The 127,034-nt window shown below is 35.7% G+C and overlaps 7 protein-coding genes and 1 long non-coding RNA gene across 9 annotated transcripts; 2 read left to right on the top strand and 6 right to left on the bottom strand.

Moving 5' to 3' along the window:
* The first annotated feature begins 10,992 nt into the window (after positions 1-10,992).
* LOC104883211 (protein trichome birefringence-like 42) lies at positions 10,993-21,499 on the top strand. The gene is made up of 4 exons (XM_010667691.3): positions 10,993-11,589; positions 11,878-12,052; positions 12,126-12,310; positions 20,906-21,499. The coding sequence occupies exons 1-4, from the start codon at positions 11,045-11,047 to the stop codon at positions 21,378-21,380; spliced, it is 1,380 nt and encodes a 459-aa protein (XP_010665993.2). The 5' UTR covers positions 10,993-11,044; the 3' UTR covers positions 21,381-21,499.
* A 6,634-nt stretch (positions 21,500-28,133) lies between these two features.
* On the bottom strand, positions 28,134-31,711 carry LOC104883209 (protein trichome birefringence-like 3). The gene is made up of 4 exons (XM_010667689.3): positions 31,323-31,711; positions 31,007-31,184; positions 30,732-30,916; positions 28,134-28,779 (listed from the first exon to the last, which is right to left on the bottom strand). The coding sequence occupies exons 1-4, from the start codon at positions 31,691-31,693 to the stop codon at positions 28,278-28,280; spliced, it is 1,236 nt and encodes a 411-aa protein (XP_010665991.2). The 5' UTR covers positions 31,694-31,711; the 3' UTR covers positions 28,134-28,277.
* Positions 31,712-35,573: 3,862 nt separating this feature from the next.
* Positions 35,574-36,251, bottom strand: LOC125493575 (uncharacterized). Its single transcript, XM_048637041.1, has one exon. The coding sequence runs from the start codon at positions 36,249-36,251 to the stop codon at positions 35,574-35,576; it is 678 nt and encodes a 225-aa protein (XP_048492998.1).
* Positions 36,252-37,736: 1,485 nt separating this feature from the next.
* LOC125493574 (uncharacterized) lies at positions 37,737-38,381 on the bottom strand. Its single transcript, XM_048637039.1, has one exon. It carries the CDS (start codon positions 38,379-38,381, stop codon positions 37,737-37,739), a length of 645 nt encoding a protein of 214 aa, XP_048492996.1.
* An 11,124-nt stretch (positions 38,382-49,505) lies between these two features.
* Positions 49,506-54,123, bottom strand: LOC125493221 (protein trichome birefringence-like 42). Its single transcript, XM_048636358.2, has 4 exons — positions 53,326-54,123; positions 52,817-52,988; positions 52,114-52,298; positions 49,506-50,100 (listed from the first exon to the last, which is right to left on the bottom strand). The coding sequence occupies exons 1-4, from the start codon at positions 53,784-53,786 to the stop codon at positions 49,590-49,592; spliced, it is 1,329 nt and encodes a 442-aa protein (XP_048492315.1). The 5' UTR covers positions 53,787-54,123; the 3' UTR covers positions 49,506-49,589.
* A 7,008-nt stretch (positions 54,124-61,131) lies between these two features.
* On the bottom strand, positions 61,132-80,014 carry LOC104883207 (protein trichome birefringence-like 40). The gene is made up of 4 exons (XM_010667686.4): positions 79,499-80,014; positions 78,909-79,080; positions 78,642-78,826; positions 61,132-61,807 (listed from the first exon to the last, which is right to left on the bottom strand). The coding sequence occupies exons 1-4, from the start codon at positions 79,960-79,962 to the stop codon at positions 61,300-61,302; spliced, it is 1,329 nt and encodes a 442-aa protein (XP_010665988.3). The 5' UTR covers positions 79,963-80,014; the 3' UTR covers positions 61,132-61,299.
* Positions 65,060-69,735, top strand: LOC125491526 (uncharacterized). Of its 2 annotated transcripts, XM_019251821.3 has the most exons (5): positions 65,060-67,331; positions 67,413-67,531; positions 67,931-68,324; positions 68,445-68,644; positions 68,744-69,735. In XM_019251821.3, exons 1-5 carry the CDS (start codon positions 67,055-67,057, stop codon positions 69,350-69,352), a joined length of 1,599 nt encoding a protein of 532 aa, XP_019107366.3. In that variant the 5' UTR covers positions 65,060-67,054; the 3' UTR covers positions 69,353-69,735. The 2 variants fall into 2 exon arrangements, with proteins under 2 accessions (XP_019107366.3, XP_048492314.2); XM_048636357.2 differs by having other exon boundaries at positions 67,931-68,644; positions 68,744-69,733.
* A 24,117-nt stretch (positions 80,015-104,131) lies between the features above and the next one.
* On the bottom strand, positions 104,132-107,280 carry LOC125493248 (uncharacterized). The gene is made up of 3 exons (XR_007269754.2): positions 107,063-107,280; positions 105,753-105,868; positions 104,132-104,522 (listed from the first exon to the last, which is right to left on the bottom strand). It is a non-coding gene; the product is annotated as an uncharacterized LOC125493248 (long non-coding RNA).
* Positions 107,281-127,034: the final 19,754 nt, after the last annotated feature.

The following is a 127,034-nucleotide window of genomic DNA, read 5'->3' as shown; positions in this document are numbered from 1 at the left end:
ACTATTTTCAGTTCATAAACTAAGCCAGCAAAATAGTTGCGTATTCATATTCATCGAATAACATTTCCAAAATCAACTCACAACATCACATTCTTAACTATGGCTATAGTACGAACTTATTTATTGAAAACAGAATACATAGATCCACACACACAAGGGAACGAGTAAATGATTTTACTGAACATAAAAGTTACCTGAATCGCAATCCAATTCCAACAATGCAATCCACTTCATAATCCCGAATGATTCTTCACTCCAAGATCATCCTTCAAAAATTACCTAACAATTATAACGATAATCAATAACCAATCTTAAACTAATCTAAACTAAAAACACAATCATAACCATTCCTAGAAATATTCGGATCAAAGAAACTAACTATTCGTAGGAGAAATGTAACCATGAACCACCACCTACTATGTTCATAACAAACCTACTATAAGTTGTTTGATCATATTTTTTAAAATCAGAATGAGGTTAATTAAAGTTAGAGATTGTTGTTACAAATTGGGTTAGTGGAATGATAGGTATATAGGGAGTTGTAGTTGGTTCATGGAAGAGTTCATAAGGGATGAGCAAGTAAATTCATTTATTTTAATTATAGTTGGAAAGGATGTAATTTGTTATTATTGTTGTTGTGAGGTGATTATTGGAGATTAGTTATGAATTTAGAGATGTTGAACTCTTGAAGCTTATAATCGAATTGAGCGTTATTTAGGGAATGAAAGAGGTACACACATGTCTTTTCAGTTTTGAATTAGAAATTAGTATTTTGTTAAAATACATAAATTCCTTGCATTAAGATTGATATGTTATTATATGTTGTAAACATGGATTACCTAAAAGTCTAGTTTGCGTATGTACAAATTGTGGCATTGTTATATGAACTTGTTATTATTGAACTATGTTTGTAAAATGATGTATTAATAACTATAGCTCCAAGTATTTGAGCTAAAACTTTCGATATCTTTATAATTACACGAGGTTTCAATTTATGAATCTATAAATTACCGATTATGATACTTTTATGGAACTCAATTTTGATCTAAGTATAGTTGTATTTGAAAGATTTGGAACAAATAAAAGGATTTTGGTCAAAGGATGTTAACTTATGATTTTCGATAATAATAATTGATAAATGATTTGTGATATAAGCTTTAAAGAGAGCTTACAGGATTGTGAAGATATGTAGGTATGGTACAAGCTTTTGTTATATATAAGCAAGAACTTTCAGAAATATAAATTCAAATCATGAGAAAATATGGATTTGTGAAGTTATTAATCAGGTTTCTGATTTTGTTTATGATGGGGAAGAAACTGCAGCAGCAGTGATGAACACATCGTGGTATGTGTGTATTATGAAATGATGGGACGTATGTCCTTGAAATAAGCCTTGTAGGCTGTACAAATATTGGTACACTAGTATAAAAAGGACGATTTGCGTCCCCCAAGTGCGTCGCACTACAACGGAAACGACGCAAAACATAATTTGCGTCGCATGGGAGCCAGAGTGCGACGCAAAACAACTGCTCACAAGCACCAGATACGAGCCATATGCGTCGGATCCAGATGAAATACGATGCATATCGCTTATCTGCGTCGGACCCTGAGGCCCATCCGACGCACTTTTTTGACAACTATCTACATCGCACGTCCTTAAGGTGCGTTGCAAATTAAAGATTTGCATCGGACTCCAAGCCCATGCGACGCATATCAGTTGGGCCCAAAACTAAAACTCCATCTTAACCTAAAACTTGCGTATCCATCTCAGTATCTCACCCTCTCCCTCTTAACCTAAAACTCCAACTCCCCATCTCCCTCTAACCTAAAACTCTCTCTGAACGTCGTTTCTCTCTCTCCCTCTCTCTCTCTCCCTCCCTCCCTCTCTCCTTCACTCGAATCTTCTTTCTCTCTACCCGTGTCTCTGAAACCCCCGAACTCCAATAAAATTGAAAACCCCAAAAACCCCGTGAAACCTGACCCCTCTCTCTCATTCGCCAGCGCTGCTCGCCGGAGTTTTATAGTCTCCAGAGTCGCGTGATTCTGCAGCGGTGTGAAGCGTCTTGTTGCTGCCGGATTCCTACCGTTGGCGTCGTGCTATTGTTGCTTAGTCTCGCGGGAACCCTGCTGGCTTCGTCGAAGCTTCGAAAAACCCTTCGAATTCATCAAATTTCCATCTTTTGCTTTCTGAGTGAAAAAAAACCTAAAAAGGGAGGATTTGGTGATTTAGAGATCTAACGAAAAAAGTGTGGTGAAGCTTCGAAGGAAAAACCGAGATCAAGGTTTTAGATCTGTATTTTTTTTCAATTTCTTCTTGTTTTTGTTGATTTTTTCGTAATTCTTTTGAGGTTAATTCTGATTTTTTTTTCTCACTTTTTTTTGCTTTTTGATTTTTTTGAGGTTTTAGATCTGTTTTTATTGATCTTTTCTTAATTTTTTTGGGATCTGACGAATTTTCACTTTTTTTTTTACCTAATTGAAAATTCTGAGTTATGAATGTTTAATATTGAATGTTCAGTTTTTTTGTATTCATTTTTCAGATCTAATTTCTTTTTATTTAATTTTTTTCATTTTCAGATCTGGGATTCATTCTCTCTCCCTCCCTCCATCTTTCTTCATCTTCCTCTTAGATCAAAGGCGAAGGGCGACTAATAATTAACGGCTGAACCAAATGAGATCTCGCCGGTGTAACTGAACCAAATTTGGAGATGACGGTCAAGATTTTCTCACTTAGTTCTCACCCAGATTGTATTGTTCTTAAGATTTTAGGGTTTTTTTTTTTCGTATTAGGATTGTTTTGTACTTCGATTCATCTGAATGTACCGGTTTTAAACTCTATAATAATAAAGTTCGTTACTTCCTATAATAATTTGATGATTCTTTTGTACTTCCTATTGTTGATCTGAATGCAATAATGCCAATGGACAAATGAAAACATCATTTCTCTGAATTAACAACAACGAAAGAAAAGGTGTCTTCTATCTAGGCTAGAATTTGCGTCGCACATAGACCAGGGTGCAACACAAATCATGCATCTGCGTCACACACTGTCTTATGTGGGACGCAAATTTTCCTTGAAGCTTTGAGGGGTGGGGAGAGAATTTGCGTCGCACCGTATACAACGTGCGACGCAAATAGCTAACAAATCTGCGTCGTTTTCACATACGACGCAAATCCACTAGATGTCATCTGCGTCGAGACCTATGCCGTTGGACCCAAGTCCGATGCAAATAGGGGTCCCAGGTCCGATGCAAATGGACATTAGACGTCCCCATGAGTTTAGAGATGGCATAGTCCCTCTCTGTTCGTATATTTCCCCGATTATTCTATAAACTATCTAAAGGTGAAACTATAAAGTATTCTTGATGAAACTCATAATAGTTATTTTCGTAAACGTTTGGGTTTGCTGCAAAGACTTAAGGGTTTATGCAGAATTTCTGAAATATTATACGAAAGGATTGTACACTAAGAGATACGCTCTTAATGTTGTTTTCTAAATTATTGGTTACATAGTTGGTTTTTGTAAATGTCTTCAGAAGGATTTAGGTAGAAGATAGTTAACAAAGAACTATTTTATGGAATTGAAATATAAAGTTGTTTATTTCATTTTGGAAGATTTTTGACTTTGTTAAAGTAGTATATATTTTCATGAGACCTTATTTCTAATGAGCATGTTTTGCTATATCGATATGGAACTATTTAAATACGTTGAGTAATTTTATGAAAATTGATTAATGATACAAGTATATTTGAAGCCACTAAAATGGATTTCTGGTTGGACGGTATGTACTCAGTTTCCTTATTTTGTTCTTGGAACCTGTCCTGGTGGGGGCAGAGTTCATTTTCAGTAATTTTGCAGGGATATTATGAAGCTTTGTGTATGATAGATGAATGAGAAGATTACTAAGTCTTTGGGGGCTATTTGATGGATCTATGGATAACAAGGTATCTAATTGGAGATAAATTCGGCATATTTGTTTATATGTTGTGATTTTACCTGGAGCGATTATGTATTTTGAAATTGAATCGAGGGTGTTGTATTAAGGGTCAATAACCCACAGGTCCAGGATCGTATAAAAATGTTTTGTTCCGCTGCAAGATAATGTAAATTCGAGCTTATTAAGTGTTAATTAAGATTTATGAATGTTAAGTGTGTTTACCTAGCAGCTCGAAAGCACGGGCTATTACAGATGGTATCAGAGCATGGTTGTTTTGGGTTGTCGTGATCTTCATATCATGGCTTATGAGGTTAAGGAAATTTATGGGATTGTTTAAGAGTTAAACGTATATGAATCATATGGGTTGATAAGCTTGGAGATTCGATATCGGTCTGTAGAATCCGGAACTTATAGAGATTATTGAGCTATCAAAGGTAAATATTAAGAGCTTGAGCTTCAAAAACAAGGAGGTAGTTATAAGAGGATGTGATTAGCGTATGGTATGAGATGATTTATTTTTTTGACATGGATCAAAATATGTACATTGGATCAATTATAGATCGATCTTATATGGATTATTGGGCATTATAGATTTAGAGTTATTACCTAAAGAAAATTGATATGTGAAATAACGATATGTTTTGGGAACTCAAAGTGACTAGATTTGGCGGGTAAAATTTTTGATCTAAATTTGGTGATATGACATGCCCAATTCAGTAATGTAAAATTCAATTTGGGGCATTAATCTTTAAGTTTTAATAAAATAAGAAAAAAAATGAGAAGATAGAAAAGAAAACTAAAAGCTCAGAGTTATAAGAAAATTGAAAGTGTGTGATTGATTTGGAGTCGATTAATATCTTGATTAGAGACTAGACATATGGATAATTTTGGTTGAAATTTTGTGATCCTATGTAAATACGCTAATACATTACATTTAGGAATTGTAGCGAATATGAGTGATGTTAGACTGTGAAGCATGTAATCAATATGTGAATTCATTATAAAGTACAATGTTGGAAAATTTTAGAGATATGTAGAACATATTAAGAACTTAAAGGACACCTGAAACTACGATTTAAACTGTGATATATCAAATTATGTGTTCTGGAACATATTGATTTGGGATTTCTTGAGTATTTTATGTAACTTGGAGGGTAGAATCATTATTTTGAATTAAACCAGAGTTCTATCACAGAATATGTATAACGAGGATTTGATATTCTTTGTTAGTTATCGGTGCAACTTTGCGACTGTATGTTGAGTTGGATACCTAGAGGGGGGGGGGGGGAGAGATTTTTGGGATTGTTTGAAATCGATTTGGGTGATTAGTGATCAAGAATTGAGAAATAAGTATAAGGAAATTGAAGAATGAGGCTAAAGTATTGTGATTCGAAAGAAAAGAAAAAAAATTATTGCAGTTTAAGTCGTATAGTGTGAATGATGATATGAGGGTAATTGAGTTTTATTGGTTAAGGATTATGGAGAATTGAAATTGGGACTTAATTATTATCGGTTGGAGATTAATGTCAACGAGTCTTTTAGGATATTAGAATTGAGTTTTGATTTCCATTAATGTGATTTCCATGAAAATGTTTTCAGAGATGTACTCGTTGAAATGAGCTAAAGTTTTACGCTTTTATAATTTCGAGGACGAAATTTATTTCAAGGGTGGTAGAATGTAATAGTCCATATTTTCAAGCAACGATAGTAAAGTAAATAGAGGAGAGATAAACATGGGGGCTATTGGCCGTTGTGGGTGTGATTGTGGGTGAATGTTGCTTCCCCTCTCTTTCTATTTCCCCTTCTCGTACTGTTACTGTTGTTCGTGGGATAGTGTTCTGCCAGCTTATATTGGTGGTCTGACGAAGTACACAAATTAAAAAACAAAACATTGTAATAAATAAGCCAATTTTTGCCTCGTCTGCTAAAATAAGTCAATCTTTCGATTATCCTAAAATAAGCTAAACTTTAACAACTTTGATAGGTTAAACATCCACGTACCAACTTTTTCATTCTGTGATATATTAACTTTAATATAATTGTATTTTTTTTTAAAAAAAAAATTCCTCCTTTATTTTTTTCTCTCTTCTTACCTCCAACCACCATCACCACCACCACCACCCAACCTCTCTTTCTCCCTCTTCCCCCTAACAACAACCAACCTCTCAAAGCCGCCAAACCACCACCACCCTATAACTGTTGCTGCCAGAGCCTCCCAACCGCCACCAACACCAGTAATAAGCCCAACCAGCACCACAAACACCTCCTCGAAGCCACCCCCACCCACCACAAACCCGTGAACCACTTAACTACCCACAAACCTCACACACAAACTCCAAAACAACCTAACCACCTTCCTAGAGCACCCCTCGCACCACATACACCACCATACTCTCAAAAACCACCACAAACACTACCCGTAATCATCCAAGTTTGAGCATGCTATATTGTGTCCTGTTACTGCATTATTGTTGAGGTAGAGTAACGTTATGATTCCAGGTGACCATTATAACGTATTGTGCAAATTTCGTTGCCCTAAAGGATTTTACCTCAACACGGTTCAATATGGGGGGGAGGAATACCTAAAGGCTATGTTTAGCAAGACTGGCTGGAATGGAGCTGAAACTGATAAGGTGTCTGAAACTGATTAGGTAGCAGCTGAAACTGTTAAGGTGTTGAAATTGATAAGCTAGCTGATTGCATAACCTTTTTGGTAAAATTATTTATGATTGTAGCTGAAATATATTTTTAGGCTTAAAGATAAAAAAAAATATCTTTAAAGACTTAAAAAGATAAAAAGAAAATAAATTAATAAAAAAAAATTCAGCACCCGATAACATACGCTATATTTTACTCCAACTCAATTTCAGCCAAATTTTGGACTTAAATTTTATTCAAGTTCCTCCACCAAACACCACTAATCATATAAGGTGACTTAAAATTGTAGCACCTTATCATTTAAGTTACCTGAAATGCTTCCCCAAACAGAGCCTAAAATTGGATAATAATATAACGAAGCAGTTCTCACTGTAAACCTCGAATTCAATCGATCTTTCTTACGAATTTCAGCATTTATGTGCCGATATATTAAGAGTAACAAAATTGTAATTGGACCCAACACTAAGTTTGACGCTGCTGCAAATGTCGGCGCCACCATTAATGAACGACGAACATCTGATAGAAGGCTTCCATAGTTTGCCACTACCATGTTGACAATTCAAAGTTGCTTGTTAGAGTATTTTATCAAAGTATATTGGGATTTATCTTCTCGTGTACAAAGAGAAATATCTTATGATAAGACAAATTATCACATAGAGAGTTGCCTCATTACTTTCCTTTAAGCGTTTGTCTTTTTTTTTTTTTCCGTTGACCCTAGCTTCATGTTGGTAGCCTCCATTATTGTAAAGGCATGCCACCAGCACATGACAATTTGGATGGGTAGGGCGCATTCTACCAACTTCTACCAATTTAGCCTTAGCTTGGTGGTGGTGGGTTTCGGAGGGAAAGAGAGGTGATTTCAATCTGACATAAAAAAAAAAAGTCGAGTAACACATAGAATTTTGTAAAATAAAGGGACACTGCATAGACAACCTCCCTTTTTTAAAAAAACTTCAGATTGGTTGTTGTAATTTTTTTTAGCTTTCTCACTAGATCAGATGGTACAATGGTAGAAATGATAAAGTTCGTGTGGTGGCCGGTGGGTCAGAGTTGATGGAATGACACTGGAGATGTGTTGACATCTGATATGGGGCTATGCAAGTACAATCATCAAAATTCATGGTTCGCTGGAGTCAATGGGTCGCCGGAGTTGGCGGGTCGTCCGAGGTGGTGCTTGACAGTTTGAGAAAGTAATAAGAGAGAGAAACAAAGGAGAGAGAAGCAAGATCGTTTTAATAGTATGGCCGATATAGCAACAACCAACCACAAATCCTCCTTTTGGATGGAATTAGTAGGTTAGAATCTAGCATTTTACATGCTGAAATCCATTTTGCCTGAATGATTACACCAACAATCACTAGTAGAAAAACGTTGATTTGTGTCTCCTAATTTGCATCATACAACGAGAAAATCGACGCAGAAGGCTAAGGGTGTATCATTTGCGTCGGATGCGGGATGAACACGACGCAAATTATGGTTCATGTGCGTCGGATTTGAGGTGCCTTTGACGCAAATACTTAAAGCAAATGGGTGAGAGAAGCATGTGCATCGGATGTTGTTACAAAAATCATTAAATAAAATGACGTACATTAAATAAACGATTTGCGTCGAATGTCTTAAATGTGGGATGCAAATCAATAGGCTTAGGTTATTTGCGTCGGATCATGATGTCCATCCGACGCGAATGATACAAGACCCACCAAGTTTTATGAGTGGAATATCCTCTCATATAAAACCCAACTCCCAAATAAAGTTTATTCCCGAACCTTATTCCTATCTCTCTCATCCGCCACCGCTATTATCCTTCTCCCTGAACTCTTCTTTCTCTCTGTCTTTTCCCTGAGGTAGGTCCACCACTTCTTCCTACGTCAAATCCTTCTGGCGCTAAAGTCTCCACCGCTCAAGACCATGATCTCCTCTTCCTTCCTCAACAGTCAACACCGAAGACACCATCTCCTCTTCCTTCGTTAATTCAGTTGTAGTTTTATAATTTTTTTTCACATATTCTGTTGTAGTTTTACAACAAAATGGAGGTATGTTCATGAATGATAGTGTTGTTTTTATTTTGATATTTTTTTTAGATCTCAACCACCAATATTCTATTCATTCGTCAATTCTTTCTTCTTTTCTTTGATGCTCTGATGATGTAAATTAACCGCCCGTATTCACTTAAAATAGCCCGTACTATTTTCAAATTTTTCCTAAACTACCCCTCACTCACTCTCTCTCCTCATCTCACTCTCATTCTCACTTTCTCTCACCTCACACCAACAACCACGGACAACCACCACCACGGGACCACCACCACTGAAACCTCCACCACACCGGAACTACCACCACCGGAACCACCACGCAAACAACCACCACACCAGGACCACCATTGAACCCACCACCACACTAAAACCAACCCACGATGTTTTTTTTTGAAAAATACCACAGAGGGAACGAGCAGAATTTTGGTTTCCTTCATGGAAACAAAATGTTGAAAATTGAAGCAGAATTTCGTTCATCTGAATTACGCATGATGTGCCCCACCAGATTCTTGTTGCGAAATATCAATGCGCGAAATAACCTAAATTCTTGTTGTGAATTGATTAGAGAAACGAAATTGAAATTGGCTGGGTCAATCTCGTTTCCTCAGTGGAGGAAATGAAGATCTGCTTCGTTTCTTCCATGGAGGAAACGAAAATTCATTTAGTTTTCTCTGTTAATTTTTTTAGGAAAATTCAGTGGTTCTGGTGTTGTTGGTAGCGGTGTGGTGGTGGTCCCGTGGTGGTGGTTGTCTGTGGTGGTTGGGGTGAGGTTAGAGGAAGTGAGAATGAGAGTGAGAGCAGGAGAGCGAGGGGAGTATATATAGGGGTAGTTTAGGAAAATTTTGATGAAAATTAGGGCGATTTTAAGTAAATACGGGCAGTAATAACAATACCCTAAATTAATGATACATGTTAGGTCGTTTTGCAATAAAATTTGTGTTATTTATCCAATTTGTGAGCTATTATGAAGATGATATCTATGTATGTTAAAGGAAAGTGACATGAATGTTGATATAGCCATTGAACTATATGGTCTAATTATTTCTTTATCTTTTTTAGCGCATTTTTTTTTTGTTTATTTTGTTTGTGTTTGGATAACTACCAATTGAATCTATTTTGTGGGTTTTTGCTTATTTTTGTTTCTGGTTTTATTTTTGGCTATGAATAAATTATGGGTTTTGGTTTGTTTTCAGTGTTTGTAACACAAGTATAATTTCATTATACAAGATGGTAGTTGGTGCACGTGATTTGTGGTGTTTTGGTTCTTCGAATTTAATTTTTTTACAAAAAAAAAAACTGCAATTTTCGGGACCTAGAGGCTCATCTGACGCAAATCGATGTTTTTTTTTTTTTTAAAAAAAACATCGATTTGCATCAGGTGAGCCTCTAGGTCCGACGCAAATTGCATTTCTTTTTGGTGGAAAATAAGGTATGGGGTGTCATGCACGTCGGAATATGCAGTACATTCGACGCAAATAGCACTAAATTTGCATCGTATACTAATCTGACACATATCATCTCTCAAATTTGCATCGAGACTTGTGGCGTCGGACCAATGTCCGACGCAAATGGTGGTCACAGGTCCGACGCAAATCATTAATTATGTACTAGTGAATATGCTTAGGGGTGGGGATACTCGTCGGGGTGTAGGAGGGGGGCATGTGAGGCTGGTTGTTGTCGCAGGGAGTGAGGAAGGGATTTTAAGGGAGTGGGTGGATGGATAGGTGGGGTGGGTGGGGTTGTTTGGGTGGACGGTGAAAAAGAAATTAAATTATTAGGATTAATTAGGATTTACTAGTTAGGGTTAATTATATTGTTAAAAGGTTAATTAACGGAATTACTTTAATGACTAACGAAGTTAACTTACATTAGTCATTAAGAGTATTTTGTACATTTATTTAAAAATTGGGGGTATATGGTGAATATCTAAAACATTGGGGTATTTGATTAATTTTTTAATTTGTCAGGGATATATGGTAAAAAAAAACTAAAAAGATATTCAAAAGGTGGGATTAATTTAATTGAAGAACTAAAAGGTTGAATTCTTAATATCAACTAGTTCTTGTCCTGGGCGATGCGCCCTGAATCAATTATCAACTTGCTTTTAAAGTCTTCAAAAATAGAAAAAATATATTGTCTTTAAATTATTATTTCCCTCACAAAGACCAACATAAGTATTGTAATGTAGTTGCTTAGTGCTTTAGCATATCAAATTAGAGGTCATGGGTTCGAATCTTGAAACACAATATTTAAAAAAAACAAAAGCCCATAATTAAGCTAGTCCAATAAGCTAAACAAGGCATCTAGTAAGCTTTTTTGTTTTTGTTTTTTTCCCCGTGTCTAAACAAAAGAAAAAAATTTTAAAAAATGGTAAGCCTACTTAAATGCACGAAACTGAACTAACCATCCCAGGAAATGTTTAGAGTTATGGTGTTTAGCTCCTCCATCATTAACTCATGGAAATTCAGCGTAACAGGGAGTTTCATTGGGTGCATCATCTTGCTCATTTTTCTCAACCAACTTAACCAAAATGTAAGTTTTTCAGCTGCAAAAAACACTGTCCTGTTTGCTGAAGCAGATGCACCTACATCAAATGTGATTGCCGAACCTCAGCATCCTTCTATTTCTTCCAGTTTGACTCCCCCTTCCATCAACGAAACCGCCGAGCTAGAGACTTTTACCTCTAATCTTACACAAAAACAACCAAACTCAACTCACTTTAACGATACAACAATGCCTAAAATCTCTCTGAACACCTTAAGAAAACAAACAAACAAATCTACTGAAAAAAAATGCAATATGTTCGAAGGAAGATGGGTTTACCAACCGGATGAAAATCCTATTTACGATAACAATAGTTGTTGGTTCATAGAAGAAAAGATGAGTTGCCAAAAGAATGGAAGGCCCGATTTCGAGTATGAGAAGTGGAGATGGGAAGCTAAAGATTGTGATATACCATTGTGAGTATAATAATTATTTAGATTTATTCATGTTTTTTCTAATTATCTCTATTCTACAAAGGAACACTGGAGTACTTTATTGTTCTCTAAAATGTCTAAATACTCATTGTAATTAATAGTTAAATAATTTTAAAAAAGTCATTGTTTTAATAGTGGAATAAAGTTTTTAATCTATTTTCTCCAAATATTATATATTTTTTACATTAGCGGATGCATTGAGAGTACATATAAAATTAGTTGTCATAATTAATTCAAACTTGTAACATAACTATGTCTATTTTTTTTAAGGTTTAATGGAAGAGACATGCTTGAAAGGCTAAGAAACAAGAGGGTAATTATAGTTGGAGACTCACTTAACAGAAACATGTGGGAATCTCTCGCTTGTCTTCTATTGTCATATGTTTCTCCTTCTAGAGCTGAAGTTCAACATAGAAGTTCACGATATAAGGTCTTCAAAGCAAAGGTAAAAGAATAAAATAAATCATTTCACTTTGAGCTCATTTTTCGTGCATTAACAATCTTAGTTTTTGTGGCAGGACTATAATACCACTGTTGAGTTTCACTGGAGCCCATATTTAGTCGAATATGATATGAAGCGTAAAAGTGGTAAAAAAATTCTTGTGCTCGACAAGATTTCATCCAATTCCCAACAATGGCTAGGCGCTGATGTTATGATATTCAACTCAGGGCACTGGTGGACTCACAAAGGAACTGTCAAAAAGTACGTCTTGTAAATCTCTCTTACAATTTGGTTCATTTGTAGTAAAGGAAAGAAAGGGAAAAGAAAGGAAGGGAAGAGAAAAGAAAAGAATGGAAGAAAAAGGAAAAAAAAACCTTAATTTTTCATATTTGGTATAAATTTTCTCTTTCCTTCCGAATTCACCTGTTTTTGGAGGAAAGGAAAGTGAAATTTTACTAAAGAGTCTTTCCTTTCAATTCCTCCCATTTCCTTTCACTTATTTTTTTTTTGATGAACCAAACATTAGAAAGTAATAAATTTCTTTCCACTTCCTTTCTTTTCCTTCCAAATTCTTTCTACCAAACAAACTGCATATCTTTATAAAAGAAAAAATATTAGGAATAATTGTCGAAAATAATTCAACCTTTAGGCTTTGTGATCATAATAAGTCAAACATCGTGTTAACTCAGAATAATCAGAACATAGGAAGTATTTTCTTTTAAGTTTTAATAGGTTGAGGTGAGTAATTACTTGAACAATGGCTAATTTATTTCAATTTTTTTCCTTTACTATTCTTGGAACACATTTTCTCTTTCTTTAACCCCTCTCTAACTCCACCAGCAAATGACCACCTTCTCCAGTCCTCCTTTCTCTCTCCTCCCCACCACAAACCAACATCCCAACCCCACCCCTAACTCTACCCCTCCCCCCACCACCAAAATCCAAATTGAAACCCCAAACTACCACCAATAACTCCCCACTTTTCGTCTAGCACTACACACACCGCCGCCACCACCCAACACCATTACCTGTTTCTCTCTCCTTCGGAAGCCATGACCGGTCACCTCTTCTTTCTTCCTCCTTCGCAAACCGCCACAACCCATCACTAACGTCGGCAAAAGGAGTCGGAGTCCAAGCGAGATCAAGGATGGGGGACGGTCATAGGGGGCCGAGAAAGTGGTTTCAAGGGTTGGGATGTTGAAAAGGGTAAAAGGTAGGTCGTTACTACTTTTCCTAGGGTCAAATAAAAGACCTGACAATCCACCTAAACTAGTCAAGTGGTAAGTAAGGGCCAAACCACAAGGATTGAAAGTCTCACCAACGTAGAGCAATTAAATGTAAACTAAGTTGAAGAAAGTGTCAAGTTTTAGCTAAACTATGGTGCTTAAACTATTTAATTCAAATAAAAAAAGGCACTAGGAGTGGATAAACACCACAGTAACAATTCACATCCAAAAGTAGATATATGGGAATTAACATGGAAATGAGATATGTAAAGGGAATAAACAATCATAAACTCAAACTATGTAGTATGTACGTATTTTCTTATCTCAAAATAAAGTGTTTGATTCTTTTTTTTCACGGTTATTAAGGTAAGCATAATTTAAAAGGATTGTAGGGTGATTTTGTTTAAATGAAATGAAAAATTATTAAGTATAACCATTAGAGTGAACAATAAGGATTAAGGAAAGATAAAGTTAAAAGAAAAGAGTCAAAGATGTTATATTTTATATAACTAGTCTTATTATAAGTACACGATGCATGCGAAAACAAAAGTAAAGCAAAAAAATTATGGTGATGATTTTAAGTTTAATCGTTGAGGATCGGAAGAGAGTTAGAGATGTATTGATTTGTTGAATTGCTTTTAAGTTTACTTAGTTTTATATATGCATGTGATGTGTGCCTTTTGTACAAAAATAATAATTTGTAGAAAAACTAGGTTTTTATAATTTATTTCATCACTAAAATATTGGCATTTTCTTTAACAATTTATTAATTACATTATAGTGTTTCAGACATTTGAGGGGGACAATGAATTCTAAATTCTTATAAATCAAACTGATCCCTCATCGTAAAATTATCCAAGTAAATCTTATTGGCTAAATACAATACGTTAGATTAATCCTGCAAATCTTCACATAACCTTAAGAGGAAGTTGCCCAAAATTGATAACCTAATTTACAAATAATAAATCATTAATCATCTACCATCCAAAAAAATTGCCCAAGATTCAACTAAAGGTTAAATCTAAATCAATATAATTTAGGACTGAAATCCATATTGCATGCCTCATTTCAATAGTTTTTATTATTGATGCAATGAAATCACCAATTTTTTAAAAACAAAACACTACAATTTTAAATGAAGGACGTAATTCAAAAACGGATTACTTAACAACGTAATGTACTTGAAAAGTAATTATTCATCAAAGACAAGAGTACAAAAGCTCCATTTTTTAAAGTAGCACATCAGTGGAGTACTTCTTAATTAATGGGTATTGGGTAATCACTCTTTTCTAAATTCATATATCCTGCTTCTTGTCGTGCATCGGCATATAAATTCAATTGCAATTGCCATGTATTTCTCCCATAAAATTTAAGTTTTTATGTACACTGTCCTAAACCAACTAGATATTGACTAATTGGAAATATAATCTAAACACGAAGAAAGCTATCCTTATTAAAAAAAGAAGTTTTGGGGTCACAGAAAAATGCAGTAGACCCTTCAATTCATACAGTTAATGAGAGGACTAATTTTGTATTCACCTTGACGAAGGATATACATAGAGTATTGTTGGAATATATAGTTTAGTATAAGTTTGTTAGTTAGTTTTCTTAATTTCAGTTAGTTTGTTATTAGATTAGCAGTTATAAATACATGTATTTGTACTCATTTCAATATATATTAAAATAATAGAATTTCGGTATTTTCTTTTCTCTCTCCTCTCTTTGTTCAAAACTCAACAATAATGGCAACTGTTTTCTTCTTCTTCCCTCCTTAACCTCTCAATTTTAACATGGTATCAACGCGGGATTGAGATCCTCGCCATTTTCTTCTATCTTTTTCCCACTAATTCACATTTTTTTAGGGTTTGAATTTCAATTTTTTCTTCTTTTTAATTGAACTTGGAATTCGACGAGTTAGATCACTTTCGATTTACCTAATTTCATATCATGTTGTTCATATAGTTCAATCAAAGCTTTGAATTGAACGAATTATTGTTTCTTGCGTCTTTCCCCAAATTATAGGGTTCTTCGCACTAGTAGAGAAACGTCGATTTGCGTCGGACCTGGGACCCCTATTTGCATCGGACATGGGTCTGACGGCACAGGTCTCGACGCAAATGACCTATAATTGATCTGCGTCATATGCGGAAACGACGCAGATGGCAGATCGTTTAGCTATTTGCGTCTCCCCTTGTATACGGTGCGACGCATATGGCTCTCCGCAGCCCAACAAAGAAGGGAAATTTGAGTCGCACATGGCCAATGGTGCGACGCAAATCACGCATCTGCGCCGCACCATTGGCCATGTGCGACGTATATGCTTCAATTTTTTTTTAAAAAAAAAAGTAGGATTTGCGTCGGATGAAGGGCCACATCCGACGCAAATGGCTCATTTTTTTTTTAAAAAAAACAAAACTTCATTTCACCATTAACTAGATCTAAATTACAGACTTGAAAATAGAGACAAACTCACATGAACGAAAATAAAACACCAACCAGATCTAAAAATATCAAAATCATATTATACAACATAGATGAAACAGAATTACAACATGGTCGAACCCAACATGGATGAAATACAAAATGTCAACACAGAATGAAACACATGAATGAAAATAAAACAAAATCAGATCTAAAAACTGAACGAAAATAAAACGAAATTGAACATAAAAATTGAACGAAAATAAAACGAAATTGAACCTAAAAATTGAACAAAAATAAAACTAAATTGAATCTAAAAATTGAACGAAAATAAAATATTATTCTTCTTCCATTTTATTCTTTGTCAGATCTAAAAAATACAAAACTAAGATAAAAAATTGAACCTAAAAATCAACAAAATCATATCTAAACAAACAAAAAAATGTTCGAACTAGAAGTCACGAAATTTTTGGAATTTATGGCTCTTCCTCAGTTGTTCTTTGTGAAATTTCTGGAAAGCGAAGAAATGTCGACAGTCACGAAATTGATAAAACGAGGAGGTCTTCAAACAGATCTGAAAAAAATGACAAATAGCTAAAAATTAAGACATGCAAAAAAGAAGAAAAAGGAAAAATAAACAAGTTACCTTATTCTTGGAGTGCGAAGAACGAAATCAGTAGACTCATAAAACAAAAACGATTGCAATTCACGAACGAACGAACGAAATGGAGTGCTGAACGAACGAAATTTCACGACCGAAATGGAGTGCTGAATGAACGAAATTTAACGAACGAAATGGAACACGAAATGGAGTGAGTCAAAGAGGGAGGGAGAGAGAGAAGAGAGAGAGATGAGTGACGGCCGCTGGAATTTTCAGGTTTAAGGACAGAAATGGAGTGAGTGGGGGAGGGGGGGAGAGGCGAGAGAGAGAGAGAGAGAGAGAGAGAAGAGAGAGAGAGAAGAGAGAGAGAGAGAGAGAGAGAGAGAGAGAGAGAGGAGAGTGATAGAAGCGGCTGAGAGTGGAGTATTAGTTTTTAGGTTTAATGGAGTGAGTGATAGTGGCGAAGTGCTCCTTTCCTTTCAAATTGGTATACGGTTAAACCTAAAAACACGCGGGTTAATGGGCCGCGGATCTGCGTCGGACGGGTCATGAAGTCCGACACAAATTGGGCTTTTGCAACGCGCTAAAGTAACATGCGACGCAGATCCGCGAAGACGATTTGCGTCGTATGTGCCTGAAGGTCCGACGCACATTGGGTTTTTGCAACACACCTATGGTATATGCGATGCATATAGCTCATACTGGTGCTCATTTACACATGATGTGCGTTGCACTCTTCTTCGCGTGCGACGCAAATGACCCTTTTGCGTCATTTCCGTTTCACAGTGCGATGCAAATCAGGGGACGCAAATCGTCGTTTTTCTACTAGTGTTGGTAAATCGAAAATCTGATTGAATTACCTGATTAGATCAATTAGATTGGTTTCTTGATAATTGAAGACGTAAAATATAGTTCCCCCAATACAATTTCGTGGGTATTCGAGATTCAAGATTCTCCAATTCAAAGATTTTCGTTTACCCTCGATTCTTAAAGCTTGTTTCAAGAGGGTATTCTGCAATTTTTTGGTGTTCGTCTTGGTTTCTAAGTTCGATGAAGCTGAACGAAATTTTCTGGGTCTTAAGGGTTTCATTTTCGAGCAATATGTTACACAATTCTTCGCACCATTATGCAGCAAATTTTGCTACACTGAACTGGGTTGTCTTTCGCAACTGGAGGTTGACACTTGGTTTCTGCATTTGATTGCTTTCTTCCACAAAATTGCCATATTGATTCAGTGAGGTATCAAAATCATATGAACCCGTCCATCTCGATTTTCTTGTTTTTGTTTGGCTGAAATTTGTTCGAATATGCAAGTTTCTTGTTGATTGATGCCAACGTTTCTTCTTCTTGCGTTAATTCTTAATTCAAATTTGCTACATCATGCTTCTTCTTCTGGATAATTTGGATTCACATTAACATTTCTTGAACTTCTGTTGATTGGTGATTTCATTAAGCTGTTGATTAAAGATAATGGTATTTTGTGGAGAAGTATTTTGGAGTATTATAGGGTGAACTTTGGTGAATAGTTGCAGTAAATTTTTTGGTGAGTTTGGGATTGTTACTGTGTTTGTTGTTATTAATAGTGGTTCTAATTAGTGGGTGTTATTGGTGTTTCATTGAAATTAATGGTTTGGTGCTAATTGGTGACGCTTGTTGTCGTGTGAGTGTTGCCTATAATGGAGGCTAATGATGATGTTATGTGTCTCTTTCATTTGACATTCATTTTTTGTTCCTTTTCTATATCATACCTTCATTTTTTTTCTTTCTCTCTAAATCTCTCAGCCTAGTTCTTTAAAAAACTAAAAAATAAATTAAAAAAACTGATTTGTTTGATGTTGTTTTCAAATTTCTAAACACATTTCTATTTTTCTATTTTGTGACCTATAGATGGTCAATTTCGCCCTTAGAGGCATGTTATGTGACCCATAGATGGTCAATTTTGACCCATAGAGGCATGTTTTTTGACCCATAGTTGGTCTTTTGCCGATAGTGGCTTGTGTTTGCCCATAGTGGCTTGTGTTTGCCCATAGTTGGCTTGTTTTATGCCCATAGAGGCCTTTGTTGTGATCCATTGTGATCTTGTTTTGACCCATAGATGGTCCTTTTTCTTCATGATCCATTGTGATCATTTTCTTAAACCCATATAGGTTTGTTTTGATGAGACCCATTGTAGCTCATTCTTTCAAGACCCAAGTGGTCATTTTGTTTCTCATTTCTCATTCTTATTCTTTAAACACATACTTCTCTTCTTACTCAAATCCTAAAGTTTGTTCTACAAGGATTATTAGTAAAATTGCCGAGGTTAAATTTCCAGAGAATTTGATGGATATCCTATTGTTAAACACAATCGTCTTTCACATATTATCTTCTTTTTCATCTTAAAATCAGAGTCAGTTGGTGTACTTCTTTTCATTCTCCTAGTTTGCTGCATATTCTACCTACTAGAGCTACATTGGATTACAGTTGAGGTTGGTGTTGATGTTAAGGTTGTTGTGGTGATTGGTAAAGTGATGACAGCAGCAAATTATGGTCTCTGATGTAGCAAACTTGCAGCAGCATGATGAAAGGAAGTTGCACAATGCTTTAGTGGTATTTTGGTGACGTAGTCGTTGCAGTTGTGATGTTTTTGGGGTAGCTGAGATGCTGAACTTGATGCAATATGTGGTTCTACTCATGATCTTTCCCTGGTTTTCTGTAAATTTTTCCAAGCTTATATAGTTGGGTAATGGGTACAAACTTCCCAAAGTCAGTTTGATCAGTTGGGCAGCATCCTTCATTTCCCGAGATTTTTGAAGTCTTCACAGTGAATCCACAACCTCGCTTCTGTTGCTAAGTTCTGCTAATGGGTTTAAGGCCTATAGTTCAAACTGTAATGTTTTTTTGTCACCATTCCAGTTTGAGGGGGGATGTTGGAATATATAGTTTAGTATAAGTTTGTTAGTTTCCTTAATTTCAGTTAGTTTGTTATTAGATTAGTAGTTATAAATACATGTATTTATACTCATTTCAATATACATTAGAATAATAGAATCTCTGTATTTTCCTTTCTCTCTCCTCTCTTTGTTCAAAGCTCAACAACAATGGCTACTCTTTTCTTCTTCTTCTTCCCTCCTTAACCTCTCAATTTTAACAAGTAGGATAGTCATACAGAAGACATTACACTAGCTCAATAGAGTATTACAAACATAAGTATACTAATTACTAGGTATAACAATAATATAGACAGGCGAGAAAGATAGGATAAAGATAAGAATAAGGATTATTAGATCATGATTTTAATACTTGATTATGTTTTACAATCCTCTGCGTAAATTTATTGCACGAATATATATAATTTTACAATATGACTTGTGTGTATTTGGTTCACGTTAACATTAGCGTGCACCAGGCCTAAAGCACGTATCATTAATGAATAATACACTATATCATGTGGAAACCCACTATATCCTGTCAAAACTCACTATATTATTCATAAACATACTATATCATGCAGAAGCTATTTCATTTCTAAACAATCCACTATATAATCCAAAAACCTATCATATCATGAATAAAGTTACTATACCATTCAGGAACATACTGTATCTTGTATAAACTACACCCATTATGAATAATCAACTATATCATTAAGAGTCTCACTATATCATGCACAAACTCGTTATACAATTCAGACATTTATTATATATCATGCAAAAACTACACCTTTTTATATGTTTATCACGATATATACTACACAACTACATCTTCCGGCATGTCAGAAACTTATTGCATATAATTTCACTATATGTTTTTCTTTAATAAAATCCACTATATTGTATATAAGTTCATTATATCTTTATAAAATTAACTATATGAATTTAATTAATGGAGTAGCAATTAGCAACCCAATGCACAATAAGTTAGTGTGCACCGAGTCTATTTAACTTTTTTTGTTTTGATAATTTTAAAATTTTATAAATGGCAAATGATTAATTACATAAAAATTATAAAAAAAATATATGTCTGTGAAATTATTAGATTCAATCCAAACTAGAGATTTCAAACTAGATTAATCGGCAGAACAAATTTGCAAAAAGTGTACCTTCATCCATTGGAGAGATGAGTGATAGGTTTTGGATCTTCCAACTCTATATAATTTCCCTTGTTATATTATTGATGATGGGTGGTCAAAGTCAATCCTATAAATTGGAGACAATAACACTAACATTAATATGTATATATATCGCTTATTGGTCTCATATTTGGTCCATTACAAGATAAGAGACTAAATTGGATCCCCACACATAATAGCCCATATTAAATTTACATATCTTCTAAGCCTAATTAATAAAACTATAATAGCGATCACTCTTACGAGCTACCATGTAGATATCTTTTATAAACCCATAATTATACATGTAGGCCCATGTGATTTTTTTTCTATCAGGAAGGACTTACTCCACAGCTACAAATTTTTTTTTTTTTTTTGAGCATCATTTAACTCTACACTTCTTGTTTAAATGCCCATGGTGACAAGACTTAGTTCTACCTCTAAAATTAGTTGCCCTATAGGCTATAGATGTTTGGTCTTTTTATGCAATAGAAATATTTGTTTACACATTTATGCAGGTGGGATTTGTTAAAATATGACGGGAAGCTGCTGGAGTGGATGCCAGTTGAACAAGCGTATAAGTTGGGCATGAAAATATGGGCCAAATGGATAAATAAAAATGTAGATCCAAAGAAAACAACTGTATTTTTCAGGAGCATTTCCGAAAATCACAATAAAAAGGGAGGGTGCTATGACATGGTTCAACCTACCATGGATGAAACTTATACAGACCACTTTCCACAATCTTTGGTCAATGTTATCGTGAGTCTGATCCATAAAATGAACAAAATAGAAGTAAAGTATTTGAACATCACCAAGCTTTCTGAGTATAGAATTGATGCGCATTCCTCTGTGTATAGCAGCAGTACATGGGAGATTAACACCACTAAATACCAAAGATTAGTACCTTCATTTGCAGATTGTAGTCATTGGTGCCTTCCTGGATTGCCGGATACTTGGAATCGTCTATTGTATGCTTCACTTTATTTGTAGTAAGAAAATTCATGTAATTAACGATTTTTCCTTTGAGTTTTTCATATATATTATTCTATAGTTCATTTTACATATGTCAAAGATGTGTAGGTTGACAAAGTGTACTATGGGAGATTCCATGACAAAAAAATACAAATAACTATTTTAACTGAAGTGGGACATAATTCTACACCTAATATATATTCAAATAGAAAATAAGATTACCAAAAATGATAGGACAATTATTAGAAGAGCGAGATTATATCTCACTATTGCTTATACTACTATAAAAAAGGGGGAAGATAACGATTTATTAAGGCTCACTGTTATTTTTGGTATAGCAAAAATATTGTTTATCTCTTAGAACTGTTAACTAAACGTGTTGGCAAATATAACGTCTCTTGCATTGGAGATAAGTAGCTTGTTGTTCAACCTAGCTTAAATAACTACTTCAGACGAATGTAACGAATTATATTTGGTTGTTATTTTCTGTTATTACGCGTTGCTGCCAGCTCACATCACCTCTTGTATAAATATACTTCTTCTCTTATTTTGTTATTTTCGTTCTCTCATCTCTTATAATGATAAGAGTTTATTCTCTAAATTCTCTCTAGCTGAATAATAAAATCTCATCTAATATTCCTTTTTGAGAATTAAGCAAACTCAATACACATTGTAGAGAGATAAAGAAGAGAATGTTTATTTCAGTAGGAAAGAAATAAACTCATCAAGTCATTACAAAGCTAAGCAATGACTATTTATAGTAGAGTTAGTTATAACTACTATAACAGAAAAGGAATACTACAGCTTATTACTAATTATAGAAGGATAGTCTTCATATCCCCCCTTCAAGCTGGACTTGTGAACAATCAACAAGACTGAGCTTGGAAGTTACCAAAACATGTTGAGGACTAGAAAGAGGCTTTGTGAGAAGATCTGCCAATTGTAAAGAACTAGATACATGAGAAGTTTGTATAAAACCAGATTCAACTTGTTCTCTCACATAGTGATAGTCTCTCTTGAGATGCCTTGTTCTTTCATGGAAGACTGGGTTCTGCGCAATATGTTGAGCAGCTGTGTTATCACAATGCATAAGAATAGGAAGGGGAACATTAACATTTAAATCCTGAAGTAAGCCTTCCACCCGAACAAGTTCAGAAGCAGTGCTAGACATGCTTCTGTACTCTGCCTCAGTAGAGGACTTGCTTACTGTTTTCTGTTTCTTGGTTTTCCATGATACCAAGTGTGAGCCAAGAAAAATACAATAAGCACTTAATGATCTACTGCTGAACAAACAGGAACTCCAATCTGCATCACTAGCAGTAGAATAAAATAAACCCATGTTTATTGTACTCTTCAAATATCTAACAACATATAATGCAGCTTGAAGATGAGGCTTCCTTGGACAACTCAAAAACTGGCTGAGATGTTGTGTAGCATAAGACAAATCAGGCCTTGTTATATTTAAATACAACAATCTGCCTATGAGCTTTCTGTAAACTTCTGGTTCTTCTAACACTTCACCAATGTTAGTAGATAAGCCAAGACCCCTAGGAAGAGGAGAAGAAACAACTCTTGTGTTTGTAAGATTTAAATCCTTGATAATATATGTGATGTATTTTCTTTGACTTAACAAAAGACCAAACTCATTTCTGATGATTTCTATACCCAAGAAATATGTCAAGTTACCCAGGTCTTTGATGGTGAATGCTTTGTCCAAAGCAAGTTTAATGTCACTAATCTGAGAAGAGCTAGTCCCAGTCAAGATCATGTCATCAACATAGACTAAAATCACTACAAATTCTCCATCAAAACTTCTTGTGAACAAAGAGTAATCTTGCTTCGATTGCACAAAACCAAGATTAAACAAAAACTTACTTAACGCCTTGTTCCACTGCCTTGAGGCTTGCTTTAAGCCATGTAAAGATCTTTTCAATCTACAAACTTCACCATGTTTTAGCCTTAGAATATCCAAGAGGTGGTTTCATAAACACTTCCTCATCTAAGTAGCCATGTAAGAATGCATTATTTATGTCTAATTGACATAAAGGCCATTGTCTAGTTACTGCATGAATAGATGATGATTCTCACAGTAGCCAGCTTGGCTACAGGAGAAAAGGTGTGAGTAAAGTCCTCACCAGCAACTTGTTGATAGCCAGTAGCAACCAACCTTGCTTTGTTTCTTTCCACAAACCCATCAGGGTTATATTTCCCCTTAAAGACCCACTTTGATCCAAGCTTTCTTACCTTTAGGTAAAGGCTGTAGATCCCATGTGTCATTAGCTTCAAGTGCATCAAGTTCTCTTTTCATAGCTTGTTGCCATTCAAGATAGTTACTAGCTTGATGATAAGTAGTAGGTTCAACAACTTGAGAATGATTTGTGACATTAAAGGACATGGATGAAGAAGAAACAGGAATGGTGGGACAAATGAAATCCGAAATTTTGTGGGAGGTTTAACAGTCCTAGTAGAGTGTCTAGTAGAAATTTGATTTTTAGAAGGAAGAACTGGAGTCTCAGAAGATGTATTAATAGGTATGGTAGGAACAGAAGCATCAGCTATAGAAGTATCAATAGGCAATAAGATAGTGTCATTATTCTGATTAACAGGAGAAGAGGAAGAACTATCAACAGCAACATCTGAACTAGAACCAGGAGAGGTATTATGATGTATAAGAAGAAGAGTAGAAGAAGATTGGTTATCAGGAAGAGAAAGAAAAGAAAATTGGTTATTAGAAGCCTCAGAATTGTGATGTGTGGCAGAATGAGTAGGATTATGTGTATTAAAATGGATAGGAGAATCATTGAAAGAGACAGTAGGCATGTCTATGTGTGCATTTTTGTTAGAAGAAGATTGAGATGTATTAAAAGGAAACACATCTTCCCTAAATATTACATCTCTAGAAACAAAAACTTTGTGAGTAGCAAGATTATATAGTTTGTACCCTTTTTTACCAAAAGAATATCCAATAAACACACATTTAACAGCCCTAGGTTGAAATTTATCTTCGGTATTAGTATGTGCATAACATAAACATCCAAAGACTTTGAGTAAGGAATAGTCAGGAGGTTTGTTATGTAATATTTCAAAGGGTGTTTTCCAAGATAAGACAGATGAAGGAAGATGATTAATGAGATATGTAGATGTTAAGATACATTCTCCCCATAATTTATTTGGCATAGAAGCATGGAATTTAAGAGCTCTAGCAACTTCTAAAAGGTGTCTATGTTTGCGTTTCACCCTATCATTTTGCTGTGGAACACCTGCTATACTTCTTTGGTGAATGACACCTTGAGAGAGGAAGAAATTATCACATTGTTATTAAATTATTACTATGTCATTATCAGATTTGATGGATTTAATTTTAGTGTTGAATTGAGTAAGAATTTCAGAGAAGAAAGATCCAATTGTCTTAAACACTTGCATCTTATTTTGCAATAGAAATGTCCAAGTACACCTACTATGGTCATCTAATATAGTAAGAAAATATGATGCCTCAAGAAGAGTTTTGACTTTATAGGGTCCCCAAAGATCAAGATGAATAAGATCAAAACAGTGGAGTGCTCTACTCATACTTCTAGGAAAGGGAGATTTATGATGTTTAGCATATACATATACTTCACAAAAGTATTCACTGAGATGTGAACATTGACATTCTGGAATATGTTTCATTTTAGAGAGAGAGACATGACCAAGTCGAGCATGCATAATATGAAGATTAGATCAGAGGTGGAAAATATGAGAAGCAAAAGAGTTGTGAAAAGAAGGTTTTACAGAAGAACTAAGAGCATTAGAAATCAAGAAATATAAACCTCTAATTTTCTGTCCTTTAGCTAGAATTTGGTGAGAGTTAGAATGAGAAAAATGCATTCTGTAGGTGTGAATTCTACATGAACTTTACCATCAACAAGTAATTGTCCTATGGAAAGCAAGTTATATGTAAAAGTAGGAACAAGTAACACATTTTTAAGCATAATACCACACTTAAGCATCACATCCTCAACTTCATGAACAAAACTACAATTACCATCAGATAAACCAACCTCAAGAACCTTATTAAGTCTTCTTTTTCGACAAAATATACTAGCTAGCATCATGTGTCATATGATCAGTAGCCCCTGAATCTATAATCCAACTACTAGAATCAGGCATATGAGCAGAGATTTTACCTGCATTATGAGCATAAGAACTGTGATTATTGGAAGATTCTCCAATAATCATCTGATCACATCTGTTAACTCTGGCAGAATGAGCATAAGCAGATGAATCTCCAGAGTTTTGCTGCTTGCCTTTCAGACTTCTCATAACCTCTTGCACAATGGTATTCACCATTCCAGAATCCATGACAGCACCAGAATTATCAGCATAAGAACCACCAGGGCCAGCAGACATAAACTCTAAAGGAGTATCTTCATACTCACAATCTGTAACAGCAGTGACATTTGCAGCCACTTTCCCACCAAGTTTGTTGTTTTTCTTAGGATTATACCAATCAGGATATCCTATTATCTTGAAACATTGATCTTTTGTGTAACCTTTGCCCTTATAGAAGTCACACTTATGTTCATACTTTTCCTTTTTCCAATCTTTCTTAACATAATTCTGTGATCTTTGAACAGCAAGAGCACTAATCTTATGATTTACATGATTAAATCCACTTATCTCCTTTTGTTTTTCATTCTGTTGGACAATGTAATATGCTCTATTGATGGAAGGTAACGGATTTGTAGCCAGAATGTTACTAATGACATTCTCAAAACTACTATTTAGACCTAACAGAAACTGCATTAACTTTTCTTCATCATCAAAATCATTCAATTTCTTCATAAAACCGCAGCTACATTTAGCAAGTATTCCACAAGAACAAGCAGGAAAATTGCGTAGGTTCTGTAATTCATCCCAACATTTCTTCATTTTGCCAAAATACACAACAGGCATATTCTCTTGTCGCAAATTATCAAGTTCCTTTTTCAATTGATATATTTGCGGTCCGTTTGTCTGACCAAATCTTTCACAAACTTCAGACCACAATTGCTCAGAGTTATCAACATATGTGAAATTATTAGCTATATCAGCATCCATAGAATTCATCAACCAACAAGTAACTAGATAATCACTTCTCATCCACCGTGAAAAATCTTTATCAGTAACATCAGGTTTCTTGATTGAACCATCAAGAAAACCTAATTTATTTTTCGCCATTAAAGCTCTTCTAACATTTCGCTTCCAACTCAAGAAATTATTTCCATTCAAATTTATAGGAACAATCTTACTAACAGTGTTGTCTGAGCTAGAAATGTAATAAGGATCATTATAGAACAAACTCACATTGTTATTAGATTGAGAATTATTGTTGCTTGAAGATTCTTCATTTGCTGCCATTATCAACTCTTCAATTTCAGACAAAAATTGCGGAAACAAGTCAAGAAACAAGAAGAATTTGACAGAAATCAAATGAATTTTATGAAATCTTGAAGAATTTTTCTTCAGATTAATAATATTGAAGAAACATATTCGAAATGGAACGAAATCTGCTCTGATACCATGAGAATTAAGCAAACTCAATACACATTGTAGAGAGAGAAAGAAGAGAATGTTTATTTCAGTAGGAAAGAAATAAACTCATCAAGTCATTACAAAGCTAAGCAATGACTATTTATAGTAGAGTTAGTTATAACTACTATAACAGAAAAGGAAAACTACAACTTATTACTAATTACAGAAGGATAGTCTTCATACTTCTACTATAATATTTACTACTTATAGTTGATATTATAACATGGTATCAAAGATATATTGCTCCATTATGAGATTGATTATGTGAAATAAGGTTTAGTAATGAAATCAGGGCTTAATAGTTATATAAATTGATAATCGTTAATCATTATGGGCACATGCTGAGTTATCAAGAAATTGAGGGGTATACAGTGAATTTTGAAAAAATCGAGGGTATATGGTGAATAAAAAAATTTGTCAGGAGTTTACAATGAAAAATCCAAGATAAAATCTATTCGCCATCCCCGTCCAAACCACGAACAACCGAAATGACGAGAGAGGAAGAATAGTGTCTAACTCGCTGTTGGTCGGTTTTCTCACTCATCGTTGCTGGAGTCTCACTCATTGTCACTCGCCATCTTCTTACTCGTCATCAGTGAACACTAGCCACCATCTAAGGTTTGAGTTTTTGGGTTTTTTGTTTTTGTTTTTATCTAGATTGTAATTTTGTAGTTTTTTAGATCAAGCGTTTCGATTTCTTATTTTAGTTTTGATTTTCGTTTTTTTAGTTCCATGTATAAGTTCATTTTGTATGTTTTTACTTTTATGTATATGTTTTCATTTTTTTTTCTGTTATTATTTTCTGTAAAATATTTCCTTTTTTTTTTAATTGTATGTAACAATTCTTCTTGTTGTATTCTGCATATATATGTAAAATTGTTGAAAATATAATATATGAAATTTTTTGTATCAAAATTGTGTTTTTAATTTTGTGTAGACAAGATTGAAATGTTGCATGGATTAATTTTGTGTATGGACTGAATTGTCGCCTCGCGACTAGAATCTGGTCCTTTTTTGCTCGTAGTGAAAAACAAACTGATCCAGTTATGCATTAAAACTGGATCAGTTAATCAACTTAACTAGTCCAATTTTAACGAATAATCGGATTAGTTAGTCCTCACCTGATACGGTTTTCAACCGAATCAATTGAGTTTTTCTAACTGCTACTAGCCCATCTGTTCCGGCCCAAAAACTGATCAGTTAGCCTTGTTTTTAACGAATTTGATTATTTTCACTAGTGTAAGTGTGTAAATTTGAATATAAAAATGTAAGTCTTGCATTCTTTCTAAAATAACGAAAGTATTTAATTTTCCTTTTTGTTACGCAACAAACACAAATGAGTGTAAAACAACAATAAATTACTTATGCATCTCTTTTAATATCAAAAAGAAGTGAAGCATATAATAATCTATTCCAAGTATCTGGAACTCCAGGTAGACACCAATGACTACAATCAGGATGTAAAGAGAGAATATCCTCATTTTTTTGAGTAAGAATCTTCCAGTCCTTGTATCTGTAGATTGAAGGATGTGCTTCTATTCTATACTTTGATAGCTTGGTAATGTTCAAGTACTTCACTTGGGATTTGCTAAAACCATTGATCAAGCTCTCAATAATTTCCACTAAATAGTTAGGATAGTCTGATGCATATGAATCATCAACGACGAGTTTGGTTTTATTGTAGCACCATCTTTCTGAAGTCTTGGTTTTGTGCTCAGCGGAAATGCTCCTAAAAAAAACAGTTGCTATATTGGGATCCACGTTATTCTCGATCCATGTTGCCCATGTTCTCATGCCCCTTTCATAAGCTAGTTCTACGGGCATATCATCAATGAGCTTTCCCTCGTATTCGAAGAGATCCCATCTGAGAAATTGCGGAAAAAAAGTTATACCTGGACAATCTCTACGTTGTTGAATAGTTGAGTTATATGCTTTTTTATGCTTTTTTTTTTTTTTTTGTATTTATTAGAGAAATTATATTTTACATATAGATCATCGAGTCATCGACATAAGACTAACACAGTCCCACCTAGTTAATAATATGTTTTAAGAAGTATTAGCTGAAAGGTGGAACTAGCAGGGGTGTGTTTTTTTTTTTTTTTCGGGAAATTTATCCTTGACATTTGGGAAATTTCTGAAATACTGTGAACTAAGTGTTTGAGTTCAAAATACACTTATCATACACCGAAATGAAAGTACATTAATTTCTTAAAGTATTCTTGAAACTTAAACTTTGAACTTCAAAATTTTATAAGGATATTTTGAGAATTAAGCCGAACCTCATGGGTGCATCAGAAAATTTCCGTTTTTATTTTGTTACCGAATTTATTGTGTCGGTTAATAATAACATATATTTGTAATAATAGAATATATTGACACTATAGATAAATGTCATCTTGTTGAGATAAGGATTCGAACCGTGGACAATATTCTGAAATTTGGGATATTACGATATCGAGCTACTATCTCCCTCTCTTGTCTAAAATTAATTGATTTTATGTGAACTATTTTTATCTTATTCTTACCCACGCTTAGGTTAAAAAACACCATAATGATCTTATATAACGATTAGCAGATAGTTGTCAGCTGCATTAACGGGCTTGACTAACTGATTGCGTAAACAGGTTTAGCTTTATATAAGAGGATCTGACAGTTGATTCTGGTTTGGCGTAATTGCTATTTAACTCTATATTCCCAATCTCTCTAACTACAAAGTTCCTCCCACTAGGCTTTCTTAAAGTTAAGGTTTGGACCGGATCCAAAAAGCTCTTCAAGTCCTCAATTTACCTAACACAAATTAATATTACTAGAAGATTGACAAGGCAATCCTTTAAAAATTATTCAAAACTTCTTATTTATGCCTAATTCTCTGTTTACGAAACAAAGCCATTAATAATTTGTTATTTTGACTTTTCACATGGGTCGGATTCGTTGCTGTTCCACAATTGGAGACCTCACTAAGACATTTTGTTGTCATTTCTTTACATTTACTAATTCATAAAAATTAGTCTGACACAAAAAATGATTAGTAATACCTCTATCTACAAAAACTGACAAAATCCTTGTTTAATTTTTTTTTTTAGGGAAATCCTTGCTTATTGTATTTTCTCTTACATATAGTAAAGGGTTTTTGTTTTCAAAAATTACCTAATACTTCCTCTATTTCTTTTTACTTGCAATAGTTTGACTTTCACGCTTGTCGATGCATAATTTCAACCATCAATAACTTTAATTACCGATAAATAAAAATTATAAAAAGTATATATTAGGAAAATATACATTCAGACGAATCTAACAAGATCCCACATGAATATGTTTTTCCTTAACTATAAATCACCAAACATAAACTAAGTAGAATTGGTGAATAGTGTAAAAGTCAAACCGTTGCAAGTAAAAAGAAACGGAGGAAGTAATACACAAGTTTTGTATAAAAAGACCTAACAAAATTTTCTTTGTCTAAAAAGAACATTAAAAATACTTCCGCTTCTTAATAACAACTATATTATGAATTACAAGTCAAAACAACGAAATTCCGACGTTGACGTTTTTTTAGCTTTAATTGACTCTTTCAATTGTTTCTTTCTGTGTTACGACTCAGTGCTAAGCTCATGTGTAGTCTACACCGGAATTCGGTGTTTTGGCCTAAAATTAGGTCTTTTCTGACAAAAAACCTATAAGTAGTTTCTGACAAAAAAAACTCTATATTAAATCACAAATTATAGTAAAACACAAATAAGAGTAAAAGTGAAATGTATTAATCCTCCAACGATATAAAATGCAGAAATTAATTAAAAACTCGTTATTGACTATGCTTACCTTCTATAATCTCCAGGTTGAACCCACCAGTAACCTGAATTGAATACCATAACATCAGCCCCCTTCCACATCTTAGAATTAGGTGAAAGCTTGTCCAACACAAGAACTCTTTTTCCGCTTTGATGGTTCGTATTAAATTCAACAAGGAATGGACTCCAATAAAATTCAACAGTGAAGTTATACTCCTGCAATTAATCAGAAAAGTTAGACATAAAATCATATATCCTACATATCAAATAAAATGAAATTTGTAACTCTCACAATAATTAGTGTACCTTTGATTTCCAGAAGAGTCTCGAGATTGTGCTATTATCATGTAGCTCAACACTTGAGGAAGGAACGGATGAATGTAGAAGGCAAGCAAGAGATTCCCACATATTTCGATTTAGTGAGTCTCCTGCTAAGATCATCCTCTTATTTCTGAGCATTTCCATCATGTCTATTGCATTAAACCTACAAAAGAAGATAATCATGTAAATTCGTCAAAATATTTTATCATTCACGTGACAAAATCGCAAATTTGAGATTATTTTCGAGGAAATTCATAAATCTATTTTCTCAGAATTATGATTTAACAGAGTTCCTACATACAATGGTATCTCACAATTTATAGCTTCCCATCTCCACTTCAAGTACTCGAAATCTGGCCTCGCATTCTTTTGGCAGCTCATCTTTTCTTCAATAAAAGGACAATTCAAAGCATTGTAAGTAAAATTGTCGTCAGGCCTGTAAACCCATCTCCCATCAAATATATTGCAGGTTGTTTTTGATTTTTGTGTTGGTTGTTGTACAAAGTTATAGGTAAAATTTGAAGGTTTCTTGTGGGCAATAGCATTTATAAAGTTTGAGAGATTAATACTTGGATGATTTTTGCCAAAAAACATGAACAGGAAAAGCCATCCAAGCAATGTTGCAATGGAGCATATCTTCCATGAATCATTCATTGTAGATTTTAAATCCATTGATTAGAAATCGGTGAACTTTTATTATTTGAGTTTGATTGTCATATCTGAAGTGACTACTGAGTATTATTAACAGGTGAGCTTTGAAGAAATATTAATTATATGATTAGGCATGTGTGCACGCATGTGGCAAGAAATTTACATGGATGAATAATATAATTCTCTATAAGATCGAAGTTTCTAATTGAAAATTTAATTAAAATGCAATTGTAGAGTTGACTAGTAATATTTTTTAATGTTCTCAAATCTCACACTTGCAACTTCTATTTTTACCTATATTGTTTAAGATTTGTAAAAGGGGAGATAAAGCATTTTAGTTACCTTAAATAATAAAATACTAATATATCTTTGGTACTAAGATAATTATTAATATGTGGGGAGAATCTAGAATAAAATTTTAGGTGGTTAAAATGACTTCAATAATAAATTAAAATTTTCACCTTTTCAAAAATCTGATGACTAAATTTTTTGAGAATCTTTTTGAAATTTGGCATCAACTACTTTTGCCAATTTTTTTTATCAACTTAAGCAACTAATTTTGCCAAATAATTAATCTAATTAGATACTTTATATATTCCAGCATCTTTCAGTTTCAGCTTTATCCTATCAGTTTCAATTAACTGACTATTTCGTTATCGTTTTTAGTTTTCAGTTCTCTGTTTTTTTGAAAACTAAAAACCAAAAAGTGCAAACCAAAAAAAATGGTTTTCACTTTCAGTTGTCAGTTTTCAAAATCATCATGTCCCAATAAATTTGACTAATTTTTTATTTATTATGGGACATATATCATATGACTTTGAAAGTCAAAAAACCAAAAAAAAAGAAAACCACAATAATACTGAACGAGCCATAACTTATAAGTTTCAGTTTATTTTTAGCTAGTATCGCCAAATAGAGCAATAATCGTGCACTATAATATGCTTCGCCTAGTAATGTTTGCTCCAGTTTCTAATATACGTAGGTGGGAAGTAGCCAAGACAACATAGTCAAGCAAAATACCCAAATAAATCCCTATATATCACAAAGAATAGAACCAATAATGTGTTTTGGACGTAGCATGTTACACCATAATTTATTGTGTAACAACATCTCGCATGTGTGAACCTATATATATATATATATAATTGTCTAATGTCATTATAAATCTCTTTTATGTTATTATTATCGTGTTTCATATGATTTTGAAGCTATTTCATATCATTTGTAAGTTGTTTGATATCATTTATATAACTATCTCATATCATTTTTTGTATGTTTCATATCATTATTACTGAATTTTATGTCATTATTCAGCAAACCTGTATTATTTTCTCCTATTTCATTATCATTTGTCAACTTTGTATATAATTTATCATTATTACACAAATTGATATCATTTACAAGAGAAATAATATTCATTATTACCCACTTTTATGTCATTTTCCAGCAAACTTATATCATTTTCCCTACTTTGTTATTATTTCAGCTCTTTGCATGCCTAATTTCATTACTCCACAACTTGATATAATGTATAAGATAAATTATATCATTATTACTCTCTTTTATGTCATTTTTGTGGAACTTGTATTCAGTGCCAGATACGTTTATATCTTACACAAAAAAATAAACATATCCACTTTTTCATTAGGTGCCTCTCTAAAACAAACAATGTCCAGATGTATGACTATTGTTTTCTCTTCATAATTTTGAAATATCTTTACACGCAACAAAAATTCACAATTCACAAATGCATAAATGCATAAATTCACTACAAGAATTAGTATTTTCTTACTCTTATTATAGTTGACAATTTTAATACTATAAGAATTAACCTAACAACAAGTCACAAACTCACAACAACATAAGTCTATTAATATCCAAACATTCACTAGTCATATGAGAGATTCACTACAAAATAAAAAATCTATAATTATGAATTCCCATTTCATTAGAAACTGGAAATTGACACAATTCACAAATGCATAAATTCACGAGTCTAAACTCTCAACACTAAATTGTATATCACTTGAACATTTCCATTTTCAGCAATGTTCGTTTTTTTTCTCTTCTAGCATATATGGGTTTCTTCTAATCTTTTTGTATCTCTAACCTGTCATATATACTTGTGTCATACTTTAATGTTGCAAGTAAAAACAATAGGAAAAATTGATAGAAACAGTCCTAATTATGGGTTTTCCACCATATTTAATCCCAATTAAAGATTATTTTTGAGCGGTCCCAACTATTCATCATTTTTGTCAAATTTGGTCTCAGGTGACTGATTACCTGTTTAACAGGTATACTTTTTTTTTCTTAAGTCAGTTTATTCTTCCTTATTCTCTCTCCTACCACTTCATCGCCTGCCATCCCCCCCAGCCACCCCCTCCCCAACCACCCCTCCCTACCAACCCACCCCGTCCCACCCACCTCCCCAGCTAACCCCAACTAAACTACTAGTGAAATTCATTAGACAAAACCCAAATAAAAACATTTTCCAAATAATGAAGAGTAAGAACATAAACCTAAGTTCTTGCTAAGAAATCAAAATTGGGCAAGAGAATTAGCTTTGACACAACAGTGAAGAGTCCTGAACAACCACAACAAAGCTCCAGCAGACCACCTGGCGGCAAGCAGTACACCAGTTGTTGCGCACCCTTGTGGCAACGATGATAACAACATTGCGCGATAAGGGTTGCTCGAACAACAGACAAATTCCCTTCCAAAATTAATGGAGAAGGAGAGAGATTATTAAATTGGATGGAATATGGATTAATGAGAAATTGATGATCAGAAAGCTGAAATTGAAAGTTTTCCTTGACTTCTCCTTATCCAATATTCACAAGTTATACAATGTTAGGCTACAAACTAGGAAGTAAATAATACACTTTCCTAACTACAGGAGGTAAAGGAGTAATCTATGTACATCAAAGAATATCCTAGACTAATATTCTATTACACCCCCGCAGTCGAAGCGGGAGGGCGTCGAACGCTGAGACTGTCACGAAAATCTTCAAAAAGGACTAATGGGAGACCCTTAGTGAAGATATCAGCAAGCTGATGACGAGAAGGAATATGTAAAACCCGTACCTGGCCACGGGCTACCTTTTCACAAACAAAGTGAATATCAAGTTCAATATGCTTGGTACGCTGATGATTCACCGGATTACCAGACAAATAAATTGCACTAACATTGTCACAATAAACAAGAGTAGCTGTCGAAATAGGAAAGAATCACAAGAGCTAAAAGTTCGATTACAAGCAATCATCTTTTTTTTTCTTAAGAGTAGCTAAGATAGGAGCTCCGGGATGACCCAAGCGCTCATGCCACGTGGATGAAGCCAAGGCAGCAAAAGCAGAAGAAGGTGGGGGCAAGAGTGGTAGAAAGAGGATAAAGAGCTCCTTGACTCTCACATCTCATTAGTTGGCTCCCTGTTTGAAGATCCTTCACAGAAAACCCAAAAGGATCAAATTCAATAGAAACAGAATTATCAGTGGTAAATTTGCGAACTGAAATTAAATTTTTAACAAGCTGGGGAGCATGAAGAACATTTTTAAGGGTTAACGAGGCATGGGGGGAAGGTAAATGAGTGTCTTAATAACTATGAACAGGAATAGAATTACCATTACCAACAATTATACCACGAGAATTGCTCAAATTAAAATAGGGAGAGAGAGTACCTTGATGAGAAGTCGTATGACAAGTGGCCCCAATGTCCATATACCAGTTTGGGTCAGGAGGAGTGAGCCCAAGAGTGTATTTACATAGCATTTTCAATGTCAGTTGGGCTGGAAACTTGAGAAGGAGGCACTGCTGCAGCAACATAAGCCTAATGATGGGATGGACTGGTCTGGAGCCCAACACGCCAAGCCCAACTGAACTGGAAGAAGGTGCTGGTCTGGGTCAAGAAGACGTGGGGTAAGGAGAAGGAGGGACTGCCCACGCCCCTAGGCCCCACCCCCACGGCCACGCAGGCAGCGCAGGCCCCTGCCCAGCCACGGCAGTGCTATTTCCCGGACTGCGACCACCACCGGAGTTCCGGCCACCACCATCGGAGTTCCGACCACCACCATCGGAGTTCTGGCCACTACGGCCACCGTGCCGACCACCATTTCCACCGAAAATTTTGTTTTTCCCATGATTTGGACCACGGTTTCGGCTATTATTACGCCCACCTTGAGAGGGGGGTCGGTTTTGGGAAGAATCCGGCACCACATCATCTGTTTCACGGGCAACCAAGGCGACGCCGGTAGAGGCTTTTTTTGCAAGACCCGCCTCCTGAAGAGTAAGCATTGAACGGGCTTGATAAAAGGGAGGAAGAGGGTCACTTTGGCGAATAAGAGTAGCAACTTGATTGTATGACTCGGTGCGACCGGAAACCATTTTAAGAACAAGCCGATTATTAGAAACCGGGGCTCCCACATTTTTGAGTTGATCCGATAAGGTCTTAAGATGTTGATAATATGCAGAACCATTAGGAAAATTCTCCATATGCGTATTAGAGAATTCTTGTTCAAGAGTGACGGCACGAGAATTCTTATTGTCCTTAAAGATATCACGTAAGCGATTCCAGGCGTCCATAGCCGTGGAATCGGGCTCAATGATGGTGTGTAAGAGATCAACAGAAATAGTCGCATAGATCCATTGGAGGACCGTAGCATCAAGAGTAGACCATAACTCTTTTTCATCATCCGTAGAGGGAACCTTCTGTGGTTCCGGACGTTGGAAACCACGAGGGCAGGGTGAAAAGACTACTTGCCGTCAGTCATGGTGGGGGGGCAAGGGACGCAACCGAGAAGGAGGGTGGCGCCGAGAAGCAGCGGAAGAAGACAGAAAAGGGGAGAAGAAAGAAAGAGGAAAATCGGCCCCTAGGAAGAATCTGATACCATGAAAGTTTCCCTCAACTTCTCATTATCCAATATTCACAAGTTATACAATGTTAGGCTACAAACTAGGAAGTAAATAATACACTTTCCTAACTACAGGAGGTAGTCAAGGAGTAATCTATGTACATCAAAGAATATCCTAGACTAATATTCTATTAGAACTGTTTTGAACGAAAAATTAGGAGCATGGAAGGTTACGATTTTTGGTGGAAAATTGATAAAGAAAATAAAAAAAGTGTTTGAAAAAATTTTGAATTGAAAAATCAGTGTACTTTGATTCGATTTTGGTTTTGATCCAATTTTGATTTTAATGGTTGTGAATTGATGATAAAAAAAAAACATTCTTCTTAGTTAGAAATAGTGACACAAACAACAATGCTTGACAGTACCACTACTTGCCGCCAATGTTGTAGAGTAAAAGCTTCATGATTGCTCCTTTGATCAGAAACACCAACACAACAAATTCAAACCAAAACAACAATCATAAAACATAATTTCGCAGAATTTACAGCAATTAAATGATAATATTATATGAAATCGAAAACCTAGGTTGAAGATTAAAAAGCAAAGAAATTATAGTAGAAGAATCAGATTGAGAGATGAAATGGAGGAGAGAGAAAGTACCGGAGGAGAGAGAGTGAGCAAAAAAAAGTTGGGGAAAAAAAATTCGTTTTACCTGTTGCAACAGGTCATTAACCTGCTGGGATCAAATTTGGCAAAAGTGATACATAGTTGAGACAACTCAAAAATAATCTTTAGTTGGGACTGAAAATGGTGGAACGCCCATAGTTAGGACTGTTCCTTTCAATTTTTCCAAAACAATAAGAAGTATTTCTTTTGAAACTATAATACATGTTAATTAATCCCATTGAAGAAAAGGCTATATATTGCATTATATATATCTTTGGTTAAATTTTGATTAATGTTAATGTATTCAACTTAGTAAGTCATTAGTAGAGGGTACAACAAATAATTCAATTAGATTTTGTGTACCGTAAAAAGGTAGAAAGGTATAATTGATAATTTTCCAAGAGTTTTGATACTTGTTCATGAGTATTATCTAAATAATCTTGTAGATCTTTTATATTAACATAGATAATATTTTATGTATATATATATATATATATATATATATATATATATATATATTTTGACGACAAGAACAAACATCAAGACTAGACTAACTCCCTAGGTTACCTTGTCTTGCTGCTCTAGCAAGCTCATGAGCTGGTTCTACCTCTGTTCTGTTTACCTTTACAATATCACAGGAAATAAATTTGTGCCTAATGGTTCTAATATCTTGGATGATGGTGGTTATCTCGTAAGCTTGATGTTGACTTTCAATTGCTCGAACAAGCTCTGCGCAGTCTGATTTGAAAGCCACCTGAGTAATCCCTTTGGTGTGTGCCTCTTGCATACTTTGAAAAAGGGCGTAAGCTTCAGTCTGTAGTGGGGTTAAGGCCAAGATAATCGCTTTTCCCCCAAAAATTTTGACGTTATTCACTGAAGCCACCCATCCTATACCTGCTCTTGGATGTTGGTTTTTATACCTTTTCCAAGCTCCGTCTACCAGAATGATACATGTTGACTCGGGATGTGAATTGTTTTGATGTTGCAAAGGCTCTTGAACATTGGGGCTTGTCTGAGAACTCCTATGATATGTTCCTCTTAACCTTCTGCTTTCTGCGTATTCGTGCCTGAGTGCCTCTATTCTCTGGTAGATAGCTGTAGCGGTGTAATTCTGGTTTCGGAAGACGATGTTGTTCCTATGTATCCAGATTGACCAGAGCGTGAGGGTGAATTCCTGAGCTCTCTCCGATTTCATTCCATCCTCCTTCCTGAACAGGTTTAGGAAATTTTTTATCCAATCGCTGATAAGAATGTTAGTGGCCGACTGAGTTTGGATTCCCAGATAGGAGCATGCCCAGATGTGTTTTGTGAAATCACAATCACGAAATAAATGTTTTGTGCTTTCCAAATGCGCTTGACATAGGTAGCATTTTCCCTGCACTGGAATGTTCCTCTTTATTAAATTGGAATTTGTTGCGATTGCATTCGTGAGTATACTCCAAATAAAGAATTTTCATTTTGGTATGGAGATCAGAGGCCCATAATTTCCTCCAGAATTGTCTGCTATCCTGGGATACAGATAGATTTCCTTTGAGGAGAAGTTAGTGGGTATAGTCGTCCTTAACTTTCAAAGATCCCGATTTGGATTCACTCCAAATATAGCGGTCTTGTATGTCTTCCATCGGGATGTGGGTGGAGAGTATTCTGGTGGAAGTACTCATATCGAAGCCTCTCCTCACGAGTGGGACGTTCCAAGATTTATGATTTTGCATCATCAAATCCTGGACCTTATTAAGGCATATGGTTTCCAGGTTGATACCTTGTTTGAGCTTGACCGACCCGTCTTTCAGCCACTTGTCTGTTAGAATGTTAGTGCTGGCCCCGTCCCCTATCAGTTTCGTGAATCCTTCTCGGCAATCGTGTATTGCTCTGCATAGTCCTCGGAAGCCCCAGGATGCCTTACTTATATGAGCTCTCTGTAATACAAAATTGACGGGGGAGGACTTGTATTTGGCACAGTTAGTTGGGAGAGAAGAGATTGTCTTGCTTCATGGATCCGAGTAGCTTGCTTGGCGAGCAGTGCTTTGTTAAATAAATGAACGTTACGGATGCCAAGCCCACCCCCTCCCTTTGGAAGCTCGATGGTGTCCATACTTTTCCAGTAGATAGGCTTCGTAGTTCGAGACCCATTCCATAAGAATCTTGCAAATATCGAATTTAATTTATCTGCTGTTTTCTTGGGAATCAGGAAGACGCTAAGTATATTGAGACTCACCATGGATAGAATGCCGTTAATAAGAAGGACTTTCCCTGCATGTGATAAGGAGAGATGATTCTAGCTTGAGATTCTTTGCTGAACTTTCTCAATTAGCGACTGAAATTTCCGAGAGCTCTTTCCGTCGACTTCTATGTTGCATCCCAAGTACTTCCCGAGAGACTCAACTGAGGGAGTACCCACTATGCTCCTCATAAATCTTTTAAATCTATTGGGCGTGTTAGGGCTAAACAAAACATGGGATTTGTGATAGTTTATCACTTCTCCTGAAAGTCGACTGAACAGCGACAAAATCTTCTTCAATCCATCACAAGCGCTAGGGGTCGCTTTGAAGAATATTAACGAGTCATCTGCAAAAAACAGGTGAGATAATTCTGGGTTGGATCTATTTAACTTTATACCTTGGAACACTCTGTCGTCTAGACTCATTGTTAGTAGTCTAGATAGGATATCCATTACAAGGATGAAAAGATAGGAAGATAGAGGATCTCCCTGTCTGAGACCGCAAGTTGGTTTGAATCTCTATGATGGCTCCCCGTTGATCGGAATAGAGTACGAGACAGTCGTGACACAATGCATTATCCAGTGTCGACATACAGCCGGCACGCCCATTTGAGTTAACAGCCAAAACAAGAAGTCCCAATCGACCTTATCATATGCCTTGAACATATCGATTTTTAAAGCTGCCAGGTATTGTTTACCTTTCTTCCTTTGCTTGATGACGTTGACCAGCTCGTGGGCAGTGAGGCAATTATCTGCCATAATTCTTCCTGGAACAAAAGCATTCTGGTACGGGGAGACAAGCAAGTTCAAAATTGGCTTTAGTCTGTTGGAGATGATCTTCGAAATGATTTTTTATATAACATTGCACAAGCTTATGGGTCGGTATTGACTCGCTTCCTCAGGTCTCTCTATTTTCGGAATAAGGCATATGTTCGTAAGATTCCATTCCTGAAGTAGGAAGCCGTTTGAGAAGAAATGATCAACTGCTTTCCAAACGTCATTGCCTATTGTATGCCAATATTGCTGGTAAAATGTAGCTGGAATCCCATCTGGTCCAGGGGCTTTGAGGCTTCCCATCTGGAAAACTACGTTTTTGACCTCATCTGGCGATATCGGTTTGACTAGTTCCAATTGTTGTCCTTGAGGGATTCTTGGGATTAGATGTTGGAGGGTGTCTAATTCAGACCAAAACCGACTCTCATGGGTTTTACTTTGGTATATGTTTGTGAAATACGTGAGTAATTCTTGCTGAATCTCCTCCTTTTTTGAGACCCATCTGCCTGTTGAGCTCTTCAGAATGAGTATTTCGTTCTTCTTTCTTCGGTGTTTGGCTTTTCCAAAGAACCACTTTGTGTTGGAGTCGTCCCAGGCCGTTCCTTTGATTTTTGCTCTTTGTTTCCAGTACTTTAGCTGGATTTCTAGCTTCTCGATATTTTCCTTTTTGAGTTTTTCATCAATATCTCCCCCGTGATTGAAAGGAATATTGGCTTGAACATTTCCGCACTGGTCTAGAGCCGCTCTCCATTGGATATTATTTTGCTCTTTATAATTTTTGCACCATTCGAAAAGGTCATACCTTATGTGTTGACATTTTTGCGCTACCTGATACATCGGGGATCCGTTCACCGGCTTGTTCCAGTGATTAGTGACAGTTGTAGCTACTTCGTCGAACCTCAGGCACCATACCTCTAGTTTGATTTGTGTTTTTCTTCTCGGCTTATTCGGTGAAGTGTATGGCAATATTGGGCTATGATCTGAGACTAGAATCAGGAGGGTTAGCAGTGTTGCTTCCGGATGTCTATGAATCCAATCTTCCGAGGTGTATGCCCTGTCCAATCTTTCATATATCCTATCCGATTCTGAGCAGTTATTGCACCAGGTGAAAAGTTGCCCCTGGAAAGGTAATTCTGATAGCCTCAACTGGTTTCGCCACATCGAGAATTGCTCTTTCCCCAGTATGTGATCAGATCCTCCGGATTTTTTGCTTAAAAACTCAATTTGATTGAAGTCACCCATTATTATACTATCCAATGAGTTTTGGGTTATGCATTGGGTTAAAAGCTCCCAAACTTCACCCCTAGATTCTAGGAAAGGAGATCCATACAGCAAAATAAGGTTCCATATATATACTTTTTCGTCAACTACATCATTAACGATACAAGCAAAATAATTAGTAGAGCTACTGCGCAGATCTAGGTTTACATCATTCTGCCAAAATAAAGCAAGGCCACCAACATTATTTATCGGATCAACAGTGGCAAAGTTAGGGAAGCCTAAATACATAGCTAGCTTGCTTATAACTAAGTCATTAACTTTTGTTTCAGAGAGGAATAGGATTTGAGGTGAGAAACTGCGGACCATCCAGCTTAGAAATGGAACTGTAGGGGAGTCCGCTGTCTTTAAGCCCCTACAATTCCAAGACATTGCTCTCATGGAGCTTCAGGAGACTGATTAGGCCCAGTGTCCAAGCCATCTTCTCCAAAAAATGCTCTTTATTTGAATTTCTTGAATTTCTACAGAACGTCTTGCCTTTTTTCTGAAACCCATTTATGAATGTCCAATGCAACTTCATTCACAAATTCTTCAATCAGAGGTTCAAAATCCTCGAACTTCCTCTTTTTTTCACAAAGTAGCGCTTGCGAAATGACTCGCTTGGGCTTTGGGGGGTGACCCACTGCCCTCCTTGGTGGGCCGAGATTTTTAACTTCGGGTACTGCTCCAGAATCAGAGGGATGAACTGCTAAGGGTGCGGAACAAATACCTGGGTTTGGATTTTCTGAATTAGTGGGCTGAATTTCCGGTTCTTTTCCTTTGGGCTCCTCATATTCAACCGGATCTTCCTTCAAGTTGGGCGCAATTTTTTTGTTTGGGTTGGCATTAATTTTCTCTACTGAATCCGCCGCATTCAAGACTTCCTTCTCATCAGATGAAAACCCAGAGACCTCCGGCATTTTCTTTCCTGTCTTCATAACCTCTCCTTTTTCTGCCATTTTTATAACTTCATCTAGACCTTCGAATTTCCTTTTACCAAGAGCTACGTTTTCTTTTGCCTCGTTTTCCATGCTCGGGATTTGAGAAGTTGACCACACAGGGAATATTGATAACTCAGCAAACTGAGATGCCAGGATTCCGGCGACTGTTGAGTGATAAGAACTCGAAGAGCCTGTTTGGAGTGACGAATGAGATCCGGGAATTAAGAGTGGTGTTTGTGGGGAAAGAGAGGAATTTTCAGCTTGCAAAATGTTATGAACTTCACTCCAATCAAGTTGGTCTCTTTTAGGCAGAGTTTCAACTGAGGTCCCCCCTCTAAACAAAGCATCTTATGAGTTAAAAAAGGAGGATAAGCTACTAGAACCTATTAAATTTTCCCATGAAATGCGGAGTTCTTCGTTATTGACTTGTGGGTGAGAAAATGGTTGAAAAGGAATGTATTCTTCAAAAGGAACAGGTATGTTAAATTGTGGAAAGTTGCTTTCGAGTGTTTGTGGATGTGAAGGAGATAAAGGTAAATTCAATGGGTGGGTTATTGTGTTGGAGGAGTGAGGTGAGCAATTATTGGACTCCATGCTGCCAGGTGCTATTTCATTTGGGTTAGAGAGCTGTGAATAATTTTTATTTGGTGAGAGAGTGGGTTTAGATTATTAATGGGGGTATTATTTAAAGGGGTGAAGGCTTCATTTCTTGGGGTTAAGTCAGTAGTGAGTTTAGGAAGGTGATTATGGATATTTTGTGTTTTAAAAATAGGAGAGAGAAGAGTCTTTGGGGAAATGCCAGCAAGGCACTGCTCCCTCGCCGCCTGCAGATGGATTTGATCAGATGTTGTCTGCGATTTGGTGAGTGATAAAATTGCTCCCTTAGATCTCTTTGCTTTTTTCTTAAAAATTTGCTTTGAAATTGATATTACCCTTTTACCCTTACTTCCCTTATTTTCTTTCGGCCACTTGGATGGGGGTTGTGGGATTTGCTGACTCATCACTTGAGTGGCCCACCTACTAGGCCCACCCTTCTCATAGTGCTTTTGAGAAGGCCCGTAGGATCGGGGTTTTTTGATGGGCCCGAATTATGGCACTCACTGCTGTTGCATCACCTTGAAGAAGACCCGTGGTTTATTGATGCACTTTGCATTTCCTCATCATTGGTTTGATTTCCACCATCGCTGTAACACCCCAGAATTTCAAAGCGGAAATGAAAGAAATAATAATAGTATTAATAGGACGATGACGGAAACATCGTCTTCTGGGAATGTCACTACTACAAGAAATGCGATTACATAACTAAGCGATAAACCAACATAAGTAAATAGTATAAACAAATTAAATTAATTAGAGTAATAACTGAAAGAGAAAACTGACTCTTCAACTAACTAAAAGTTTAGGCCTAAAACACCTAGCTTTTTAATGCTCACAACTCAACTCGAGCCCAAAACCAAAGGAGAAACCCATCAACATAACCTGCAAAATATACAACAACTTTCACAATCAGTGGGGAGTAACTAGCAGTTCTCCCAGCCCAAATAGGAACAGATAATGAACTTAAAGAAATTAGAAGCAACATCAAAGAACACATATATGTACTCTCTACTAAGAGGTACAAATAATCATAAGCGACCAATAAGGAAAAAATCCACTATCACACCAAATCCCTGTCAACCATGCAACAATGCGGTCAACAAGCTCAAACACAACAGACCATGCCATCTGTGAGTAGACTTATTGGACCATGCCGCCCAAGGCCTATGTTGCTTATTCGAGGAACCATACCGCCTTTTTCGAATAGCCAACATATTCGAGGAACCATACCGCCCTTTTCGAATAGCTAAATTCTACGGATCATACCACTCGTAGTGAACCAATGGACCATACCGCCCAAGGTTAAGTAACCAAATCCTAGGACCATACCGCCCTTAGGATAATCAAACACAAATTCCTAGGACCATACCACCCTTAGGATCATCACACAAATTCCTAGAACCATACCGTTCTTAGGATCACATATCTCTAGAACCATACCGTTCTTAGGATCACATATCTCTAGAACCATACCGTTCTTAGAATCAGCTAACACAAATTCCTAGAACCATACCGTTCATAGGGTCAATCAAACACAAATTCCTAGGATCATCCCATCCATAGGATCAATCAAACCCAATCAAATACGATGTATACACGACAAGGTACACACAAGATCCATCTATTCCAACATTCAATTGTATACACGACAAGGTATACAAGCAAAATTCATCTAATCCAACATTCAAATTTATACACAGCAAGGTATACAAGCAAATCAAATCCAACTAACCAACAAGGTTCAATCGTGAGAATACACAACAAAGCATAAGCCATCAACACACTCCAAACCAAATAACCATAGGCTTCCCAACAAAATAGGGCACATACCCTTAATGTAACACTTAAGTCGACCAAACAATACTCAAACACCCTTAGTATACATATCTAAGACCACTCAAGCAAAGGTACACAAGCTGTAGACCAAAAGGAAACAAAAACGCAACAGCACGACTCAAGAGGCAGACCCCTCGTCGCGAGGTGCGACGAGCATCGCGGGTCGCGACAGCCAGCCATCGCGAGTCGCGACGAGGCTCGCGAGTCGCGAGCAGCCCACTGCCGTGGCCTGCGAGCTTCGCTCGTTCGCCCACAACAACTCCTTCGAGTCTAGCACCAGCCACCCACGCCTACTCCAACCTCAATGACACATCGACACACACACAAGCACTTCCAAAACATCCATACTTCACCAATAACAACAACGACAACTAAGATTCCAAGACGCAATCCAAGTAAATCAACCAAAACTTATTCTAACACACTTAGCATACATGCCTAACACAACACCAATCATCCTCACATGAGGCTAAATCTCATCAACAACGACAACTTCTCAAAATCCAAAGATAACCCAAGTGAACCAATGAATCAATTCAACCACAACAACAACAAGGATACAACTAATCAACAAAACTTAACAAGATGATTTATAAGCAATCCAAGGTATGAAAACAACACCAACAACCATGAAATACATGTAATTCAATCATAAAATCCTCTAAGTTCCACCTAGCATGATACACATTCTCGAACGTGATTTTAACACTAAGTTCACAATCTATTCTCTATCGAACTAGAATAACGCTAGTTACCTTTTTCTTGAATGTTGAAAACTCTTATTTTGCACTGCTCTACTCCGACCTTGATTCCCAGTGATCAAAAGCTCGGATTCCAAATCTCTCCGGTCAAAGTAAAGAACAAGATGTCATAAACATTCTCTCCAAATTGGAAGACTATCCAACGGTTAGATCTCCGGCTACGGTTGTTTTTGTGAAGGTGCGATAGGGAACAAACCGGATGACTCGTCTGATTGCAACGAAAACTGCAGTCGCGTGTTCCCCTTTCTTCAAAAACAAATTATAGCACGAGCAAGATCTTTCCGAGTAGATTGATTTTGACTACTCACACGTTCAATTCGGATAAGAAACGAAGGAGATATGATGCAAACAAAATGGGTGTGCAGAAATGGACGAAAATCCGAGAAGAGAGAACTCTTTCTCTTCCTCTCTAAGGATTGGACGGAAAGTGGGGGTTACAATGCAGCAAAATCTGATTAATAACCTTATAAAGCAAAGGTTTAAAGGTGATTATAAAGGTGGGTTAATGGGGAATTAAATAGGGAGTTACAAGAGGCTCAAAGGTTAGCTTCATAAGCACGCACCAAAACTCTTCATCCTCCACAACACAATTGCTAATTTTCGGCTAGCATGACACGCCACAAGCAATGCAACATTTCATCACCCAATTAGTCGGTCCAACAACGTTACGAAAATACTACGCGATAAAACGGATCCTAAACGCCCAAATAAATAACAAAACTAATATAACAACTTAAAATAATAACTAACAACTTAAAATAAATATATATAAATATATCACAACATAAAAAATATATATACTCATTTTCATAACATGTTCCAAAATAATTCAAAAAAAAATTATTTATTTTATGAAAAGGAAAATACCATTTTAAAATAAACAAACACCAAAAATAAAGGGTTAAAATTACGGGGTGTTACAATCACCATCGCCATCGCTGTCATTATCGGAGCTACTACTTGAAACCATAATTTCTGGGGGTCTTCTCGGCTCATCCAATTTAACAATTGTGGTCATGAATTCTGGGGTGTGGGGTAACCCAATTATTCAGTTTGAGTATAGGGACGTAGTTGAATTACCCACCATCATGGGTGCCTCCGGTTGACATGCTTCAGCCATAACTTTTTCGATATCCGCTTTAGCTTTTTCCCAAGATTGTGTGCATAAAGAGCTTTTGTGACCAATATTTTCTGTATATTGTTAGTGAGCATTTGCGATTTGTATCCTTGACCTTTGTTCTGTACAGTATAGCCAAAGGAAGTAAAGGAAACACTTAGGCCAAATATTACTTCATGATATCAGGCCTGCAACGCCCCACTTCTCCTCATTCTTCCCACTTTCACTATTACATTTTTAATCAAAGGCAATGATTAAAATGAACTAATGCAACGATTGTTTTTTATATATATTGAATAACCCATTTCAATTTAGGTTCATGGATTAAGCTATTGCAACGACTTTATAGTAACCGTTGCATTAGGTATATCTGTAGCAACGACTTGGTGATGGTCATTGCATTTGATGAAATAATAACAATATTATAAGATAAGGTCGTTGCGTTAGCCACTTCACAAGAAATTTCACGCAACATTATCTAAGTTCCCTCAATTTTTTTTCACGAAGTTTTAAACACTGCACAAGAAAGTAAAGAATGTATTTTGAATAGCCTTATCCTCGTAAAACAAGGAAAAACATAATTCCGTTTACTCAGTTAATTGACCGAGAGCGCCAACTGAAAAAACCCTATCAATGTTTGCCAACAGATTTCAATCTCCCAAATCTTTCCTATCAACTGAAAGCACGAACTGAAACTGATTGAATCATATATTATCTACAAATAGGAAGAATTCACAATTGTCATTATATACTAAGAGGAAGAGGGAGAATTCACAAGATTGCCTTCAATATTATTCCAAATTTCTTCCCTAGTTCATGTATATCTGCAAAATTGAGGTCTTCAACGCAGCAAGTAGGCGAAATTAATCAAGAAAACGCGAGCACTGAGGCAAAATTCCAGAAAAACAAGCAAAGAGGCGAAATTTCGAATACAAGTCGAACTTCAAAGGTGCGTTCTTCTATTTCGTGAATTCTAGAAATTCTTAAAAAGACACAAACCCAGTTGAGCTTCAAAATAAAGGTACTTTCTTTAATTTCGTGAATTTTGGAAATTCTTTAATCAATTTCTGGAAATTCTCTAATATTACATTTATTGTTTTGTTCGATGGTAATAGGATATAAATATAAAGGGTAAATTATTCAAGAAAAGATAGCAAAGAGTCGAAATTGAAGAAAACCCAACAAAGGGGAAATTTCAGATTATTAGTCGAGCTTCAAAATGTATGCTCTTCAATCAATTGTTCTTGGAGTTTTATGTTTTAGGAAAAATTATTTTAATTGTGAAATAAAGTAGCTTGTGTTACCTTGTACTAGTGATTATTGATAAATATCGTTACAAGAAAGATCAACTAGGAGAATCTTCCTTTGGGTTGATGAATGCTATTGTGCCGCAAACAGAGTATTGAAGAGGCCATGACGCAATATATATTTTGTATCCTCATCCTTAAAAGAGTGGGTCTGTAATTGTTTTTTGCTACTCGACTACTCATATTACTAGCCCAAGGAACTGAGGATCAACTTTAGTGCAAATATCAATCCTGTTCTCTTTTGGCAACCTCTTTTACATGGTAGTGTTGTAGGTTTGGGATCCGAATGACCCACATAAGTTGAATTGTTTGGAAGAAAGAAGTATGAGCTCATAATGTAGTATTCAAGAAATCATTTTATGGTTTCCTTGCTCCTACTGGAGAGCATGATCCTAGCTACCATGTTCTTTTCATACATAAAATTTAGAGTGCAATCTACAAGTTAAGTATTATCTTTTTTGGCAGGTGCTGCTTCAATGCATTAGTGATCAGACTCCTAGAAAAACTATGCTGTAACCTCACACTTGTAAGGACTTTTACGCATATTGACTGTCAGCCTCATTGGGTTTAGTCCTGGTAATAAAAAGAGAAGCTATTCAAATCTTTGCATATATATGAGCATTCTTGACTTTGTATGTTGAAATGATCTTATGTTCTCATTGGGATTAAACTCTATTAATGTGGTTGGAGCCGTGGGGGTGGTCACGGGTATGTGTGATTTTAGTTGACTTCATCATGGACCTCATCTACCCTAAAATGTCACTGGCTAAAATAATAACAGAACCTACTTTATTTCACAGCTAAAATAATTTTTTCCTAAAACAAAGCATTGAGACAGAAATAGAAGTGTCCTATAAGTTACTAACCATATGTTTACTTCCAGTTTAAAGGGGATCAAATATATCTACTGTGAGTTATTATCTCAGTTTCTTAAAGTAGTTGGCAAGAAATATATCACATGATAAACGTGTTCAGTCATAGTTCTAAAAGATGTCTTTTTTGACTAACCCTACTCCTATTTTAGTGGGTGAAACGCTTTGGGAGCTAGTTTGTTTTTATTGAATGTTCAAAGTTATATTAACAATTTGTTTTAAAATTTGAGGATTTTTTAAATTTTTTAAAATTTGATGCTAACTTAATGTTCTATTTTGCAACATACCGTTAAGGAACAAAATGAATAACATAGATAAAAAATGATAGATGCTTTAAAGATGGAGCGATGAATATGAAGAAGGAGTTGAGAAGTACATTAGTAAGGCCTTTGTAATTAAAGCACAAGGAACCAGATTTGTCGTACTTGCAATGTTTGTCATTATCGTTATTGGCAGTAAATAAATGTTGTTAGGCATCATATCATTATTAATGGTTTTGTTCCAAGACTGGTAAGTTGTTAGGTACTTAGATATAAATATTGAAAAAGAACCGGATGTGACAGAAGAACATGATGCAATATTAGACATGAATGATGACATAGAGGGATTGTTGCATGATACACTGAGAGAAGAACCGAATGAAGATGCAAAAAAGTTTTATAGAATAGCCTGGACGTGATAACTAGTTAGAAATTAAAGCATGTTAACGAATTCAAAGTACTATTAAGACCTTGGCATATTGCCAGGAATATTATCAAACAAGATGGAAGCATACAATAATCTATTCCAAGTATCTGGCAATCCAGGAAGACACCAGTGACTACAATCCACATGTCTTAAATGATCATCATTGTATTGTTTGGTGAGAGTTTTTAACTCCATGGTATAAATTGACGGATGTGCGTCAATTCTAAATTGAGAAAGCTCGGTTATATTCAAGTATCTGACTCCAAATTTGCTCATTCCTTTGATCAAGGTCTCAATTACAACAACAAAAGTTTTGGGGAAGCTTGATATGTAAGACTCTTCCATCTTAGGTAGTGTCACATTGTAGCACCATTGATCATATTTTTGACTGCTGTGCGTAGGCGAAAGGCTACGAAAAAACACATTGGTTTGCTTTGGATCCACGTTTTTTTTTATCCATGATGCCCATGTTCTCATCCCCCGTTTGTAAGCTAAATCTCTCGGCATCTCTTCGATTAACTTTCCCTTGTATTGGAACAAATCCCACCTACAACAATCAACAGTTGATAATTAATTTTTAATTTACGCATCAGTCTATACCATTAAACTTATAAGGAGTTACATTTATATAACTATATAAGTATATTACGTGGTAGGTAAGTTTTCTTTGACCACAAAATATATGGCATATGCCGACTATTATAAGTAACTATCAACTGATGAAATTTGTGTCCCACTATGTGTTCCACACTACCACTTAATATTATTGACCCATATTATGAGATTCAAGCCAACTTCTTATTATAAAAACAGAAACAACAAAGTATCAATGTCATCAACCAATAAGATTAACAATTTTTAGTACAATCGTTGTGCCACTTAGATTTACAACTCTGTCACATGGGGAACAATGGGGGAGTTTTTGTGAAGCTTTTGCAAAGACGAATGATTATATTTATTTTTGATTCATTAAGAAAGTTTGTGTTCAACACATATGCCATTTACAACGGTTGTGGCACAGATACATACTTTTTTCAAGTTAAACAATTTGTAAGGACTTCTACTTTGTTGTTTTATTTAGTTAAGGATGTATGGCTTTTTCTTGTTACTTTAAGGACCTTCAGCTTAACACCGAGCCAATAAATGGTTTTTTTGCATATATATAATACGATTAAGGGCAAGAATGCAAATTGTTTTAAAAATACTTTCAATCCTTTCTTTTTGCACCTCGTACACTCCTCACAACATTTACCGCAATTTTTGTACTAGACAAGCTCCCTTAATTCTTCTTCTCTATCATTACTCATAGTTAATGCTACTTCATTTCATTATTTATTGTAGGAAAATTTAACTGTATTTGACAATAATTAAGATATAAATATCCCCCTGATTTAACAAAGGCAAAAAGAATATTGAAAGAAACAATTCATTAACAAATCAATAGCATTTTCACAATTCAATGATTAGTTGCAGATTACAATTAAAAATTGGTCATCATCTCAAACAAAAAATAAAGGTATTATTAGGAATATTACGGAAAACAAAAATATAATATCTTATTCCTAATACTAATCATATAATTATTAGAAATATTCATCGGATAAAATTTCCCTAAGATAATAATATGTCATAAGATATTATCATATGTTCATTATTCGCAATATTCCTAATCGGTATTGTGAGTGAAATTTGAAAGTTAATTACACAATTCAAAAATTGAGGTGAAAGAAAATACCTATAAGTTGTAAAATACATAAAAAATTTAATAAGATAAAAGAGTTGAAGAAAAGATTTTCCTATATATTTAAAAACCATTTAAGAATCATTCATATTTATAATAAATATAGCATATTTTAAAATTAAATACAACTATCAAGTCGGCAACGAAACATAAAGATAACATAGGTTATTAACGGGATAAAAAGTGAATATGCATGTCCTTTGAGGTTAACTCTATTTTCTTCCAAAAAAAAAAGGTGGTATTATAGTTCTTTGCAAAAGTTACAATATATACATATATATGTCGATAGTATCTCCAACGCCGTTTTTAAAATATTGATGCCCTTGTGCGAATTATAAATTTTCGACCCTAAATATAAAAATATTATGCAAAGATTGTAAAAGTAAAAACAATGTATGTATTCTACAAAACATATCACTGTTCAACTATTTATGATAAAATAAAGCCTGAATTTGAACAATATGGTTTAAATCTTTTTACAACTTTTCAGCTGTCTAACAAGCGATGGCTTTGTGCTGTTTGGTCATTTCTTTTAATTCTTACATATGTTTTTTCAGCCAATTCTAATAACTTTAACTATATGTTCGTAAAGTTTATATATTATAGGGTGAAATCTTGAGAAGAAAAATAGAAATGAATAATAAAATTTCACTAGTATAATAATCGCTTGCAATCTACGTTTTTTTGTGGAAGATTACATTCAACGTTTTGAAATTGTCACCACAAGGATAACAAATTGTCACCACAAGGATAATAAACACTTAAAGTAGTTTCTAAAAATATTCTACATTATATATATTAACAATCCGAGGTACTTACGCTTTTATTTTATTGCCGTGAGTCCACCAGTGGGCTGAGTTAAAAACCATAATATTAGCACCGCTCCACTGCTTAGAATAGGGTGATATCTTATCAAGAACAAGAACTTTGCGGCCACTTTCATGGTTTTTGTCAAGGTCTACCAAAAACGGGCTCATAGTAAATTCAACTGTAAAATTAAAATCCTGCAGCCAAACACAAACAAAACATGAGTTATTAATATCAAGAAAACAACCTCAATTAAAAATAGGGTTTTTTTTTTCCCAGAAAGTATCTAATAAAACATAAGTTTTATAGGGAAGGACTTAATAACTTTTTTGTCTAAAAAGACCTATTTAAATACTTTCGATTGTTAATAACAACCAATTTATGATCTTCAAATCAAAACACCAAATTTCAGCTTTGACTGCAGAGAGCTTAGAGCACTGAGTTGTAAGACGGAATGAAAGAATTGAAAGAGTAAATTGTAGTTAAAAAAGTCAACGCCGAAATTTCGTGTTCTGGCCTGAAATTCATAAAATGGTTGTTATTAACCGCCAGAAGATTTTTAATTGGTCTTTTTAGACCAAATTTTTTAAGTCCTTGCGTGCAAAACTTGTGTTTTATTAGCTACTTTCTGAAAAAAAAAACCGTAAAAATAAACATACGATACTATAATACAAACTACAAAATGGGATTCTATTTATCCTGGAGTTCAATGTACCTTCGCTACTAGCCCCTTGTAGGCTTTCTTATCAACGATTTCAGCTTTAGATGAAGGAACTATAGAGTACAAAAGACAAGCAAGAGATTCCCACATGTTTCTATTGATTGAGTCCCCAACTATTATCATCCTCTTGTTCCTTAGCCTCTCTAACATGTCTTTTCCATCAAACCTAATAAAAGAGAAAAATAGTAGGTTTTATTGTCAGATTATACTTCAATTTTGTTGACCCATCAATTTTCAAGAGTTAAAACATAGATGCAAATAACTAACAATAATGGTATATCACAATCTGTACTTAATACGTATGTTCATAATATCAGTTTGTAATATTTTTAATTAACACGAATTGACGATATCAAATATCATAATCCTCTTAGAGGTTATACAAAAGGAAACACGACTTATGTTATGGGACGGATGGAGCAGTATTCATTGAGCAAACAAAACTACTAAGGAGAACTAAAGAAATACGTTTTTCTTTTATCAGTAACCAAGGAAATGCTTACAAAGGTATATCACAATCTCTAGCTTCCCATCTCCACTTCAGGTACTCGAAATCCGGCCTACCATTTTTTTGACAACTCGTGGTTTTATCCATGAAAGGGCATGTCATGGCATTATAAGTGGGTTTTTCCTCTGAACTGTAAACCCATCTTCCATCAAAAATATCACACTTGGCCGTCTTGGATTTTGGTGCCGGATTTTCTATGCTGCTAAGGGTGACATTATTTGGCTTGTGTGTTGGATAAATATTGGTGAAATTTGTAGGAAAAATCAGCTTTGTTATGGTAGTTGGTGGAGCTAATAATGTAACATTTGGTGCTAGTTCTTCCATAGAAGATTTAGCAGCTAAGAAACTTCTATTGTCTTCGATTTTGTCATTATAAAGGAGCAGGAGAAGACTCCCGCAAAAGAATCCTATTACTGAGAAGAGTTTCCATGGACTCAAGCCTGAGACTTTTTTCATGATTTAGAAACCTACTATATCTTGCTAACTTCTTAGCTGCCTTTGGTGCATATGAAATTAGTTATTAAATAGTTTCCTAACTTTTGTTATTCCCAGTTGCAAAAAAAAAAAATATTGAAGTGAATTTGGTTACTGACTTTCCATGGCGGCAATAAGATTAGATTACTAATACATTCATTTATAACGACTATTGGAACACCAAACGGTAAACCATATATTAATTCAATATTGCAATAGCCGCTTACAACTTTGGTCGTCATAGGAACCTGCGCTTTTCCATATAGATAGCATCAGTTTTTGCAAGACCATTTAATAAGGGAATAAGTGATTACTACGCATATTTAGCTAATATCAAACCGGAAGTAAACTTTTTTTTTTTTCCTTTAACAATGAAACATAATTATATAGTCCATACGTTCCATAATAGCGTTCCATAATACAGTGATGTTTGTTTTCTTTTCACGATCTCCAAGATATACATTTCACTTTCAATATCATTAATTTCTCATTAATAAAAAATATAAAAAGTTGATATTATAAAAGTACACATTGAGACGAACCTAACAATACCCTACATGAGTTTTTTTTTTTTTTTTTTTTGCATAAATTAATGAGAATATTTGGTCAAAGATTTAAAACTCTGACTTTAAAAAAAAGAAACAAATATTATATTATAGGTTCTCTGGGTACATATGTTGATAGTTTAACTACTATCTTCATCGTGTACTTGGAGAGCTGTAGGGAAGTGCTGCTGGATTTTTCTTAGAATTGAAAACCAAATTTTCATTCACTAGTGAGATGAGAAACTCAAGGATGCTTAGGTTGGAGTGATAAGGACCCAACTCATGATTGCATTTGATAAGCCACTTTGAATGATGTGATCGATTATGTTCTTGTTTGGTGTCTCTAGTGTATGAATATGGATCAAAACTGGATGTATAGTAATTGAATTTTGGCGACATTTCTACAAGGGGTTGATGAATTTATCTGAGTTGCATTAGAACATCAATCGAAGAATGGGTCAAAGTTAGTCTTATGTCCTTGTTGTGATTGCAATAACTCAAGGGGGTATCGTGGTATGGATCAAATTAAAGATCATTTGATTCATCGTGGGTTTAAGAGTAACTATACTAGGTGGACATGGTATGGAGAGTTTTATGATCTAGGTATGAGCTCCAATAGCTTGTGTGATGATTTGCATGTTGATCACATTGAGGTTTAATTTGGAGGATGAAGGAACCGATCGTCCGCATATGTATACCTACACTTTATATAAGAAGGAGAAAACAGTTTTTGTGAGTCCCTACATAAGTTAAAGGTTCCTACTAGATACTCGACAAATTTTAGAAACCTTGTCTCACTGAAGGACTTGAAACTTGTTGGTTTGAAATCTCAAGATTATCATATCTTGATGCAACATTTATTACCATTTTCAATACGAGGAATTTTGTCTTCCCAAGTAAGATATACGATCATAAAGTTGTGTTTCTTCTTCAGAACTATCTCTAGAAAGGTGATTGACCCTAACAATCTAGATAACTTGCAAGTCGATGTATTAGAGACGATATACCGATTTGAAATGTTCTTCCCACCATCATATGAAATTATATAATCATTTGGTTCTTTAATATTGACTAGTTACTAAATCTTATATTAGGCTAAAAGTGAAGAAGCGAGAATATCTCAGGCTGCTAACAATGCAAGCATCCTCATTTTTTGGGTCAAAAATCATATGTGGAGATGATTCCCATTTGTAAACGCAAAGGGTATATCCCTTCATCCTCTACAACATAATCTATTGAGTCCTCTACATCATCAGTGATTTCCACCCTGCCGGATCGAACATTGCCATGGCTTCTTGCGAGAAACACAAAAGATAAAAGAATCCATTGTAAGCATTCTTCAAAGTTTATAACATTTTCTTGTCTAATTACTCGTATTCTACTAATCATATGGTTTTTTTAACTTGGATGCAGGATGATTGGAAAAAGGAAAGAAATTGAAGGAGAGTTTACATTTTGTTGCATGTTTTCGGGAACATTGGGTTATTCTCGTCCTTTCTATATCCAAGAAAACCGTATATGTATTTGATTCACTTCGGAGACATAGATCCTTAGCTATCAAGACCCTGATGCATACGTAAGTTAATAATTCTTATATATACATGTTACTAAGTTTACATGTATTTTATGATATTTTAAATAATTTATAAATGTTTGTAGTAATTATTTTATTGTTACAATTTTTTGTACTTAGTGCATATACAAAATTCACGCGCCTTGAAGGTTCCACAAAAGGAACAAAATTGAATTGGATACCTATGCGGGTAAAGCTCTTATGGTTTTGTATTTAATACACATTTTATAATTCTATTTAGTATTTTTTTTCCGACTCTAATATATGTATTAAATTTGGTGTAGTGTGCTCAACAAAGAGAAAGAGATGAAAGCGACTATTTCGTGACAAGATACATATTACTAATCATCCGCTTTCTCTTTGAGTTAAATGATTAAAATGAGGTATATATATGTTATAAATTCGTTACTTTACTTATATCATTTTAAAGTTTATTAACTAAGTTAACATATTTGTAGGAGTTTCCTTCAAGTCTTGAGCCATACTCTATAAATGATATAAACGAACTCAAAGACCTTTTTGCGCACCACTTTGTATGGCTCGTTGAAGAAGAAAGGGCCAAGTAACTTGTTAGTGTTTGTAATAGTTGTACATTATTGGTTGAATTGGTTGATTATTGCATCATTGGTTGCTAGCTTGCTTGAGACGGTTTGAGATGTATTGAAACATGTGATGTTTGTATATATAACTTTTTTCCAACGATTTCTTGGGTTATCCAAATTACAAAGGAGACTCTGCCGAATTTTTCGCTCACAATTGTTGATCTAAATGTTTGTTTAGTTTTGAATCATCATATTTAGTAATATGGAAACAAACCAACAAACAAAGCTGAAAAAACGAAAAAGAAAATAGAAAACACACATCTGCGCCACACATGGCACAGGTGCGACACAGATGCCAGGCAATGTGCGTCGCACATTGCCCATGATGCGACGCATATCACTCATTTGCGTCGCATCCTAAGCAATATGCGATGCACATTACCCTTCCTATCCAGGCTGAAGCTCTGTGAAGTTGGGTGCGATGCAAATGCCCCTTCTTTGTTGGGCTGGGGAGAGCCATCTGCGTCGCACCGTATACAACGTGCGACGCAAATACCTAACCAATCTGCGTCGTTTTCGCATACGACGCAGATCAATTATAAGTCATCTGCGTCGAGACATGTGCCATCGGACTCAAGTGCGACGCAAATAGGGGTCCCGGGTCCGACACAAATCAACCTTTCTCTACTAGTGAATTCAAAAGTCATAATCGTGTACCACAAAGGTCATAAGCTAGGTTTAAGCTGCTATTCCCATTACTAGATACTAATAATGTAGATCACAAGGTCACACTTTTTCTGTTTTAAGGTCAAAACATAATAGTTTTATCTTCATATCGTGTAAGGTATGGATGTATCATTTGTTAGGTATAATAACTTAATAATTGATGATCAAATGTGTATTAAAGACTTTCAGAAAGAAAAGATAACAACAACTTTAAAGAATGAATCGAGTCCCATTTTTCTGATTAAGTAAATAATCGTTCAACAATTAATTTTCTACTCACTACGACCATGCCTTACAAAAGATATACATCAGTGTGCTTTCTGGATAAATAACAGTTTGACATTTTCTTTCTCAAACTTATATGGATATATCTTTCATAATTTAACTTCTAAATCTTAACTTTTAGAGAACCATATATAGGCATATTTTTTGGCATGATCAGAGCCAATGGTAAAGCACATGGTCTTTAATCATCATGGCATATCATGTTCCCTCTCCATAAAATCCATAGAATTTCCACAACGGGAAGATAACTTGTTGTTCTAAAGCTAAACACAAAATATAATTTATTAAAACCCAAGAGCAAGGGATCACGAAGGACTATAGATCAAAGAGAGTGGAAGAGGCTGCATGATTGAGTGATAGTAGTGATGCGAATTGTGAATTTATATGAGCCTTTGAATGAAGCAATCGATGGAGCAAAAGCGTTTCCAGTCAACTTTTTTTTAAAAGGTTGGTCATATGTTCCATCATGTCATTAGCTACATCAGTTAGTGAATGCATGGGTCGTAAGTCGATTTTATAATATATATTTTTTAATTACACGATATGATGATAAAAAAATATAAATTATGAGATAATATACAAACCATGATTTTACGAGAAACACCCAAATATCTCAAATTTATAATACTAAAACTTCTTGTGCATTTTGATGTGTTTTTTGTATCAATTACGTATTCAAAAATTTATATGACAAATATAATATTTTCAACTTTGAAATGTTGTAACAAATATTGTGATAAATGCATGAATTCTCATAATTATGAATTCAATAAAGTTGGAATAAAAACAACTACTAACATAATGCAACCCGTACTTTTTTGAGTGGGTTCAAATAATATATACACAAAAAATCTCGTGCATTTTTTCACTGGTTCAAAACTAGTAGCCTTATAAAAAAGCGCATCATAATTGAGGCCTTTTTTGGCTTTTATACCGACACTACTAAATTGCATCGTTACATAACCTACTAAATGGCATTTGCGTCGTTACATAGTCATTTAGTAACGACGATTCCAATTGCGTCGTTACATAACCTACTAAATGGCTATGTAACGACGCAAATGGGGCGACGCAAATCGTCCTTTTTCTACTAGTAACGTCGTTGCAGTAGAAAAAGGACGATTTGCGTCGCCCCATTTCGCATGAAAGACAAAACGACGCAAAAACCTAATTTGTGTCGCATGCTATTAAGAGTGCGACGCAAAACATCCTTTCATAAGCACCAGATAGGAGCTATATGCGTCGTACCCTATCGATGTGCGACACATATAGCTCATGTGCGTCGGACACTAAAGCCCATCCAACGCACATCATTAAGCCATATCTACATCTCACTTTATTAAAGTGCATTGTAGAAGGCTAATCTGCGTCGGACCCCTTGGCCCATCCGACGCAGATCAGCCCATTTAAACATAATTGGCTTCATTCTCGCTCGTCTCTCACTCAAACCCTAAAAAACCGTCTCCCTCTCGCGTCTCTCTCCTCACCCTCAAACTCTCTCTCTCTCTCCCTCAAACTCTCTCTCTCTCTCGCCCTCAAACTCTCTCTCACACCCTCAAACTCTCTCTCTCTCTCCGGCGAACAATGACGAACAAGCCAATAATTTGATATGAACAAGCCAACAACGACGAGATTGTGCAAAATCGACGAACTGATATGAAAAACGACGAACTCTCTTTCTCTCTCCGGCGACTTCGTCTCCAACGTACAGTCGACGTCTCTCACTTTGACAGGTTCGTTTTTTTTTTTTCAATTTGTCATTCTACAATTTCGGTTTTTCGTTTTTTCATTTTTTCATTGTATAAATCTAATTTTTTCATTTTTTCATTGTTTAGATCTACAATTTCGGTTTTTTTCATTTTTTCATGTTTCAGATCTACAATTTTTTCCTTTCGTTTTTTATTTTTACAGTGTTTAGATCCAATTTTTTCATTTTTTCATCGTCTTCGAGTTTTATACATCAGAAATTATGTTCTTCTATTTTTTTTACTTTTTATATCCAATTTATTTATTGACTTATTTTTCTTATTTTCATTTGCATATCTGTTTTTGGTTTCTCTGGAAGTTTTCTTCGTCGGAAATGGAAGGAAATTGAAGTTACGTTCTTTTTGTTTCGACTTCACCATGTCTCCCTACTCTCGATCTCGTTGTTTTAATTTTAGGAACTTTGTTGGTATATTGTTTTGTGTTCGAGTTGTAAATTATGGAATTTTGGTGGTTTATTGTTTTGTGTCGGAGTTTAAATTATGAAATTATTGAATTTTGTTGGTTTTTTCTGTTGTGTACAATTCACTTCTTCTACTGTTCGAGAATCGTCTTTACTTTATGGAATTATTGAATGTTGTAGTATATCCTAGTTCTAACAATAATTTTTTTATTAAAATAGCAATTTGCGTCGCACGTAGCACAAGGTGCGACGCAAATCACTCATGTGCGTCGCACCCTAGGCAATGTGCGACGCACATCACCCTCTGCATTACCCAATGTGCGAAGCTCTGAGAATTGGGCTGGGATAGCCATCTGCGTCGCACCGTATACGAGGTGCGACACAAATAGATGAAGATGTGCGTCAGATCTGCATTCGACGCAGATTATCGATAGGTCATCTGCGCTGAGACCTGTGCCGTCGGACCCAACTCCGACGCAAATAGGGGTCTTGGGTCCGACACAAATTAACCTTTTTTCCACTAGTTAGCGCCATTATTGACCTTTTTCTGTGTGCTGCAATAATCTTTATTTGTACTTTTATTAGAAAGAAAACATTTTGTTATTTATTTGCTTTGATGTTTTGTGGTAGTATCTTTGTTTGTAGATGGGGGAGCTTTAAATGCTTTTTGGTATAAAAATTCTTACATTTTACCAAAAACAAAACAAAAAAATTTCGTTACTAAAGATACTTAATTTCGCAACAATTAATTTGTTGTGAAAAATATGTTTCAAATCTTACCTCCAAATCGAGATATGCCAACAAAATATTATTCACGAGAAATATATTATTAATAAGTACCATCATTGGCAACGAAAATAAGTTGTTGCAAAAATCACTAGTAACGACATCTGCCATAACAGAGTTAATTTATTGCTAAAAATATGTTCTCGTTGCGAAAATATTTTTGGCAACAACTTTACTTGTTGGCTAAAATCAAATTTCTTGTAGTGATGATTAGGCTTGATTCGAGATGCGAGGGAGTTGAATTGAGAAACTTGACTCGAAAAACTCATGATAGAGTGAGAAACTCGAATATATCTGCGTCGTTCCGCATACGACGCAGATCAGGTCTGGGTCATCTGCGTCGAGGCCTGTGGCGTCGGACCCATGTCCGACGCAAATAGGCGCCTTACATCCGACGCAAATCGTCTATTCTGTACTAGTGATCGATTTTTCAAGTACTATTGATGATCAAATGTGTACAATTAACCTTAGGAATTGTAATACGACGGGACTTTGGCTAACTACCTTGTGACCTCGGTGTGCAACCACTTAGGCCTTATCATGAGTAAAAAACAAATTTAACCCTGAGAGGGTGGTTGTGTTATAAATTTGATCCCGCCTAATGCCAACTCCTCGGAACATGAGGAAAATTGTCATGCGTCAACTAGACATTCGATGTTTATGTATATTGTCTTCTCACAACACCTTAGTTTGGTCATTCACATTCTTCGTCCATTCATCTCTCTGAGAATAAACTCAACAATGTTAATAAATATAAAATGGGAGTACATTAACAAATTTGAATATATCCCATCTTTGATGAGACGTATCAAAACAACCATAAAATCTTAAAAGATAATATCGCCTAAGAAAAAAATATCAAAATTTTCTGCTATAAAGTTGGCATATCTCCTAAAGTCTGAAAGTATATTGAAGCATATAATAATCTATTCCATGTATCAGGCAACCCCGGAAGACACCAATGGCTACAATCAAGAAAACCTGATCTATTGTCCTCCAGCTTTTTTGTCAAACTGTTCGATTCTGTAGTATAAATTGATGGATGTGCATCAATTCTATATTCGGAGAGCTTGGTAATATTCAAGTACTTGACTTGTAATGTCTTTATTCCTTTTATCAGCCTCTCAATCACACCAACCAAACTTTTGGCGGAGCCTAACTCATAGGAATCATACTTCTTAGGTCGCGTTTCATTGTAGCACCATTGATCATATTTACGAGCTGTATGTGTAGGCGAAATGCTTCGAAAGAACACTGATGTTTTATTGGGATCCACGTTTTTCTTTAACCATGACAACCATGTTCTCATACCCCGTTTGTAGGCGACTTCTCTCGGCAATTCGACTGATAGATTTCCCTTGTATTCGAACAAGTCCCACCTGCAAAATATCATTCAATATCATGTACGAGTTCCAGAGAGCTTTTGGTTTGGGCAAAAACTTTTAAATTCTAGGATTACTACTTTTTCCAAAAAAAATTCTTTGATTGACAATGGGTGGAAATTAGTTTTCTTAAGAGTGGACAATAATTATTCCGTTACTATTTCTATGCCACTCTTTTTATTAGTCATTATTAACATTATGATCCACCTTTTAATATTTAAAAATATAAACGATAATAATCATCAAATAAGAAGATTTGAACTCATTTTAGTATTATTCTATCAGATATATATTGTGAAGGGAATCATGTTGCTAATTCAATAGCCAATATCGACTATAAGGTTATTTTCTATAAAAAAAATTATTGACTCTAAAGGTGTAACTGTTACTATAGTTCAGAGTTAACCATATTTACCATAATAAGAATATTAAGATTCATAAAAGAAATATTATATTGATACATACAAAATACAAAAAGAAAATCCGGCATCATAAATTCCATGTTTGAGATGTCCTTCCATATTAACCACTAGTCTTCTGTGCACGCGATGCATGCGTCGATTGTTTGGGTCTATTCTTAATAAATTTTATCAAAATATAATTATAGAAGTGTGATTATAATTATTGTTATGCAACTACTGTAATCTATAAAGTGTTTAGAAATTAAGATAAACATTTAGATGTAAAGTTTTGTAGTTAAATTAAATTTGTAATTTTTTTTATTGAGTAACCATTTTTCTCATTATGTTAAGTTACTTTGTTAATGCTTATTTAGTTTATTATTGGAATTTTGACCCATTTTCAAATTAGGAAAGGATATAAGTATACAAAATCTGAATATTTAATTAACTAATTAAGTATATATTTAGCTAAGGACAAAAAAGACATTTCATTAGGGACACCATAACTCCCCTTGACCTATAAGTTACTAGAATTTTTTGCACGCGATGTGTGCTTGAATTTTTTGTCGAAACAGAAACTCGATTTTCTTCGGCATAAGAGTCGAAATTTGAACATTAGACATATGAAGTATAATTGTTTTTAGTTGCAAAATTTGAGTGGTTTAGTTTCTGTCACTTAAATCTCTCACCATTCTTTTTTTTTTTTTTTTGACTTTTGAAAGTTAAGTTCTATGAACAAAATAGAAATTTTATTGAATTTATTTATGATTTCTAATATTATAATTTTTAGTTGATTTTTGAATTAAGTACAGTACTTCATAAATTATAAAGAAAGTGGACACTTTGTTTCAAGTCAATTTTTTCATAGGTTGTAGTTTGTGAGTAATTGTTATAATTATTTTTGGTATTTTTGTTTGATGCCCCCTTTGATTTGTAAGTAAATTTGTAATTTAGAATGGGAAGGGAGTAACATAGTCTCTTCATTCGGGGACACCATAGCTCCCCCATTCCCTTATATAATAGAGATATGTTGTACTTTAATTCTTGAATGATATTTTACATAAACCTTTTTTACCTTGATAATTAATCGCTAGTATATAATAGAAAAAGATAGGTCCAAATATATGTAAAAGTTATATTATATATAGGAAACACTATAAAAAAAGTAAATAATTTTTTACCTTGTCTAACTTCTAAATTTCAATTTCACTACAAATACACCTCTATTTTTTTTTATCATGACCCACATTAATTGTGAATGGTTCTTGAGAATAGTGATTTGTAAGTAAATTTTTGTAAATGTTTTTGTATGTATTGACGTTCTAGGTTAGTAGTTTTAGTTTGTATGTTAATTTTAATTAGTTTTAATAAAGTTTTCCGATTATTTGAGTGATTTGCGTGATTTTTATAACATGATTTTCTAAATTGTATGAGTGATTTGTAAAGTTTCTTCTTTTAAGTGATTTGTGAGTGAATGTTGTAAATTAATTTTCGGTAGTTTTCTTTGAGTGTCGATTTTGATTTTGACATTCCTTTTGTAATTTAGAGATGAAACGGGGGCAAAATAGGCATTTTAAAGGAGGACACCATTGCTCCCTCCTTCCCTTATATGATAGAGATATACTAGACATAAAATCGATTTATCATTCAATAATCTCAGGTTTGGGATATTGTTCTTGTATTGGCCCTGACCAATATACAGTTAAATAGCTAGTGAAAAATGCTATGCATCACTCTGATTATCTATTGTAGTGGTCGATGTAAAGGACAAAGGAGAAAGGACACCGAAGTGAATCAGATTTTAGACAACCCTTACAAAAATTATAACAAGAAAAAAAACGCCAAAGGACAAGGGATTATTCCAGAAGGATACTAGCTCACAAACATGAATTAAAGAAAAGATGTATCAATCTTTAAATTGATATAAGCAAACATTTTTAGCTTGTGATTCACTTCCCTTGTTTCTAGAATATTATCTCTATCAACAGGTTTGTCAAGTATTCCAAACTTTTTTTACGTATTGTTTTACAACTAAAAACTAATATCTCCATTAATTGCAACCTAATGGAAGAGCAGCAGTTTTCAACAAAGTTAGAAAATTTTTCGGTTTCAAAGAATACTCATGGTTTTTACATCCAACAAGTAACACCATGGAGATTAATCAGTTCCACACTGTTGATTAAATATTGCTAAAATTGTCAACAACTACCTAATATATATCACTTTTCATAAACAACTACCTAATATAAAACTTTTTTAATTCAACTACCTAATACAGCTATTCCGTCAACATAACACTACCAAAACCGTTAACTTTTGAATTTTCCGTTAACTTTTCGAAAATCCCCAATTACATGAACCCTAACTTTAACTATTTCAAACCCCATTTTAATACATCTTAATTTCATCAATTTTCCCCAAATCCCAATTTATAAACCCATATTTCATTAATTTCCCAAAACCCCAATTTCTAAACCCTTATTTGTTAAGTAATTGGGGATTTCATTAATTTTCCTTAAGTAGAAATTAATAAATCTGGGTTTATAAATTGAGATTTTGGGGAATTAGTTTATAAATTGGAATTTGTGGAAAAATTGATGAAATTAAGGTTCATCAAATTGGGGTTTTTTGAAATGATCGAAATTAGTGTTCATATAATTGGGGATTTTCGAAAAATTGACGGAAAATTCAAAAGTTAACGGTTTTGGTAGTGTTATGTTGACGGAATAGCTATATTAGGTAGTTGAATTAAAAAAGTTTTATATTAGGTAGGTGTTTATGAAAAGTGATATTTATTAGGTAGTTGTTGACAATTTTGGCTTAAATATTTGAAGTTGACTGGTGTTATGTAGTGTAAAACTAGCAATTTATATCACAACTCCCAAAGATGGGTTCTAAGAACTGGAGACTTGTGCAACAATGACTGGTTCAAATCCCGAAGCAAACTCCTGACCAGCAACCTGCAAAAAAGGGACCCACCCTGGAGGTTTGGGTGGTATTTCCCCCTCCGATGCTTAAGTCAGATATCAGGGATGTAAAGGAACTTTTAGAGAGAGAAAGTAGAGAGAGAGAGAGAAGAATTTATGACAGAGTAACAGTACTATGCCCTGAAAAACGTACCTTTCACCCTGAAATCAAGGACTATTTATACTGTTTGAAATGACTGCTGTGCCTTGATGTCACCCTAATTTGGGAGCATCTGATTGGCTAATCAAAGTTTTGGGACACGTGGCAGCTGTTAACTGGTCAGTACACCTCACTTTCATATAAAGGTGTAAATCAGACTTACTGGGCCTAAGTACAGTTTTTGGGGCCAGAAGAAGGTCTTTTTAGTACGTTTTCAGAGAAACGTACTTTTAGGCCTGTCACCTTCAGGCCCTTTTGTACTTTTATTCCCCTGCATGTATGCCACATGTTAGGCTCAGATGAAGCCACGTGTCAGTACCAGAGCCGTTTATTTTTTAGGCTACAACATTTGCCCCTTAAAAGAGGAAGTTATTATCTTTTGAGCGCCAAGACGGTTAATCTTCCTCTTTGAACCGACCTGGAACTGCTCTTCTCTTTTTCAAAAAAGGGGCGCCATTTTGCCGGTCTCCACAGGTCAACTTCCTATGAACAACGGTTACTTTTACCGGATGAGAGGGTCATTTTCACCCCTCTATAAATATGTGCCTTAGTCGCTCCTGGAATCATTTTAACTTTGCTGAGAAATTTTCTAGAGAGAGAGACTCTGCAAATTTTTACTGAGCTTTTTAGAGAGAAGAACAACTTCCGTCCAAGCTCTTGCAATTGTTTGTCTTGCTCGTCCGAGGTTTCAAGTCATCTTCGACATTCGTCCGAATTTTCTTCTACAGGTATATTCTCAACTCTTTTCTTGATTGCACACATATTTTAAGAAAATGGATTCGTCCTCTTCCTCGAACAATTCCGGCCGCTCAAGGGTTGGTGCTAACCCTAGAACAGAGGGCCTAACTTCCTCGGCATCTTCTAGAGTTGGTCCTATCTTGGCCGGGCATGCATTCTTTATCTTTAGCCATGGACGGCAAAGTCAGACGACCCAGTCTTTACCTGTGCAGGGTAATCTGGCGCGCGTCAAGCAAACGGCTCGCATCAGAAGAGGGGTAACCATGCCGGCCTCTAGCTCTGAAAGGGAGGAATCCACTGGGCGAATTCCGGCCGAAGGAGAACGAGAGATCAAAGCGCTCGTCCTGCCTACCACACTCCTTCTCCTGAACATGCCGAGGAGGAACCAGAAGTCAGGGGCTCCCCAGAAGCCAGCCCGTCCATACATAGGACGATCTCAGATGAGCCGAGGACGGCTAGCTCTTCTGACCCTGCTAGTGGCTCAGAGGAGCCATCAACCACCTCGTCTGAAATAAGACGGCGGCTAGGTCCCCTTTCTGACCCTAGGTTCATCTTGGCCGATAACTCATGGTTAGGACGATTAGGCTCAGACCTTAGACCTTTTTCGGTGGCAATGCCCATGCCCGGCTACCACTTTGTCCTTCCCGGCCGAGAGGACACTATTTTCAGTGCTCCTCCAGGCCATTTTGCAGTTTATCGGCTGGCTTAGATGCCGGCCTGCGCTTTCCCCTTCACCCTTCATCAGCCAACTTCTTCAGTATTACGGCATAGGACATAACCAGCTTGCCCCTAACTCTTGGCAAAATATCCTCACCTTTCTGGCCGTCTGCAACTTAAAGGGAAAGGACCCTTCTCTGGCCGCTTTCACTCATATTCACTATGTTGCCAAGGTCCCTAGGACCATTGAAGGAAGTTGGCTGAGCGTGTGCAATCGTCAAGGATTCTTGACGTCTTGGGATAAGACTTCCAAGATGCACTCATGGAAGGGCGAGTTCCTCTTCGTCCAGGCCCTAATAAAGCGGTGGCAAACCGTCTTCGGTATTTTAGTCGGACAACCACAAACACTGGACGGATGGCCTCATACCTGGAACTGGAGAGTAACTCTGCCGAAGAGATGGTGGAGTACTTCCGGATTTCGGAGTATACTATGGAAGATGTTTCTTTCAAAGGTCCGTCCAATTGGATTCCTTTTAAGGAAATGTTTTACCATGACAACTTCCTGGTCGCTGCCGGCTTAAGGCAGGACGAGGACAGAGGTATATCAACTGAGAATCTTCCAAGTACAAATTTCTAGACTTAATTATCATTCGTCCAACATTTGTTTTTCTCTCTTTCAGATTCAGCCAGGAGCAAGCTCAGGAAGTCTTGGATAGGAGATATGAGCTCATCCAGATTTGCGGATACTCTATGGAAGGAGTACAGCAAGTCAGGTGCCGAAAAGAGGGCCGACACCTTGGTGAGCTTTGTATATGTATTCATATTTTTGTTTTTTTTTTTTTTTTTTTTTTTTTTTTTTTTTTGCCGCGTCTGCTACTTTGGAGGGTAACCCGTCAAGATGGTGCCTGGACGACTTGTCTACCCATGGGCAATTCGTCCAGAGAAACACAGGACGAGCTAACTTCCCAAGAAGCAACTCGGCTAGGTTGAATTCTTGACGGCTTGCCTCTTAGGAGGACAGTCCGTCTGGTGTAGCATAGGACGAGTTACTCATCTGAACAGCAACCCGTCCTGGTTGATATCTTGACGGTTTGCCTCTTCGAGGGGCAGTCCGTCTAGAATAGTGTTGGACGAGTTGCTTATTTGAGGATCAATTCGTCCTGATTGATATCTTGACGAGCATTCCAATCTTTTTCAGAAAAATGCCCCAACTTCAAAAGCTCTGGCCGAGAAAGCCGCTGCAAAGAAACGGCCAGCAGGCACCAGTGAAGCCCCTCCCTCGAAAAAGGCAAAGGGCTTTACTGCTAAAAGGAAGAAGACCACTCGGCCGGTTCCCAAGGTCGTGATCGACCTTCCGGCCAAGGAGGAGGCCAAGGAGGAGCCAGCTGAAGTTGACTCTCGAGCCCTGGTGGCCTATACTGGTCCGGCTGAGCAACCCGATCCTTCGCAACCTGACGAGGTTGTCATTCTGGACGACGCTGAACAATCTTCTAAGCCGGACGCGGCTGTGGATGGATCCGCCTTTTCTGGGCCAGTGGCCCAACTGGTAGGCCAGATGCCGGCCGCTTATAGGACGGCTTCCCGTTCTTCTGGTGAGTCCTACTATTCCAACGTAGTTAGAACACTACGGGTTGGCGGGCGTCCGATGAGTCCGTCCAACAAACAGACCGTGGTTATTCCCATCAGGTGTACTGACGAGTCTAACCTTTCAGATAAAGGGAAGGGTCCTGCTGTTGTCGGCTCCCCTAGCCTCTCTGACGATGAATCTTCTCCAGCCTTTGGAAAGATGTCGTCGTCTGATCGTGAGAAGCTCAAGACGGAGCTGTTCAAGTGCTTTCCCGAAACTTATATCAAGGGGTTAAGGGGAGCATCGTCTGGGCATGTAGGTTACATGTCTCAGCTTGCTGCCGAGGTACATTCTTTCCTCTTCGGACGCTTATGCTTTTTACTTGGTCTTCACTTACTTTTTTTTTTATCCGTCCTGACATGCCCTATCCTTTTATGTTTTCAGCTTTTTGCTCGCAGCATGATAACAGAAGACTGGGCGAAGGAGCTCAGAAAAGAGAATAAAAAGCTCGTCCATGACGTAACTGCGGCCGCCGACCATGCTCAGTTCGTCATTTCCGAGCAAGAGGTGTTGCACCAGCAAACCAAAGTTGCTTTGGAAAAAAGGTCGGCTGAGCTGGAGTCTCAGATCAAGGTCTATCTTCTTCGGTTGACGGAGATGATAGACGAACGGGCTTCGCTGGAGCGGGTTCTGACGGACGAGAGGAATTCAGTCATGACTATGGCTGCCGATTTTTTCAAGGAAAACCTCGTCCTGAAGGTCAAAAACCAAGCCCTTCGAACTGAGGTTGCAGAGACAATTGCCGGCGCCAAAGAGGCTATGAACACCATCATAGATACCTCAAAAGAATGGGCGGTGAAGGCTTTTGAGATGATGGCCGAGGAGGAGGATATCCCCAGATATGCTCGTCGGCTGGAATTCCAAGAAGCCTTGCACAAGGCCACCATAACTAAAACAGAACCTCCCGTCTTTGAAGAATCCTCTGAGGATGAAGAGGGAGAGGACAATGCAGAGGCCCAGGACGAAGAGGACAACGATCCTCCTGCCGCCTAGTTCTTTTGTTGTATCTTGGCTGTGAGCCACTTGTAACTTTTTCTCCTTTTGTACTTAGATGAATTTTAGGTTGTAATCATCTTTTTATATTTATGGGAAGCTAACTTTTTCAATCTCTGTTGTTCTATGCTTTACTGTTTTGGACGCATTGTCTTACAATTCCATGATTATACCAAGTACAAAAGTAGTTCGTCATAACATTTTGGCCGATTATACTTACAACATTCGTCAATGTTCAAGTATAAAAGTAATTCGTCTTAATATTTGGCTGGTCTAATCAACTCTTTTGGCCGATTTCATCTAGTACTATCATTAAAGCCAAGTATAAAAGTATCTCATCAATCATTCTGATCTGACTCAGTAGCTCTTTTCTGGACGTTCATAACCAGATGCTCAAGCAAAGACTTGCTTTTACTTTTTGGATTTTAAATTTAAGTTAAAAGTTTGCTCGGCCAGACCCTGGTGCGTTCGTCTTGGACAAAGACTTAGTCATTTTATAAATTATGTCCCTATATGCCCCCCTTCTTGGACGAAGAGTTTTTATAACTTTTCCCTGTTCAAGAAGGAGTTTAGAAGATAATTTTTAAACAACTAGGACGAGCGGTTTATGCCAGAAGCAACTCGTCCAGGCTAATATTCTGACGGGCTGCCTCTTTGGAGAGCAACTCGTCTGAATGATAGTTGGACGAACTGATTCTTTGGAAAACCTCGTCCATCTTTGTGAAATCATAAAATAACTTGTTCCTTTACTAAGGTTGTTATTTCGAAGTTTTGTGGCTTTTGGACGGACAGTAAGATACCTTTACTAAGGCGTCTTATTTCCAGCCGACCTTGTTCAGGAGATGTTTAACTCTTTAAGTAAACAATCGGCCAAATCTGACATGTTTTATCCGTTTAAGAATGATAACATGTTCAGCCGAACTCCCAATGAAAGGTGCATTGTCTTTTTGCTTTGGAAAATTAGTTAGCTTTTGACGTTAGTATGTAACTTAAGCAAACAATTAAAACAAAGTCATAGAGAAGTAGAATTGTATTATATGAAGTTTGCTTGACGGATAGTCAAGGTACATGTCTACATTCTACTTTTTCATTGTAATGCATTAGGAAAAGATTACAATTTAGCTGGGTGCTCTAAACAAAGTATTTCTTCAAAGTGTCAGAATTCCACGTCCTAGGAATAGGACGTCCGTCCAATCCTTCGAGACGAAAGGTACCATTCTGAACGACTTCGATTATCTTATAGGGTCCTTCCCAGTTAGGAGTAAGCTTGCCTAACTCTTTGGCTCGGCCGACCGATTCCATCTTTCTTAGGACGAGATCTCCCATCTTTAATGGACGTCTAGCAACTCTTTTGTTGAAGTCTCTTGCCATTCTTAACTTATATAGTTGCATCCTCAGCAGAGCATTGCCCCTGACTTCAGGAACTAAGTCCAAAGCCGTCCTAAGAGCTGCCCAGTTAGCATCTTCTGAGTACATCATTACTCTTAAGGTGGGTTCCTCAACTTCAATAGGAAGGACAGCCTCAGAGCCATAAACCATCATAAAAGGAGTCTCTCCTGTGGAATTCTTGGCCGTCGTCCAATTGACCATAAGACCAGCTGCAATTCTTCTACCCAAAGCCCCTTTGCATTGTCTAACTTCTTTTTTATCCCGGCCGAAAGGATCTTGTTAAAGGCCTCTACTTGCCCATTAGCCTGTGGATGAGCTACTGCGGCAAAGTGAGCCTTAACTCCTTGATCGGCCAACCATTGACGAAGCTTGGGCGTTTCAAATTGTGGCCCATTATCAAAGACGATGGACTGGGGCATGCCAAACCTTGTAATCAAGTTCTTCCAGATGAACCCTTTGACATCATTGGTGGTGATGCCCCTTAATGCTTCAGCTTCAACCCATTTTGTAAAGTAGTCTACAGCTACTATTACAAATTTCTTCTGGCCAGCAGCAATAGGAAAAGGCCCAAGGATGTCCATCCCCCATTTAGCAAAGGGAAGAGGAAAGAGAATGGGCGTCAAGTAATTGGACGGCTTTTGATAGATATTACCATGCTTTTGGCAACTATCACACTTCTTGGCATAGAGGAGTGCATCTTCTTTTAAGGACGGCCAAAAGTAGCCCGTCCTGAGAGCCCTTTCCGCCAAAGCTCTTCCTCCAATGTGAGAAGCACAAGCTCCCTCTGCAACTCCTTCAAAACGTCCAGACCTTCCTTTCGGCTGATGCATTGAGAAGAGGCCGATTATAGGACTTTTTGTATAAGGTCTCATTCCACAACTCAAACCACTTGTCCCTAGCTTCACATACTTGGCCTTAATGGGATCAAGAGGCAGACGGCCGTCTTCTTGAACTCAATGATTGGACTCATCCACTCATCATCTCGGCTGAGAAACAGCACTTCTCCGGCCTCAATGCTCTTGGCCGCCTTCACCTCCCAAAAGACTGTTCTAGGAACGTCACTTCGCCGAGCTGGCCAGTTTAGAGAGGGCATCAGCTTGATGGTTTTCTGATCTGGGCACCTGATCTAGGACGAACCTCTTTAAAGACTTGATCTCGTCCTTGACCAAATTCATATACTTGCTCATGGACAGTTCCTTGCATTCAAACTCACCATTGACCTGACTGACAACCAGCAGAGAGTCGGTCTTAGCCTCAATTTCCAGGCCCCAGCCGCTTTACACATTTTTATGCCGGCTAAGAGAGCTTCATACTCTGCCTCATTATTGGACGCCTGGAACTTGAATTTCATAGCATATTCAAACTTATCCCCTTCTGGAGATTGAAAAATGATTCCTGCCCCACATCCGTTGGCAGTTGAGGATCCGTCCACCATAAGGGTCCAATGACGCCTTCCTGCTGCTGGATCTTGGACGCTTTCTATCGTAGGCTCGTAAGCTCTACGATGAAATCAGCCAAAGCTTGGCCCTTGATTGCCTTTCTAGGCTCAAATGTTAAATCAAACATATTCAGCTCAACAGCCCATTTTAACATTCGGCCAGAGGCATCCATCTTATGCAACACTTGCCTAAGCGGCTGATCTGTATATACAAGAATGCTATGGGCCAAGAAGTAAGGCCTTAACTTCCGGCTGGCCATCAGCAAAGCCAGGCCGAATTTTTCGATGGACGAATATCTGTTCTCAGCATCTTTAAGCACATGGCTCACAAAATAGACGGGTATTTGCACCGAGTCTCTTTCAGCCAAAGGACTGCACTTACCGCGAAGGGTGATACAGCCAGATACACATACAACCTCTCTCCTTCGGCCGGACTGATCAGCCTAGGCAGCTGCCGAAGATGATCTTTTACTTGCTGAAGGGCTACTTCAGCTTCATCTGACCATTCAAACTTGGCATTTTTCTTGATGGTAGCAAAGAAATGGTGACATTTGTCCCCTGATTTTGAGAGAAACCGTCCAAGAGCAGCCAAACAGCCCGTCAACCTCTGAACTTCTTTGACTTTGGACGGCGAAGACATATTCATAATAGCCTGAATTTTGTCGGGATTTGCCTCAATCCCTCTCTGATCAACCAAAAATCCCAGAAATTTCCCAGCAACTACGCCGAACACACATTTTTGCGGATTAAGCTTCAACTTGAATTTTCTCAAGGTGAGGAAGGTTTCCCTCAGATCGTCCAGATGATCTTTCTCCTCTTTACTCTTGACGATCATGTCGTCTATATAAGCTTCCATATTTCGGCCGAGCTGCGGCTGAAATACTGTATTAATGAGCCTCTGAAATGTAGCCGGAGCGTTTCTTAGGCCGAAAGGCATCCTGAGCCATCCATACAGCCCTTTCTCAGTAATGAAGGAAGTCTTATCTTGATCATCCGGCCACATAGGAATCTGATGGAAGCCAGAGTAGGCATCCATAAAGCTCAGTAGGGCATGGCCGGCCGTAGAATCAACCAGACGATCTATTTTTGGCAACGGGAAGCTGTCCTTAGGACAGGCCTTGTTCAAATCTGTATAATCAACGCACATCCTCCAAGTGCCATTCGGCTTTGGAACCATCACAACATTTGCTACCCAATCTGGGTAGTATGTTTCCCGGATGAATTTAGATTTGAGCACTTTTGAACTTCTTCGTCAACGGCCTTATTTCTGGCCGGCCCCAGATGCCTCTTCTTCTGCCGAATAGGCTTTTGCCCCGGCTCAATGTTGAGCTTATGGACAGCCACCTCAGGGTCTATCCCAGGCATCTCTTCTACAGCATAGGCAAACACATCTTCAAATTCTCGCAGCAACGCAACAAGGCGTCCTGAATTTCCGACCTCAAAACTGATCCAATTTTCAATGTCCTTTCCGGACGCTCTGGATTCAAGCAATCTCTACTGGACTTTCCACAGGTCTGGACGTTCTAGTCCCAGACTCATTATAGCCATTATCTCAGATGAATGTTTTTCTTCCTTAATAGCCAAACACTTTCTCTTCTTGCTAGGCAAAAGCATGGACGGATTGGTTTCAGGAAGAGGCGACTCCTGAACCTTCTCAATTTCCTCCTTAAGCTCACTAATCTGGCCTTTAACTTTTTTGGCCGAATCATCTCCTTGTGCCCTTGGACACTCTGCTTTTTCCTTCCAAGATGATGGTTTGAGTGTGGTGAGATAGCATTCTCTGGCAGCTTGCTGGTCTCCATAAAGAGATCCAATCTTCCCACCATCGCACTCAAACTTCATCAGCATTAAATGGGTCACAATGACGGCCTTGATGTGATTTAAGGTAGGTCGCCCGAGAATGACATTATAAGCTGTCAAGTCTCGTACTACCAAAAATTTCAAAAAAGCGTCCTGGCCGCATCTTTTTCTCCAACTCTGACGGCAAGGTGACGTTCCCATAGGGTGTATGACCCCGCCGCCAAAACCAATTATAGGATGATTTACCGGCATCAAATCGTTTTTGTCAAACTTTAAACGAGACAAACAATCAGCACTGATGATGTCAGTTGAGCTCCCAGTATCAATCAAAATTCGCCTAACCCTTAGATTGGCAATCTTCATTTCCACAACCAGCGGGTCATCATGAGGCGTCCAATATTCCCCCGGTCCAACTCGCTGACCACTATTTTTGGAAAAGGATCAGACTCGGCCTGGTTGGTGAGCATAACCTGGCTGAGTTCCCTCAAATAGTTTTTGTGGCCGCGATTTGTCGGACCTCCAGCTGCAAATCCTCCTGAGATGACCATCACTACATCCATCATCCGTGCTATCTCCGTCCATTTTTCTTCCTTGACGGTTATCCCTTTTCTGAAACTTCCTTCCTGACGAGGGTAGGTAATTGTTCATCTTTCCTTTTCGAGCCAACTCTTCTAGTGCTCGCTTCAAATGCTTGCATTCATTGGTTTCATGTCCACAATCTTTGTGAAAGTGACAATACTTGCTCTTGTCCCTGTTACGATAAGGCGTCTTCATCTCGGCCGGCGCCTTTAGCTCATGCTGATCTTTTATTTCCATCAAAATGGAATATTGATCTTTGTTGAACTCTATTGGTTCAACAGAGGCCGCCGGCTCGACCGCCTACTTCTCTTGGACGAGTGGTCATAGTAGTCATGGCCCAAGTCTCAGCCTTCTTGGGCGGATTCTTTTTTGGCTGAACAGCCTCTTCCACTTTCTTCACTTCTGGCTGTTTTGCCTCAGCACAGACCTCTGTGGCATGAATGAATGCTTCAGCCTCCCTCAGTGCTTCCGTACAGTAGTGATTTTCTTCTTCACCAAATCAAACTTAAAACTTCCTGGTCTTAGACCTCTGATGAAGGCGTCAAACGCCACACCCGCATTCAAATCTTGGATCTGCAACGCCTCCAGATTAAACCTCTTCACATAACCTCTCAAGGCTTCCTTAGGACCTTGGATGACTTACCTAGGTGCATGCTTGTTTTCTGTTCTTGCCGATTAGCCACAAAGTGACTGGTGAAAGAATACTAAGTTCAGTAAAATTATTCACGAATTAGGCGGTAAGTTGTTGAACCATTTTTGCGCTACTCCTTTCAAAGTAGCTGGGAAATTCTTACACCAAGTAGCATCGTCCACCCCTTGGACATACATCTGATGCTTGTAAGCTGATAGGTGATCGTCCGGATCAGTAGTTCCGTCAAAAGGATCAATGGTAGGGAGCTTAACCTTTGGGAAAGGAGGGGACTCCATGATCCTGACCGAGAAAGGAGTGGGCCAATTGATCTGGAGTGCCGCCACCTGCCCCTCAATGGGTATGTGCTCCTGACGGTACTCTTTCAAAACCGGATTAGATGAGGTGTTAGCTAAGGCTTGACGCCTGTACACCATAGGCTGCAGAACTGTCTTCTCTTGCCTGGGCTGGAAACCGATGGACCACGGCTTCGCACCACTGTCTGGACGGGAGCCTTAAGGACGGATCCTTCATATATGGCGTGGAGCCAGAGGCTGAACGTGCTGCGCTGCCGCCCTCTTTGCCTCCAAGTACTCCCGAGCATCAGTCTCCATCATGTGACCAGTAGGAGGGATATTATCTGCTGGACGGACCACCAGCTTCCAGTCCATCTTCCTCCTAGAATCACTGACTGCCGGCTGCTTTCCTTTGGAAGGCGGTTAGTCAATTCTGGCCGAGGTGGCCGACTAGGTCCTGGACGACCCTCTTGGGATCGCCCTTTAAGTGGCGCAGCTGCCTCTTCCTCGGACTCATCTGAAAAAATAGCATGTTGTTCTTAATCTGCTCTTCCATAACAGCGGCCATCCTGGCCTGGAAGTCATTTAACACATTTTCCAAATGACCAGCAGTCACTGGACGGTCAAGATTTTCTTGGATGACTGGAGTTACAGTCCTACCCTCGAGGTGAACGGCAGCATGGCCCTGATCCCTGCCTCGAGGTGGCCTCTCGTCATCAACGGTATCATCCACCTGAACTCTAAAACTTCTGTTCCGTTGCCACATTCGAAGAGTGACAGTCCGTCATTGTTGCGTCTCCCCACAGACGGCGCCAAATGTTATGTAGTGTAAAACTAGCAATTTATATCACAACTCCCAAAGATGGGTTTAAGAACTGGAGACTTGTGCAACAATGAGCTTAAATCCCGAAGCAAACTCCTGACCAGCAACCTGCAAAAAAGGGACCCACCCTGGAGGTTTGGGTGGTATTTCCCCCTCCGATGCTTAAGTCAGATATCAGGGATGTAAAGGAACTTTTAGAGAGAGAAGTAGAGAGAGAGAGAGAAGAATTTATGACAGAGTAACAGTACTATGCCCTGAAAAACGTACCTTTCACCCTGAAATCAAGGACTATTTATACTGTTTGAAATGACTGCTGTGCCTTGATGTCACCCTAATTTGGGAGCATCTGATTGGCTAATCAAAGTTTTGGGACACGTGGCAGCTGTTAACTGGTCAGTACACCTCACTTTCATATAAAGGTGTAAATCAGACTTACTGGGCCTAAGTACAGTTTTTGGGGCCAGAAGAAGGTCTTTTTAGTACGTTTTCAGAGAAACGTACTTTTAGGCCTGTCACCTTCAGGCCCTTTTGTACTTTTATTCCCCTGCATGTATGCCACATGTTAGGCTCAGATGAAGCCACGTGTCAGTACCAGAGCCGTTTATTTTTTAGGCTACAACAACTGGGCTAATGAGTGTGTGTGGATTTTCAAGAAAATTAGTTAATGTCAACAAAAAAAGTAGTTACAAATGCAATTTCATTACTTATACCTATTTATTAAAGTGTTTTTAAATACTATATGATTGTATTTCAAAGAATCTTATTCAAAAAATGGAGGTGAACTTAAATACTAACTTGCATTTTCCCTTTTTTTAGTACTTACTAATAATTAAGCCTAAAAATGTCATCGCACGCATCGCGAACATAAAAAGCTAGTATCATTTTAACTCAACACATATATCAACACACAACTTTGACCAGTGGCGGATCTTAACTAACTATTTAACAGGGGCCGAGTTGATAAAATAAAAGTTTTAGTATAAAATTTTAAATGATGAATAAAAACACTAATACACACCAAAATATTAATATACTATTATTAATGGCTATAAAGAGCTTGTAGCTAATGTAATAAATCAAAATCTCAAAGTTCAATTTTTAAGAAATAGTTTCAATTTATTTGTTTGACCATTATGAAATGTTCAAAAAAATGAGTAATTTTTTAAGAAATTAAAGGTGTAGTTCATTAGCAACTAGATAAATTAGTTCAGTAAAAACCAAAACTAAATAAATACCAAATTGCTTTCTTAAGTCACAAAAAAAAAGATAAACTTATATTTTATGATTATTAGGATTGAGTTTGAGGAAATAAGAAGTACTATTATAGTTAAATAAAAAAGAAAGTTTTTAGAGAAGAAGAATAAAAGATAGTACAATCAATGAAAAAGATTTTTCTACATTAGACAATTTGATATAAGCCAAAGATAAAGGTGAAGAGGAAAGAAGGAAGTAAAAAAGAAAGAAGGAAAAGAAAAAAAGAAAAAAGAGAAGCATTTAAAATGAAGAAAACCAAAAAAGTCCAAATGTTTTGATGCAAGGTTTGAACTTGCACCCTCTAAGGCTCAAAACTTCCTTTTAGACCTTGCTCCAAGACTACTATGCCACAGTTTGTTTAATAACATAATTTAAAATTTACTTAATTTATCTTATATGGTTATAGGGGCCAAGCCCCCACCGGCCCCAACAATAATCCGCCAGTAACTTTGACAATTACAGCTTTAATTACATATTAGTTAATATTATTAAAAAAATGAATTTTAAAATATACATTGAAATTTATCCAGCAACACTGATAATTTAAATAAATTTATCTAATATATTATGATTAAATATGAGCATATTAAAATCTATACAAATATATTAAAACGCGTGCATGACAATATATAAATGCCACATGACACCTCTGTTACTCCACTAGGTCATGTCAATTAACAAAATTAAAATTAACTTGCAACAAGGTTTGAACCCGTAACCTCTTTCAATTATATATGACACAATTACCTTCTCAATCAACTTTTAATTATGTTTTAAGTGTCCACATTATTATATTTGTACTTTTTAAATGTTGAGTTTTCCTTAATATATTTTAATGGAAATGGAAAAAAAAATACATATCAAAATTTTAAAATAGTATCAACCCGGAGCAACGTTTGGACTCAAATACTAGTTCGTATATATAAATAGTGTGAAAAATTAAAATAGTGCTTTTATTGGAAAAAGGAGAAAGAATGTCAACATTTTCCTATTCTAACATTTTCATTCACGTATTATTGTAACTTATTGCCGAAATATAACTTCGAAAAGATAATGTATCATTAATATATAGAGGCACATACTTTTGTATTTCTTTCTTATGCGTCCACCAATGTCCAGAATTAAATATCATAATATCAGCACCTTTCCATTGCTCAGAATTGGGTGAAATCTTGTCAAGAATAAGAACTCTGCGGCCACTTTTGTGCTGTTGGTCCAGTTCAGTTAGAAATGGGCTCCAATGGAACTCAAGAACGAAATTGTAATCCTGTTGTAAAATACAACTAAAAGAATAAGTATAAATAGGACGAAAGTGAAATAACTATTTTATTACTCCTGATTATAGTTACCTTTGCTATTAACGCCTTATAAGCTGAGTTTTGAACAATTTCAGCTCTAGAAGAAGGAATTGATGTATAGAGAAGACAAGCAAGAGATTCCCACATGTTTTTGTTGATTGAGTCGCCGACTATAATTACCCTCTTGTTCCCAAGCCTTTTTAACATGTCTTTTCCATCAAACCTAACATAAATGCATAGTATATATTAGATTTATCTTATGATGGAACTTCAAATATTCAAAGCTCCAATGTGAAAATGCTCGACCTTCATATGAAGATAATTCTTACAGTAATCCTCAAATGTCTGCTTCTAAAAATTTACATTTTGAAGAATCTTTAAAATTCCGCTATTTATTCAAATATATCAGCTTCCAACCGATATGCAGGAAATAATGATCAACAAAGTAAAGCAAGAAAACTTCAACACCTGGTATATCAATTTCCTAACATCCGAAAAAAATTTATGACATCTTTTGCATATTCACATTAACTACATTTACTCCCGTCAGATCTGCCCGTCCAAATAGTTAAAAAGTCCATAAAACAGAGCTCCTAGGGAGCAAACAAAACTACAAAGAGCACCAAGAAAATACTACTTACAATGGTATATCACAATCTCTAGCTTCCCATCTCCAGTTTTCGTACTCGAAATCTGGCCTACCATTCTTTTGACAACTCAAACCCTTCTCTATGAATGGGCACGTCATGGCATCGTAACTGGGTTTTTGCTCTGCGTTGTAAACCCATCTTCCATGAAACATATCACACTCGGCCTTTTGGGTTTCCGCCTTTTCAGTGCTGTTAAAGGTGACATTACTCGGCTTATCTATTGGATTGATAATGGTGAGATTTGAAGACGAAGTTGTGGTTGTCATTGTAGTTGGGGGAGCTAATGGCGTTAAGTAAGGTGGAAGTTTTGCCATATTGTTTTTTGGAGCTGTTAGAGTTAGACTTAAAGTCTTTTTTTGGATTTGGTCGATGAAGAGGATCAGGAGCAGACTCCCAAAAAAGCATCCAAGTGAGAAGAGTTTCCATCTACTCAAGACAGATGATTTCCCTTCCATGGGTTCCGAAACTTACTGTCTACCAATTGTGAGGCCTTTGATAAAATATGTATTTAGTTTAACGCTGCTTGGTATATGGAAGCTAGCAGATGGTCAACTATATTTGCACATAAATTAAGTGCATATATTTTTTATTTAATTATGAGGCATTGTATAATGTTTTCTAATTTTAAGCAAAGCTTAGTATCATCTGGAAAGAGGAAACCGAAGGGAATATAGAAATCATTAAATAATACATGTGTTCTGGACGGATTGGCGGTCTCGAGAAGAGTCCGCCAATAAGTGTAGTTGGCGTCCGCCGGTGAATAACTGCAAGGAAAGCAAACGTAAGTTACCCTCGAGGGGATTCAAGGAAACCCCTTTCTACGTTCAAGTTAGTATTGTCTACGAAAGATGTTTAGAGAGAGAAAGTACAGAGAGAGATAAGCTATTTTAGGTGTCAGAGAATGTACCCGCAAAGTAGTACTAGTGGACTATTTATAGAAGTATTGTTCATCTGACAGGGGGTGTAATCCTTCGACCTGTGTAAGGCTGTGATATGTCTAACATAAGGGGAGACTTCCTCTATTTTGTCTTATTAGGCGGCTGCCAACGACGTTGTCGGACCATTTGAGTGCTCTGACTTATGAGTTAGGGATGTCGTTTATATGCGCGCGGCCCGTGTGATATTCGCGGACAACTCGTGGGTGTTCGCTGGTATACTTGGTTACAGCCATACAAGCTCCAAACTATTACTTCCTCCGTTTCTAAATAAGTGCAACACTTCTTGTTTTCACGTTTGCCAATGCATTATTTTAACCATTAATATCTTCAATTATCAATAAGTAAAAATTATAAAAAGTTGATATTAAAAAAATTCACATTCAGACAAATCTAACAAGATCCCACATGACCATGTTTTCCTAAAATGTAAATCACCAAAGCTAATTAAAGTTTAAACTGTGAATAGTAAACACTATGCAAATGTTGCACTTATTTAGAAACGGAGGAAGTATTACTCACCGGCTTACAAATAACATCATCTACAGTATATTTTTAAATTTGCAAATTATACTACGTTATTGGTTAGTAAAAATGTCATCTTTTGTAGGGATGATTGTACGACTAATAATCATGCGACTAGGTGCCGCATGAATTTTCCCATAAATTTATATAAGTAACACCTAATAATTGTAAGTAGCGTACGTAATTTCTATTATATTGGTCGTTTTATTACCGAACACAATTAGCCTGAAATTGGGGACCAAAGTAAAAGTTTAAAGTTGATCCTTGTGCACAACCTTTATAATCAAGTGTAGTTATTTTAATGAATAATGGAAGTTATTTATATTGGTCATTTTCATGGTATTGACTATGATGAAACCTTCTCACATGCTTCAGTCCATTAGGATAATCCTTGCGATCGCTGCCTTTCATGACTATGAAATATGACAGATGGATGTCGAAACCGTTTTCCTGAATGGGTTCTTGAAAGAGGATTTATACATGACACAACCTCAAGGTTTTGAAGATCTTGAAAATCTGGGAAGGGTATGCAAGCTTAAGAAGTCAATTTATGGACTAAAGCAAGCATCAAGGAGTTGGAACCTCAGATTTGATGAGGCAGTCAAGAAATTTGGCTTTCTTAGAAATAAAGAGGAATCTTGGGTATACAAGAAGTTAAGTGGCAGTAGTCAGGGGCGTTTCTTGGCCCATGCAGTATAGGCGACGGAATAGGGCCCCAAAAATAGAGGGGCCCCGAAATATATTATATGTATTAAATGTTTGAAAGAAAAAAAAGGAAAGCATTTGGATTAGTGATAAAGTAATAAGGGATGGGGCAAAGGGGTGCACGGTTCAATTCTACTTAGGAGCAGTTTTTTTTGTTACTTTTTGCTGTTTTAATTATGACTACTGACTCATCACCTACTCACATTAATAAATCATCACGCGTGGGTTTTTCTTCGGCGGCTTCAAATCCCAATTCCCCATTAATGGCTACTCTCTTCTCTCTCCTCCTAACTCTCTCTCATTAATTTCTACTCATACTCCTATTTTTTTTTTTGGCAATTTTCCAATAAAATTTACTTTATTTATATCTAAATATTTGTTTATTTATAATTATTTGATATGTTGAGAGTATTTTTTTTTATTGAGAATCTAATATCTTCATGAACTATATATGAAAGGCCCAATTTTAAGATAGCGTATAGGGTCCCCGCTATGTTTGCCCCGCCCCTGGCAGTAGTATTACTTTTCTGGTCTTATATGTGGATGACATACTTCTCATAGAAAATGATAAATCCATGCTTGAGTTAGTCAAGGAATGGCTTAAAAATTGTTTCTCTATGAAAGATCTAGGAGAGGTAGAGTACATATTAGGAATAAAGATCTATAGAGATAGATCTAAAAGGCTGATTAGGCTTAGTCAAGAGACTTATATTGATAAGGTTCTTACAAGGTTTAAGCTAGAAAACTCCAAAAGAGGTTTCATTCCCATGCAACACGGCATAACACTTGGCAAGACTCAGTGTCCTTCGAGTCCTGATGAGGTCAAGTGTATGAGTAATGTTCCATATGCTTCTGCAGTAGGATCCATTATGTATGCCATGATATGCACTCGACCGGATGTTGCATATGCTTTGAGTATATGCAGCAAATACCAGTCAAATCCAGGAGATGCGCACTGAATTGCAGCGAAAAACATCCTTAAGTAGTTGTGAAGGACTAAGGATAATTTTTTGATTTATGGTGGAGATGGAGAGTTGGTTGTTACTGGATACTCCGATGCAAGCTTCCAGAGTGACAAAGATGACTTTCGATATCAGTCTGGTTTCATATTTTGTCTCAATGGAGGAGTTGTGAGCTGGAAGAGCTCTAAGCATAGTACCATCACAGATTCTACAATAGAGGCTCAGTATAATGCAGCAAAGGAAGCTATTTGGATCAAAAAGTTCATTGGTGAGCTTGGTGTAGTTCCCAGCATTGAGAATGGCATTGAGTTGTATTGTGACAACAATGGTGCCATTGCCCAGTCTAAGGAACCCAGATTGCACCAAAGATCAAAACATGTTCTCAGGAAATTCCATCTTATTCGAGAAATCGTTGGCAGAGAGGATGTGAAAGTAAGCAAGGTTCATAATGAGGATAACGTAGCAGATCCTCTGACTAAACCACTTACTCACCATAAGCATGAGTGTCATACTAGGTCTATGGGGATTAAGCATATGGGAGAATGGCTTTAGGTTGTTTAGTTCATGTTTACAATTGTAAAGAAATTGATTATGCTTTGGATGTTTATCAATAAAAAATTATTTCTTACTTAATTGTTTGGTTTCGTACTAAATAAGATTTCCAAATAATTTGTGTTTTCGAATAGGATTATCGAAAATATTTTGATAATAGAACCCTATAAAATGAACAGAAATCACAATTTATTTAAAGTCCCTAGTCTACATCACTAAATTGGACATAAGTGATTTATTTAAAAGACTATTATATAAATAATTGATAGCTCAGTTGCATGGGCTATGGAGACTTGGAGATGTCTGATTGATTATATGGATGTATAGTTTATACATTGAGACTTGACCTAATTAGATTCTAAAAGTAGAATCAAAGTACTATATTTAGTGGATTCCTTAGACATGAGTATGTCTTAATAACCACAATATAATTAGTTTAACTTTGACATTGTTAAACGTCGCGCCGTAAAAGAAGGTTATAAAGGCAGTGATAAGGTGGGTTAAGAATTGAGTGGGAGTTATGGTCATACAAGAGTGGATAAGTCCTCCTATTTAATAGGAATGGTGTCTGGGCCTCTTGATAAGCGAGAACTGAAAAATTGCATGGCCATGCGGAATAGGATTTAAGAGTTAATCCTTATTTAAGTTGTTTGAACTCATCGATCAAGGAACATACATTTGAGAATAACATTGTGTTATCAAGTTTGACATTAAGTGACCTAAGGAATTTAACATTGCGCTCCTGTCTTCGGACAAGTAGGAGATTGAAAGAATATGTCCTTAGACATCCCGACAATTACTAAATATAAATAGGAATGTTATTATGAAGATAATAAAGTGAAATCATATTTTCTTGCTAGAGAGTGAATATAATTACTCGGACAATATTGATTGGGCCTATAACTAAAATAGATTAATCTTATGAGGTCACACAGTGTAGCACAAGTTGGACAAAGTAATCCGAATCCATTTAGGATTAGGATTGGGCCAGTCTAAAGGGGAATAGGAGGAGAATTAGTTCTCCTAACTAGCCCATGACTTTTCTATTATATATAGGATATAATATTAGGGTTTAGGTGATAAGTTAATCAGTCAGTTTCTTTTCACTAGAGAGAGAAAGAGAAACCCTAGATTCATTCCCTCTAAACCGGCGCCTATACCATCACAAGTAAAAGAATTTTGACTCTTCCGTTCTAGCAAACGTTGGTGTTCAACTGGTGCTCGTAGACTGATTAGAAGATTGGATCTTGAAAGCTTGCATACAACATGAAAATCACGCTACAAAGATATAATACTTAACCCCTATTGAATGATTCTTGTGTTTGCTTATGTGTGCGATCCTATGATAGATGTTAGGAAATTGTTTCTTGAAATTTCGATATGTGCATCTATAAATTCCTACAGTATGATGATGGAGAAGGTGTGTGATATTTGAGTAATTTGATATGTTTTAGGTAAAATTTATACATTACCTGAGCCCGGGCTCGAGTTTTTAGTGTTTCGTATTGGCCGTCGAGTAGTTGAGGTAGATAGATAACGGTGGATCTTGCAACTAAGTGATGGATTTGGTTTCTAGTTGTAAGGTATACATTTTTTCTCTCTATTTATATGTGGTTGTTGCTAAATCAGGACTGATCCTTGCTGGCACAACTGCTTAAAAATCAGACGCAGGTTTGAGAGTAGGAGGAACAATGGTGGGCTTACATACTTCAGGTGATGCTTCAATGTTAGCTCTTTGCACAGCTCTTCCTCTGGTGCTCTGCTTGGCTGAACTGTTCTCCCTAGTTTTACGTTCCGTGAAAGCCATTAGCATATTTTTTAAGGTCTTCGGTTGCTTTATCTCACTATTGGATTTTGGCACATTATTAGCAGATTTCATGTCCTCGTCCTGCTTACTGACCACACACTCAGCAGCACATTGCTCTTCATTATTTTGAGTTGAATCCTCATAATCTACATCATCATCCGATGCAATATTTGTTTCAGTGGCCCTATTGTCGCAGCAAACCATGACAGAAATATTCTTCTCAGTTGAAACAAAACATTTTTTATCACTGCAAGAATTGCAGTATTGATGGAGTTGGGTGCTGGAGTCGAGTTGGCAACTGCAGCAATGCCAAACTTGTTTCTGCCATTGGGTTGCGTAGCTAGGGTAAAATTGCTTACTTTGCACAGTGCACCTTGTGGTGCTTGTGGAAGGTTGAGATTGATATATTGTTCTTTCTTTTTGGTTTTGATGTGCTTAGATGTGTTTGTGATTGGTTTCAATGATGTAACTAATCTACTTCATCTACATGGCAGAATGTTGCTGCTATTGCATCAACATCTACCCGTGCTCCAGTCTACAAAGCAATTGCCAAGGGTGAGAATATTGGAGATGTCACGGCTAACGGCGAATGTGTTGGCAACGTTGTAGATCTGGTATATAAGCTTCGTGCTATGGTTCATTTCTAGATGCTTCTTGTACTAGAGTACATTATATTCCAAACGAATTCTTAGAAGATGATCATATATCTTTAGTAGTTGTCCCTGTGATGTTGTTTTTGTAATTCGTAAGGGGGCGTTTGGTTAGGGGGTTACAAGAAAGGGTAAGGGAATTAGTTGATTCCATTCCCTTAAAACTTGTTTGGATTGGGGGTTTTGTTTCCCCTCTTTTCCTCTCCATTACCCCAAATCCCTCTATTTTGATTCCCCACTACCCCTCCACTTAGAAATGGGGGAATGGAAAACCCTTGACCACCATATTTGACCACAACCACTTTGCCACGGGAACCACCACCCTAGAACCCCTCCACCGGAAACCACCACTCCACCACCTAAAACCACCACCATCAACCTGAAACCACCACTCCACCACCTATACACAACAAGAATGTCAGGGTTTAGCGTCCGACAAAATTGGACGGTAAAAATGCGGAATCGGACGCTAAACTAATTAGCGTCCGATAACGGTCGCTAAAAAGCTGACGCAAAAGACCCGGTCGCTAATGGCTAGTTTAGCGTCCGTCCAGCGGACGCTAAAGTTTAGCGACCGCCCTTAGACGTTTAACGACCGCTTCTGACTCTGACGGCAACCAGCGTCCGTTTTTAGCGGCGGACGCTAATTAGCGTCGGTTACGGCGGACGCTAATTACCGTCCGCCCTCGAGGCGGACGCTAGTTGGCGTCAGCCAGACGGACGCTAACTGGTGAAAAACGGACGGTAATTCCTCTACCTTTCTACGGTTAAACGACTTTTAGCGGACGTTAAGCTCCAATGGCGGACGCTAATTTTGTTTTTTTTATAATAATTTTAATTGAATAGTTTTTAACCTGTTTCGTTTTCCAATCAAATATATACTCAAGCTGTCCGCTAATGCGCCGAATTCTGCACTAATGACCTGTTTGCATTAAATATAAATTCATAAATACACTAATATAAATTCATACATACATAACATAAGTTAACGGTTTTAACTAAATTATATGTTTTCACGTTCCGAAATATAAACAAGATAGATAGTGCAAGCTAATGTAGGATCCTAAGTCGCACACGCATCACCACCGCCGGTGGGGGGTCTCGAGGCCCGGGAGGGGGAATGAACCACCACACTGGCTCATCATCTGGCTGTATGTCTCCATAGTGGCCCTCATCTGCGTCAGGTACTCATCATACACCCTGCGATCCTCCTCTCTCTCCTTTTGCCTGGCGATGCGTTCCTCTTCTATCACCTTCTGCATCCGCTCACGTTCTCTTTGCATCTCGGCTCTCTCTTCCTCAAACTTCGCAGACAACTGAGAATACATGGAAGGAGTGCAACTGGAGGACGAACTACCTCCTCCCCTCGAAGACCTCTCAAAATAGAGGTCTGCACTCGTCCCCAAACCAGGAACCCACCCTTTCTTTCTGCCACCAACAGTCTCAAAGAAAATCTGGTTCGGGGCCTTGGTTTCACCTCTTTCTTCACATTGAGCAAGAGTTTTGTCATAACTTTCCTGCAAGAATGGATTAAGCAAGTTTAAGCACTTAGCCAATAAATGAGAAAAACTAAGCCATTTCGAGCCTTTTTGGGTTTCATGTTCCTATAATCCTACTCTATGCTATTTCAAGTTCTTATGCTCATGCAAGTCCTAGAATACTCATTTAAACTTTCTACTACTTGGTTGTATGATTCTAAGCAAGTTTAAATACACTTAGCCAATGAAAATGATAAAATAAGCCATTTCGAGCCTTTTTTGGGTTTCATGTTCCTATAATCCTACCTCTATGCCTATTTCAAGTTCTAATGGCTCATGCAAGTCCTAAATAACTCATTTAAACTTTATACTACTGGTTGTATGATTCTAAGCAAGTTTAAGACACTTAGCCAATGAAAATGAGAAAAACTAAGCCATTTCGAGTCCTTTTTGGGTTTCATGTTCCTATAATCCTACCTCTATGTCTATTCCAAGTTCTTATTGCTCATGCAAGTCCTAGAATACTCATTTAAACTTTCTTTCCAGCAGTAGACCATCCGGACAACATACCATACGCAGGAAAATCACTAATTGTCCAAAGCAGCGCTGCTCGAAGGTTGAAATTTTGCTTCCTTGAAACATCATAGGTCATAGCCCCAATATGCCACAACTGCTTCAACTCTTCAACTAGAGGTTGCATAAACACATCCAAGTTTGCTTTGGGATTTTTAGGCCCCGGAACGAGCAAAGAAAGAAACATGAATGGTTTCTTCATGCACATGGATGGAGGCAAATTGTATGGTGTGAGGATAACTGGCCAGCATGAATATTGCCCTCCGAACTTACCATATGGAGAAAATCCGTCGGTGCACAGCCCGAGTCTAACATTTCGAGCCTCAGCGGCGAAATCGGGAAAGGTTCTATCAAAGTGTTTCCATGCTTCACTGTCACTTGGATGTGCTAAGGTACCTTGCATTCGAGGATTGTCGGCATGCCATGTCATTTCCTGAGAGATATTCTTAGTTGCAAACAACCTCTGCAACCTCGATGTGATTGGAAAGTAGATTAACACTTTTGCAGGAATAAGCTTGCCCTTAGAAGTTTTCTTGTACCGATCACTACCGCATACACTACACTTATCTAAGTGAGCATCGCCCTTCCAAAACAACATACAACCTTTAGGACATGCATGTATCCTCTCATGAGGAAGCTCCAAACCCTTTAGAACTTTCTTTGTCTCGTAGAAAGTTTTTCCCATGTTGTTGTTCTGGGGTATCACCTCATTCAATAAACTAAGAAACCCATCAACACACCTGTGTGGTAGGTTATACTCACACTTTAAACTTATGATTCTAGAAGCCATCTCCAGCACGGACATCTTGCTCCCTTCATACAAGGGATTCTCGGCCGTTGAGAAGGTCGAAAAACTTCTTTGCTTCACCATTCGGTTCTTCTTCAACTGAGTTTGAACCAGCAAGCATGGCATGATTTTCAGTATTTCCTAAAGCATCCACAACCATATCCATATATGGATTTGACTGAGCGGAAGATGAGGAGGACCCCGTAGCACGTTCACCATGACATAACCAGTCAAAGTAATTCGGTTTAAAACCCTTACTATACAAATGTACTTTGACCGTGTCCACATCCAAGTAACGCAAGTTATTACACCTCATGCATGGACATTTTATCTTGTCACCGTCATTTAAATGAGGATGTTGTAAACAAAACTCAATGAACTTATCAACTCCTTTCACAAACTCAGTTCTAAGGGCACGCCCATCAAGTCTGTTATACATCCAGCTACGTTCCTTCCTTTTCATAATTTAAAACTCTACCTATAACTCGAAAATATCAATTCACTATATTCACTACTTGTTAATAGGAGTACGTAAGATATGTAGTAGACAAATATTAGACAATTTATGAATAATCAAGAATTACTAACAAATCCAAAAGATATACAACACTACATAATAAATACATTCACAAATATATAGTGAACATATACGAAATATACACTAAGTCTAGTATACTAAACAATCAACTCAATTCGATACAACTAAATATACGTGTAATAAATTAATCACTCAATTTATCAAAAACACGTAACATTAATAACATCACTTCACGAATTATCATGAATAAATTAAACAAGTTGATGAACAACACCAATACTAAACATGTTCTTTTATCAACAAAACTTAACATATTCAATTATCAACAACAACACTTAATATATCTAATTATCAACAACAACAACACTTAACATGTTCAATTATCAACAAGAAATTCACTAAACAACAACAACAATACAATTAAAAACAACAACATATTCACTAAACAACAACAACAATACAATTAAAAACAACAACAAGAAATTCACTAAACAACAACAATACAATTAAAAACAACACACAAATTTAATAAACAACAACAACAATACAATTAAAAACAACAACAACAAATTTAATAAACAACAACAATACAATTAAAACAACAACAAATTTAATAAATACAACAACAAATTAAAAAAACAACAACATACACACAACAACAACTATATCAACAATAACTATGAACAACAACTATACATCAAAAATACCAAAACCCTAATTAACAAAAAGAAATTCAAGCAAAAAATCAACAAAATTAAAGTATAAATATATACCTTAAACAATTGTAGAAGGGAGAGAAAAGGAGGCGGCGGCGGCTGGGCGGCTCGGCGGCGGTGGCGGCTGGGCGGCTCGGCGGCGGCTGGGCGGCTAGGCAACAACCGAGTGTTTGTGGTATATCCGTGTAAATAGCAGCGGCGAGTGTCCGGCAACAACCGAGTGTCCGGCGAGAAGCAGCGGCGAGTGTCCGGCGAGAAGCAGCGGCGAGTGTCCGGCGACACGCGTTAGAGATTCGCCGGCTAAAATGAGAGGGTGAGGTTAGGTTTTTCGTAGATTGGGAAAGTTGTGGTCGAAAAATTCTGGGGAGGGGTCGAAGTGTTTGTGGTATATCCGTGAAAATAGCGTCCGCCTGGGGACTTTAGCGTCCGCCTGGGGACTTTAGCGTCCGCCTGACGGACGCTATTTTGCGTCGGCTGACATGCCGGACGTTATTCGCCAAAGGCAGACGCTATTTTCCGTCCGATTCCTAAACGGACGCTAATCTCGACTCTATTTACCGTCTGATTGAGATGCGGACGCTATTTTCGCGGATACCGTTTGTTTTTTAGACGGACGCTAATGTCAGACGCTAAAGACGCGGATTCTTGTTGTGTATAAGAAATATAATTTGCAATGAAAAATGATATTATACATATACATATACATATACATATACATATACATATACATATACATATACATATACATATACATATACATATACATATACATATACATATACATATACATATACATATACATATACATATACATATACATATATACATATACATATACATATACATATACATATACATATACATATATACATATACATATACATATATACATATGCATATGCATATACATATACATATGCATATACATATGCATATACATATACATATACATATACATATACATATACATATACATATACATATACATATACATATACATATACATATACATATACATATACATATACATATACATATACATATACATATACATATACATATACATATACATATACATATACATATGCATATACATATGCATATGCATATACATATATACATATGCATATACATATACATATACATATACATATACATATGCATATACATATACATATGCATATACATATACATATACATATACATATACATATACATATACATATACATATACATATACATATACATATACATATACATATACATATACATATACATATACATATACATATACATATACATATACATATATACATATATACATATGCATATACATATACATATACATATACATATACATATACATATACATATGCATATACATATACATATACATATACATATACATATACATATACATATACATATACAATATACATACATATACATACATATACATATACATATACATATACATACATATACATATACATATACATATACATATACATATACATATACATATACATATACATATACATATACATATACATATACATATACATATACATATAACCTCTATTATATAAGCCAAGGGAGGAGGTGTGGTGTCCTCTTTTGAAGTGACTAAAATACCCTTAATAATCTAATTAATGGAATGAAAAAAATTACAAAAACAAATCATTTAAAAATTCTCATTCCAACTTGTCATTTAAAACAAGTTTAAAATGGTATATGCATCAAATACTTCAACCAAAAATTAAATGGACAAAATATTTATACCTTATAAAAAAAAGATGGCATACATAACGTGCACATGAAAAGTCTGAACATTCGCTACCTTTGATATTCTTTAGTTCAGTTAAACCAACTCATTATTTTTGTTTTTTCTGTTTCAATATTCATTACAAAAATTAATGTTAACAATCACTCACAACCTTTTTATTTTTTTACATTAGCGAATTAATATATCTAAATTCATCTAATTGTTGAATTTTTCACATTTATGTTTAGTCATAAATAAAGTACGAATGGAGTATCTAATAGAATAACAAATTTTGAAATTAACGCACGCATCGCGTGCATATGAAGGCTCTTTCTTAATAAAGTACGTCCTCCTTTGAAAATACAAAAATACCCTTAAGAAAAAAAATATTAGGAAAGAAAGAAGATAGAAGCTATTTCCATATTAAACAAGCTAAGATTAAAATAAATAATTACCTAATTAAGACACAAGTAAAAAATATTAAGAAAAAAAAATATTAGGAAAGAAAGAAGATAGAAGCTATTTCCATATTAAACAAGCTAAGATTAAAATAAATAATTACCTAATTAAGACACAAGTAAAAAAAAAAATGAATTTGATGAAAAGTTTTACACAAAAAATTATCAAGATCATTGATAAAATGAAAATCTTCAATTAAAAAATGCATGGTTTCCAAATATATATTGAGTATAATAACATCACATTTTCACCGCATATTATTTTACAGAATATCAAATTATACACTCTAAAAATTATGCTTATTGCCTACTATTGACAATTCTATCATATAAGGAATGGTAAGGGAGTGATAATAGTTATAAAACATTAACACTCTACCTTTAAACATATTAAGTTCACTATAATTTTGTTTTAAGAACACAGTAGTTTAAAATCTATGGCTTACAGAAAAACATGTCAATTTTAAAATGATAATTTTATTCCACATTATGTTGCGCATAAATTGTGATTAAGCATGAGTTAATGATATCATTTTTTAAATACCTACGTGTGCTCAAAATAAATGCTAAAACATATGCACGCACGCATCGCATGCCAAAAATGCTAGTATACATATACATATACATATACATATACATATACATATACATATACATATACATATACATATACATATACAATACATATACATATACATAATAACATATACATATACATATACATATACATATACATATACATATACATATACATATACATATACATATACATATACATATACATATACATATACATATACATATACATATACATATGCATATACATATACATATACATATACATATATACACATATACATATACATATACATATATATACATATACATATATATATAGACAAAAAAATGCAAAAAAATATATTTTTACTTTTGGGGTTAAAGGGCTGCGGTTTTGGTCAAAATCGCAATCCTTTATGCGCATTAAGGGCTACGGTTTTGATCAAAACTGCAGCCCTTGGGAGTGAAGGGTTAAAGTCGAAAGCCGCAACCCTTTCTTTTTGCCCAAGGGGTGCTACGCCAAGGGCTGCGTGCCAAAAATGCTGCCCTTAGGACTATTTTGATCGCAACTCTTGTCGTGTTTTCTTCTAGTATATGTTCCTAGGATTGATGGTAAAATACCATCCTGGTGGAATTTCTGATCACAACCCTTTGCTGGTTAGTTCTCAAGCAGCTGGGCAGGAAGGTGGGAGACCTTTTAGGTTTCTTAACATCTTGACAAAAGATGCTAAGTTTCTTGAAATTGTCTAAGATGTCTGTTTCTGAAAGTTATCACATGAAGAGGACTTGAAGTAAGATTAAATGTTGTAAAAAAAGCTATGAAGCAGCATCATGCTAGAAGCTACTCACAAGCTCATCTGAAAGTGGATGAATGTAGAATTCAATTACTAAATATTCAAAATTCTGTTGCAATTACCTTAATTCTCAGATGCAGCTGGAAGAGAAAAGGTTAGGTGAAAGGCCTAAACATTGGTCTAAAATGAAGGAGAGTATTGTAATAGCCCAGTTTTTAAGAACGTTTATTTAGAAGCTAATTATGTTTATTAAGTTAATTATGTTTCAGAAATTTCTTATTTTTATTTGTGTTGTGAAGTATAGATTTTAGTTGTCGTGTTGTTATATATTTATTTAGTTAATTTTATGAAGTTATTATTCGTAGTAATTTATATATTGAATTTTATGTGCAATTAGTTGAGTTGTATTTTTCCCAAAATAGAAACCCAAAATATCACGCTTTCATTTGGTCGGTCAAATTAGATCCTAAACCGCTTATTTCTTTCTCATGTCGGTTAATGTGAACCCAAATGCAAAGAAACCCAAAACCCCCAAAATTGAAACCCCAAACCCGTGAAACCCTTATTCCCCTGCATCTCTCTTCTCCCGTTTCTTCGATTCGTCGCTAAAGCTCGCAGGAGCTTCGTCGTTTGCCGCTACTACGTGGTCGATTTATCTTTCCGGTATTTCGCCGGAGTTTCCCCCTTGCCGGCGCTGTTGATATTCTCGTTCTCTCTCATCCTCTGTTTCGTGCTGCTGTTGTTATTCGTGGTTGTTGTTGGTGGTTTTGCTGCTGCTGCTCTAAGTTGTTGCTCGACGAAAAACCGCCGGATTCCTGCCGTCGATGTCGTGTTGCTGTTGCTTAGCCTCACCGGAACCTCGCTGACTTCGTCGAAGACTCGAAACCCCCGCCTGTATGCCTTGTTCTTCGCTGCTCAAGTAGAGCAGAGGTATACACCTCTTGTCTATTTTTCTTTAAGTTTCAGAATTATGGAATTAGTGGTCCAAGCCCCAAGTTATTATTTGTTGTTGTTGCTACTGTTTGTACTGTTTTATTGTGTGGTTGTTATTGTGCTGTCGTCGTGGTGGTTGTTTGTGTTGGTTGTGTTGTTGTTTGTTGTTGTATTGGTCGTCGTTGTTGCTGCTAGGCTACTGCTACTGCTGTCCCATTCTTTCTCCTCTGAAAATCAGTTGGTGCAGCGTGTGGGTGATGCCACACTAAGCTGATGCTAGGTAGTTTTCTTGTCTTGTTTTTCCTCTTGTGGATTTGTTGTTGTTAAATTGTAAATGTAATTGATGTTGCTGGGTTGAAGTGTTGTTCTTGTTGTTGTTTTTCCCCCGCACTTTCTCTCCAGAAGCTATGTTGGTGGCCATGTGTTGGTGTTATTGTTGGGGTGGAGATGGTGTTGTTATTCTGCTGTTGTGATTGATGTTATGTTGTTGGAATTGTTATATTTGGAGATAAGTGTGGAAGTTATAGTATTGCTTAGTTTCTGTTTTGCAGATTTAGTTTAGATTAGTTAGAGTTCATTTTTAGAATGTTATGGCTAGTATGATGGTTATATCTTTTCTAGGAATGGTTATGATTATGTTTCTAGTTTAGAATGTTAAGATTGGTTATTGATTATCATTCTCGTTGTGAGGTGATTCTTGGAGGATAATTATGAGAGTGAAGTACCATTCGGGATTATGAAGGAAGTGGTATTGTTGGAATTGGAATGCATTCAGGTAACTTTTATGTTCAGTAAAAATTTACTCATGCCCATGTGTGTTGGATTTATTTTTTTAATATTAAGTTCGTACTATGGCCATAGATATGAATGTGATGATGAATGTCATTGATTAATTATGAATACGAAAACTGTTTTGCTGGCTTAGTTTATGAACTGAAAATAGAAAGTGGGCAAGGTATGGGTGGAGGATGGTTACTTTTTGACCTGATACGGTCGGCTACGCTCCATAAGAACCTTGGGGGTAGTATTGCTGGGCTCCATAACGAACCTTGGAGGCAGCGTTTGTCCTTGTCCAAAGCCGTACTTGTCACTGATTGTTTAAGAGAGTGAGCTATGCCAGCGTTGTAATGAAATGAAATGATTTGAGAAAATAAAATGTCTATAACGGGCTGAAGTAAAGGTTACGATTTTCCACTCATTTTGGAATTGTGTTTGTTTTGTATTTTCTTCTCTGAATTTGCAGGTTTGGTATCAAGAGCTCCAGAATGGAAGTGAAGCAAGATTATGGTGTCGTCCTAGATTTAGGATTGAGCTTGTATCTAGTTAGTTGTTTGGAGAATAGTTTATGATATTTCTTTGTATAATATTTGGGAATTTTAGTTCAGTTATTGGTGTATTTAAGGATGTTTTTCCGCTGCGATTTTATTTAATTAATAGTTAATTATTGGTTATGGATGCTGAGTGTGTTTTCGTTAGCAGCTCGGAGTAGCGGGCTGTTACAAGTATAATTAGCCAAAAAGCCGGGATTAATTTGCTTTCTAAGGGTGATGCCAACACCAAATTATTTTTTACATCAGTTAAATTAGAAAAGTCTGAAATGGAATTTCTCTACAACATATTGCTCAAGGTGTTGTGCTCATTTCTACTGATGATATACAAGCTGAAATGGCAATGAATTTACCTGCTATTGATCTGATCACTGTGAGAGCTGGAGCTTCCTTGAATATGAATGCTAGAGCTCTCTTATTCAGCCAGTTTCTCATGCTAAAAATGATAGAGCCTATTGCTATTGATGATGCTAAAGCACCTGTCATTGATCTATTTTAATGTAGTGTTTTTCAAGAAAATTTGGCATATTTTAAAGTAGGATGTTTATAGTGGGCTTCTAGAGTTCTTTGATAAGTCACATTTACACAAACCTATAAACACTACTCTAATTACCCTGGTTCCTAAGGTGTCTCAAGCTTTGTTTGTGATTGATTTCAGGTCAATTACTTGTTGTACCATTGTCTACATGATAATATCAAGGATTATCACTCATAGGATGCAGTCCATTATCCATGTGGTGGTAAATCCTTCCCAAGCTGATTTTATTCATGATAGATTCATTGGTGATAATAGTCTCCTAGCAACTGAATTGATACGACGAGGTTATTCTTTCTAGGAATCATGTTTCTCCCAGATGTGTGATCAAAGTAGATATAAAAAAGGCCTATGAGTCTTTTGAATCAGTGGTGGAGCCAGCAGGGGGACATGGGGACAGATGTTCCCCCATCTAAAAATAACAATATCTTAAAAAACGAAGAAAAAAAACACGCTCAAGCTCAGCAAACGCGTGAAACATTTTGAAAAAAACACGCTCAAGAGAGAGACTGAGGAAGAGAGATTAGAAGAAACCCTAAACTCGGCAGCGGAGGGACGACGTCGACCATACATTCACAGTCATCGGAGCCGACGAAGACGAGCGATAAGGAACGAAGTCACGAAGAGGAAGCGACGCTACGCTGCGAGCCTGCAACAGAGATGAAGAGGAAGCGACGCTGCGACCGGCGATGCCATGACGGACAGACTCAGGAGACAAAGCACACCGCCACCCCCACCGCCCATGTTCATTCGCGGTCTCCGACTAGCCGACCTCCCGAGACAGATGCCCATTTCAATTTTCAGTCAGTTTGTAAGTTTTCTTAACCCTAAGTTTTAGTTTATTTGTTTTGAAGGTAATATTTACAATTTACATTGTTTGTTTGTGAATTACTGAATTATGATATTTGTGAAATGTCAATTTGTGATTGTGGATTTATGGTTATTGATTGATTTGTTGTTGGTTTGGAAATTGGAATTGGTCATGAACTCATGATTTAGGAAATTGTTAGTTTGCAATTTGGAATTTCTAATTAGGAAATTATAAATATGAGTTGATTTATAATTGAAATATTGAATAGTTTGGTTTGAAGAGGAATACTTTGATATGTAATTGATTAATGTTTAACAATTTAATAGGAAATGTCACGTGATTTACTTTCACCTAATTCTAACAAGTTTAAGGCTACGGAAAAACAACCCGATCATTTTTTTTTTAGATTGTAAGACTATAAGCATTTTGGAATTTTGAATGTAAAACATTAAGTATTAAACAATTTGTGTTGTATTGTTTTTTATTCTGTTTTTTTTTCGAATGTTTGACGGTCGAATTCCCCCCCCCCCCCCGCCACTTTGAGAATCCTGGCTCCGCCACTGTATTGAATGGCCATTTCTTGAGAATATGCTCCTTAAGCTTCGGTTCCCCTCTATGTTTTTGGGATGGATCATGGGGTGTGTTAGAAGTGTTTCATATTCCATTCTCATGAATGGCATTTCTTCTCCCCCTTTTAAGGCAAAGAAAGGGTTAAGACAAGGAGATTCCTTGTCTCTATTTCTATTTGTATTATGTAAGGAATATCTTAGTAGGTGCCTGAGAAAGCTAAAGGATGATCCCGATTTCAATTATCATCCTAAGTGTGAGAGAATTTCCCTTAATCATCTCATACTTGCAGATGATTTGCTGCTCTTTGCTAGGACTGATAGTAGTTCAGTTAATAAAATCATGAATGTTTGTAGCAAGTTCTCTGTGGCTTCTGGATTGGTTGGTAGTGTGGAGAAGAGCAACATTTATCTTGCTAGTGTGTCTAAAGTTGAGGCTCGCAGAACTGCTGAGGAAGTTCAGTTACCTATTAATTGGGTCTCTCCCCTTTAAGTATCCTTGAGTGCCTTTATCATCCAAGTAGCTTAATAATTATCAATGCAAGATTTTGGTTGAAAAAATCACTGAAAGAGCCCAAGGATGGACTACTACGACTCTTAACTATGCTGGGAGATTACAGCTTGTCAGGAGTATTTTGCGCAACATGCAAAATAATCGATCGGGTCCATATTTTCCCTTTGTCTAAAAAGATTATAGAAGTAGTGGAGAATGTGTGTAAGAAGTTTTTATGGACAGAGCAAGTGATGGATTCTAAGAAGGCTCTTCTCTCTTAGAGTACATTTTATAATCCAAATACTACATGTCGATGGAGCTTGATTAATATGATTAAACTACTTTTTATAATCCCCCATCACAACCCAGGTTCATTAGTCGCAACTTGCTTCAACTGTTTCCATCAATCCATTATTTCCATCGTATCATTTTATCCATACACAAAGGAGCAGAAAACTCTGTACAAGGGCCTACAAGGTTAATCTTACAATGAATCATCTGAGTAGTGACATCCATATCAGAACAATTAAGCTTTCAACCCACAACTATTCTACCTTTATTAATCACACTACTATTTGATGTAAAATACCAGACAGAGCAAACATTTTGGTAAAGCATTCCCATTCGAGAAATCTTTACCGTAGTCTCCAGAAGACTGAATAACTTTGTATTATGATTAGTAATGAACTTTCTGATCTCAACTTGCTTTGAAAACCTATTCAACCCCTTGACATTCCAGACAAATATATTATCCATTTTGATCAGGGGCCTCCAACCCCTCCACTCCATCATCCACATTGTTCACCAAACCCTACTACACACCAACCTCTAAATGTTGCTCCACTCCATTGAATAGATCAGCAGTACTAGCATCCTTTAAGACATCAAACTAATGCTTACAACAACAAGGAGTAGGTGCAACAGTCACCTTCCTCACCAGCAGGCCTGAACTTTTAGAAACCTCTTTCCTAACAGTGTTCCCTTTAGTATGACTAGGCTCCTAAACCACCACATGCTTTGTAGTGTTTGGAGTCTTGACAACCTATACTTTCTTAGTTTGCAATTTCTTCACACATTCTGCTTTTCCGATGACCATACCCCTTGTAGCTTGTACAAAAGATTGATTTTCAGCCATACCCAACATTTTGTTCCACAATTAACCCATTTTCATTCCTAAATTGAATGTTTTCAGGAAATTCTTGGTCAATTTCAACTTCTCTCATAATTCTTGCAAATTGCATCTATGTCTATTTAATGTTCCCTGACCAACCTTCAAGAACTTCACGATCCTACTCACTATCTTAGTTAAACTTTTTACTCCCTAATATTTCAACTCAAGGCCATGAAGTTCAATCCAAATAGGCAAGTTATTCACATGTTGCTTGTTCAACTCCATGTATGATCTCTATTCTGGAACAATTAGGGGTTTACCATAAAAGAAATCATACCCCCAATTCATAATATTGTCCCTATTTTCAAGAGTTAGACATCTCACTATAAAGAATCCCCTTCCCATTGACGCTATCTTATCAATACCCACTTTCCCCAAATCCTTTTAATGTAACCTTCAAATACCGACAATGGCAGACAACTGCAAACTCCCAGTATTTGATTTCATCAGTAATAATATTAATATCAATTTCAGGTAAAGAATCATCATTCAAGTTTTCAAGATTTTGATTCTCTTGTTGATTTACCAATTCAGGATTATTATCAATCTCCCCAATTTCATCAGGTTTCTCAATTTCATGCAATTTCTTTATTACGACAGCCCATGAAACCCGATTTGTTGGCGTTTTCGACCCACTATTAATCACAATCAACCATTGCAAAAATAATTGTTTCTAAGCAGAATGTTTTTTCAATTCAATTAAAGAAGAGCGAGGAGAAAGAATCTCACCTTCTTCATCTTCATTATTCCCCGATTCTAGAAATCTCTAGCATACCGATTCCCATTACTTCATCCACCTAATTCATCTCATGCTCACTGGTTGAGGATGGTCCAGTTGCAGATTTTTTGCCTTTTGCAACACTTTTGGAATTTCTCGACCCTCGAGGTTTGCCCATGGCGTCTAGAGTTACATGGAACCGCGATAAAAAAAATTCATAAATCTAAAATTTCCTAAATATAATATTAAAAATAAAAAGAATAAGGATAGGAAACTTGGGTTGCCTCCCAAGAAAACCCTTAGTAGTTTGTCAAATGCAACTCCATGCATCTCACGAAAAAAAATAACAAATAATATACAAAAGAAAACGTAAACTAAATTGTAACTAACACTCTGCTACAAAACCTGTAAGAGAAGGAAAATCAAAGTAATATTTATATAGAATGGAGTGAAACTTTGTAATTAGATAGGGTTTTAAGGCCAGATTGGCCTAGTGAGTGTTCCTACCCCTTAAGGATGTAGGGTGTATTGTGGAGTTTTTGGTGAATATAATCTTACTTGCTTACCAAAAAAAAAAAAAAAAAAAAATCATTAGTCTTTTTACACGAACCAAACAAGTTGGAACAAATCGAATGTTTATAAATTTTATGACCATAGGAGTCATCCAAAGAGGTAAAAATAAGGAATGATGGAGGGTATAATATGAGGGTATTTAATAAAGAGTGAGGTCATGTTTTTAAGAGAAAGGAACATCAGACTCCAAAATAGTAGGTTAAACTGACAAATACTCATGAATCAACTACCTCTCATTTATAGACTTTTCAACCAACTGTTCTTCCTCCTTAAAAAAATATTTATCACATTGATATTTCCTATAGTTTGATCATCAACCCATAACTCACATTTTCTATTCAAGCTGCATCATTATCATCATCACAAATATATGTTGGGGATCAGAATTTTGAGTAGAATAATCACATTCATATTGGGGGTGAGGAATTAAAATTAAATCATTCACTAAAATCACATCACATGATAAAAATGTTATCAGAAGTGGATGGAGTGACAATTGAAACAATAAGTTTACGTTGAATGAATTATACTAGTAGATAAAGACATCTTCCACTCATAAGTAACAAAAGACATCTCCCGATTATATTGCCTATCAAATGAATTATCCCCATATAAAAATGACATGCATCCACAATCAAATCATATTAAATTTTTACAAGGACTAATGCGCACTAAAAACAGATAAACCTCTCCCGAGCACATATGACTTGCCTAAACATGCACTCATACCTATTCCCATGGATTTAAAAATGGGAGGTTAAGCATAACATCACAATTAAATTCCTAGCAATCCAATGTAATTATTCATATACAGAAATTCATTCCCTTAATTTAAATATTCAAATCCATAAAAAATTCAACTCCCGTCATGATCAAGACACATGAATCATAACAATATAGTTATTCCCTGATCTAATATTGGAATATGTACAGTCAATTAAGCAAGATATATCAACCAATTAATTTGGAAATTTAATGGTATAATCATGAAATAAATCATACTAGGGTTCAACTTACCCCTGGTTAAAAAACCTACTCGAGTATAATTGAAATAAATAAATAAACTAGAGAACAATAATCAATCTTCATAACTGAAAACAAAGAGAAAAAAAGAAAAAATTAATACTTAATTAGTGAACGAAACGTAGAGTCTTAAAGAATAATAAAGATATACAAGTTTAACTCTCTAACATCTCTATAGATCAACCCTAAAAATTATAAACAATAGACTCTCTCCCATTATCAAACAAATAAAAGAGTATTTATAGCTCCCGAAAACAACGAAACCGACAAACTAAAATGCGTCATGTAATAGACCGACACAGTCGTCTCAATAATGATATGGACATGTGGACCTGCTACTACATAAATATCCTACGACATAAAAGTTAATCCATGGAAGAAATAAAGGCAACACAGACATATCAAAGTTGACACACTCGTGTTGGCTTATAACCGTTAGATTCTTCAACTCAACTACAAACATGTATAACTTTCACTAGTGAAAAAAATCTTATATGTCACTTAGTAACATATGCGATTTTTGTAAATCGCATCCGAAAATCAACATTAAAAATGGGAGGGAAAGTTGGGAGTATAATCTGATGCGGTCCACAATGGACCACATCAAATTTTAAAAAACAGATGCGGTTTTTCATAATCAGATGCGGTTTGTGGACCGCATCAGAATTTTGCTAGTTTTTTCGCTCAAATTTGACCCAACACTCCTCTTTTGGCCCAACACACTAAATTTGGCCCAACACGCTAAAGATAATCGCACCTGGCCCAGCACTCCGTCCTCACTCCTAACCCTAAAGCTCTCCTCTACTCCTGACCCAAAATCACTCTCCTCCCTCATAACCCTAATCTCCCTCTCTCTCCCTCCTCTTCCCCCTCTCTCTCCCTCCTCTTCCCCCTCTCTCTCCTCTCTACTCCTCCCTCACAACCGCCAGATATCTTCTCTCTCCTCTTTCCTCTCTACTATCATGCAAGATTTATACACAAGAAATTGAACGAAAAAATGAGAACGAAGAACTGAAAACGATGAAACGAAAACGACAAAACCAAGAACGAAAACGAAGAAATTGAAGAATAGAGAACGAAGAAATTGAAGAACGGAGAACGAAGAGAAAAAATGGGGAATGAAGAAATGAAGAGACGAAGAATCGAAGATTTGTACACGAGAAATTGGTTTTTTTTTTCCGTTTTTTCAATTTTTTTTACCAGATTTTTTTGTTTAATTTGGGATTTAGTTTTTGGATCTGGTTTTGTATGTAGGTTTTATTTTAGTTTTTTGGGCTGCCATTTTTGTGTCGATTTTTTTGGGTTCCATTATCTTATAATTTTTCGCTCTTAATTTTCACTCTTAATTTTCGTGCTTAACTTTTGCTTTTTTGTGCTTAATTTTTGCTTTTTCGTGCATAATTTTTGCTTTTTCGCTCCTAACTTTCGCATTATTTTGTTAATTATGTATATATGTTAATTTGTTCATTTTGTATATTTGTATTATTTTCTATATTTATTTGTATTCATGTTTCGTTTTCTATGTATTTATGTTTAGTTTTTTATGTATAATGTTTAGTTTTTATATAATTTTGTATATATGTAGCTAATTTTCTGTAGTGTTTTTGTTCCTAGAATTAGGAATTAATCATGTTTCCGCCTCATATTTTTTCCTTGCAGTCTTAAGTTGTAGAATACCCTTTTTCTGTCATGTTTGGACATATTTTTAAAATTTTGGTACAGTGAGAAGTTTTTCTTATCCCGAAAAAAAAGCTAATTTGTACACAATTTTGGGATGTTATATATATATATATATATATATATATATATATATAGGGGTGGGATCCGCTGAAAATAGCTCGTAAGCTGAAAACTGAAAACAGGGTAACTTTTAACCCATTTAGGGTAACTTTTAACCCCTTTAGGATAACTTTTAGTACTTTTGAAATTAATTTATTATTAGTGGTGTAAGTTCGGTTTTTGGTTTGGTTTTAGGTCAAAACCAAACCAAACCGAAATAAATTCGGTTTTGAAATTTCCAAACCGAAATTCGACTCAATCCAAACCAAACCAAACCAAACCAAAATAGGAAACCAAAAACCAAACCAAACCAAACTAAACCGGATTTTTTTTATCTTTTAAAATCCAAACCAAAACAAACCAATTTTTTTTTCATATTCCAAAATCCAAACCAAACCAAAATGAAATTAAATCAAACCAAGATAAAAACCAAACCGAATTTAAACCAAACTTTTTGATAATTTGATTTTAAGTGACAATATTTTTGTATTTTCGTAATTAATATTAAAAAAAAAGAAACACAAAAAAATAATAGACAAAATTCGTATGTTAAGTGACAATAATTCGATTTTTTTCGGTTTTCCAAAACCAAAACCAATCCAAACCGAAAAACCGATTTTTTTTTTTTGAATCCAAACCAAACCGAATTTCAAAAAAAACCAAACCAAATTACTAATTCGGTTTGGTTTGGTTTGGTTTTCGGTTTTTAACCAAATAACTTACACCCCTATTTATTATAAGAGTAACTATTATCACTTTTAAGGTAACTTTTACCATTTTTAGGATAACTTTTAGCAATTTTAAGGTAATTTTATATATATTTCAAGGATAACTTTTAGCACTTTTAGGGTAACTTTATATGTTATAAGAATAACTTCTTCCACATTTAAGGTAACTATAGATATTTCAAGGACAACTTTCCACTTCCCCATCAAAATAATAAGGATTAAATAAAAGACACTCCCTTCCTTTCATCAGGAAATTTATGTTACTCCAAAAAAATGCGAAATACATCTGCCACAGTTCTGATCTAAGATCTCGTGTGTATAAATTCCTTATAAAGCACACCACTTGTGCCTACACCAGCAGTCTGCAGGCATTAGAGCTTCATACTGGATTAAAAAGTTCACGGTGTTTGAAGTACAGTAACCTTGAAGGGTTGAACACAGTTTGCTGTTGTATGTGCAAGCAGCAACTGCATCAGTAAATTCAAACACCTTCAAGATTGCATCAAATCTTGCTATAGTTGAGGTTACCAAGTCTGGAATATACTCCTGAATCACTACCATCAACAAAAGGATTCATTATCATTAGCTTCTAAAAATGTTGAAGGATGAGACAAAAAAGAGGAGCACGTAATTTAGAGATAATATGCAACTCTTGGTCAGTGAATTAATATGCAAGAGAGTGAGATGTGCTCTCTGTACACATTGCAGAAGCCAAAAAGGAAAAAGCCTCTGAATTCTGATCGGCTGAAAGTAACAGTATCAGAAAATTTGAATAAAAATTGTAGTTAAAGCATGAATCTTTTAAAGGTCACAGAAGAATTTAGATTGATATTAGACATGGAAATCCACCATTATAAAAATGAACCAATAAGATGTCAATTTGTCAATATTGTTGCAACGACAAATTTGGCAACTCAGCATCATCTTAACTAACAAAGAATGAACATATTATTGGCATAAAGATCTAAGAGAATTATGAAAAGGACTAAACTAAAAGTTGAAAACTTAGATTAGAAGCAAATGTACAAAAAACTCAAATAATGCCTACTCTAATATTGACTTAAATCCTCCCTATCACCTGCAAAATCATCAGATTGGTGTTGCAAATCCTGATTCAAATCAGATTTGTTGCAAAATCTCTATCAAGCTGTCATCTATCAAATGCTTGCTTGCTTGCTTGTAAAACAAAGCTCCAGCTTTCAGCTAATGAGTGGAAAGTCTTGACTAGTTCATGACATAGTTGGAGTATAACTTCAAAACCAGACACCAACATAATTTGAAGAGTTGAGCACTGCACTTTTTTAAACTCGAAACTGCTGATCTTTTTACAGGATAAAGGTTGAATAGGCATTATGTCACTGCTAAACTGTCTTCAATCACAAATAAACTCATTTCCATGAACTAAGGCTCTGTTCTTTTAGACTAAACTCAACTGAACATAATTTTTCCAAACTAAATTAAAACTATGAGAGGAAACTAATTGAACTGAATTTCCTGTAAAGTAGTCTAAAAGAACAGAGCATAAGAATCCCATTATCTGTTTTTCAAGTCGCTAATAAGCAGCAGACTAACTTCATACTTTCAGTTTCGAAATGATAACTTCTTGTTCTATACAATAGTCATGTAATCAGAAACCACAATGAACTTCCAACTCCAATCTCAGCACAGTATGTAATAATTCAAATCATTCAACTAACATTATGCAGATCAAACAAAGTTGCACAAAAGCACCAAATTGTCTGTATTTAATTCATTTCCAGATTCGAAGTGAATTTGGCAGTTACCGTGTTTATTTTCTGCTGATAATTTTTACAGCTTCCTTTTCTTCCTCCATGCTATTACTGACTGGCCTAAGGAGGCCTTCCAAGTCCAACAATTTCATCATCCGAAGCTCCAGCTACTAAAAAAGACAGAAAAAGAGTTGCTTGAGTTTATTAGCATATGGTCGATTTATTCATAGATTAAAGAGTAAAGGATTAAAGGTAAAACTTCATTTAAGAGACAAACACATGAAAAGAAGGGAACTAAAGTGCACTGGGGAGAAAGTCAAAAGCCAAAAAAGGAAACATATGCCTGCATTGAATCAGCAACATAACAATATACATATGCTGACACCTAGTATCACATAGATTATCCAAAGATCAAGAATCATATGTTATCGTAAACAAGCCAAACTAAAACAATCATTCCAATGAACAACCGGAGGAGAATGGTCAAGCAGAATGAATGTCTAAGCTTGAAATGTGCATGATAAGCTGAACCTGCATCGTTGTGTCTTACACAATGTTTTGCCAATTGGGCTAATAGGTTGTATGAATTTCGCCAAATATATGTTAGTGAGAGAGGGGTAACAAATAGCTTTAAAACAGCAACTAATAACAATACTTTGGAAACTAATAAAAACAGAGTATGCTACACCATAATGAACAAGATAAAAATAACAGAGAGAACACCAAAAGTAAAAAGTAGACAATACTGCATGAAACGAAAGATTATGAAAATTAAAATTGCAAGGAAAGATTATCAGTTTTACATCAGAGAAAGCAACAACATCCAAGTAATGTAACCATAAGATTTCATAAACACGCAAATTCAACAAAATCACAAAAATCAACACTTAATTACAAATAAACTAAACTCTAACAAACTCAACAGATTCATAAATGAGTAATAATTAAGCCTAAAAAAAATCCAAATGTGACCTAATTCAAGAAATTAAGCCTAAAAGTTCGAAACACATATAATTTTCAAATAACTAGAATAAAATTAAGGTAAAATTGATGTGAATCTAGCGATTCGCAAGTCAAAGAATGAGTAATAATTGAACTTCATGAACAAAACCATGAAAAAAACAAACGAAATCATACCAAAATTTCAGATCATAGAAGCAGCGAACAAATTATTAAGCCTAAAAAATCGAAATGTGACCTAATTCAAGAAATTAAGCCTAAAAATTCGAAACACATATAATTTTCAAATAACTAGAACAAAATTAAGCTAAAATTGATGTGAATCTAGCGATTCGCAAGTCAAAGAATGAGTAATAATTGAACTTCATGAACAAAACCATGAAAAAAAACAAATGAAATCATACCAAAATTTCAGATCATAGAAGCAACGAACAAATTATTGGAAGGGATAGAATTAGCTGCGAGCAATTGATGAAATGCCGTTGAGAGAGAAGCAATATACCATGAGAGAATCGAGCTCCAGAGAAAGTAGGATGAGAGAGAAAAACCAGTGAGAGAGGAGGAAGAGAGAGAATTGCGTATAAGAGAAGAGGAAGAGAGAGAATTTCGTGTGGGAGAGAATAGGAGAGAGAATGAATCCTCACCATTCATTATCAGCATTTATTATAATTCATCCGATTACAGATGGACGGTCAAGATTGGATGTTTTCAGTTTTCAGCCTAGGAGTGGTTTTCACAAGATCCTATTCCTATATATATATATATATATATATATTGGTATAAGTAACCTTGGACGTGGCGTAGTGCAGACCTGCAGCTTGCAGGTTTGCACTTTTTTTTAGACATCAATTTACACAATCTGATGCGGTTCTTATGTAAAACAAAATTAGTAAATTATTTACTGATGTGGTTTTACCTTAAAACCGCATCAATTAATATGATTAACGGCTGCGGTTTTAAGGTGAAACTGCATCAGTAAATATTTACTTATGCGATTTTGGACTGCATCAGAAAATATTTTGGATCTAATGCGAGCCTACTCGATGCGGATCAATATTGCATCAGTAACTCCGATTTTGACCGCATCAAATAGACTTTTTTCCACTAGTGTTTTAATGAGGAGATTTTTTTGGTGCTTGAACATATTGTTGGAAATCTTATGAAGTCTAGTTTTCAACTCAATTGGAATTACTTCATTATCATATTTGTACAAAAAGTTATGAGTAAAATGGTGAAAATGTGTCATATTTCGCACAAGTACACAAAGATATTTGTATCTTTTGCAATTCCAATCCACTGGGCACGTGATATATCATTTTAAAAGTAATCTAAGTGCCTTATTCCTCATGTCCCTCGAATCCACATGAGTACAAAATACCATATATTATATCAAAACACCGAAAATTCGTGAAAGCACCGTAGCTTATTAATAGTGACCTAAATACACATAAAGCCTATGTAAATGATCTAATAATACATGAAAATTCAAGCTAATATGCATCTAAATAATGTTATAATATTATCTTATCATGCTACTTTTATAAATCCAAGGGGATACTAGTGTAATTACTATTATGAGCAACTGGAGTTACTCATATGATTAAATGAGAGCACCCAGACCAATGATGTTACTCTGAACAATGAAAGTGAGTTACTCTTTGAAATACAAAGGAGGGTACTTTTATAACAGATGGGGATACTAATAAGTGTAATTTTATGAATGAATAAGGTTACTCGTATGAGTAAATGAGTTTACTTTTGTGAATAATTTGGGTTACTCGTATGATTAAATGAGGTTACTTGAATGAATGAATTAGTTTCATTTATGATTAAACCGGATTGCTAGCATGATAAAACGAGGTTATCTGTATAATTAAACAAGGTTACTCCAAAAGATAAATGGAATTACTCATATAATATTTTAAGCTTACACATAACAATAAAAGGGGTTACTTTCATAAACAAGTGGGCTTACTTTTATATACAAGATGTAAACCAATCAATCTTTTGTGGTGAACCAATGGGGTAACTCATACGAACAAATGTGGTTACTTTTGTATAATCTTGAAGTTACACATATGACAATTGAGATTTTTTGTAATTGGTATGAATAAATAAAGTTTCTTTTATGATTAAAGTTCAAATATTGACCATATTCGAACTTCGAGGGTTGCTAATAAGACTAAACGAGGTCACCCATATGATTAAACGAGTTTACTCATATGATTAAAAGTTCAGGCCAGCTGGTGATGAAGGTGACTGACGTGCCTAGTCCTTGTAAGAATCAGTCTAATTAAACGAGTTTACTGCAAAAAAACATAAACCTCTCTCGAACACCTATGGCTTCCCTAAACATGCACTCATACATATTCCCATGGATTCAGGAAAGAGACGTTAAGCATAACATCACAATTAAATTCCTGCAATCCAGTTCAAAAGAAACAGATTACTCAGATTGATGATTCATTTGATTGGGAAATGCCAACTATTTCCAAGAATACTGTATACGATAGAACCTCCAATTTGGTAATTTCTATATGGTAGAAGAATTCATATAGAAGAAATCACTACTAGTGTCTCTGAAATATACACGTCTATCCAATTACTAGATAATGAGTTTGTCCAAACACATGTATAGGAAGGTTTTAGATATGTTCATTTTGGTTGTGTCCAAAGAGCCAGCAAGCCAATAGTTCGATTAGGTCTTGATTGTTCAGTTATGCTTGCTTTAAGTGATAGATCTCTTAAATCTTTTAAAGATTCATTGTTAGCTTTGGCAAATACTAATATTTGTCAGGGTCCAATTTATTTTAATTGTTTTCCAAATTCGAGTAAAGACCTTGAAGATCCTTATTTCTTCCGTCTTTAACTCTAGACAACAATATTTCCAAAGATATCCAGTTTGATGGTGCAAGATTTTTTTTTATTTACCGAATTTATTACAAATTGCTAAATACACAACTGAATCCAAGATGTAAAATATTATTTAGCTCATGGTCAAACTTTACTATTCAAAGCAGAGCATCGTAGAGTTACTACTCATGTTCCTCAAACTCCAGAATGGAATAAAGTAACTATTCCAGATGAATGGCAACTTGAAACAATACCAATTCCAAAATCCTTAACTAAAAATAGAGTTAAACAAATTATTGACGAACAAGATGGTAGATTTTTTTTTTGATTCAATTCAAATAGAGAATTTCCATCATTTTCTTCCAACTCTGATTTTCCAACGACATGATCTTCTTGTTCTTACCAACGATCCAATACGTTTCAAAATGTTGAAAAAAGTCTCATTCCAGAGCTAGTTTACATGTTCTCACTAGTGAAGGATTTCAATCGATAAAGAAATGCTGAAAAAATATTTTTATGGTCCAAAATATCTTGATCAAAGAATATGATTATTTTTTCAATTTTGATAAATTTGCTCAAGACTTTATTCGGTAGCATTGGTATGCTCTCATGAACAAATTTTCTACAAATATTTTTTTAATATGGTTTCCAATATATTTAAGTAGTTTAAATATTCCTTATCCATTTTTTGAATTATGTGTTAAATCTAATTTAATCCAAAAATGGACTCTTAAAAATGGTTAGTTAGTATCATCCATCCATCCTCTAACAGGTTCGCATGTTACCACGAATGAAGCTAAATTGTCAAGGTGCTCCATTTAAAATAGGAAGAGATGCTGATGACAAGGTAGATACTTCTTTAGGAGATATCAAAAAGAATTATGAACAAAATAATTTTTCAAACACAATGTTACATACAATTTCCAAACAAGTTGATTTAATATCTACTCAAATTGATTCTTTATCTTTGAAAGATTCGCAATCTTCGGATTCTCAATCTTCCAAAGAATAAGATGATTTGTCAAAGAAAATAAACGAAATTTCTCTCCGGGACCAAAGTCCATGTTTTCCCAATGAAATTACCTAACCCTTGATTAATGTTTCAACTATCTTTCCGATTTCAAAAGGTATTGGTAATAGTAGTAAACAGATTTTAGAAATATTTCTGAAAGATTTAAAAAAATCACATGTATATAAAAGGATAAAGAGGCAAATGCAATTGCTAAAATCTTTTTATCAGGTGATGAATCTTCAACTCAAATTAATAGAATTCATTTCAAAAACTAGAAGGATAATCCAGTGAGAAATTATTATTCTAGAGCTACGCCTCATGATCTTCAATTTGAAGAAAGCGGAACCTATGGTCCTCAAAAGATTTATTCTGGTGATCAACTATATGATTGGAATATAGATGCTAGGTCAGAATTCAAAATTTCCAAAGTTTTAGAAGAAATATGTATTGTCGCACTACAAGAATCTGTGCTTGTATCGACCAATCCGTCCACTACAAGAAATTTCGATATTGTGAGTAGTTTTTCTTGCCAATTAAAAAGTTGGTGGATCACACTATCAGGTGGGACGAAAGAAGAAATTACTTTTTCGCTCCAAACTCTATGCCTCCATTTTATTTATGGAACAAATAATGCTCAAAATCTACATCTTTAATTCTAGCTAATTTTTGAATGATTATTGCTGGTAGGATACATTCTTATTCAATGTACTTACTAGAAATGATAGCCAACATTTGGAAAGAAAAGTTTATTTCCGGACTTTCTAATTTGTTTGCTCTTCAAAACAAGTCCATATGATGAATTAACATATCGACAATTGTTTGCTTTTATCAAAAAGGAAGGATTATCTCTTTACCAATGAGTTAAAATTCAATCCAAGTATGGAAAGGAAAAAGCTCAGTAAAGACGCAACTTGGATCTTTTTGTGAAGCCTTTGGCTTTAAGAAAATACAAGCCCCTTCTATTGTTCGAAAATGGAACCATAAACAAGTTCAAACATTTCGTCAAAAGAAATCTTTCCTTTCGGAAAAATTTCATGAAAAGAAAGGAAAGAAAATTAAGACAGGTTTTTCCAAAAAGGAATTCCAAAAGATTATTTTATAAATGTGGCAAGCCTGGTCAGAAAGCAAATAATTGTAGTTTTAAGAATAAGATTATTGAAAATTTCCAAGATGATCCAAACTTACGAGAAAAGCTTTTAAACATTTTCGAACTGAATCAAAGTGAACCAGAAGAATTTGAACACTCTTATTCTGAGTCTGATAATGCTATTTACTAATTAGATTATGATCAAGATTCAGATACTTCTAATTCTGACCGTCACTCTTTCCAATCATGTTAAAAAGAAATTTGTGTTATTTTCAAAAGGAAAAAAGAATAAGAATTACTTCTTGAAATAATTGATCAAATTCAAGATAGTGCTATAAGACAACAATATCTTGAAAGACTAACATAAATTATTTTAAAATCTTCTCCAATTGAAGAAAAAGTTCATTTTGTCTTCCAAAAATTCTTGACGATTCTCCATATAATAAGACTTTCATTTCTCCAATAAACACCCAAGATCTCGAATCTAAGGTTAATCAAATAATGTCTCAAATTCGATAACTTGAACAAAATTTTTTAAATCTTCAAACTAAGGATTTAGAAATGATGCCGAAATTACGCTTCTTCAAAATCCTAGTTTTGAAATCAGAGAGCCATCAAAACCTCCTAGGCCAACTGATTACATTCTGAGTTAATTTCTAAAACTCTAGTTGACAATACAAATTTTATTCAAATTATTCAAAGGATTAAATACCAAAAATGGTATTGTCCAATTACTTTAATCATATATAATGATTTTCAAATTAATAGTAGGGCATTATTTGATAGTGGTGCTGATCTCAACTGTATAAAAGAAGGATTAATCCCTTCTAAATACTATGAGAAAACCACTGAATATTTGTCCAGTTTAAAGGTTAATAACTCTAAATCAAATATAAGCTTTCAAAGGCCTATATTTATAATGATGGTTATTATTTATAGAACCCCATTTACTTTTGTTGAGGATATGAGTAATGACATTATCCTTGGCACTCCATTTCTAACTCAAATTTAGCAATTTTCAGTTAATAAAATTGGTATTCATAACTCCATTCTTAATAAAAAATATTTTATTTCTTTCAAATTTATTACCCCATTGCTTAGAAAAGATATCCATCTTATCTAAAGTAATTCTATTTATACACTACTTAACTTAATTTCATTAAAAAAAGAAACAAATTTCCTTTCTAAAAGAAAAAAATTCTTTCCAAATTATTGAACATGATTTGTAAGGTCCTATTATTCAGCCATAGATAAAGGATTTTCAACAAAATCTCCAAAATACTGTTAGTTTGTGCTGATATTCTAAATGCTTTTTGGGAAATAACTGAACATGTAGTTTCTCTTTCTTATGATAAGGATTTGACCGTCAATCAAATTGCTATCAAAGCTCGATCAATTCAAATGAAAGCTGAATTGCTTGAGATTTGCAAAAAAGAAATTCAAGCACTTCTTGACAATAAGTTGATTAGAAATTCTAAATCACCTTATTCTTGCGCCACTTTCTATGTTATGAATCATGCTGAAAAAGAAAGAGGTGTTCCAAGACTAGTTATTAATTATGGACCTCTTAACAAAGTTCTCCAGTGGATTCGATATTTAATTCCGAACAAAAAGGATCTTCTACATAGACTTTATAATTCAACAGTATTTTATAAATTTGATTTGAAGAGTGGATTTTGGCAAATTCAAATTGCTGAAAATTCGAAGATGGTATCAACAATAAAAAAAATCCTTTTAAGAGTGGATTGTAAACCTGCTTAAGAAATTTAACAAAAAGATGTTCAAAATATTGTAATAAAACAAAATTTTACTCGATCGCAGGCAAATTTATATGCTTTCAACTTTGATATTGAATTTATAGAAGGATAAGATATATCTCTTCCAGATATTTTAACCCGAGAGTTTTTGAAGGGAAAAACGGCATGAGAAGTTCTAAGCCTTCCCTCTTCAATTCCAAAGAAAAAATTCAAAAAATCTCATTATTCTCAAAACACAAAAATCTAATACAAGAAATAAAAAGTTACTTCAAAAGGCTTCCCATATCACCCAAGATTTATCTCAAAGACTCCTTCAAATAGCAAAACACCATTCTCAAAATACCATACCTACAATTCACAAAACACTTTTCATAATCTTTATATTTGAACTAATCAACCACATTCATCAGCTCCCAACAATTTGCAACAAATTATCATCAAACAAATCAAGCTAGAAAATTTCAAAAAATGGTATGTTAAGTTATTAATAACAAATGTTATCTATCGTCACTACATTTGTCGTACATGGGGACAGACGGGGATCTTTTAAGATAATAGCTTTTCCCTCGTTGCCAATGACTTCACCAAGGATAACCTTTATTTCCTGACATGGAAATATGACTTTGTCAAAACATTCTATGCCATTCTAGCTCCTCGATCCAAACTTTTCACAGAGTTCACGAAGTTCCAACAGTACATATTTTCAACACTATATTTCATTCGGAAATTATAATGGATTTATGACAACATCATCTGAGGCAACATGAAAATGGAAACATCAGACCAACCCATTATTTGAGTCTAATTAACATTATAAAAAAGGGAAACTATACAAGTAACTCCATCATCACTAACCCCATTAAAGCCAGAGCACAAGGTTTCTTTTACATTATTCAAGAGACCAAAAATATGATCAGACGATCACAAGAAGACCCAATTACTATCATTCATTGTGGAAATACAATGATTTCTTTTCTCCTATGGCTCCAATAACATTTTATTGCTGATATAAACCATTATGAGCCATTAAATTCATACATTTCACAAATCACCAATGGAAAATACTTATTTGAAGAAGGCGAAGCCTGGTTCTTTCAAATTTCTAGATCTTTTAAATCTAAATAAAAAAACAAAAATGAAAAGCCCAGTGGAATTATCCACGTAATAAATATGGCAAAAGGAATGAAAAAGATACCGCTAAGTGTTTTACACTTAGGAAACAATTAGGGACAATATTTCCATTTTGTAGGTATCCAATAGCTGATTTCAAACTACATCGAAAAAGACACCAACTATGCAACTTATCTGCTCTAGTTGAAAAGCAATCTAAGCAGCAACAAAGCAGATACAAAAGCATTCACATCCAAAATGGTTTCACGTACAAATTTCCAAATGAAGACAATTACTTTTCAAAAGTGAATAGTACTAAATAGTTAAAGATGAATAGTACTTTCCAACTTTCATCAAAGAGTTGAAAAATCTATCCAAGCTCATCAAAAGTCACAACTGATGTTTTTCCACCCGTCGAAGATTGTCAAAAAAAAAAAAAAATAGTTAGATTCCATATAGTTAGAAAATAGTTAGATATATATCGAAAAATATATCAAAAAAACATTTAAAACAAGCCAATAAATCCTATTACCCCCTTAATTAATCCTTTTAGCCACCTAAATTTCTGATTTTTATATAAGAAAAATGATGTCATTTTCTCCTATATGTCACACGCCCATCGAGAATTTCTCTCCATTTTTGTACCTCTTCAGTTTTTCACACAAAATTGTTCTTGTTATAATCTATATCTCTTCACTTATACAACAATTATTCTGGTGTTGTTAGGGTATTAGAAGAAGACGTGAATTGTTCTAGTAGCTCTTTAATAATTTGTTAGACTTAGCTCTCCTCCCGATGTTCCAGGTAACTAGTCGTTATGTTAAAATGCTAGAAATTAGTGTCGTTTTATTAGTTGTAGATTATTTCATTTAGAAAATTGTTTTAAAAATATTTTTCCACGAAAATATTGTAGAAAATTATCTAAATGTTCATTGTGTGTGTCGTGTATATATAATGCGTATAGTGATGATTTTTGCTGTAGATTTCTTATTTAATTAATTAAATTGGTTTTATTAGTGATTATGGAAATTTTGTCAAATAATTAGTGTACGTAATTCATAATGACCGAAATTATATTTGTTGAGGAAAATAATATGTGTGGTGTGTGTATTGTGCCTTAAAATAATGTTTTCTATCTTCATGCTTAAACAATTAAAATTGGTGTATATGCATTTTTCTGATTATTGGTAATTAATATCAAGGAAGGCCGAAAATTTATATTTTTGCATAACTAGATGGAGCGAGAGTTTATGTATGTTGTGTAAAAATGTTGTGATTTTTACGTGATTTTTTTGATTCATGAGTGTTTTATTGGTCTTATTGAGAAATCTGGAAATTTCTGTTTTAAATAATTTTGAGGGTTGAAAATTAAAAAATAAATTATTACTATAACAGTAGGTTCATGGAGGTGTTGGGTAAGTTTTTGGAAGAATTTTGGAAGTTCTTTAGCTTGTTGAATAATTTATTCTGTTGAAATTGTTAAAAACTAAGTTACTTGTTTAATTGTTATAAGAATTGTATTATAGTTTCAGCAAGGAGATTTTTGGACTCTCATGCTGGTTGAATGAGTTATGCTGGTTACTCTCATGTTTTTCCTTAACTTGAGTTGAATTGATCACAATAAAATCATCGGTGCTCCTTTTATGAATTAAAGAGTTTTAGGTTAACTTCTGATTAATCTGGAACTTTTCGCACAAAAGCATCAGATACACAGAGATGCGTCAGACACGACGTCTGAGGTTATACACACAAGAGTTGCGTGGAGCGCACGTTCTTAGTGGTATGTAGATTTCTCATCAATTTTCGGACGTTTTTGAATGTTTTTACTCGTATGCTTTAGACATATTGTTGATGGCTAACATTGTTTAAAATTAAGAAGTTTTAGTGACTTATTGCTATTTTTTTCTCTTCATGTGCTTATAACGTTATTTGTTGAGTGTATATCATGGTATTTGGAGATTATATTGCAATTCATGAGTATTTGAAGTCTTATCTGCGTTTGTAATCTTTATGGATATTTTGAGAAAATGTGAAAGTATTCTAGAAGACTATGATATTTACTTATTTCTAGGTGTAAGGCCATGAGACATCCCTCTTATTGAAAGATATTCAGATGAAATGATATATATTATGTCTATAATATTTTAGTTTATAGAAAAGAAATCCGGTAGGATAGAATTATTCCCCGCTAAAGGACATGCCAACCACCTAATTTGTGATCTAGGGATATTAAGTGGGTTAATTATTGTCGTCCAGAGGTCAGTGAGTGTTGCGTGTACTATACTAAATCGGGAGTTGACCATTCTTAGGCACATGCAGCAGGGAACGTACGCCCATAGGCTGACTTAGAAATTTCGATCTGAGAAATATTAGCAAGTGGGTTGCGATCCAATAGCATTCGGTTTTACTCAAACTTGTTAATACTTATTTCTTTGTTTTATTCAAGTATTTTTGAGATGATTTTTTTGTTTAATTAACTTCTTTATTAACTACTCGTTTTTTTTACTGGAAAGCATACTAACTTCCAAAAATGTTTAATTTATGTTGGATATTATATTATGACTTTAATCCTAATTTTTCCTTTGCTTATTAATCTATATCTGAAATGTACTATGATTTGTTTTACTATGGGAGAAGTGCTAGTTACTCCCCACTAACTGTGGGATTATCTCTATTATATATGTGAAGAGAAGTAGGACAACAAAATATTTAAATCCCTATTTTTCCCTTGCTAAATTAAGCAAATTACACCAAATCTCTTTTAAGAAAAAAAAGGATAAAATCACGGCATAACTCCCGATTGCAGTTCCACAAAATTTTGGCAATTCTATGACATACCAGTTTCTTACTTCGATATTTTAGATTTCTTTAAGGATCGGTTCAAGCCATGCACTAGTAGAGAAATGTTGATTTGCGTCGGACCTGAGACCCCTATTTGCGTCGGACTTGGGTCCGACGGCATAAGTCTCGATGCAGATGACCTATAATTGATCTGCGTCGTATGCAAAAATGACGCAGATCTTTTACCTATTTGCGTCGCACGTTTTATACGGTGCGACGCAGATGGCTCTTCTCAGATAGAAGAGGAATTTGCACCTTCAGCCATGTGCGATGCAAATCAAGCAAAAGTGCGACTTACATAAAAGGCGGGTCAACTATTAAAAAAAAGAAATATGCGTCGAACATGGTTCAGAGTACGACGCAAAAGGCGCACTCAGCTAATAGATCCAGAAATTTAGAAATCAGATGGTGCTGTAAACAACAACATGCATTTTTGCTAGTAAGGAAATTAAACAAATTTATATTGATAAGAGATCAAAACCAGTATCATAAATTTACAATGAGAAAAAAATAGGAAGTGGTGTTTTTACAACACTCAGTACAAAAAAATACAAACTACAAAAAATAAAATATAGAAAATTACAGAAAATAAAACAGAGAAAATTATAAAAAATAAAACAGAAAAAAATTACAGAATTTCCATGTTGAATTTTTAAATCTTTCGAGTTACTCCCTCCGTCCCAAAATATAGTTCCCATTTCTATTTTGGGAGTCAAAATGCTAAAACTTTGACCAAATATTCTTACTAATGTATACAAAAACCTATTCATGAGGGGTCTTGTTAGATTCGTCTCAATGTATAAATTTGTAATATCAAATATTTATATTTTTTACTCATAAGAAATAGAAGATACCGTAGGTCAAAGGTACGTCTTGGAGACTGTGCAAAATGAATTGGGTACTATAATTTGGGACGGAGGGAGTATAAGATGAAAAATTGACAAATTATAAAACTTAGATATAATTCTTCAAATTTCAACACTTACAAAAGAATAAAAACAAGTAAAACCCCCAATTCGAGCAAATCTAAATATGAAAAATCTCTGTGTTTCAAGTCTTCGGTGGAGAATAAAATTGGAACAAACAAACAATGATGGCTTCTTGTTGGTGTTTCAAAAACAAACGAACAAACAAGAGGTTGAAGAAGGGTTAGCCTTCGGTGGAAAATGTAAGTCTTCGATGGAAAACGAAAGGTTCTTCGGTGGAACAAATAGTGAGTATAAAATTAGAACCAAACACAAATCTGCAAATGAAAATAAGAATTTTTAGATCTGATAGGTATAACATAAAATTAGATCTAAAAAATTAAAAACGAAATAGACTATGATAAACGTACATCTGAATTATATCTAAAAAATAGTGAGTAAAAAATTAAAAACAAAAATTTACATCTAAAAAAAGAAAAAATTAAATTGTACATCTGATTGAAAAACTGGAAAAAACTACGAAATTATAAAGAATCTGATTGAAAAACTGGAAAAAAAAACCTGTCAAAGTGAGAGAGAAAGAGTGTTCGTTGCGACGAAGAATTTGGATCTGCGACGAAGTCGCCATAGACGCACGAAGAAGCCGATAAGCGTTGTTCGTTGCGGTTGTTCGCCTCTACGAAATTTGTTCAAGAGGGACAAAAGTGAGAGAGAAAGAGAGGGACGAAAATGAGGGTTTTAGGGTTTGAGAAATTTTAAAAGGAGAGGCGCTAGTTATAGGGGTTAAAAAAAGTAAATTGGGCTTTTGGGATGATCTGCGTCGGATGGGCCAAGGGGTCCGACGCAAATTATCCTTTTGTAACGCACATTAATTAAGTGCGACGCAGATAGGGACAAGCGATGTGCGTCGGATGGGCCTCAGTGTCCGATGCACATGAGCTATATGCGTCGAACATCAATAGGGTACGACGCATATAGCTCGTATCTGGTGCTTATCAATGATGTTTTGCATCGCACTCTTCATTGTATGCGACGCAAATTATGGTTTTGCGTCATTTTGCCTTTTATACGATGGAAATGGGGCGACGCAAATCGTCCTTTTCTTACTAGTGATGGCTTGCTTCTACAACTGCTTTGGAATTCGCAACACGACGCATCGTCATCATTGTCGTCCTCACTTCTTCTTGATTCTCCGACTTCCATTTCTAAAGTCAGTTCTCAGTTTCTAAAAATTTGGATTTTGTTTCAAGGTTTTGCTTCTTTCATTTGTTTTAATGATAACATAAGTTCGATTGATTTCATTTGAGTCGGTTTTTCTTGCAAACAAAATCACAATACTATCAAGTACAGTTTCATTTTCCTCACGGATAAGTAATTCATAGCTAAAAACACTAATTCATAGACAAACACTACCAATTTGTTCTGCGTCTAGCTCATAATTTCTATGCAGCATAGTCGAAACAAATCAAACAAGATAATAAGAAAATTCTGAAGAATTAATAACACACGGTCACCATGTTTTTGTTAGTAATTCTAATTGATGAATAAATGAAAAATTAGGAGATTAATTTCTTGCTTTCGATTATAGTTGAGCTGGCAAAATATAACCTAACCCGCCAACCCGACTGGAAGCCAACCATTAATAATGGGTTTGGTCGACTTGACCCAACCCATCGAATTTAATGGGTTGGCTCAGGTTGAAAATCTCGACTTGATTTTAAACCGTTTAACCCAGCCTAAAAACCCTAACTAATTTCACAGCAAAAAGAATTGGGTTAGTCCATATAAAAAGTTAAAGAGTAAAAATTCTAACTCATTACAGTTTATATTGAACAATTGATTATGGGGTTGTAATGGTGTTGATTGAAAGAACAGTTGTGTTGATTTCAAACAATATCTAACATATGGTTATATAATGGCTTAACGCTATGTTGTTGCCTATTATTGCTTTGTAACATACTCTTTGATGTTTTATTATATTCAGGAAAAAACACGAAAAAAATTAAATGGGCCAACCTGAAGGTTGGGTCGGGTTGTAATTCCCAACCGATTTAAGATAATAAACCGGGTTGGGTCAAGGGGTTCTCAACCCGTTAACCCGCCAACCCCAGCTAATCCATTGCCAACCCTATTTTTTAACATTTATAAATCATTCTCTATATTTGGTGGATGAATTTACAATCAGTTCCCATATACATAAACCTTGGTGCATCATGAAAGTAATCCAAGAACCTGGTAAAGCATCGATAAACACTTAAAAATGTCTACTATCACTAGTAGAATAATTGTTAGTTACATCGATTTCTAAGTGGCCTATTGCTGAGGATTTTGCGCCACCGCAAATGAAGACGCAACAATAGGTAAAATCTATTGAAGCTGTTCTAAAACCGCATCAATAGGTTTGACTTATTGATGTGGTTGTTGTCCAAAACTGCAACAATATGTACTGGGACATGTAAAAAAATAATATTTTTTTATACCTTGCCATCAAATATGAACGAAAATATGCAGGAAAAAAACACAACAAATTAGAAGTAATGACAAAGAATTCTTATTCAAAAATATATCAGATAAACAAAACCCAACAGATAAAAAAAGGGATATAAATAAAAAGAAATGAAAAAAAAAATCAGAAACCCTGACATCATATTAATTCTAAAAAAAATGAAAACAATCCCAAAAAAAGATACAACAACCCTAATATCAGATCTGATAAATAGAAACAGATCCTAACTCCAAAAGAAAAAAAAGCAAATGAAAATAAGAGCAATCACGACGTTTGTGTTGGCATCGGATTAAACTTTAAACATCGTCGACCAAGACCTTTTTATCTTAGAACTCGTGATTTATTTTGTCACTAGGACTTTGATAAATCAATGGTATCTTCCGCATCCGACGGCTATGAACTCGTGATGGATGGAGATTGGCAACGACGACGAGACCGGGCTTCATGTAGTCGAGGCTGGTGATCGACGACGAGTTTCGGGTGACTTGCAACCGAGGATGGTGATTTGCTACGAGCGCTACGCTTCTTGCTGTCGTCGGTGATTGGCGACAAGGAAGGAAACCACAAGGCGAGGTTGGGCGAATGAGGCAAACTATGATATAGGGGAGAGAAGATGAGAGAGAGAAATCATATAAAGAGAGAGAACGTATGAGAGAAGGGACAGTCTAGGAGACACATGGGAGAGAGAGGCGTGAGTGAACTTGAGTGAACAAGAAAGGCGTGAGGGAATACGAGAGGCGTGTAACTAGTGTTGAGTGCAAGACCCTAATTTTTTTATTAATATTTATTTTGGTTCCCTCTAGAGACTCAACAATAAAGTATTTATTCTTGTCGCATCAACAAATCTTCCTTGAATATTTTGTAAATTCTCATATAGTCTATTGTTTCGCAAGGGTAAAATCGCAGTAATTCAACCACAATAATATGTAATTATGCCACAAGTATATAGCTTTGACTAAACCTTCCATTAAGAATCCTAATTAATTTTAGATAAGCTCATTTTTTAATTTCATAATTTTATTTTCTTCTTGTTTTTCCATCATGATAGGTGAAGGGAGGTACAAATTTTAAAGGGAATATGATCACGGAAACACTTTGTCGGTCCCGACTAACTTTTCAATGGACAAAAATTATTAAGCGTTGGTGATTCGAATTTTTTCGATGATATAAGATGGTTATTCAAATATCAACTCATATAAGATGCTTATTTAAAATAGGTTAGTTTAATAAGTCAGGTTTTGAAAAAAAAACCCAAAAATAATTCTCCTCTTAATGGAAAAAATTTCTCCCCCTATGTTTGTCTTTTTCTTAGCTATTATTTTGGGAATTTCCAAAGAATATGAACTAGGAGTAGAAAGTATGGAAGTGACAGACATAAAATTTAAAATTAACTTTTTTTTAAAAGAAGGAGCTATTCGCGGCAACATGGAAATTAAGAATCCAACATTGATTTTTTGGAGTTGGTACTAAATTTCAAGTGGTGGATTATTTCATAATTTCTTGGAGTACTGCAACATGGAACAGACATCAAAGTCATACATGATCCGATTTGTAGGGATCGTTTCTGGTAATACCAAAGTACGAAGTTCCAATATTTAAGCTATTGTTGCTTACTAGTTAATAATTGTCCACGTTCACTGGATACTCAAATAGAGGCTCAATAAGGAACAACGTGCCTAGAAATTGATATCTCGGAATAAATCGTAAATGCATGGAGTAGTACACCATGTTACAACTTGCAGTTTCTTATTTGTCGCTGACATAATTTTTTTTCGGACCAGATCATTTTCCAAGTCAAAGATTTACATCCCTATGATTTCCAACGTTTTGAAACACTAACGTCATCCTCTTGGAGGTTTTACTGCGCATTCATGGAGTCTATGAAGGAATTATGTTGAATATAATGCCATTACCAAATATAACATATATTGTATTATGAGGATAATAAGTTTATCAAATTGAGTTGTTTATAGGTCTTGTTAGAGAATGCTATAAAACTTCACGTTTAATAAATAATAAAACTAAAGCCCAATTAAATGGATCATACAAGGTCACACTTAGACAATATGGGTCAACAAAAGAAAGATCTAGAGCCCATTAAAGACTTTAGGGTGGCCGACCAAAGAGGAGTAAGGGGAGCGGATTCCTAACATAATTTGTTCCTATAATTAGTTGGAAAATCTAGAAAACAAAGCAGTCAGTTTCTCTCATTATTTTCTCTCTCATTCAAAGCTACTAATATTAACTCCAAGAAAAGAAGAGCCCTTCTTCCTTCTAACTAGCATTGGTGGAGTGTTGATATGCATTGGTGGACCAAGTAGAGGAATCAATGTTGCGGTTCTATCTTCGGATCTCGACGAGCTTTGTGGAAATCACGCGTCCAAGATTGATTGTAAATCTATTATATCGACGAGCTTATTAATATGATTCATGAAATTCCGCTTATAGTACTTATAATCCTATTGTGTTATCAGTTTTTTAGCCTCTTGCATATATTTTTTTTGGTCATGATAATTAAATTTATTTTGATGTGTTCATGGCTAATTTTAATTTGATTAAGGGGAGGAATTGTATTGTAGACTGAATAATTAATTGAAATTGATTAAATGAAGATTAAATTGCTTAATATATCAATATAAAGTGGTCGAAATTTTTGAAAATTCAACCGCAATTTTCGAAATTTAAATTCTGAATTTTAGATCTCTGAATTTCGAATATTATATTCAATTTATTAATCAAATTTCTATATTAAAAAAAAGTTTATGTCTGAAAATAACTTCATGTGAAAAGAGTTCTATATGAATTAGAGATTAATTTATATCAATAACCCCAAATGTAATTAAAATGGAGATTTTAAATTAATTTTCCGAAAGTTTTAATTTTAATTTCCTTCAAATAAAACAAAAAAAAAAAAATAAGGGATGTCGAGGCTGACCTGAAAACATTCGACGAGAGTGGCGCTGGCAGGCAGCCACGCGAGCGACACACGTTTGACGTGCGCATCAGGGTGCTGCTCGCTGGCGTTGGGAGCTCTTACTTGCGTTGGCTCGCGGTGGGTTGCCGGCGAGTTTTGGTTAGGCTGTTTGACGTTTGTGGCTGGAGTTTTGGCCGTTTCTACTGTCGTGGGAGTCAGGTTTGGCAGCCATTTATCACTAATAGAATAAATCTTTATTGATGCGGTCATTAGGTGTCCTATTGCGATGGTTTTGGCCGTGCAGCAATTAAGGGCGCAATAATAGGTAATTAACCTATTGCTGCAATTTTTGGCCGCGGCAATAGGGCAGTTCCTGGCCAAAACCATAGCAATAGGCTCATTTTTTATTAAAAAAGTACAACTTATTGCTGCGACTTTGACTTGGAACCGCAACAATAAGTTTGACTTATTGCTACCGTTGTTGACTAAAATCGCAGTAATACGTCCTAGTATAGGTAAATTTTTTTTTTTTTGCATTTTGCAACAAATTTGTAATATTAAAAACCAGACAACTAAGCCATCCATTATCCACCAAATTCACAGGCAAACTGAAGATGAAATAACATATGGATCTCATTAATATATAAAGACAAAAAAGCTAATTACATAAATAATATAATAAAAACAAAAAAATATAATTACAAAAATATCAAAAAAGTAATGAAAAAGGGAAAAAAAAAGCAGTTACAACTAAAAGACAAATAACAAAAAATATAATAAAAACAAAAAATATATTTAAAAAAGTAAGAAACTGAAAATTAAAAAGAAATCGTAAAAAAAACGAAAATCAACAAAAAAACTCGAATCAACAAGAATCTCGAAGCTTTTGAACGGCGAAGTGTGAGATCCGAAAAAAGTTGAAAAGTTCAGATCTGAGATTGTCTCCCTTTAATGGAGATTTGCGACTAAGATTGTCTATGAGGAAGAACCGTCTTCTCCGCCGACGAGGTATGAACGAAGAACTGTCTTCTCCGCGAACGAAGTTAGAGCAAAGAATGATCAGATTGTGGGCTAAAGCTTTGCATCAAAAAATGCTAGGAGGAGAACTTTCTACATGAGACTTCCAAAATTGAGAATCTACAATTCAAGCAAATGCATGCAACGAAGGCTATCTGTCCATCACTACACAACCCATATAATTCTTTCAAAAAAGAGGCGGTTGCATATAGGGAGCACTTAGTGAAAGGACCCAATTTCGGGTGCTCATTCAACAACTCTGCCAGGTACTGACTGAACCCAAAACACTAGACCAAGTCAATTTTATCTCAAACATAAATAAATTCAAATAAAATAAAGGAGATAAATCTCTTACCGGTGGAAAGTTGTCCGAATATTATTGTCCTTCGATTTGCAGTTGGATTATGCAAGCGCAGAGTTATTGCACAAGAAAGGACGACGAAGACACTTTACACGGAGTATAAATTGATAAGAAAGGATGAAAGTTGTTGTGTAGCGGATGTTGGTGAGGACAAAAGACAGTCGAACCAGTTTATCGCACAAGCCTGGTTCGCCGTACAATTCTCCGTCGGGTTCGCCGTCATCGTTAAATCATCGGGTGATGATGAGAGGATGAGAGGAAGTTGAGAGGGTTAGAGGAAGTTGAGAGGGTTAAAGGGTTAGAGACTTAAAACTGATTGAGAGGAGTGAAACCCTAGCCGGGTAAATGACAAAAGTAAACGACCCACGTCATTTTAATATTAACTTTAAAAGCCTATTGCTGCGGTTTTTGGTAAGAACCGCAACAATAGGGTAAAATAATACTTTCTAATATTATTTTAATATATTACTGCGGTTATTGTCAAAAACCGCAAAAATATGTTTGGTCAAATAGTAAAAAAAAATTTAAAATAATTCTATTGAAACCATATTTGTTGCAGCCTAAAAATCAACGGCTATAAATGTGACACGTGGCTCCAGCACAGCCCTGCAAGTGACACTCTCCTATTATGGTAAAGTACATGGGTCATAGGCTTGTCTGGACTAAAGTACACTTTTATGAGGAAAAGGTGTACTAAAACCCTTCGTATGACCCAAAATTGTACTTAGGCCTAGTAAAGGAAAAGCACATTTTTTGTGTAAAAGTGTGAGGTGTACTCTCCAATCAGTAATTGCCACATGTCACAGCATTATTGCTTAGTCAATCAGATGCTCCCAAATTAGGGTGACATCAAGGTACTACAGTCATTTCACACACTATAAACAGTCGTTGAAATCAGGGGAAAGGTACGGGTTTCAGAGCATAGTACTGTTATTCTGCCATAAATACTCTCTCTCTCTACTTCCTCCTTCTAAAAGTTCCTTCATATCCCTGATACTTGACTTAAGTTTCGGAGGGGGAAATACCACCCAAACCTCTCGGGTGGGTCCCTTTTTGCAGGTTTAAAGGCAGAGCTCAGGTTCGGGGTTCGAGTCCAGGCGTTGTTGCATAAGTCTCCTAGTTTAGAACCTACTGTTGGCGATTGTAGTATTGATTTACGAGTTTAACGCTATGTAACATTAGGCGCTGTCTGTGGGGAGACGCAACAATGACTGATTTCCACTCATCCAATGTTGCCGGGAATAGAAGCTTTGAGTTCAAGTGGAAGATATACGGTGGGCGATGAGAGGCCGCCGAGAGGACGAGACAAGCCCTCTGTTGCCGTTTGTCTCTCTGAAGGGAGTAGGGGGCCCGTCATCCAAGAGAATCTTGACCGTCCAGTTACAGCTGGTCATTTGGAAACTGTTTTAAATGATTTCCAGGCTAGGATGGCCGCTATCATGGAGGAGCAAATAAAAAACAATATGCTGTTTTTTCAGGTTAATCCTGGTCAGGCTGCTGTGGTGCCGCCTAGGGGGCATTCCCAAGAAGGTCCTTCAGGGACAAGCCGGCATCCTCGGTAGGAGATGACAAAGCCACTGTCTCAAGGAAAGCAGCCAGCCATCAGTGAACAAAGAAGGAAGATGGACTGGAAGTTAGTAGTTCGTCCTAGAGATAACATTCCTCCTAGTGGCCACAAGATGGAGATGGATGCTAGGGAGTACTTGGAAGCCAAGAGGGAAGCTGCTCTTCAGCGCTCGGCCTCAGGGTCTACTCCCTACATGAAGGATCCCCCATTAAGGATTTCGTCCAGAACTGAAGGAAGAAGTCAAAGACCTTCGGCTCTTCAGCCAAGGCAAGAAAAAACGGTTTTACAACATATGGTGTATAGGCGTCAAGCCTTAGCTAACAACTCCTCAAACCAGTGCTGAAAGAATATCGCGGAGCAGATACCCACTGAGGGACATGCCAGGGCACTCAAGATTAACTGGCGGACCCCCTTTTCGGCCAGAA

Source organism: Beta vulgaris, chromosome 9, assembly GCF_026745355.1.
Source record: "Beta vulgaris subsp. vulgaris cultivar EL10 chromosome 9, EL10.2, whole genome shotgun sequence".
Lineage (NCBI taxonomy): Eukaryota > Viridiplantae > Streptophyta > Magnoliopsida > Caryophyllales > Amaranthaceae > Beta > Beta vulgaris.
Note: the sequence above shows the minus strand (reverse complement) of the source record. Positions and strands in the feature narration are given on the sequence as shown.

Bases quoted from the DNA above. Each gene is read 5' to 3' on its own strand.
- LOC104883211 (XM_010667691.3), top strand. From the start codon at position 11,045: ATGTTTAGAGTTATGGTGTTTAGCTCCTCCATCATTAACTCATGGAAA. The intron at 11,590-11,877 runs GTGAGTATAATA...ATTTTTTTTAAG, and splicing joins AAAGATTGTGATATACCATT to GTTTAATGGAAGAGACATGC. The intron at 12,311-20,905 runs GTACGTCTTGTA...ACATTTATGCAG, and splicing joins CACAAAGGAACTGTCAAAAA to GTGGGATTTGTTAAAATATG.
- LOC104883209 (XM_010667689.3), bottom strand. From the start codon at position 31,693: ATGGATTTAAAATCTACAATGAATGATTCATGGAAGATATGCTCCATT. The intron at 31,185-31,322 runs GTATGTAGGAAC...CTTCTTTTGTAG, and splicing joins ATAAATTGTGAGATACCATT to GTTTAATGCAATAGACATGA. The intron at 28,780-30,731 runs GTAAGCATAGTC...GCAATTTCTCAG, and splicing joins CAACCTGGAGATTATAGAAG to ATGGGATCTCTTCGAATACG.
- LOC125493575 (XM_048637041.1), bottom strand. From the start codon at position 36,251: ATGGACGCCTGGAATCGCTTACGTGATATCTTTAAGGACAATAAGAAT.
- LOC125493574 (XM_048637039.1), bottom strand. From the start codon at position 38,381: ATGAAATCGGAGAGAGCTCAGGAATTCACCCTCACGCTCTGGTCAATC.
- LOC125493221 (XM_048636358.2), bottom strand. From the start codon at position 53,786: ATGAAAAAAGTCTCAGGCTTGAGTCCATGGAAACTCTTCTCAGTAATA. The intron at 52,989-53,325 runs GTAAGCATTTCC...CTCTTTTATTAG, and splicing joins AGAGATTGTGATATACCTTT to GTTTGATGGAAAAGACATGT. The intron at 52,299-52,816 runs GTACATTGAACT...GTTTGGCTGCAG, and splicing joins ACAAGGGGCTAGTAGCGAAG to GATTTTAATTTTACAGTTGA.
- LOC125491526 (XM_048636357.2), top strand. From the start codon at position 67,055: ATGGAAGGGCGAGTTCCTCTTCGTCCAGGCCCTAATAAAGCGGTGGCA. The intron at 67,332-67,412 runs GTATATCAACTG...TCTCTCTTTCAG, and splicing joins AAGGCAGGACGAGGACAGAG to ATTCAGCCAGGAGCAAGCTC. The intron at 67,532-67,930 runs GTGAGCTTTGTA...AATCTTTTTCAG, and splicing joins AAAAGAGGGCCGACACCTTG to AAAAATGCCCCAACTTCAAA.
- LOC104883207 (XM_010667686.4), bottom strand. From the start codon at position 79,962: ATGGAAGGGAAATCATCTGTCTTGAGTAGATGGAAACTCTTCTCACTT. The intron at 79,081-79,498 runs GTAAGTAGTATT...CATTTATGTTAG, and splicing joins AGAGATTGTGATATACCATT to GTTTGATGGAAAAGACATGT. The intron at 78,827-78,908 runs GTAACTATAATC...ATTTTACAACAG, and splicing joins ATAAGGCGTTAATAGCAAAG to GATTACAATTTCGTTCTTGA.